Source organism: Pteronotus mesoamericanus, unplaced genomic scaffold, assembly GCF_021234165.1.
Source record: "Pteronotus mesoamericanus isolate MK-2021 breed Mesoamerican mustached bat unplaced genomic scaffold, CSHL_Meso_final scaffold_651, whole genome shotgun sequence".
Taxonomy (NCBI): Eukaryota; Metazoa; Chordata; class Mammalia; order Chiroptera; family Mormoopidae; genus Pteronotus; species Pteronotus mesoamericanus.
Window position 1 is genome coordinate 10574724 of NW_026555325.1, and position 144179 is coordinate 10718902.

The 144179-nt window shown below is 34.1% G+C and overlaps 1 protein-coding gene and 1 pseudogene across 1 annotated transcript; both read left to right on the top strand.

Annotated features, from left to right (window-relative positions):
- The first annotated feature begins 5941 nt into the window (after window positions 1–5941).
- On the top strand, window positions 5942–6766 carry LOC129061672 (serine/threonine-protein phosphatase PP1-alpha catalytic subunit-like; annotated as a pseudogene).
- A 41817-nt stretch (window positions 6767–48583) lies between these two features.
- LOC129061778 (thioredoxin-dependent peroxide reductase, mitochondrial-like) lies at window positions 48584–107010 on the top strand. Its single transcript, XM_054562534.1, is given in 4 exon segments — window positions 48584–48618; window positions 53138–53300; window positions 106434–106838; window positions 106840–107010. Coding segments are annotated over 4 exon segments (774 nt in total).
- Window positions 107011–144179: the final 37169 nt, after the last annotated feature.

The following is a 144179-nucleotide window of genomic DNA, read 5'->3' on the forward strand; positions in this document are numbered from 1 at the left end:
TATCACATATTTCAGGTCTTTCTCTAAATTCCAATGTTTACATGAGCCTAGATTCCACAGTTGTATTCCATCAATATTCAGAAACAGGAGTTATACTGAACATTCAATTTTGCAAATTACCATTAAAAACACTTCTTGAGGGCCCTGGCTGGGAAGCAGGGTTGATTAGAGTGTCATCCTGATACATCAAGTTTGCAGGTTCTATCTCTGGTCAGGGCACATACAAGAAGCAACCAATGAAAGTACAAATAAGTGGAACAACAAATCGATGTCTCTCTTTCTCCTCTCTCTCTTTTTCTCCTCTCTCTCTCTCTTCTCTTTCTCTCTCTCTCTCTTTTTCTCTCTAAAAGAAGCAATAAAAAATACTTCTTGAGGACAATGTTACTGTTATATTTGTTGAGTTTATATTGGCATTCTTCTCATATTGGACATTAACAGTAAACTGTTATCCTTTATTCCAATTAGTTGGATAAATTTTAGGTTCTTGATTTATTTCCAAGAATTATGTGTGTGTGTATAGTACTTTAAAATAAATGAATATAACTGGGTGATATTATTCAAAATACTTAATTACTCAATTAAAAAATCAAGTCAGAATCATATCCAATTAAAGTAGATTGAGTGAAATAGGTTATAACTTGAACTTGATTATGTTTTAAATTCAGCAAATGTTTGTTGAGTGAATACTATGTCTGAGGTGTTTTTCTAGCTACTGAAGATATAGTAATAAAAAAGAAATACACAAATTCTTTTTTTTTCATGTGGTTTATAATACTCATTTAAAAGAAAAATAGAAAATCCAGTTGGTAGCCTGACCAGCATGGCTCAGTTGATTGAGGGTCAGACCTTAAAATGAGAGGTCGCCGGTTCAATTTCAGGTCAGGGCACATGCCTGGGTTGCAGGCTAGGTACCCAGTTAGGGAAGTGTGGAGCAATCAATCAATCAATCAATGTTTCTCTGACACATCAGTGTTTCTCTCCCTCTCTTTCTCCTCCTCTTCCTTTCTTTCTAAAAATAAATAAATAAAATTAAAAAACATAAAGTGTACCATTCAATGGATTTAGAAAAAAGAAAATCCAGTGGGCTATAAAAAGCTTCAGAGATAGTGTATTTAATTTAGATTGTTTTATTATAAGACTTAAATAATTTCTAGAAAGAAAGATATAATTAAATAAAACCAGGGTCCTAAATTATGTTTTTTGTTTTAAAAGTTAAAAAAATTATAATTGCCCTACTATACATGAAATAACTGAAATGAAAAACAAAAGCATATAAACTAAAAAGGGTGAAAGGGAAAAAGCTGTATTTTTTACTTATTTTATGACTGTTGCTTTAATTTTCATTATATCTTTTAATATACATAATTATATTGAGGAGTGTAATTTTCATTCTTTAGTTAAACACTGAGAATTATATATTCTTAACAAGTTGTACATTTAAAAAACTAATTAAACCAGGTATTTCTAACTCTTCAACTTCTACCAAATTATTTTTTAGGAAAATTTTACAGGTCAAACAACCTGAGATGATATTTAGAAATACATTTAATTCATTTCTTTGCCTCTGAAAAGAATCTATCATTCCTAAGGAAGATGAGTTCTCCAAGATAACATATTATAAATATCTTATTATTTTTAGACTCATCTGGAGCATGTCTTTTTCTCTTTTGTGTTGGAATTTTTTTGTTAAACACACATACACACACATACAAACATATTTAAAAAAATAATCAAGGGTTTAAGTTAACTTTGGAATGCTAAACTTTTCCCCTAAAAATAATATATACTTTCAATTAGTAACTGATTTTTTTCCAAAATACTATACAGATAAAATTATGAATCCTGTATTATTTTTATCCATTATAATAATATAGTCTTGTAGATATTGCAATGTACTGATTTCTTTATCATCACCAGAATTAAATGTATTTTGCTGAAAAATTGAATGTAGTTATGGTATTACATTATTGTATCACAGAGGTAATCATTATCTAGAAAAAACGAATAATGCATTACAGTAATGCACTACATGTATGATTACTTCTAGTATAATTCAGTATAATGCGTAAATTAATTCCAAGCAGCTTCCTAATTTTATTTCAGTAAGGCAAAATCACAAGTCACAGGGAAGGAGAATATAAAACTTAACCAACATTTTATTTGATTCATTTTGTCTGAATCATGAACTGTTATGATGCATGAAGTTTCTGAAAATGTTAATTGCTTTAGAAGAAAATTTAATAATTTGTCTTTGGTGATCACTGTGAATAAACAAATGGAATTCCGAACTGACATGGTAATATGCAAAGTTCTATTGATATGGTAATGAAGTGGAAGAAAATTAAAAAGAGTAGGAAGAAAGAAAAGAATGATAAAGAAAAAATAGAGCAATATAGAAGGAACTACATAAAAAAGAAGTAGGAAGTTAAAGCAATTTAGAGGGGATAGATACAAGACAAAAAGAGAAGAGAACATATGTGTGTTCAGCAAATTGGAAAACTAAATAGGCAAAGCTTTCAGTTTAACTTTGAGATTTACCTTTCTTGTGTTCTTCTCTAATATAACAGTTCAAATGGAGACTTAAAATTAATGCTATAAATACAGTCTTTTAATACAATGCTACATTTTGCAGAATATTACATTAGGTCTTTCTAATGAGTCAACAAAATTTCTACATTGCCCTCTAATACTCTAAAATTAAGAAATTTAATAATAATTAACAATAAATATATGCATTTAATAGAGGAAGAGTTAGTTGTACAACTTTTATGAAGCTCGGTTCTGCACTCAGCTCAAACTGGGAGGCAGCGTGACTGTGGCGTGGCATCCGTCAACACTCTTCTTTTAGAAGACACAGACATTTTGAAGTTGCCTCATATTCTCGTCAACCAAAGGAACAATGTGTCCAGCTTTTCACATAGACATAAGATCTTGCTTAACATTGCTAATATAACTTCCTCTCTCTTTCTCCTTTCTGCATCTCTCACTCTGCCTTTCTGTCTCCTACTCGTTTTTGAATTCTCTCTCTTTCTTTCTCTGCCTTAAAGATCACTAATATAAAATCCAGCTATTAATTTAATAGAATCAGGTATCTCTATTTACTATTCTGTGTCTGAAGCTATTAAGTGTAGAAGTAACTTTTTTATCTTATTTTACTTGTGTAATTTGTTTTAAAGTTATAACTAGATGGTTAAAGTGGCCTTAAACATGTTTCAGCACAGTTTATTTAGTATTGTGGATGCCATATATCATAAAATTTAAAATAGCAAGTGATAGAAATAATAAAGACATATTATTGATCAAGAGTGATGGTTAAATCACAGAAAATTTTAAAAAACCTAAACCTAAAATGGTAGAAACTACCTGAGTAGTAGCTTATTTGGATGATCTGTTAACTGTCATAAAGTAATACCCCCTGCGATCTTTGTACTCTACACACTTTTTTTTTTGTATAAGTAATGTAGGCACTCTCAAAGCTTGTTTCTCTGCAAGAGAAATTGAATTTTTTGAAACTCAAGAATAATATACAAGCACAGAATTTTGAAAATATACAAAATCACAAAGACAAATATCCCCAAGTCACTGAATATCCCATTAACATCCCCAGTGTAACATTCAGTTTTCTAATTGAGATTTTCACTCATGTATGATATATGGATATGTGTATATCTATCTATCTGTCTGTTGGTCGGTCTATCTACCCATCTAACTTCTTACATATCTAATAAGTTTAAAAAAATTGAATTCTGCAGTGCATAGGAAAAATCATGAAAATAATTGTTGTTCAGGATCAGTATTTGATTAAACAGTAAGAGACAAAAATAACATTTTATTTTTGAGTGGCAAGCATTTGTAGGAATTAGTTTCTGAACCAAATTCAAAGTATAAGCAACAAATAATTAGGGTAAAATGGGGATGGGAAAGAGTGTAGGCTGTATAAGAGAGAGAAGATGGCAACTGATATAAACCTTGGATATTTAATTTACTACTTTTTATTGGTGTTTGATTTAAAGATACCATTTTATAAATGAAGTGGCTGTGGCAAATGCTGTGTGTTGTGTTTCACTTTCCCTAGATTCCAGAATTTTCCCTGGATAAGTATGATGTTTAGAACTTTGTCTCCTCTCAGATTCCATTTTTTCTTTGCTTCTCCCCATATATATTTACTTCATAGGTCCACATAACTTTTTAATATAAACTGTAGTAAAAACTACAAATATCTAACTCTTTTGATATAGCCTGAGGACTGGTACAATGGTTATGTGGACTTAGTTGAGGGAGCAGGCCCATCTAAAAAGAACTCTATGCTTGCCTATGGTTCTAAAATCAGTAGTTTTAACCTAAGTTGCATTTTATTAGACTGTGTTAGAGCCAGATTCCATCATAGCCAGGTCCACCCTTTCCCTTTCTTCCCATTTTCAGGGAGCTTTTATGATCTAAAAGATGTCTTGGTCCAATATTTGTGAATTCTATTAATGGAGGCATTCTTGCACTTACGTCAAGTTATACAGCATATAAATGGAGGATAAAAGGATTACCAGATTATAAATCAAAGGAGAGTTTCTGGCAATATAAATCTCAGCTATGTCAGACTCTTGTGTTAATGGAACTGCAGAATTCCATTGGCCAGTAAGAATTTAAATTCTATGTTAGAGACCTCACTAATTTTTCACAGTACTTCTCTTGGTAAAACACTAAAAAATAAAGTGGGAGGTTTGCAAGAAATTTTCTTTCAGGTCTTGGAAATGTTTTTTAAAATAGTGCCAAAAGTATTATTGGCATTTGAAAATGTATTATAACACCCATATTATACAATTCTAAGCTTGTCTTGGAATGTATTTAGCACTTATTCACTAAAATAAAGTAGCCAAACATGTTAAATGCAACTAGATAATATATTTAACATTGAGATAAATGATGAGATTTCACCAATGGATTGGAATTCAATAAGACAATGTCTGATAAAGTCAAATGATAGAATTACATATGTTTAAGGTAATCAATTAATTCAGTTAAATATGATAATAATATTTGTGTTTGTGATTATGCCTGTTTTATACCTACTTAAATACAGGATTAACTAGTTGTTGGAATTACATGGTTTAAGCAGTTGTGTTTGGCAAAATAGTAATTAGCTTTATCTTTAAATATATATCTAATATTGATATACTTGGAAAAGTTAACTTGGTTCATTAAAAGTCATATGGTTATTTTTATTTTTAGGAAACTCCATACTGTTTTTCACAGTGGCCTCACCAGTCTGCATTCCCACAAACGGTGCACTTGGGTTCTCTTTTACCCTCATCCTCACCAGCACTTGTTATTTGATAATTTATTAATGATGGCCATTTTGGCAGGTGTGAGGTCATATCTCATTGTGGTTTTAATTTGCATCTCCCTCATGGCTAGTGATGTTGAGTATCTTTTTACATGTCTAGGGAGCATCTGTATGTTCTTCTTGGAGAAGTGTCTATTCAGTTTTTTTCTCATTTCTCAGTTGGATTGTTTGTCTTCCTGGTATTGAGTTGTATGAGTTTTTTACAGATTTTGGAGATTAAACCCTTGTCCAATGTATCTTTTGACCCAGCAATTCCACTGCCCGGAATATACCCTAAGGATCCCAAAACACCAGATCCAAAGTATTCATGAATCACTGTATTTATGAAAGTGTTCATAGCTTCACTATTTAGAATAGCCAAGGTTTGGCAGCAGCCTAAGTGTCCAGCCCTTTTTTGATATAGCCTGAGGACTGGTAAAATGGTTATGTGGACTGAGTTGAGGGAGCAGGCCCATCTAAAAAGAACTCTATGCTTGCCTATGGTTCTAAAATCAGTAGTTTTAACCTAAGTTGCATTTTATTAGACTGTGTAGATTAAAAAACCGTGGTACAGGCAGGAGGCAAGAGCAGTGGGAGCTGCTAGGCCTGTGTGGCAGAGCTGCCATGTCTGACAGAGAGAAGCTCAACCCAGTCTCTATCATTGGTTGCCTGCTGGAAGTTCAGGGTTCAGGCCTGGAAAGAATGTACAGCTGACAGAGAAGGAGACCCATGATCTATGCTTCAAACCCTGGGAGATTTTCCTGAGCCAGCCCATTCTTCTGGAGCTGGAGGCACCCCTCAAAATCAGTGGCGATATCCATGGCCAGTACTACAACCATCTGCGGCTGTTCCATTACCGGCTTCCCTCCAGAGAGCAACTACCTCTTCCTGGGGAACTATGTAGACTGAGGCAAGGGGTCGCTGGAGGCCATCTGCCTGCTGCTAGCCTGTAAGATCAAGTACCCAGAGTACTTCCTGCTCCATGGAAACCACAACTGTGCCAGCTTCCACCACATCCACGGCTTCTGTGATGAATGCAAGAGACTCTACAGCATTAAACTGTGGAAAACCTTCATGACTGCTTCAACTGCCCGCTCATCGCTGCCTTCATCAACAGGAAGATCTACTGCCATGGAGGTCTATCCCCAGACCTGCAGTCCCTGGAGTATATTTAGCTATCAGGAGGCCCACCTCTGTGCCCGACCTGGCGCCATTGTGTGACCTGCTGTGGTCTGACCCTGACAAAGACTTGCAGGGCTTGGGTGAGAATGACTGTGGCGAGTTTGGCAACACAAGTCCATGATGAATGTGGACAAGACACTCAGGTGTTCCTTCCAGATCCTCAAGACTGCTGACAAGAACAAGTGGAAATATGGGCTGTTCAGTAGCCTGAACCATGATGGCCTGCACATCACGCCACCCTGTAACTCCACAAAAGCCAAGAAATAGCATCTGTGTGCCACCCTCTGGCCCATATGGTAGATTGTACATAACCCATGCACCCATGGAGGTTCATGCTGGCCTCCTAGCCCTACTGGTCACAGGGAATGTGGAGCCTTGGTGTTTTCTGCTATTTTTTGTTTGTTTGCTTTTAATGATTCAATAGCAGCATCCCATCCCCCAGGGCTCCCTCTGCCTGTGGGTTAGTGGCTACAAGCAAGAACCTGGGGCTGAGGCTGCAGCTTAGAGCAAATCAGGGCCAGATCATTGGTTTCCAGTCTTGCTTGGCCTTAAGGCTGGCAGCCACATCCTGGGCAACCCACCTCATCCCTTGAATAAAGGTCAAAGATGGGAAAAAAATTAAAATAAGGTAAAAATCAGTAGTACATTTACGCAATGAAATGCTACACAGAAAAGAAAAGGAGAAATTCTTGCCTTTTCCGACAGCATAGATGGAATTGGAAACTATTATGCTAAGTAAAATAAGTCAGTGAAAGACAAATTTCATATGATCTTACATATAAGAGGAATCTAATGAACAAAATAGACTAATGAGAAATAAAGAGACAGAGGCATGGAATAGATTGACAGCTATAAGAGGGGAGAGGGCAAGTGGGGACTGATTGAAAGAAGATGAAGGGATTAATCAAAGAACATACATGAAGAACCCATAAACATGGAAAAGAGTGTGGGAATTGACTATGGAAGTTGGGGATGGGCTGAGTGGAGGGGAGTGAAGGGGGAAAAATAAGACAATCGTAATAGCATAAACAATAAAACATTTTAAAAAGTCATATATATAGTTATATATAAGAATGAATTTTTAGGTGATGAAAACATTCTTTTTGTATGGTAACTTTCAAACAGTTTTCCTTCAGTACAGTCTGGTATATTCTAATATATTGAATATAAGTTCCTTCATGAGACTATGATTTGTTAAACAAACATCAAGAAGACACAGAAGTGTGCTAGGCATGGAGTAATGAAGAATAATGACGTATCAGGTCTGCCTATGAAAATGACGGGCAGAATTTTAAGGTAGACTTCAACAGACATTGAGAAATTACTCTTTCCATGTAAGCAGTGATGATCAGAAACAACGTCTGTTCTACTCAGTATTTTTAATCCGAACTTCCTCTAGGATAAGGCATATGAGAAACCACTGTCAATCTGCCCAAGGTAATTACATGATACCTTTATATTTTATTGTCTTATCTTAATATATTTATTCCTTTATTTTTCTTCTGATCCTTGATGCTAGACAGAATTGAGAGGTCCCATCTCATATATCTGACCCAGCTGTACCATACAGCCTATGTCTTTAGTGTGTAAGAACAGTGTCACAGTGGTCTACGATACATTGGAGGAGAAAATAGATCTTATACATAAAAACTTTGCTGGCCCCTTGTTTCACATACCCCTTAACATTTTTTAAAACTCTTTAACATTATACTTTAAATTTGGACAGAGAACATTAATTACTTTAAGTCCCATAATGACTGGTGGATATACTCTAAAAGAAGAGTCTGCCCCAACTGCATGTTCTTCTACATTATCCCAACTCCCAAGGAACCATGCCTTCCAAAGTGAGTGTTTCAAAAGAGATTCTGTAATTTCAATATCTGAAATGACATTAAAACTACAGAACATATTTTAGCCGACTTTAAAGGGGACTTTTGGTACCGACCTTCAAGAGTAGACTGGACATTGAAGATGGCAGGGGGCACTGTAAGCCAAGGGGAAAAAATGGGCAACAGCACGGAAGTAGGTGCCAAATTAGGGAAAAGTTTAATATCTGAAAGAGCCATCATGTGAAACACTAAGAGACCTGTTGCAATTTACATTTCACAGAGAGGTTCTTTAAAAGTTATATAAAATGAAGAACTAAGGAATTCAACTCAGAAAGAGCCATTGGGCAGTTATTTAAAAAAAAATGTAAAAGACTATAGAGCTTGACAGTTGAAGAAAGAATGAAAAGGGCTTAGATTCAAGAATTTATTCAAAAGAGAAACTGAGAGTGATGTCTTCATTATTGTTCTGTATCGTTATTTGTTTGTTGACGTGGGAATGCACCTGGCATAGAATTTAACTCAGGTCAATATATTGAAGGTACTGTTTATTAAATGTGTAGCTTTGGAAAGTTATTTTATCTTTCCAAAGTTTCGGTTTCATTATGAGAAATGTGAAGACACATTTCTCCTAATAAATTCCTAATTCATAGACTTGGAACTTGCAAACACTCCTTAAAGAGTAGCTTTTAGATATTAATTTCTATTTTTCTCCTACAAGAAAATAGGAGTAACAATAATCATAACTTTTTAAACTTATAATGGACACTTTAATGTTATCATCTTTTCAGATATATCAACTTTAACTAAATGGAAAACATATATCTATTATCTGCAAAACATTGGAGAACTACACACATCATACATAATGGTGTCATTTGGGCTCAAAGTTGGTGGTTCTCAGCCTTGGGTACACGTTAAATTCACCAGACACTGTTACAAATAGAATGCCTAAAATAAAACCAAAAAAATTGATTAAAAATATTTTGAATGGAGTGCAGAAGTCATTATTTTTAGATCCCATGTGATTCTAGTGCAGCTTAAATTGATCACCTCTGTTTTATGTGCTCCAGGTCAGCACCTTTCAAAATTTAATGTGAGTGAAAGTCACCTGGAGAATTTGTTGAAATGCAGATTTTCTGCTGTGGTAGAGTCTGAGATTTTATATTTTTAAAAAGAGTCTACTGGATGTCTTATAACTGATAGTGAGGCATAGTTGCAGTAGTAAGTATTCTCAGAGGCTGCTGTAGGCAGGAAAAATTGGCCTGAAGCTTGGGTCAAGAATAGGCTTCATTTCGCTCTTTTTTTAACCTTTACCCCTTATCTACTTAACTTTTGTTTTTTTAAATCACAATAGGATGTTTTGTTTTACCAAATGCTTTTTCTTTATCTATTAAGGTGATCATATGATTTTTCTTATTGTTGTTCCGTTACTGTTGTCCTGCCCTTTTTGAGGAAATTCCATACTGTTTTGCACAGTGGCTGCACTTGTCTGCATTCCCACCAAGAGTGCATTAGAGTCCCCTTTTCTCCACATCCTCACCAGCACTTGTTGTTTGTATATTTATTAATGACAGCCATTCTGACTGGCGTGAAGTGGTATCTTATTGCGGTTTTGATTTTCATTTCTCTTACAGCTAGTGATGTTGAGCATTTTTTCATGTGTCTATGGGCTCTCACTGTATTTCCTCCTTGGAGAAATGTCTGTTTAGGTGCTGTGCCCATTTTTTAATCAGATCGTTTGTCTTCCTGATGTGAAGTCATGTGAATTTTTTATATGTTTTGGAGATTAAACCCTTGTCCATGGTATCATTAGCAAATACATTTTCCCATATGGTTGCTTCCCTCTCCATTTTGTTCTGTTCTTTAGCCCTGAAGAATTTTTTTTTAGTTTGATGTAATCCCATTGGTTTATTCTTTCCTTTTATGGAGTTAAGTTGTATGAGTTCTTTATATACTTTAGATATTAACAACTTTTTTGAGTAAATCATTGGCAAATATCTTTTCCCATTCAGTAGGCTGTCTCCTCAGGCTGTCAATGGTTTCTTTTGCTATACAAAATCTTTTAGTTTGGTGTAGTCCTATTTGTTTATTTTTTCTTTTGTTGCTCTTCCTGAAGAAACACATACAAAATAATATTACTAAGAACAATGTGAAAGGCTTAAAAATGGGCAGAGAACATAAGCAAACATTTCTCTAAAGAGGACATACAGATGGCCCATAGACAAATAAAAAGATACTCAGCATCACCTATTTGTGCTGGAGTTAAACACTTGCTTTTTAAATAAATATCTGGACACAGGTGGTTTGAGATATGAAATTGGGATATGATAAGCCTTTAGCATATGATTTAAGATATTATAGGCTTTTTTAAAATAGCATTTTCGAGATATAATTTGTACATCATGCATTTCACAATTTCAAGTGTGCAATTTAATGTTTTAGCATATTTAGAGTTGCTCAAATAGCATTATAATATAATTTAGAATAATTTATCACCTCAAACAACAACTGGACCAACTCCAGCCCTAAGCAACCATTAATCTGTTAGCTATCTCATAGACTTGTTATTTTCTATCTGTATAGATTTGCACATTTCATATAAATGGTATAATATACGGTCTGTTGACTGGCTTAGCACAATATTTTGAGGTTTATCCATGTTGAAAATATATGAATACATCATTTGTTTATATTTCTAAATAATATTTTATTGTATGAATATACCACATTAAGTGTATCCCTCCCTCAGTCAATGAGCATTTGGGTTCTTCACACGTTTTGGCCACAGTGAATAATACTGCTAAAAAAAACATGCATTTACAACTTTGGTATGAACATACATCTTTCATTTCTCCTGGTAAATGGGAGTAGAAGTGCTGAGTTATGTAAAAATTCCAGGTCCAACATTTTGAGGAACTGCCAAACTGTTTTACAAATTGTTTGCACCACTTTAAATTCTTATCATCAATTTTTGAGAATTCTTAATATTTTTAATTCTTTACCAACACTTGTTATTATCTGTCTTTTTGATTCTAGGCAACCTAGTGGGTGTGAAGTGATATGCCATTGTGATTTTAATGTACATTTTCCTAATGACTGCAGATACTGAGCATTTTCTCATGTCATCATTGGTTATTTTTATAACTTCTTTGGACAAATGTCCATTCAAATACTTTGCCATTTTTGAATTGGATTACTCTCTTTTTTTATAATTAAGGTGTAAGTGTTCTAGACACAAGTATTTTATTCAATATATAATTTGTAAGTATGTTCTCCCTATGGATTGTCTTTTCACTTCTTTGATGGTATCCTTCTAAGCACAAAGGATTTTTAAATTAGTAAAGTCCAGCTTGTCAATTTTCTCTTTAATCACTTGTATCACTTGTGCTTTTGATACCACATCTAAGAAATCATTGTCTAATGTAAAGTCACAAAGATTTACTCCTGCTTTTCTCTAAGAGTTTTATGGTTTTAGCTCTTACATTTAGAACTATGTTTAATTTTGAATTCACTTTTGTGATTAATTAATATAAGATCGAAAAAAAGCTCATTTTATTATGTTTGGATTTACAACATGTAAAAATGCCAGTGACTTTATAATAAAATATAAATTTATTACTTTATTCAGGAGTAAGTCTTGAAACAACTTAGTATCGTAGAGATTCTGTTCTTAAATTTCCAACTTGTGTATATAGACATGGGGATGAGCTGTGGCTCAGAATAAGATAAGATTACCCCAGATCATCTGACTTGGTAGATTTGTGACAGGACCTAGAAATTTAAAATGTACAGGAGCCCTATACAAATAATATGGCACTCCCAAAATCCATTTTGAGAAACACCAATTAAAGTAAATGAATTTCAGCAAATAGTGAGAATTTTAAGATACTTTTTGTAATATTCTTTGAAAAGCATAACAAACCCAAAGGGACTATAGACACCCTGGTCCTGAAGATGGAGAATGATTTTACTGTATGCCACATATACGTATTACATTACTGTAACTATACAAAGTGTGCCGCTGTCCCTCTAAATCTTGTTTTCAGTGGCTTTATAGCAGAAATATAACCACTGTCATTTTCCTCTACTGTAATTGTCCACAGAATATTCTGGCTCAAGATGACAACAAAAACAATTTTAGGTAGAAATAATCCCAGAGAGCTTCAGAACAGGCACATATATTCATAAAAATTTATTTTCAGTCAATACAACTCTGTTACGTGTTTTAGATGATTTTTGTTATTTCCCACTACCCACCAACATCTCTTTTAATATTGAGTCTTACTCAGGACAACATGCTGGGAAGAGTTGTCTTGACAATGGTCATTAAACTAAAATCTGCTTGGTACAGATTTCAGGCAAATCAAACTTATCATTTCTAAGAGCTTTGAGGAATAAGTATGAAATGGAAAGGAGTCCCCAGAGAGCCCCCTCTCAAACCAAGCTGGGAACATCACAAACACAAAATTGAGGGAGAAACCTTCATTTATTCAAGAATGTGCAACATATGTAAGGATAGACGCTGGACTACAGGTTGAGCAAGTGTGATGATGTAGTGTATTTTGCTAACTCTAGGACAATACAATTGTTAAAAATCTTCCTTCAATGTGAACAGTTTCATGTAGAAATTGAGTATAATTTTGTTTCTGAAATCCCTCCATTATTTTTAACAAATGTGAAAAGCAATGAAGCTGAAAACTTTATGCCTGTTTAACAGCAACTATTTTAAATAGATACAATTATTTGAAATATGAAAAAAGGTAGACTACAGAAAATTGTCACCAAACTATAAGCTATACTTTCTTGCAAATCACAAGGAAGGCCATATAATGTCAAATGTTAGAAACCTGAAAATAAAGGTAAAAAGGATATCAGTGTCTGCGGTTACTTTTTAGGATCATGAATTTAAGAGCATTTCTGAAAATCGCTTTTCGGGGTTTTAGGAAAATATGTGGCAGCTTAGCTGGTACTTGGAAGAGAAAATAAATGAAAAAATATCCCCAGGAAAAAGAGAAAAACAAATATACAATCGTGACTCAAGGACTGCATGAACTATTGCCTTCTGATTTTATGCAAAACAATACTTCTTTTTTTCTTTTTTTACTGATTATTATAAGAAATACATGTCAATGAGACAATATGGCATAAGTTGATTTTGCTAGGTTGGTAAAAATATGAGGAACTTTTGTCTCTGAAAGGTTGGCTGAGAGTTTATAAATATAGTTTCCAGACAGATTAAACACGAATGAGCTTCAGAGTAAGATGTGTCAAGGTATGATTTATGCTTTCTTGATCTATGAACAATCAGGTACTTAATGTTGAGCTAGCCATGCACTATTTGTAGGAGAAGAGGAGGAAAAAAAAAGTCTTTAATTCTGCTTTATTAAAACAAAATGGAAAAGTCCTTTGAATGCTGTAACATGTACAAAATATTTCCCAAAAAAGGGTCTTGGTAGGAGCTTATAAATGTGTGCCATACATCAGAATATCCTATTTGAAATAATGGGAATGCCTTCAGAAGACATGACCCTAAGCAATTCGGGAAAGGGGCAGGGGGAGAAGAAGGTGGCATAGAAGATAGTAAATCATGCTTCCTTCTGTCATTGCCAATTATATATTCAATTTTCAAGTCAATGTTTAATATATCATCAGAGCAATGCATTATAATGCTGGGATGGCTGGCACAGTCATAGTAACATCACTCCGATACCATCTTAGAGTCTGGCAAAGAGCCATGATGAGCATGAAAGTTTAGCCATCCACAGACACATTTCTTAAAGTTTTTTTTTTTTTTTAAGTAAATGATTAATATTAAGCCAAACTAAAGAAACAACTCATTGGAAGAAGTAGAGGTCATTTTCCAACTGTTACTTCATAGTGTACACTGGCATCATGCCAGGAAGACAGAAGGAAAAGCCCTGTATAAAATATGTTTTAATAAATTATTAATTTTCCATTGCCATGCAAAAGACTTTGAAGGAAGGTGGCATTTTCTAACTAGGCCATGGACTTATTGAGGTTAAAACTTATTCTTTGTCCACCATTGCAATGTGGATGAGCTTTTGCTCTGGCTTATTGTAACTGCAGTGCACAATCAATATTTAAATTCTGAAAGATCAGCAATAATGGATGCAAACTGAACAGATCAATATTTAGCCTCTCGTGGACTATAACTTTTATCTTAGCCCCAATTACTCCATGGCACAGGGGTTGATTTTTAATGTCTTGGGTGACTGGAATTTCACTAATTTTAGTTTTAAAATCTAAAGAATACATTGTGAGACATGTAGAGAGAGGCATTGGTAAAAATTATTCTAAGAATATGCTTAAGTAGGATGGACATATTTTCAAGACCATTTAGTAAAAATGAATTTTAATTGTGACATATACTATTATTTTTTAATTCATAGGGGACCAGATAATTTTAAAATTTGTCTAAAGATATTTCCTTATAATGCCCTTTGGCAAAATTGCATGACCACTTGAGAGACATTTGACCAGTTTAACTTCTTAGAGTAAAAACAAATTACAAACCTGATAAAATGTTAGCATTAAAATATTGTTTAATTTATTCAGGTATCACAGTATAAATAATCAATTTTGGTAATTTGTCTCTGAAGTTCCATAAAGAGTTTTAAGGAAATTAATATTCTAGAAAGAAACACATTTTCTTTAGAAATAGCAATTTCAATTTATCACTTGAGACAATAAATGTGAACTCTGTTCCCAAAAGCCCAACCCTCTCTAATGCTAACCAAAAATAAACAAAGAAACAAAACCTTGTACCTTTAGCAACTAAGTAAGTTAAAATATTTACTTTGAAAAAGTATATAATTGTAATTTTTTGCAGGACTTCTATTTTTAAATTGCGTGTATGCTGCCTCTGTATTAAAAAAAAAAGGAGGAAGTAAGCCTTCCAGTTGAAGTAAGCAACTGCAGTTGATTATTACTTAAAACTTGACAAAATATAAAAAACAACTGAGGAATCTGGGAAGTAAATAAGAAGAGAAAAATTACAAAGGACATTAAAAGGTGAAGAACAGCCAATATGGTAATGCTGTACCTAATGTTTTTCTTTTTTATCTCCACTAGTGAGACAAATTAAACTGTTGATGGACACCATTACCAAAAATCTCTGTTAATCTCTCTTTCTGGAAAGAACTCCAGGAAAAAAGCAACCTGTGAGCTCAAGAGAGTAAGGATAATTCCTCATTTTCTTTTTTATAAAATCCTCATCCCTGTTCCAGAGCCAGCCCACTGCAGAACCACAATACATCAACACAGAAGTAGCATTAAGTACCTACAGACCCAAGGAAAACATCCATCATTCTGTCTAGAGAAGAGGGATCCTGTTACACAAAGTGTGTAGGATGAATCCCAATATTTTCTCCATCTCTTCTTTCCAAACTTTTCCCCAAGGACAATGCAGATATATAGAAGTACACAACAGCTTGGAAGACTAAAACCCTGAGAGACTGACATCTTTTGTCTGGAGAATCCAAAACAAAAACAGAAAGTAGGAGAAACCCTGTAGAGGAGTGAGGGGGAAATCCTCTTTCAGGGTATGAACCAAAACGTCACCTGAGCTTCCCCCATGTGTTCATGTGCCGAACAGACCCACAAAGCATAGCCAAGGTTTTGAAAAGTGAATAAGTATATAAATGTCCTAGTCCCCAGCTTACCCCATGAGTTTCTGGGGGGAGATCTGGACTCAGAGATACAGGAAACACTTTGAAAACTGAACTTTCATTAGATTCACCACCTGGTGGAGACAATCTGACTTGCATTCTATACATGAGTTGGTTGCCTGCTAAAAGAAACAAACATCAACATTATGCACTAGATTTTAAGAAAAAACAATTTCTCAAAACACAGTTTTCAAATGTCCAGGATACATTCTAAATTACCCACAATATCAAGACCTAGAAAGTCTGACCAAGAATCAGGAAAGTCTGATCAATTATCAAGGAAAATGAAAATCAACACATGATGATATAGACGTTAGAATTACCACACAAAAACTTTAAAGAAGTTACTACAATAATGCTTTACGAAGTGAATGGGAAGTTAGACTTTCTAAATAGAGGAATAGAAACCATAAAACAGAAGCAAATAGAAATTTTAGAATAAAAAAACCCACAACAATATCTGAAATAATAATCAAACAATGCAGTAGTAGCATAAGGGCAGACATATAGATCAATAAAATAGAATTGAGAGCCAGAAGTGGGCCTTAATATTTAAGGTTCATTTTGATAAGCATGCCAAGACATTTTATAGAGAAGGAACAGTCTTTTCAAAAGTTGTGTTGGGAAAACTGTACATCCACAGGCAAAGTATGAAGTTAAACTCTTTATATCATACACAAAAATTAACTCAAAATAGAACATAGATTTAAATTTAAGACCTAAAAATATAGTACATATATAAATATGTAGTAAATCTTTGTGTCCTTGGGTTAAGCACCATCACCTTGCGAGTTAAGCTTCCAATATATGAATTTGGAAGAGCACAGACTATAACCACACTTAAGCTTCATGCCAAATCCCTTTCCATACATTGTCTGTGCTCATAAATTCAGGAAAAAAAATGCCTGTAAAAAGGTGAGTTAAAATAATTATTGTTTCACAGATGGAACTACAAAATCAACAACAAAATTTTTAGTTTTGATAAGTCATTCAAAAAGTCACCCCCCACACCCCTCAAAAAATGCAAGTGACCTGACTGTATTGAAGTGCTTCTCTTTCTAACAAGCTGTCACAAATGTTCAATAAAGAATAAACATCCATCGATGTGGTGTTAAAGTCACAGGTAAGTTCTTCCCCTTTTAGATCTTACCTCATTATATGAATTTTGTGAAAGTGTACAAATTCTAAATCACATAATCAGATATACTTGTCATTGTTTGTGAATAACTTTAAGGTTACCCCCCTAGGCCCTCCAGAAACTATTATTTTCTTCTAATCTGAAGCATCTCATAATCTACACACTTAGTCAAAATTTCCCCAAATCTTTAAGGCACATATATTAGCTTTTCATTGCACGTGTTTTGACAAACACATATCACTACAGGTGTATTGATTGTACAGCTACCCTTAATTAATTAAAAAACACTAATCACTATAACAAACTATATCCTCATGTTGGGTAACCAGTAGCGAGATTAGAAATAAAGTTTCTGCAACTAAAGATAATATATTAAATCATTCAAAATAAAATATATCTGCCTTCATCTTCTGTTAGGTCAAATTAAGTATGATTTATTTTAATTGTTCATTTAGCTGAATCCCTTCATTCCAATATAATTTAGACTTCAAACTCATTAGACATTTGTTATATTTTAATTTCACAGAAGAGTTCAGAATGTATTATCATCTTAACCAAAGTTGGGGAGAGAATAAATTACAAAAACTTCAGAATTCATTTTTACAAGAAAAGTTCTAATATGTGTTATTCACTATCCCAAATTTTTAGTAAAATCCAATCCTGATAAAAGGCTATATCAGTTTCACATTTTTAGGAATGTGCTATACTAAAATCAAACAAATGTTCATGGGAAAGTCTAATGTTTGTTTTCTTCCACTAAATAAAGTCATTAAGATTTTGTCAGTAACCACTTTTTCATCTTTGGGTTTACATTCCATCTTTAATTGATTTCAACAAGCTTCTTTATGTTCCAATTAATAGGACATTGACATGTGGAAAAGAAGTTCAGTAACTTCTTTCTGTTAGCCTTTTAAATAAAAAAGATGACGCTTTTTAAAGTGATAAATTAAAAATCATCAATAAATATTTTTTTATTTTCATTACTTTATGGAATATTATACTAAAGGATTATGTTTGAATAACTTAACCACTAATAAAAATGCTGTAAAATATATTCTTAAATAATAACTATTTATTAATGCCAATTAGATGAACAGAATGCTTTGGCTGTAGTAACTTACACATCTTTTAAAATTAATCCTCATTTTCTAACATTTCAGCAATTTAACTATTGACCATACATTCTAATATTTGCCAAAACAACATATCTCCTTCTAGCCAATGGGAGAATTTGTTTCATTTATATATTTTATTGTATTTCATTAATCATAATTATTTCATTACTCCAGAATTCATCATTATTTTTAACTTTCCTGCATTTCTTTTCTAGGCATTTGGAATTTCTCAAGCAATGCAACAATCAAATATATCATTGATATTCGAGACATCAATCTTTAATTTTTCTTAAACTATTATTCATTAAAATAAGAGATAAAATTGAGCTTTATGACTAACTATTGGGTGAGCCAAAAAGTCCATTTAACTTTTTCCATAAAATAAGACATATTTTTTTCCTTTTCACTAAACGTTTATTTATTTGAATATTTTGAGAATGTTGGCTATTTCTCACATGGTATAATGTTGATTGTTCTCAATTAATGTTTCAATTTGATTGCTATCAACTTTAACTGATCTATCCAACCATGGAGCATCATCCAGTGAGAAATCTGCAGCACAGAACTTTGTAAATCACGTTTGACTCTTTTGATTAGTCACAGCACCTTCTCCATACATTGCACAAATAAATTCTTTTCTTTTCTTTCTTTCTTTTTTTTTTTTTTTTGCATTTCAGGTGCATTGTTACCTTTCTTGAAATAATAAAGCATACTATACTGAAAATGTTGCATATTTTTCTTCCATCTTCAATATTAAAATGGCTACACAAAAATTCATCAATTTTGATTTTTTTAAATGCATGCTGATATGACAGCTGTCACAATAAAATCTAGCAAAATTCCTTCAAAAGAAAGACAACTAAGTGCTACTAGAGGCACCTCACAGGAAAAAAAAAAACAAAACTTTTTGGTTAACCCAATAGTATAATTGTTCTCTTTTTATGGTTTCTAAAACCAAATGGTATTCACCCAGAGGATTTAGTCCATTCTTTTTTTCCCTTCCTCAACATATCTAAACCTTATATCACCACATTTTATCTTGGGTTTACTTCATAAGCTACCAGTACAGTGAAGATAATAGACATACACCAGGAAGAGGAAGACAAAAGAAATCTCCAATTACCTTTAAGTATGAGGCAAAAGGAAGTCGTTAAAGGTGTTTCTCTCATAATAATCAACCCCTATTTTGTGACCCTAGTGCCTGAGCTTACTGACGGACATCATTTACATTCTATTACTCATTAGGATTTCCACGTTACTAATTTACATTAGGTTAAAGGAAAGATCCTCTTGTCCATACTCTCCTAGAGCTCTGTGGTTACAGCATATCATGAATCACTCTCTCTATTATTTACTCCCTTAGAGTATAAGTTAGATTAGATTTTTTTTTGAAACTTGAGAGTGTTCCATTCCACAACCACAATTGTCATTAAATACAAAAAATAAAAAGAACAAGAAAAAGAAGTGTACAGACTTTCTCGACTATGTCTAAAACTCTGGTTTTTAATATGCTTTTCAGTTTCTTTTAATTTTCTGAACCTTACTAATTTGAATTTCATATTCCAGTGAGAATATTAGCAGCATGAGGAAATATTGACTGTGGTAATTTAAAAGCTGGTGCCCCTTTGTGTAAGAGTATCACATTCCTACTGATCACCCTGATTATCAATATAATTGGCTTATATAGATATTCTTTAATATATTAAAAAGTCAGAATTCTATACTCCCCTCTTCTTTAATTGCTGAAAAGAAAAGTACTATAAGCTCAAGTTTCAACAGCTCAAGTTTGGTAACTTACATTTTTTTTTTAAATCAAGCTACAGTTTATATTGTGTTACACAACATCTTTAAGGATGGAAGAGGTTCGAGGGATTGCTGGAATGTGTTCCTTGAAACTCTGAAGCTTTCTCTTTTGTTCTCTTTCTGAAACAAAATCCTTCATTACATTGTTCCCAAATTAATTATAAAAGTTAAAAATTAAATCATACTTTTGTCTCCTGCATTAATCCTAAGTAGATCAGTTATTTTATCTATATTAATGGGAGCATAGAACTAGTGAGATTTAATTTCAAACTTTTGTAATTATAGCTAAAATTAAATTTTACCATGAATGAATTGTCCATGTCCTCTATGAAAGCACAGTATGAGGAGTAGCAACTGGACCTTCAGGATGACTTATGGTATCTTTGATAATTAATTAAAATCAGTGTGTAAAGGCCTATATTTGGAAATTCAAGGAGTTTCCAAGCAGGGGTTTTTTCAAATTCCCTTACAAGTTTGATTTAAGGGGTGTGGGAGTGGCAGTACTTTGAGGAAACTCCAGAAAATTTTAAGTAATGTGGTGAATCTACAGTACTTTTTTCTCTGTTTACTGAATTCAGCAGGATTAGGTGCCCTTCCTGGAGGACTGCAGAGATCTCATGAAGTTGAAAACTATGATATTTATTTCCCTAAAGGCTAAATAGTTGAGAAGCCACTACAGGAAGTGAGGAGATTGGATAATTTGTCCTTAAAATTGACCTTGTATAGAGAATTATAAGAAAATGGTGAAGGAAACCTTTTAATCCTGAAGAATCTATGTGGAAACAAATACAATAACAAAATTTCTGGTTAAATCTTAAAATGTAAGTGTTTTAATTCTAATGTCAGAGAATGGTACAATGTAGTTACAGTGCAGACACATACTAGCAAAATAGAATATTGCTTAAGAAACATTTCCCAGACAAAGCTTTTGAAATATTTGAAAAGAAAAGGCTTATAAATTCCCAAAATAGTGAGCAAGTTAAGCAAACCTTAACAAGTTTAGTGATTCAGCAGCTAAGGGGTTTTCCTGGATTTTTTTTTTTTAAGTGAAAGGTATACCAGAGCACAGTGCATTGTGTGAGTCCAGCTGAGCACTGCTTCCCTAGCACTTGCAGTCCTATGTTTCCAAGTGCAAGATTGTACTTAAAATGGCAGCTTCTCTTTTTTTCCAGCCAGTGCTGATGTGTTTGTATGAGTGTCATCCTGGCAGTGACAAGAACTGTAATTTGGACATATGTACTCTAATGCCTTTCATCTTGACATTTGCCCAGTCTTGTATTGCATCTTAAGAAAAACACTTTTGACATTGTTAATGAGAAGTTGAATGCTTTTTTAGTAAATTAATACACTATGAATGGCAAAAAAAAAAAAATTATGTAAGACTTTTAACCCTGCCTATAATCTCATAGCAATTGTGATTATGTGGGAAAGAGACAGGGTAGAACTTTATTTTGTTCATTCTATTTGAATGCATATTTACTGTAGATTTGACAGACTTCTTTCGTTCTATTCCTCCCTTAATATTTTCTTATAATTTTTACTTGTAATCACTTGATTTGTTCAAGGTCTGATGTACCCTCTCCTACCACCTACACAAGCTCGAATTTAACTTGAAAAATAGATAAAATGCTTCTACTTCTAAACCTACTTCTACACATGTTTGTTTGTTAATATGGCCATGTGAGGAAGCATGCCCTGCACTCTTTGACCTGATTTTGTGTTCATGGTCACAATGCTCTTCTTTTTTCTCTTGGTTCTATCTATCATTAATGACAGCAGTAGTAGCCTCAGTCTTCAAAGAAGCCTTCTAAGCCCATCCCAGAACACTGCAGTCTCCTCCACTCTGCATTTGTAGCATTTTATACCCTGGTTCTTCAAATTGAAACTTATCTTGAATTGCTCTGTGATCTCCCTTGTATTGTTGAAATAATATCCAATGTTGGTACTTTACTAAGTTTTTTGTGTATGTTTAGTTCATCTGTGTCACTAGACTGATGTGCACAATATGTATTTCTGAACCTTGCCCATCTTATCCCTTCCTACCCCACATGAACTAAGACAGTATCTTGAATTAATAGTTGCTCTGTTGGTTGTCAGTTCTAAGTAGGAAATATCAATTTTAATACCTATCTATAATAGTTAGACATTTTTAATAATTTTGGATGAGAACTAACAGATATAAAACCAAAGAGAGTTGAGGGAATAAAAGTTGAAAATAATATTCTTTTGGGGATCAATAACTGAATTGGTGTCTGCTGTTATTTTTTTGTCTGAGTGGGCAATGGCTGAGGGATCTAGCATTCAGTAAAAACAGGTGTACTCATTTCATCCTAGAATGTAGTAATAGCATAATATCTTCAATAACATTTTTTTCAGTGAGAAGCAGCATATTAAAAGCCAAATTCACAATGGAGAGACCATGCCTTCCATAGCTATCATCATCTAAAACATGGTCTAAATCATCAAAGTTATCATTAGGCCACTAATAATTGACATTTCATAATCACAAATTTCCCTTGACAGAACAGCATGTCAAACATCTGTTACCACTGCACTCCATTGCTTCTGCATAGTTATATTAACCTCCTTATTGACCTAATATCTGTCTTCTGCTTCCAGATACAACACAAGGTGGTACTCTGAACTCCGTTCTGATATTTATAAGGCCCATCACCTTGTTACACAACAGCCTATGTCCTGAGAACCTATGTCATCAGCTATTTGAATCCTGTGTTAGGTTTTATGCTGCATAGCTAGAATTTCACTCAAAAGCCATTGAACACATTAGAAAGATTACTTTGCCCCTTCTGACTCTAGCAAAAGCAATAAACTCGAACACTATAAAAGGCTATGAATTGCTGTCCCCTGAGCTTAACAGATGGAAATAACAAATGAGCAGAGTAGCTTATTTGACAGTGTTATGACAGTGTCCATCACTGAAAGTCCATGGGCTCTCAAGTTCTCTATCTGCACAGTTTTACTTGGAGTATACATCTTCCTTTTCAGTCTAAGAGAGCCTTGACTATATGCTTGTCTTTGTCTCCACAGGCCCTCAATTAAACTAACCAAATTCACATCCCCAAATTCTTCTTTGGGGTTTTTCTCTACCCTCTCTAGAAGTTTCTGAATGCTCTTATCTCGGGATTGATTCCACTATGAAGCTTTCCCATTTATTTTTCAAACTTTAACTCTTGCTTTTGTCAGCAGAAAAGGCAATGATAAGTATATTTTTAACAATGATCTATGGAATTTCCTTTATTTTAGGTATCTAAATAAAGTTATTTTTTTTCTTTTTTCTTCTTTTTTCCTTTTGGTTCATGTGAGGTAGTGAGGGACTGCTGGACCCGACAAGTGAGAGGACACTGTTACTCCTGGGGTACCATGGAAGGTGAGTAAGGCGGGACATGTGTTGAGGCCAGCAGCCAGACAGGCCACCTCCAAGTTAATTGCAACATGTGATGATGGGGCGAGCTCTGGTCTTGAAGGTTCTATGAGCCAAATGAGAGGTCCTTGAGCAGCAGGGGGTGGACTTTCCCCTAGGGTGGGGGCAGGACTTCGGGAAGATCCAGCCCAGCTCCCTGAAGCACGTGACCCACCCCCCAGTGTAGAGTCCGCATCACTGAGATTTTCTGAACCTGCGACAGATGCTGGTGCCGACACACCTGCAGGACATGAAGGAGGTGACAGACGATCTGCTCTACGAGGGCTACCGGGCCTGCTGCCTGCAGAGCCTGGCCCAACCTGGGGCGCAAGATGGAGTGGGCCATAGGCGAGAGTCAGAGTTGATTCCAAGGCGCTTCCAAACTGTACCCTCATGACATCCATGGCCCCACTACGACACCCATGACCCCACCTTCACCCTCCGGACCTCTCTCAAAGTTGTCCCCCATCTACTTTGCTTTTGGCCCTAATCTCAAGAACAAGGGTATTCCTCCTATAGTGCAACCTCATTGCAGGCCAGACCTTGGTGGTAACCCATGCAACCACAGATCTCGCCCTTGACAGTTGTCCCTTCCACACCCCTCCACCCCCGCCCCCAGTAAGCTTTCCTGCTGGAGGGCCACAGGGATCCTGCTGCCCCTGCTGCCTCTGGCTGAGACAGAGAAGTTAATCCATGAGAAAGACAAAGAGGTGAGCAAACACCTCACCTCCCCCATCGTCTTTAAGGAAGTCCCCCTCTGGCCTTGCCCAGCCCCACCACCTCCTATCTTGCCCTGCATAGCTGTGTGTCACATGCAAGAGATGCTGGAGAAGTTGCAGGCCCAGATGCAGCAGAGCCATGCTCAGGGTAAGCAGTGGGACCTGAATAAAATTATTGAATTTTTTTAAAATAATTTTCTTAATCATGAAGCTAGTTTTTCCTTATGCTCGCTTAGAAATGCATTTAATAAATGATACATTTCTGTTAATGCTTTTCTTCCTTCTTTTATCCTATTTGATATTTCCTTTCTGCCAAAAAAAGGTCACTGTCTCTGTTTTTCCCTTAGTTCTCAGTTATTCAGATTGTATCATAAATATAAACTATGCTTATGCCTTTACACCTGAGAATCTCCTTTCTACATATTTCCCAGGCTGCTTTATCCTTTATAAGAGTCAGATGTAGAAGTCCCTAAAGGTTGGGAGGAGGGGAGTAAAGCTCCTGACAAAGTGTACGATGAGCAGATTTTCAAAGTTTAATGCAGTTGTCTACATAATGCATCCCGAAGACCTACCACAGCTTTGGGATGAGATTAGGAATGAAATGAGGCAGGCAAATATTAATAGCCTCCAAATACAGACTGGAATTCAGGGTCTGGCACAAATAACACCCCTTTTTATCACAAAATATTTTGTTACAAAATCATAAGCATGTGATTTTGTAACATAACTATATCACACTCAAGCACACCATATGGTATTTTAGGTAAAATGTTCAAATTAAAACTATAAATTATTACACCCATATTATTACCCTATCAACCACACTCAAGCAAGTCTTACTTCTACCAGACCCTGTATTTGGCAACCATTACCACACTGCTTCCAACACCAAGAATTATCACTTTTGTTTAGAAAACTGCAGGGAAGAAGCATCTTCTACTTTGTGGCAGGAAGGTAACACCAGACGTAGGACATTTTCTGAGTTAAACAAGGTGGGAAGAATGGGGATGGATTGTGTATCTAAAGGACAGAATGAATCTTCTGCCATGAGATAATGTAATGACTTTTTCTAATCATGGGAACTGGGGGGAGATGTGGTAAATATCTAGTAATGATAGAATTTGCTAAATTTTATGGGCATTTTGGAGAGAAAAGAAGATTAAAAGTTCAATAATAAAAAGTGCTAACTTAAAAGCACTTCTGTTAGTATGGTTTATGAAATAAGATATCACCTGATATCACTGGAGAGGCATGGTGAACTTGTTTGAATGGGTTTGGCATAAAAAATAAAAATTACTTTTTTTTTATACACTTGTATATGGCAGGGACTAGAGACTGTCAAGAAAATTAAGTAAGTGCTCTGAAGCCTTCGCCACAAATTTAGGAGGTGGATGCTGTCTCATTTTAAACAGAAGGAAAATTAAATATGGGGATGTTAGGTAATTTGTTTAAGGTCCCAAAGCTAGTAAGGTGGTAGAGCAAAAGGTCCACCCTGTCACCAGTGCTATCCGCTGAGCTAATGCAACCACATCTTGCAGTGATTTAGAGCAGTCTAAAGACTGCTGTTAGTTTGTTTTTACTTTAACTAGGGGATAAAATATTTTACATGACTTTTGGATTAAAATCTTGTAGATGAAACAGTATGCTTACTTTAGTGCTGGCATGGAAATAGATCTTTTATTTCCTCTATACAGTATGGTACATGTTAAAAGAAAGGACAATATTTTCCCATGCGCTGTGTTATTAGGTGCACTGTCTTTGGAGACCAATATAATTTCTTTATGTTTTCTCCAGAGAAGATATAATTATATACAGAATTTTTGGTTTGAACCATCCAAACACACCAAAAACAACAATAGTTTCCATCTGTGTAAACTAGATGACAAACAACTAGAATTACTGGAAGCCAGGTACTTCCCAGGTTTAAATCACTGGAAAAGTAAGATTCTGTCATGTCTTAATAAAGTGTGTCTTTAAAAATAACAAATGCAGTAGCCTCTGAAGAGAATTCTGTCAGAAAGAGGAAGCTCCAAAAGACGGAATCCAATATAAAGCCTGAAATCCTGAACCATGAATGTATTGTGTCAGTTGACAAATACACTGAAAGTTGAGGACAACTTATTTTCCTTGCTCTGCTGGACGACTGCACAGATGCATATCAATTGTATGGGTTTAGCTGAGGTTTCATTCTTGGAATGTTGTCCCAGTTTCTCTCTAAATGAACAAATAATAGGGTAAAGGAAAATGTGGGTTGTCCTACAGGGCCTGGGGGTACATACAGCTTTCAGTGATAGATTTAAATGGCCATGAATTTACATTGACCTTACAATGTTCCTGTTTATCCTGAAGTGCACATACCATTTTCCCCCTTCAGTGCCTTGATTAATGACTCTTCCCTTCTTTTCTGTAGTTTCTCTTTTCTTAACTTCCCTGTTGATAAGTGTGTTTCAGTTTGAAAGCAGCATCACCATAGACTCGGGGGTCACTTCCTGTTGGTCTTAGTTACTTGAAATTGCCAGCCCCATGGGTTTAGCTTTTACAGCGCTAGAAATATTTCATCTCGGTGATGTAGTCCCTGTGACTGGGCCACATTGTCTATTATTTTAGATTGAGTGGCCCATGTTTCCTTTTTTTCGTATGGCACTTGAGTAACATCGTATGACTGCTGACCCTAAAGAAAATGAGATGTGCCTCCCACAAGACAAGAACTGAGCACCAAAACTTCTACATAGTGTTTAAATAGAAGTCAGTGCACTAACCCTGGACTGTAAATCTACACACTTTCTATGTTCCCAAACTTAATTTTCCTGACAAGCTCCCTATGCTAGTTTCAGTTGTGTTGTGTCCTAAAAACAGCATGATCTTCAAGTACTCTGTCCCCTCTTAAGTGCTTAGTCTGTGGGCACAGACATAATTTTATTACAGTTAACTCTACTTTAAGAAATTAACACTCAAGGCTCTAGCTGAGCCAGATTGTTCTTGGTTGCAGCTGTTTTCCTCACACATCGCAGAAGCACCACATCCCTCAGGTAAAACTAGAGGTTTCTGGTATTTTTCATAATCTGATAAAAGGACAATGAACTGCGAGGTCTTGTTCCTTGTATCAAATACAGCTTTTGAAGTAATTTAAGAATAACAAAGACGGCCTGTATTTGTCTGTGGGATCTCTTTCTCTCTCCCTCTCTGTGTCTTTCCCCTACACTTCTCTGTGGAACAAGCTATAAGAAAACACATCTCAACTGCAATTTGTAACATTTTTTTCCCCATGATGCAGTCTATCATTATTTGGATGACTAAAAGCCTTAATTATTTACTTTTGGGAGTCCCTGAAACCTATGTCATCACAAATACTGAAGAATTTTCTGGGAAAGGTTTGAAACACTTCCAGTTAAACTCTTGACTTAATATCTCAAGAAGGAAAAAAAAATAATGTTTCTACCACATATTTTATTAAACCCTTTAGGTCCTTTTACAAGAGAGGAAATACCAATTAACGTATAATTTAGCAGAACAAAATATTATCCCATTTCAACTAGTACCCACTTCCTTGAAGTTTATTCAAGCATTAATAACCATTTAATGCAATTTAACTACACTGAGGTATCCATTACATTAATATAATATATCCATCAGGAAATTAGTTTTGTTTCCATGAATTTTGTATTACAAGAAAGTCTTTATAATTTTATTTTGCATTTTATGATGCCTAATTTCAACTCTTCAGTCTGTTACAGTGTGAGATGATCAAACTATTCCTAATGTTAAAAGATTACAATTACTTTATTGAGCCACAAATCACAAATAACTTACATATACATATACATTTTATAAACATATTTGAGGATATAAACCACTAGATGCATCAGGATCATTAAATCTTATTAGGAATATAACAATGTGGCTATATCTCTGAGAACAATCATTGATAATGATCCTTTTAAAGCATGTATTTTGAGATAGTATTATTTTCATGATCTGGACGATCTATACAGTGTTTTCAAGGATAACTTATATTACCAGTGTGGACAATTATATCAGTAGATATATTCTTGTATGATTTAGCCCAAGAAGTAGCTGATCATGGAACTTGAGCTATGTTTCAGTATATGAAGAGAAATATAACCACATGACAGTGTACATTGAAATAAAAGATAATTGTACTTAGGGGACCGGATAGGCTTATCTATTGGACACCCTCTATATTACAGTAATTACTTAAAAAGGAAAAAAAAATCCTTAACAAAAGCCTCTTGGTGACTTATACTCAGGACCAGAGCACAGGGCTCTTGGTTTCTGGGTTAAAGCTTTTCCTTAAACCTAGTGAGTGTTCATCTAGATGGGTAACAAACATGTGCAAGCAGCAATGAGAGACACAAATCTTTACTTTGAACAGACTCTGCTTCCATGTTAGGAAGATTGAGGGAATATTCCTTCAGACTTCCTGAACTCTTTACATCCTCTCTCTATATCAGAACAACATAGAAATAAACTATACTGTCAAGAAATCATCCTATTCCATGTAGAAAGGTGTGGGAACCCATGTGGATCATATTTTTCTTTACAAATAAAATTGGAATTTTTATCTGAAGATTTTTACTCTTTTCCTTAATTATCATAATCTCCTACTCAACTTTTCTCTGATTACATAGCATTAGATTAAATGATGTGTGCAAAGAGAAGATGTTCATAATAATAGTCTGGAAGGAAAAATAAAAGGGCACAAAGCTTCTGAAATCTTGCTAAGTGAATTGTGAGGTTATAATTTGGTTGACTCAAGAAAAGTTTTTATTACTGAGGAGGTCATACATGTGTTTACATGGAAAAGTGAATATAAAGCCAGGCAAATAATCTATGGATTTTAGCAAGTTAGACCAACCACATGGACATATCCTGTCCCTTATCTGCTCTAAAGTTGAGACATTATCTAAAAAACAGAATAATTTCCTAAGTTTTCCTGCCTACATTTCCTAATTGATTCAGCTCAGGCAGTTACTCATGAACACTGTTCTGAATGCCGGAAGGCACACAAGTGTAAAAAAGATAAATGCATTTTTCCCAGCAATTTTTAAGCTAAGTCCACATGAACAAGTGTTACATGCCCAAGACTATCTGTTCCTACTCCATCTTTGTTATCTATATGCTTTATAATGAAATAAAGTGAGATCATAAACATATGTTGTTTGATTCAACAGTTAATATGAAGTCCTTAAGGAGTAATGCCTCAGTGAAAATAGATCAATAGTTTTAAATTCAATGAGTAGGGCTTTCTTACTAGATGGCAAGTTAGCAAAGGCAGAAGAGAATGAAGGGAGGCAGCCATATATTTACTTCACAGAGACGTTGATCCCAGAAAAGACTTTCGATAGAAGGTGAGTCTTACCTGCTTTTGACATGCTTCCCCTACTGTTTCACATTTCTTTTCTTTGCTCTTCTTTTCTGTGTTTCTAATTTCAGGTATATACACATAGAATTTCTTTCCTTATTTCTTTTTTTAAATCTGTGTCTATCCAACCTAAAGGCAAACTTTCATATTCATTCATTAGGCACCTACTTTGTGTCAAAACTTAAGCTACCTGTTTATCTTCTGACCGTTGCACCACGTCTTGGCCTCCCCACCTGCCTCCTGACTCCCCTCCATCTTGGGGGCATGTGCTAGAATACTAATGCTGGATCTGTACTGTCCAAACTTCTCATCTGAATCCCAGGCACTCAGACGATGTGCATGACCCAGGAAACCCAAAACCCAACTCAAAAATTACTTCTCATACTCTATCAATTTCCTGGTAGTACAGAAGTTAATCTTAGTGAAGACAAAAAATAAAAATAAAAAAATAAAAAATAAATAAAAATAAATTTTAAAAAATTAAAAAAATAAAATAAAATTGTTATTTATTCATTGAAAATAAGGCATGAATGGCATGAAAAAGTTCTTAACAAAGATATTTGCATTTAAAAATAAAATAGTAATTGTCTCAAATCAATTTAAATTAATCATTAATTGGTTAATTATCACAGGGTTTCAGAGGGAATCTCCTATCTACTTACCTGTCAAATCCTGAGGTCCCTTTTCTACACTTTTGAATCTGGCTAATGTTTAAGGTCAATCCTGACTTATTAAAGCTGTTTTGACTGGCAGCACACAGAACTGACAAAGTGATTCCTAACTTACCTGATTATTTCACTATGGGTTGGTATGGTCTTAAATTTGATAGGAGAAAATGAAAATAAATGAAAAAAATCAACACAAATATAAAAATATTGATGACATGGTGGAAAAAGAGTCATGTGAAAGGAATGTTTTGGGGACGTAGTGAACAGCCTGCGTGACTATATGCCTGTGACAAAAAGAATAATTCAAATCCTAGTCACATGAGTATTACTGACATATAGTTTATTGAAACACATTTTATGAATTTAATATTTTATTTCAATGTTCAGAGTGTTGCTTCTGAATTCAATCATTTTTATTCACCAAACAATTTATTGATAATTTTGTATTCATCAATACAATGAACAGATAGAAGGGTAATAAGGGAACAACACTTGAATCTATAGTCACCCAAATCAGTGGGGGATCAGTTGATTTACCAATTGTGTTATGGATGATCAAATTGTCTTTAAAAATATAAAATATGTTTACCTGTAAAATATTTAACTTTTTAAAAAATAAAATACATGCAATTTCAGTTTAAAGAGGCAGCAATACTTAGAAATTTCATATCTAATTTGACTTGGCCTATTTGGATTTAATATTTCCAATTAAAGTTAATGTGGAGACTTCCTTCCTCTATGACCTAAAATATAAGGGTTGAAGTTTAAGTTGTGTGAATTTAAGCTTATCCAAATGAAACAACCCAAATTATACCCAGAAAAAAATAGCAGTGGTCGTATAGCTCTTGAGGTGTTAAACTTTGAATTTTTACCCTAAAAATGCTACCTTCCAGAATCATTAACCCAACTTCTAAGTCACTTCTACACAAAAACATTTATTCTCTGATTGATTACAATGTACCCAGAACAGTGGAAGATACCATCAACAAATTACTCATGACATGTGAAAGAGTTAGTATGATCTCCAGTTTTCAGGGTCAAAGATGGCACTCCAAAGAAGTACAATAGCTTACTCTAAGAAGTCAATGCTATACAACTCAGAATCTAACAGTTCAGATCTGATTGTACAGCTTGTGTTTTTTACATCAAATCACACAAATTTGGACAATTTGATATCTCTGGCTCTGGGAAGTTAGTTCCTGTCTCTATTCTGATTGGCATATCTTTTGTCTTCAATGTAAATTATGACTGCAGGTATAAGCAAACTCTCCTTTCTGAAATCATAAATGTGAAACATTGGATATAGAATGGATTTTCTCACTTGAAATCATTTCAAATACAGGTGACTGGGATTTATGCTTTCTTTAGTTTATGAAAACAGATATATGAGAGAAGCTTCATAATTTGTCCAGAATGAGTCAGTACTTATTTTTAAATCATGTTTATTAATAAATAACCAATTTAGGTGAGGATATTGGATGAAAAAAAATTATCACATCTCACAATCGCCAGGCATATAATCCTTTCATAATACATTTTAGCTTGAAAATGTTCATTTACAACAAAAGCAAGTGCCCTCAAATTTAATTGTAACAAATATATTAAACTGAAAAGCAATCTCAGAAATGCAGAGATGCTCTCCATTCATACTCTACTCCTTCTTCAAGTGAACTGATTTTTGTTCTGTATGCTTTAGCAACTTTTATTAATTTCCTTTAATACTTAGACTTTCACCACGTTCCTTTAATACTTAGACTGAGATGTGCTCAGTCTCATGAGAATGGCAGCCGGAGCACTTGGTCACTACACAGTAACCAATTAATGTGATGAATCAGATCTATCCATTCATACTCTACTCTTTCAAGTGAACTGATATTTGTTCTGTAGGTTTTAGCAACTTTTATTAATTTCCTTTAATACTTAGACTTTCACCACTTTTTAAGTGTGTTGTGTGGTTGTGCCCTCAGCATATATAATTTGTTATTTTTCTCTGCTTCTTCATTCTTATTTCAATCGGATGATAGGTACCTGGAGAACGAAGGCTGTGTCTCATCCACGTTAATCCTGCATAGCCCACAATCTCCTTAGTGTTGAGTATAACACACTAGCTAGTTAGCTAATAAATCTTAAGATTTCTAGCCATAGTAAAACTTGTGGTAATACGGACTCTCATGTACTTTTAGTGAGAATATAAACTGATATTTCTGGGGGACAATTTGTGATTATGTATTAAGATATATACTATCCAAGATCGTTAATGTAGTGAACACTAGCTGGAACACTTTTCTTGGGGTCTTTCTCTGTGTATCATTTTCCCCATACCACTACCACTTAATTTCTTACTTTATCAATTTTTTTCAGTTGCCTAAATTCTACTATTTCTTATATCCCAGTTTAAATTCAACATCCTTTGGGAAACTCTTCCTAATCTTAAAAATGCTAAGTAGCCTTATTTTGGATTCCCAGAACTCTCAATGCAGGGTGAGCAAAAGTAAGTTTGCAGTTGTCCATATGGAAAATAATGCAGTAATTAATCAATAATAATGCAGGAATAAACTGTTTCATATATTCACAACTGTAAACCTATTTTGCCCTACCCTACATATCTCATCCCAGCATTTATTTATAAAAGTAGTGTATTTTTATGTCCAGAGTGTCTGCCAAGTTATGTATACTTAAAAAGTGTCCAATAACTAATGAATAGATGAGTTAATGAATTAATAAATTGATGTGTTTGGACCCATAATGTAGAATAATTAAAATAATCTTAAAATTACAACATGAAAATCTACCAGTCACTGTAAACTGTTTTTATAGTAGGCTCTCCTTATTTCACTAAAGGATTATTAAAACATAAAGAGTGAAGAGAAACCTAATTTGATGTTTTCTTTCTACAATTTCTGCATCAAAGAATGATCCATATGTTTACTATAAGCATCCTATAAAAGCTCTATAAATAGAATATCTGGGCTCTCTATTAGGGAAAATCACAGAACTGAGAATGAACTATCCTATGATCTCTAAATTCTTCATATCCATATTCTACTATTGTACAAACTAGCTTGGGTTTATTCCTCAAAAACACTGCACAGTGGCCTGACTATGGAGAGAATTCTCTTGGATCACTCCAGCAAAAAAAAAAAAAAAAAAAAAAAAACACATTTTTTTATTCCACTTTCTTACATTGCTAAGAATTCCTTAATAACTAGTCATTTCATAAATATGTAGTAAAGATTTAAAAAGTTAAGAAATCAACTATATGACAGAAAGTTTATTTTGTCCACTCAACTTGCTATTTATTTGTTGCACATATTGAAAAGGATTAACTTAATTATTTCTGTTTTCCCCTAAGAAGAATATAAGATCCCACCATGTATGGTATATAAATGCATATGTACAAATTTTTCAAGCAACATATTGTACTTATCATATCTGATCAGTAGCCAATTAATGTGATGAATTAGATATATCCCAATTCTTAATTTGTGTTTATTTGAAGCAACACCTAGGTATATGAATGGGAAAACTAAGCTACAGAGGTGATACTTTTGTCTTCCATGAGGACTGAACTTGAGTACCAGACAAAGGTGATGCTGAAAACTACCTTTTTCACTCCCAATCCAGGGCTCCCAGCCTCCCTCCAATTACCTCCCACTTTAACCAGTGTATTACTTAAAGTGTTGTAAATGACATTTTAGACCCTAAACTGTAAATGTCAACCCAGTAATTACTTATCCTTGAACTCATTCTCATAAAAGCTTACACATTGAAAAATAACATTTTACAGTTTTTATCATGTCTATGTGCCAAAAATGACACACAGCAGTAATCAGTGCATGCACGCGCGCGCGCGCACACACACACACAGACACTACTAAACCAAGTTCCTGTCTAAACGAAAGAAAACTAAAATAAATAAATAAATAAAGAGTTATTTGGCATAAATATGTCCCGTGACTCTTACGCTATCCTTCCTCCCACCCCCACTGTGAGATTAATCGTGTGACAAATGACATGAGATGGCCTTATGAAATTTCGTCTGGAGCAATTTTTACTGCTAATGGAAATTATAAATAATATGTGCCTTTCGTCAACTGCATTCTTCAGTAATCTAATTGTATCAAGCTAATGAGACCTGGGTTAGGAAATGTTCTGAGGTTCCCATGCCCCAGGTCAGAGAATGCTGAAAACATCTCCGAGCAGATGTGCTCCGTCTCATGAGAATGGCAGCTGGAGCACTTGGTCACTACACAGAACCCTGGCTGTGCAGGGGCCTTTGCGCTTGACCTTCTGCTAGAGGTAAAGAACGTTCCTGTTGGTTAGCTGCAAAACTGAGAAGGGGGGCGGGCAGACAGAGAGAAAATTCCCCTTTCTCATCCCCTGTCCCCCAACCTTTTCTTTTTAACTGTGTAGAAGATTCTCCTTATTTTCTTCCCAGGGGAAATGGCTGTAAATGATGCCTTTACAAAACCAGCACATGTTGGCATCTGCATGTGTTGAAAGGGGCCAGAAGGCCAGGGAAAAATTGCATGAGCATGAAAACACCTCTTTTCTCCATTTCTCTAAATCAATATTGTTTACTCTACATTTACAAAGGTTGATGCAACATCACCCCAGGCAGTTAGAGACTTAAACAGCTTCAAAGATGATTTTATATTATGGTTGAATGAGAGGCGTTTAAATAAAAAATTCCAACATACTCCAAAAGGAGCATATGCTGCGAACCCCCAACCTTGAAGTTAGGAAGTGTGGGCAGCAGAGCTGAGATATAATTACCTACATCCTCTAAATGATGTCATGTGAGGGCAAGACGACCTTCTGAGTTGATTCTAACATACTTGGTCAGTCTCCAAAATCCAAGAGATATTTTTCCCGTCACTCATAAGTTTTAAAAATTTCTCTATTTCAGGGCAGCTAAGAAATACTTTTTCTTGCTCTTATTTTTCTTTGTCTACTTTTAAACCAAAGTACAACTTTGCCTACTTTTAAACTCTATCTCTTCCCAACACCATGTACCTGTGAGTACACACATACACACATGTCTGGCGTCCTTTCTTCCCTTGACTCAAGGGATCGCTGACTCCGTAGCATCACACAGCAAGCAGTTGTTCCTTCAGTAAGCCTCCCGGTGGGTTTTTGTTGTTGTTTTGCTTTGTTTTGTTTTTAGAATATTTCAAATGTGCCAGGAATGAAGAGGCTCACTGATTTCCTAGGGACGTGTTAATTCTCACAATGAACATTTTTCCTCTATCTTCTCATTTTTAATTCAAATTCATTTCTCTTGGTCTTTTTTGTGCAGTTCATTTGCATTCTGCCAAAGGATTCTTCCTTTCCTGAGGCATTTACATCTTTCACATATTTGCTGACTGTTATCATGCTCCTCTTAGCAATCACTTAGCCAAAATATACATTACTCTGTACTCTTTTAATCTTTCCATATAAATCAATCTCTTGGTCCCCCGATCATTTTGTTGTTCTTCTATGAAGTCACTCCAATTTGGCTTTGTGTTCTGAGGTGACAAAAATGGAAGACAGATTTCCCTGTTTAGACTCAATTCTGTCATGCTGAGACACTATCACCTCCTGCTTCGTATATGAAACTTTTTCATATGCCAACTAACTCAATACTTCTTTCATATCGTTGGATTATGTTGCTGTTACATCCTTTTCTCCCTGGAGGTCTAATCTGGTGGGAACCTTGAAGTGGTTTATTATGTTACGTTTGAGCAATAATAAGAGCAGAAATCACATTTATTTTTTATAAAGACAGCAGAAGCAGATCTCTATGTCCTCACCCCGAATTTCCCAAGTATTTATTGGATCTACGGATTTTTTCACATGTTTCCAGGAAATTTGCATTAAAAATAAAACCAGACGTGAAAATTCTAGGGCCCAAAAGGAAAGATTTTAGAAGAGGAAAACAGGAGTTTATGATAAAAATACCTCTTGCAGCTTTACCAAATATGCTTTCACATAGGCACAGAATCAAAAGCATTTTATTTGATAAGTACTTGCTAAGTTTCAGAAAGAAAACCAAAAGAAACCTGAATACTTATGAGGTTCTTTAGAAGCATTTTCTTCCAAAAGTGGATCGGATGGCTGTCTTTAAATTTGTGTCATTCAGTGATAATCCTTAAGCTCTCTGATTGGCTAGGTATTTGGAACTGACAGGCCCTTGAATCACTCTTTATGTTGAAAGGGTGTGGACAATAATCTACTGGTCATTAACAGCTCATGTATGTTAGTTGAGAGATATGGGGCATGCCCATATTTGCACTGCCAACATGCATAACATTTCTGGAAATATCAGAGGTATTGTGTTCTGAGGGCTTGACTTGGAATATTTTCCATATAGGCATTTTCACTTTCACTCTGAATAATCATATTGTTTTTGGAATTTGGTTTTATTTCATTCTCCTTTTCTTAACTCATTGATTAGGAGGGATAAGCACCCGGTAGAAAGTCAGACAACATACAAGGCTTACTTGCCCTCTGGAGAGGGCATCCCCTGAAAGGGAAGCATATGGTCCTATCAGCTTTATCTTAATCTTGATTCCTAATTATTATCTCCAACAATATTTTCATCCTTGAGGAATTTACAAACTCCCAGTTTGACTCTCCTAATAAATCTGAAACTTTGCTATTAATATTCAAAACTGAATATGTTATTTTTTCATCTCCTTTAGCATTGGACCTTATGCCACCTCCTAGATCATCATACCTTTAATCAAAATATTATAAATAAGAAAGATATATTAATAAAGTATCAAACTAAGGGACTTGTATATGAATATATATGTGGCCTTGTTTTTTATGAAGGAGGACACCAATAAAAACAGAATTACCTGCTGGAGAGCGGGCTCTTCATAAAACAGGCTTTCCTCAGTACGTGAGTGTCGTAGGAAGCCATCTGCATAAGTGTACTAGTTGGTGGTGTTGTAAGAGGCTGCGTTCAGCTTCAATGAATTGTTTTGAAGGCTCTTTCAATGCATTTGCCCATTCCATGACGGGTGATTTGTAGCACTTGGCCCGCACTGTGCTAAGTATTCAGCAGTTTTTGACCAGAAATGGCATTACTGGTATGCCCACCTTCCCTAATCCCCAGATCCCACCCTGAACACTATTTTTTGTTTCAACCGATGAAAAAATCCTCAACAGGAAACATTTTGCCAATGTGGAAGAGGTAAAACAAAAAAAGGCAGAAGCGCTAAAAGGTATTGAATGGATGAGTTCAAAAGCTGTTTTGAGCCATGTAAAAAAAATGCCTCAGTAGGTGTTTTGTATCAAATGGAGAGTAATTTAAAGGTGACTGAAGTTTAAACATTTAAGAAAAAATACACAATGTTTTAATATGTAAATTCCAGGTTTTTGGGTTTCCCCCTTATATAACTTATGTTTGTATGTATATTCATGTATAATTATTGCTTTTTTTCTCATGAGGATATGTGTTCAATGGCATAATGGTCAATGTCAAATTTTTATGTACTTTACCTACCATTTCTCAAATGACAAAACTTATTTAGAAAATAAATTATTGTAAAAACATCAAGGTAATTAAAAAACACATTAGAGAAAAGATTGATTTTGGAAATCTCACTGGTATACTGGCTTTGTATTAGATAGATCAGTTTTATAATATCAAAGGAAACAAAGTAGCATACCCAGGCACTGAGTCATTTTGATAGTGTTTCCTGCCACCAAGACTTGGCAATTGCTGTTCCTTCCACCTGAAAGCTCTTCCCTCAGATACATGCATGACTATCACTTTTGCTTCCCTCACATTTTTATTGAAAACTTCCCATCTTAGTGAAGCCTTCTTTGAGCAATTATTCTAAAATTGGAACACTCATCTGAGAACTTCCCACCTACCCTCTCTGTTTTATTTCTTTTTTCTATCACTCATTACTATTGAACATGCCAGATGTTTTACATTTTACCCTGCTTTTGATTCCACTTCTTCTGCTAAAATGAAAGTCCATAAAGGCAAAAAAAGATGTTATTTTATTTGGCATTTTTAATTAAAGTATAGTTGACATAGGATATTATATTATTTTCAGGTATACAACATAGAAATTCAACATTTATTTACTTTATGATGTAATCACCACAGTAAGTCTAGTAAACTATCTGTCATTATACAAAGTTATTACAATTTTGACTATATTCACTGTACTGTACATTACATTCCCATGAGTTATATTTTATAACTGGAAATTTGTACATTAATTCATCTTCACTTTTTTCACTCATCTCCTACTTTTCTCCTCAGTCTGCCATCAGTTTGCTCTCTGCATCTATAAATGTTTGTTTTGTATGTTAGTTTGTTGTTTATTATATACATATATTATGTGTTGTTCACATATACGTGAAAAAATGATATTTTTCCCTATGATTTTTTTTCCCTACATGAAGTGAAAAATGATTATTTCACTTCACATAGGTAGGCTTTGCTTTGCACTTCACTAATGCTTAGTAATGTTGAGCATCTTTTTGTATATCTTCTCTGGACATCTGTTTGTCTTCTTGGGAGAAATGTCTATTCAGGTCCTCTGTTCAATTTTTTTTTATCAGAGTTTTTGTTTGTTTTGTTTTGTTTTTAATGTTGCATTGCATGAGTTTTTCATGTGTTTTGAATATTGGCCACATATCAATTACATTATTTGCAAATATCTTCTACTCAGTAGATTATCTTTTCATTTTGTTGGTGACTTCTTTCACTGTGCGAAAGCTTTTTCATTTAATGTAGTCTCATTTGTTTATTTTTCCTTTTGTTGCGTCCAGGGAAACAGCCAATTTTTTTTTCCTAAGATTAATACCATAAGATTTATTGCCTATGTTTTCTTCTAGAAAAATTTTAGTTTTAGGTCTTATAAATCTAAAGTCAATTTTGAGTTAATTTTTGTGTGTGGTTTAAAAAAGTGGTTCACTTTTCTTTCTTTTTTTTTTTTTTGCATGTTTCTGTCCAGTTTCTCCAACACCATTTATTGAAGTGACTATCATTTCTCCATTGTGTATTGTCTCATTTGTCATAGATTAATTGAACATATAAGCATGGGTTTATTTTGGGGTTTTCTATTCTGGTCCACTGCTTTATGTGTCTGTTTTTGTGCCAGTACCATAGTGTTTTGATTACTAAAGCTTTATAATATAGTTTGCAATCAAGGCATGTGATACTACCAACTTCGTTTTTTCTTTCCTAAGATTGCTATGGCTATTCATGGTCTTTTGTGGTTCCACATAAATTTTAGGATTATTTAGATATTCTTGTCTTGTGATTATATCTTGAGAAACTGTAATAGTCCTTATCCCTTATTAGTCCTTATTAGAAAGTACCTCAGCATTGATTATAACAGACTGATGTCTAAAATATATCTTCCTATACAGCAAAATTTAAAAGAAAGTGAGTGTAATTAAAATAGCAGAATTGACTTTTAAAAAAGTTATGTGTAATAGGAAATTTTCACTTCCTATTTAGTTTTGCATACACATACATGCATATGCATATATTTAACTTGTAAATAATTCACTAACTTCTAAGTGATGTTGTAATAAGAAGAGATATGCTGTCCATCCTTAATGTCATCTCTACCAAAGTTCTATAAGATATAAAATAGAGAAGAGTATTGATTCAATTAAGAGCAGTTACACAAAAGTAATGTTTTCCAAGTCCTATCTGGGTTTCAAGGACTAAGTGAAATCATGTTTCTTTCATAAAACCACTGCCAACTATGCTAGTCCATACACATCATTCCCTTCTTTACATTCATATTTTGAAGTTATAGTTTTTGAGAATTGTTTTTTTGCCACGTACCACTTTAACCCTGGAGAGACACAGCTAAGGAGATAAATTCATGAGACAGAGTCTTATTTAGTCCAACTATGCCATTATCATTTTAAAAGAGAAGAGGAAATAATCTCATTTCCTCTTCTCTTCCCCCACTCTCTTTTTCTCTCTTGCACATATTTCTATCCAACATACTACACATTGTACTTATTTTAGTGATTTATTCTACCTATTGGCATGTCTTCTACCAAAAGAAAAGTATGCAACCTTGCAGCATATAGAACAAGTGAATCACACAGTAGATCTTATCCTGCCTTTCTTTGATGTCACCTGGGAATATAATAAGTGGACTTTTACTTTGTTAGGATCCACCCAGAGGAAGACAAATGTTCCTGAATATCCAAAAAGGGAATTTAAGGCAGGCAGTGGGTTACATCAAGATTCGGAAGAGACTGCCAAGGCAATCAGGGTAGAGTGAGACAACCCAGAGATTATCTTGGGCCAAAAGCATAGTGATTTTGTGTTCATGAGAAATTTTCTGTAAGCTTAATGTTTTGCAGGGAACTTAAAATAAATTGATTTTGAGGAACCAGTTTCTCTCAATGGTTAATAAATATGTAAAAAATGTTTTCTTTATGAGGAATGGCAGAGGGCTGGAAAAGGGCCTGGTCCAGGTGGGTGGAGTGTAGGTTTTTCTAGTGTTAAAGAACAAATATTCAAACTAGTAAATCTGAAGATATAATTGGCTTCATTGAGAGATTTTGAATTGGGAGCACCTCATCTAGTAAACAGAGAGGTGCTTTGAGAAGCTATACAATATAAAAGGTTTTTATGGGCAGAAACTGAGCGGGTCAAGAAAGTTATTAGCAAAATAAAAGAAAGGATTGTTTCAGGCAAGGTTACCTTCTCTTAGAGGAAAACAGGGGTGTTATCAGATAGACTGTGTCAGCTTACTTTGTAGGAAAGGTGGGTAGGAGCCACGTGACAGATTACTTCATTGGCACTGACCAGAAAACACCAGACTGACGACAAAGATTACATTTCTGGAGTAGGTTGAAACTAAAGTTAGGTCAGGTATTAAGTCTAAGTTTGGTGGATGGGTTTTAGCACAAGTAACTCCAATTCGGGCATATAGTTTTCTTTTTAACACCAAGAAGACAAACAGCGTGCAGTATGCAATTTCGGATCTCAATGGAGGATCAAGGAGAGGATGGGCTAGGATGCCTTGAGTGTTAAGAATCACAAACAACAGAACAGAGATAGCATATGTGGCAGAACAACTGAAATCAATAAAAGCTACAGGAGAGGTCAAGTAGAAGAAAGACATACTGCCACCAGATTTATGCCCTAAAACTGCCAGAGACCAGTTTGATCCAGCATGACAACTAATTTCACCTAGAGGTAAGCCCTAGGTTCATTATACACTCATTGTACCACAGTAGCATGCTAAGTGACACACTCCACCATGATTGGGAACTGAAAGACCATAGGAAGACACAAAATGTCCAATGGAGCTCCCCTGAGAAATTTCCACCCCATTCCTGGAAAGATCCTCAATATTCCTCCCCCCAACTGAATATCCTATGCCTTGATTAAAGGAATCTCAGTAAAGGAAGCAAATTCCACTAAAGAGGGGCTGCTCTGCCCATGGAGTTGCCCATTCTCTGCCTCACTGCTTCAATAAAAAACTCACTTTTACTTTAAAGTCTATGCTGGTTGATATTTGAATTTTTCCCTGCACAAAGCAAAGAACCACAGTGGGCCCCAGGCCCCAGGGGACGTTTGCAGGTCCCCAGACCCCTGGCATGCCTACATTGGAATCAGATCCCAGGCACTGGAGCCAACACCACACTTCCCACAGGAAGCCCCATCTCCACAGGCTCTCTGAGTTCTATGGGAGACACACATCTGTGTGCTCTGGGTGCACCCAGACTCTTCCATAAGGAATCTGGATCAAACCACCTATCACAAAATCTCCCCACCCTCCCTATCTCAGAGTCACAGTGCAATGGTGTCTTGCCCCAAAGGCTAAGCCATATGGTGGGGGCTGGCTCTGGCCCAAAGGCTGTGCAGGGGAGGAACAAGCCAATGCTAGAATAAGGTAGTGAACTACACATTAGCATTAACAGATAGTGTCTCCCTCTTCTACACTAAAGGAGCAAAGGCCCAGGAAGTTTACCGAAGCAACAGGCCATGTTCATGTGGAAGAGGCTGACACCATCTGGGGCTCCTCCTCTTGTAAATGAGCCACACAAGAGACAGTACCGCTGGGGAAGACATTGTAAGGGCAGACAAGTGAAACCATTCTCCTTTCCCCTCCACGGCCCTCCAGTCTCTCAGCAGTGCCTCTCACTAGTAAAACCCAGTCAAAAGTCAGTTATGAAACCATCCTTCAGGAGTTAGGCCCTGCTTCAGGACAAAACAGAACAGAGCAAAAATGGGGAAGGAAAATACATCTGAGAGCAAACTAGGCAGCAGTCATCACCCAGCAAGGAATACATTTTTGAACATTTAATTCAATAAAGTTTTTCTTTCTTTCTTCTCCTTCTTCTCCTTCTTCTCCTTCTTCTTCTTCTTCTTCTTCTTTTTTTAAATTTTGGAGGATTCTGGAAACTGGGAACAGTGAATATTTTAACTAGGAAATGGCAATTCAAACATGGAGAAGGCTCTATTAAAAGGAAGTTTCTGGTACATGGCCTAACTAGATATCTGTACTTAGTCATGAGGATAAATAGGAGGCTTGATTCAAGAGGATAAGGTTGTTGTTGGTGGTGGTAGAAGGGAGATGTTTATCCAAAAATTTATCATCAGACAATAATTTAGAAATCGGCATTAAGAAAGAAAGGTCCTATGATTTAATCTCTTTATTTTTTGCAGATCTCAACATTACTCAAGGAATAAATCTGTTTAAGATGGTATTTGTATTTTCAATGCAAGATAAATAAGAAATAGACAATGATTGCACTATGAAAAAACCCAAATGTTTGTTATACTCTCCTAAGAATGAAATACCCTGCAAGGGTTGGGGAGAAGAGAGAGAAAAAGAGGGAGAAATCTGGAAATGCCATATTGAATAAGGACTCTCTCTAAATACAGAAGTTTGGTTGGTAGTTTTGAAACTACTTAATACTGCTGACTGGACATCTTTACATGACAAACACCAGATGGAAAAATCAGTTGAGAGTCACAAGCTGAGGATGATTTCATTATAATATGATCATTTACTCATAATTACCCAGAAAAGCACAAAACTCTAATAGTGCTTCATAATAACATTTGTGTTACCAAAATATAACAAGAGTATACTTTTGCTAAAAGTTTACATTTTGATCTGCAGGAGAAATTTAATTATTTTAATATGATAAACACATAAAAATGCTTGTGTAATTTTAAAACTGGAATTTCGATTTCCAGTAACACATTTTACCATGACACCATTTGCAGCTTTTCTCCTAAACTGCTGTCTACAAAAATACTGTAATAACATAGCTTTTCTGATTAACCAGACATCTAATAATCAAGAAGACAAAGTGACTTACTCTCATCCTTATGTAAACAAAACATTTATTTTTCTCTATAGCTGCATATAACAAGACGATTTTAATGTTTTAAGAGACTTTATAACAATCAAATATGTTTAGTAACTTTTAAGACACTTAGACTAAAATCAACTTAGCAAATGTCCCATCCAATGACCACACAGAATGTTTGGGTTGCATCATGACATGCCTGCATTATTTGGTGATAAACAAAATAAAAATATCTGTCATTGAAACTTAAATAAGAGAGATTGGTTATATAAACTGCAACATTCTAAACTTTAGTACAGTACAGTAACCAGCTTGAAGCATCTTTTCTAGCGAAACACAGTTTGATTGTTTTTCCAGAAGAGAAAAGATTAATAGCTAAAAATCATGACCTTTGACTTTTGACATAAATTCTAAGAACTAAAATGCAATTGGAAAAACTGGTGAAATGTTAAATTATTGCTACAGAGCAGGATAATAACTATATATATATATATATATATACACACACACACACACACAATAACTAAATATATACACTCAATTTTGGGTCACAAGTTTTCCCTCTAGCTTATATTACAGCATACACAATGAATGTATAGTTCCACATTTTCATCCCCAATGTACATCTACAAAATAAAACTTCAAATTGCTGACTCCCCAGATAATGCAAATTGTTTACAAGTATGATTTCCAGACAAAATAAACCTTTATAAATATAGAAATTTTTTTCATCTGACATTTTAATAACCCTTATTTAGAAGTCACTTTGCGTAGCCATTACTTCATGCTATTGCAGTTCTGAATCTTTCTGAGAAACAGATACTGATGACTTCCTTTATACATTTAAGTAGTTAAAATTAGGGAATTGACATAAAATGTAGGCATATGTGTAAGTTCTTTGAAAGAACAATGCGTATGTTTAATTATAGTCCATGTCCTTTAGCAGTGATTTATCATATCATCACTACTAAAGTAAGAATGTTTTTACAGCTTAATTATAAAATAATGCAATATAATATATTATGATATTCAAAATACATTTATTATAATAATAAGTGATCTTATATATATTCAACTACCAGAAACAAGTCAAACCAGTAACTTCTGAATTGCATTCAACCATGATCTCAATAAAGAAATAATTAGATTAATACCTGGGTACGAAATGAGTTCACCATAAACAGTTAACAGTCCTTTTTACCACAAGGAAAAATCAGAAACCGATTAATATGTGGCACAGAAGCAGCTCATCAAGCTGCACTTTTCATACCCCTTTAGGAGTAAGAGCTCTCATATTATAAATTCTGGAGAAAGAAGATCCTGGGATGACAGAACTGATAAGTAACAAGCCATATACTGATGAGGAAGATAAAAACCTTCCTATAAAACACTAAAATATCCTTATTCAGAAATCCCATAATGCTGGCTACATCTCTGCAATGAAACCGGGGCAGTATTTTTAGTTTCCCGAAGAGAAAGAAAACACTCAAACGCAGTCATTTAGTTCATCTTTATGATCTGGAAATTTCTAAGGCCCACACATGACTCAGCTTTTCAACTTCAAATACCACATTCATTCATTGATTATGGGCAGGTCTTATGATTGAAATGAAAAGGAGACCTTAAAGGATAATTTCTATTTGTTGGCTTTCTCTTTAAATGTATCACTTTTTTTCCAAGAGCTTTATGATAACTTGTTTTGCTTTTCTTAGAAAAAAGAAACAAATGTTTCATTGTCGTAATTTTAAATGTGCATATTATTAATATTTATTTCAAAATGAGCTGTTAGAAAATTGAGCATTTACATATCTATTCTTGACTTTCAATTCAAGATGATATACTAAGAAAATAGATTAATCTCTGACACCCACATGAAAAAAAATACAATGCATATAAAATGAATAAACACAAAGAATGAAAGAGGACACGCTATTATCAATGTCATCATAGATATTTCAACAAGGTTTTGCAAAAATGAATGTAAATGGAAGTGTCTAAACCAACAAGTAGAGTTTGCTGTGAAAAGGCTGCTCTAGGAGATGAGAGCCTATCTTCCCATCAAACTACAGAAGTAGCTTTGGGCTCAGAGGAGGGGATTACATGGAGATAGAAAGTTAGAAGTAGGGCCAGGGCAAAATGATTACTTAAGTGTTAATATTTGGGATGTTGGTGCCAAGTTGCACCATCACCCAACACAAAGAATCTGGAAGCGCAGCATTTGCCCTTGGGAGGGAATAAACAGCAGAGTAATATTTTTACTAAATAAATTAGCTGAGCTATCTTGGAAAGAAACAGAATACTAGTGTAGATGTTGAAACCCTAAGTAAAACTGACCATTCTGATGTGCGACAAGTGGCCACACAACCAGGAATTTCCCTAGTAAAACTATGATCAACCCTGCCAGTTGACCTGTCTTACTCATGTGCTCAAGTCCTATAACCCTATTCAAGGGAGGGGCATAAGTAGCAGTCTGCGCATGTTTGCAAATTTGTCAAAGAAACCCATATCTGCTAACCACTCTTTGTTCTTAATTATGAACATGTAAGATAGATAATTAGATATGTGAAGAACCAACAGCATTAAAGAGAAATACCCCCCCCCGAAAACCCAGATAATTAATTATGGAGGAAAGATAATAAGTAATTTAATAAATAAATAAGAAAAACAAACAATGCAAACCTCTCGTATAAATGGGGAACTTGGAGGTAAATGTATATCAGTATAATAAAAACAAGATGCTTTATAAAACAGAAAAATATATTTGAATAAGATAAATGCAATAGGTGATTAGCAATTAAATTTTTGAAACAAAAAAAAGGGAGAGAAACAGGAGGAGGAGGCGGAGGAGGTCTGTCTGAATATGTAGCAAAGAAAAATTAACAAAAAGTGTGCGAGAGAAAAAAAAGTTTTCACTGAGAATTAAAGTCCTACTTAAAAAAAAGTTTTAGGAAAAGAAAATTGAGAAGAAATTTGGGGAGAAATTACCTGATTAAAAGAAGAATAATAGGAGAAAATTTACAGGCTTAAATCAGAAGTCTTTAGGTTTAATGATTTAACAAATGCCCAATACCCAATTAAATATATTTTTAAACTATTCTTATGAAAATTTAAGAATGTCAAAGATAAGGATACTGCAAATTTCCAAAGAAACAAAACAGTTTATTAAAACTGAAACTAGTCCTGACTGGTTGTGGCTCAGTGGACTGAGCACCAGCCAGCAAACTGAAAGGCTGCCAGTTTGATTCCTGGCCAGGTCCCCATTTGGGGGTGTGCAAGAGACAACGATCAATGTCTCTTTCCCTCTCTTTCTCCCTCTCTTTCCCTCTCTCTAAAATAAATAAATAAAACCCTTTAAAATACTGAAACTGGCATTGTTATTCTCCTCAGCTATACTAGATTATACAAGAATAAAGCATTACAGGAAAAACATTGTTGATTTCTAATTCTAGGTCATGATAAACCTACTCAAATGTGAGGGCCAAATAAAGACATTTTCAAACAGACAGGGTCTCCAAAAATTTACCTTTCACATATCATTTTCTAGACAGTTATTTATATATGTGTTCCAGAAGAAAAAAGTTAATTTCTGAAAAATAAGAAGAGAAAGATACTGGATGTGGGAAGAGTGGTCACAGCCCAGAAAGTCCTTAATGCAAGTTTGGGCCAATGGCTGTGTATTAGGTCTAAAAATTAGGAGATCCAAAATAGAACACACAGGTAAAAAGCCTCAGGAAAAGGGCTTTCAGGAAAAAAGGTTGGAGGAGTCACAAAAAACAGCATGTGTGAAAGAATGAAAAGTCTGAGATTTTGATAAACACATGGAGAGAGTGGCATTAATGTTTTCAAGAAAATGAAAAGATGGCAAAATAGTATGGTCTAACTAGAAGCTCAAATATAATACATCATGATTCTAAGCACTTGGATGGTATACAGGAAATAAGAATCCAAGTGACCTTGATACCAGAATTTTTTTTTTTTTATTTAAGTCTCCCGGGCATTGAGGCTTTTGACATTTAGGGAAGGAAATTTAATCCTATTTGTTCTCGCAACAAGCAGTGGTCATACATGGTCATAATAATGCAAACACTGTAAACTGGTTTCCAACTTTAAAAAATCAATCTGGGAACAAAACAATCAAGAATGTCTGGTGTGTAAAGAGAATTGTGTTAACCAGCTTGATAATTAGCTAAAGCGAATCAGAAGAATGAAGGAGAGAAAGAGAAGAGTGCAGTGAGATAAGGGTGGTTTAAAGTGCTGCCTGCAGTTGATGGCTCACCAGGAGGAGGACGAGGGAAGCGAGATGCAACAGAGTGGGATAGATCCAGTCAGTCTTAGGGAGTGAACAGATATAGTCTCAAGTTGGAAAAGTCAGAAATGGAGAAATAAACACACAGACAGCCTACAGAAGAATGAAGACAGAAAATTGTCCTTGGAAACTGAAGATGGAAATAAGAAAAGACGTGTTGGGAGGATGCTTTTCGTTAGAAACCCCTCTGCGTGAAATGATTTGTTACAATACACACATACCCTGGTAAAATTTCAAAATAAATTTTCAGAGCACTTCCATCGGCTTCAAATGACCAGAAAAAAAAATACATTTTTAATTCTGAACAATATTTTACCAATTTAAAAAGCTCTTTGTGAAACCACAAAGAGTTTCAAGTGCCCATCAGTAGATGAGTGGATTAAAAAACTGTGGTACATTTTTACACAATGGAACACTACACAGCGGAAAGAAAGAAGGAGTGCCTACCTTTTGGGACAGCATGGATGGAACTGGAGAATATTATACTAAGTGAAATAAGCCAGGCAGTGAAAGAAAAATACCATCTGATTTCACTTATAAGAGGAATCTAATAAACAAAATAAACTGATGAGCAAAGTAGAACCAGAGGCATAGAATCATGGAACGAATTGACAGCTGTAAGAGGGGAGGAGCAAGATGGGGACTGTTTTAAAGAAGGTGAAGGGGTGAGTCAAAGAACATACATGAAGGACCTATGGACATGGACGATGGTGTGGGGAACGACTATGGAAGTCGGTAGGGAGCAGCTGGGGGGGAGGGTGGAGAAGGGGGGGAATTGAAACAACTGTAATAGTGTAAACAATAATAAAAATGAACCCTGAGTTTAGCTATGAATTCACCTCAGTGTAATTTGTTTGAATGTAATCATGGATGAAGTGGTACTTTTTTTCCCCAATGTTTACTTGCATATCTGTAACTTTATTCTTTGAAATCATTTCACTGTATGAACTTTGCTTCTCAATTGGCAGAAAAGGCTGTAATGGTTCTCAAGGATTTGTGATGATTTCCAGGAACTTTAATCTGTGAATTAAAGAGAATTTATGGGATAGATGAGCCAACTTGGCTTAACGGGTCAAAAATGCACTCCTTTAAAAACTGCTAATATGGCATTGAGTAAATATAAGCATTTTCTACATTGAGCACACTCCTGTTATGTGGTCTTTGGATCAGTAACAGTGTTGAGTAAATGGAGCAAATTTTCAAATAAGCAGAATAAATAAATAGTATGCCATTAAAAAAGAAAAACAGTTAGCCAAGACCAGCCACTGACTCATCTTTTTGGTGTACTATTAACTATTTCAAGCCAATGGCCAATCAGCTGGATCTATATAAATGACTCTAAGAATTGCCCTAACTATGATATTTTGTCAAATGTATTGGTCTGGTCTAGTATATGATGCAATGAGTGTTAAAAATTCATCTCCGGTCTGTCCTAATTTCACCAGTGGTTACAAGAAACAGGTCCATGTATGTGTTGACCACTGGTCCTATGATATATGCAACATGATCTTGTTATATATGTAACAGATCCTATTAATCTGCTGCAGTGAATGTGGAATTTGTACATGAGCTGCATGAAAGTTCTCCAAAGCAGAGCTGCTCAGTGCACTTTTGTATTATTTAAAGAATGACTTAGAAAAATTATAACCCAATGATACATTTAAAGAAATAAAAACATTTAAAAAGATGAATTTACTCCCTATTAAATTCAATTGTTTTGGATGATTCCCTAATTAACCTGCAGTAAAGATATTAGCAGACCATTTCAAACATGATGCATTTTCAAATACAATGTTTCCTTTTTGAATCCAGACAAAATGCTACACAGATGAAACTTGGAAACCACATTTTAGTACATAATTTTACTTCAGAAGTCTAGACTCTTCTTTTTAGCTTTGCATACCCATTTATTTCCATCTCCCTTATTATTATTTTTCTTTATTCTATTATTTACATTATTACAGATGTCCCCATTCCCCCCACTCCTTTGCTCACCTCCCTCCCACCCTCAGCCCCCCACCCTTCCCTGAGGCGCCACCACATTGTTGTTTGTGTCTATGGGTTATGCATACATGTTATTTGGCTAATCTCTTCACCTTCTTTCATCCAGTCCCCCCTCGCCACTCCCCTCTGACAGCTGTCAGTCTGTCCCTTGTATCCATGCCTCTGTTTCTATTTTGTTTGTCAGTATTTTATTCACAGGGTAACTGAAAGGTGTTTCCAGTATGTAATTGCCATGCCCATGTTTTGGTATCCTATTTCTGAATCAGGGTTACAAAGTAGGAGGAATTATAAAAATGGCAAACAGTTTGTAGCATATCAAGGAAAGTTCTATTCATTTTGCATGTTTTATCTCATTAATCCTCCTGACAGTCCTCTGAGGTGGGTCTGGTTTGAACATTTCACACATCAGGGGAAAGGGTCACAGTCTAGTAAGTGACTTAATGAAAGGCCAAATACAGCTAGTGTCCAAAACAGGATTCAAACTGGGGCCTTCTGGCTGCAGAAAACAGTATCTCTAACACTATCTCTACTGCCAAATACACCAGAAACAGAACTTTTTCATCAAAGTTTTTTCACTCTAAGTCATAAGAATTCATATGGTGAGAATATAATATTTCTCATGCTCATGACATGAAAAAGTGAGTAAATATTACTGTTATCATTAGAAAGGACAGAATCTGACCATATTCCTTTCCTTTGCCTGAAAAATCTGCCTGCCCCATGCATATATGACACACTGCATTTGAGTCTCTTTCTCATTCTCTGCCCCTTTAATTTCCTTTTATTTTACAGCACTCTGTAACATGTCACACTATGTCATATACTTTGTATTAATCTGTTGATTTTTTTCTCTGTTTTTCTCACTAGAGTGTAAATTCCAGGAGGACAGGGACTATGTCTGTTTTGTTCACTAATATACTGTGAGGGTGTAAAACAGTAACTGATACTTAGTTGTTGCTCCATAAATTGATCTCAAATGAATAAAAGATTTGAAGTCTTATGTTACCCCATAGAAAATAGTTGTTTTTGCTGTTGAATAGTCATGGATAACACCTTTAGACAAACCACACATCTATATCAAGTGGAAATGGTAGGGAGAAAGTGGAAGGGTCACCACGATGCATCAAAACTCTTGGAAAGAAACACTTCAAGACTATATCCAACAAAGACCTGCAAAGGGCACATGACGTGCACTGAGTTTTACAACAAAGCTAGCTTAACCCTGTACATTGTGCCTACAATCACCAGCAACATAATTTTTTCATTATCACATCTACGTAAAAATGCATTTTAGTTTTTTATATCAGAGGAAAGATCTATTTCAGTACCAGTCTAAAATTAATATATCAGTTCCCTCCCTGTTTCCCACTGTTTTCTCAGAATTTGCAGTATTTTATATTCAGTATTGAAGGTTTTGTAGACCATGCTCCTCTAATGCAAAACTATATTCCATGAACTTTTTGTTTGTACTGGAATGTTTTAAATGTTTAAAATACTGGAAATATATTGAAAGCCTCTGTTAACAAAGCAGCACACAAGATAAGGCTACTGGGGCTGCAGGCTTTTTGTTTTTTCAAGGACATTATACAGAAATGGTGCATGGAGGACATAATTTCCCACATGGTATAAACTAAAGGAGCTGAAAGGAACACTGTTTTATGGTAGGACTTTAAGTAGTATAAATGTAACTAAGATTTCTATTCCATCCCATTTTCCCAGTTTGATCAACTGGTGAAATTTACTAGCTGATCATAGAGCTAAGAAAGAGTAATTATTATTATTAACAGCAAGAAGAGAGTCTCAGAGAAAGTAAACAAATGAAACACACTTTAAATTAATTTGATGTTGCTCTGGAGTCTGGAAAAGTAAGGCATGTATATTTATGCTGGCTAAAAAATGAGACAAAACACCACAACCTTCCTCAGTCAAATGCATTATAAAACAGAATATATATAGTAACATTAAGACGCTAATACATGCTTCTTAAATTAAAATCACGTTGTTACATGGCATTACAATCCATGGCTTTACAGCAAAAACAACTGAAGGTAAATAACTGAAATCTACAATAGTCAAGATGATGAATTAAATGGCAAGATTTGTGAGAATAGGCATTTGTCTACTTGTAAGTTGTGATTCCGTTCCTATTGCCAGGACTGGAACAAAGTAGTTGTGCAGTAAACACATCTTTGTGAGTGAGCGTCTATGGCTATAGTCATGTGCGTCATCTTGTAACTAGAGTTTCAATGTAAATTAGACTAACTATACGACTCTGAGAAAACAGGTGAACATTTCTGAGCCTTGGTTATTCATATTTAAAAAAGATAAAGCTCCTACTGCTTAGGGTGGCTGGGAGAATTAAACAACAATATCTATATAAAAGATATAAAGTTGTTCTTGGCACATGCAATCACTCCAAAAATGTTAAATGCTATTTTTATTCATCCCCAACATCAAATACTCTCAGCCTATTATGAGTAAGTTGCGTTCTCTTTTTTCCTATAGTGGTTAATAAATTTGCTTTTGTCCTGACACATACCTTTGTCCTGTTATAGAGAAACATGCATGGAAACTCTAAAATCATGCCATGTCCACATTTTTGTTCACACCTTTGTCTGTGAGGGCGTTCTCTTTCAGTACATAATATTTTAGAACTAGAACTATGGCTAATTTTATTGCCACTAGACACCTTGGTGACTCAGTGTCAAACATGTAGTGACAAAATTCTAGAGGAATGGCCAATTTCAATTTTATAAACTTTGTGGGTGGATATCCCACACTAAGATACAATTAAGTAAAATGTAATTGATCCTTACACAGGTACTTTTTTTTTTTTTGCTAAAATTTCTCATCTACTTTGAACTATTGCTATGCCCATGATTTTGTCTCTTTTTCCTTTATTTATTTCTCCATACACATTGACTAAACACAAATATTATTGTATCAACCTGTAAATCAAGACAATTCAGTAACTTTCCACTGTTCTAAACAACTACCTTACTCTACTAAATCCCAAAATTTTCAAAATTGATTAAATCCAACCCTTCACCAAGTCTTTGTGTGGTATGTTACAGAGGTCCAGGTATTTTTCCCAATAGAGTGGAGTCTAATTCCCTTTGTCTGAAAGAATAAGGGCTGTTCTCAGTGGTGTGCCTGACCAATAGAAATGCCATCATTAGCCTTCCGAGTCTAACTTACAGGAAACCTTGCAGCGTTTACCTAACACTCTTGGGATACTTGCTCTTGGAAGCTGGCTACATGCTCTGAGAAAACTCAGACAACCCTGTGGAGAAGCCCATGTGGAGAGGAACCAAGGACCCAGCCAATACTCTCTGATCCAAGCAGGCAGGCCGCATTTGGAAATGGGTCCTCTAGCCCAGTTGAACCACCACAGCTATGTTGTAGAAGCAGACGTGAGTGATGCTTTCTGGGTCTTGCTCAAAATTTCAGGCCTGTGAGCAAAATAAATGATTGCTGTGGTTTTAAGCTGCTAAGCATTGAAGAAGCAGTTTGTTAGGTACCAATCGATTATGAGAAGATCTTGCCTGTGTGCATACTCAAGGACTCATAGCCCATTTCAGATTCCCTTTACTCATTTATTTCTCTCTATATTGACCTTTCTGGTTTTTCTGGAATTTACCAGACAAATTTTAGCTCTTGGGCTTTTGTGTTTGTTATTTTCTACTCCACCTGGAATCTCTTACTTGCTGTTGGTTTCCTCACCTCCTTCAGATCTTTGTTCAAATGTAATTCACTGTTTACCCTATCTAAAACTGGAACATCTTTAGCACTGCTTTCTCTAGCACCCTTCATAGGTTAGTTTTCCCTGTAACTCTTATTTGCATCTGGTATTAAATATATTATTTTATTGTTTATCCTCCCCAGTCCTTAGAATGAAAGCACCATCATCTATTTAGTCTGTTTTATTTATTGCTGAATCCCTACCATGCAGAACATGGTGATATCTGCTTCATAAATGAATGTGCAGGTATCAATCTTGCCTAATTAATTAGAAAACAAACTCTGGGAGGATTGTCTTATGTCACATGCTTTACAATCACCCTCAAAATATTTAGCACACATTTAATGATATGATAGCTTTATAAAAATCCTTGATGATTGATTGTAATTAAACAAAACATTTCTCAGAAAATTAGCAGGGTCCTCAGGACACTTTTAATAGGCTTAAAAATACTTAGTACCACACCAGGGCTCATTTAAAACACAAAAGGATGCTGTCTGATAACATTTCTGAAATAAACTACAAGGCTACTGTGAGTATACAAAATAATAAAGTTCAATTTCATTTCAAAAAACACATATTCACAATATTTGCTAAAATAATGTTAGATTACACCCATTTATTTGAATTATTGCAACAAATCTTTGACAAAGTAAAAACATTGAGTACCTTTTAAACATAAAAATACTCCTATTTGTTTCTGAAATTTTTCTTCACCAGGATTTCAGATTTTAAATTCTATATAAAACTATATTCCCCCCAATTTTTCTCACTATGTAATTATCAAGTAATAGGTGGGCTTGGAAGTCAAACTGAGTACTCATGGCTACTTAAATTTTTTAAGGAATTTAGAACTCTCCTGTTTTCAAATTCTGAGTACTCCTTGGCAAATATACTTTATTTCTGTATGTCCACAGTTTTGTAGAGAGAGGACAGGGAGATCATGGAAGGAATAAAGTTTGTTCAATTGTGGAAAGTTTGATCTAAGATCACAGGAGAAACAGAGTTAATAATAATTGGCAACATTTAAGCTATAAACACAGATGAATTCGTTATTGCATATTGTTTTGTTTTGTTTTGCTGCACTGTTCTATGCACCTGATATGCCTGAACTCATTTAATGCTCACAACAATGTAGAAGAAAATACTGTTAGTATTCCAAATTTACCGATGAAAAAACTGGAGCACAGAGAGTTTATGTACCTTATTTATAGTCACAGAAAATACTAAATGGCTAGGTTGAAATGCCAACCTAGACAATATGATATTTAATATTAGCAGGGTCCTCAGGACACTTTTAAATACTTTAAAAAAAACAGAGTGCTGCTTCTCTAATAATAAACATACACACATACAATATGAGCCTCACATGCACATGAAGACATGTGTCATTGCTATAAGTAAGTAAAAGAGATATTTGTGCATAGTTGTTTCTAACTGCAGAGTTTTGGAAACAGCAGAAATGATACGAAACGGCCCATGCACTGAAGGATACGTTCTACCCATGGTTACAATCCACTGCATGATGCACTGTCCCCTTCAGTCATCATCAGAGCTGAAACCCCCCTCACATTTACATATATTCCTGGGATGGGGAATGCAGTGAAACCCCAAGTGTGAGAATTAGCCTGCGTCTCCATTCTTTATCAAGAAGTTACCCAAGGAAGATCTGTAAGGCAACATAAGCATCCTTAATTTTTAAAATCTATGAAAAGAAAACATTTCCTAACTTTCCACATAAATATCACCCCATGTTAAATAATCGTCCAGCTAGGAATCTCCTGTATTTCTCTACCGAGGTCATCCTGCAGCTGTTAATTGCATTTCCTTCTTCTCTATTTTCACTGTGATTGTAAAACACAAAATGATCACTGCCCTTTCATTAACTGCATCCTCATAACACACTAATCTGCCCATCTACTGTAAATCCACATTCCATATAAAAACTTTCTAGAATCCATCCTCTCTCTCAAAAAAAAAGTGATCAGAATAAAAAAACTAGAGTTATATTTGCAACTAAGCATCAACTCAATTAGGGAGTGGGGTCTGGAAATAAATACAGTTTCTCTAAAAACACCTCAAACACTGTTTGAAACAGATTGGGCTGACAGCTCTCACAACCTTAGTGTCTCCTCCAAGATTTACAATGGCATAGCTTCCTTTTTTTAGCAAATTAAACCTTACGTCAAGGCTTCAAATTAAACCCACACCCCTCGTCCTTCCTCTGCCGAAGAAACAAATTGGCCCCACATGCCGGTAATCGAGGAGGCCTGATAGAAAACAGGGAAGTGAGAGCTCCCCAACCTGAAAGGCATCACATGGTCAAATCAACCAGCATAAACAGTCAACTCCACTTAAGGGTTTACATAAAAGGACTGGTAAAACACAGAGAATTTAAATATAAGAATTTTTTATACCACACAAAACTGACGGGGTGCCAACATTTTCCATTTCTGTGCTGTGCAAGCACTTTATGGAGAATGTGCTTTTTATTCTATTTTTACGTGTTTGTTATGGGTCTGTTTTGCAAAGATTGCTCCAAGCCTAGGTAATAAAAATAAAAAAAAAAAATGCACACAAATGGCCGTGATTAACACATAAAACAATCGATGCTTCTACATATGTGAAATGCATGATATCCTTTTCTGGATATTTCAATATAACAAAATGTGTGTAGGTTGCTCTAGGTTTCATACATTCCTAGCAACAGCTGATCTTGCTGTGGAATTATTCTAGAAGTCCAAGAACATAGTGTTCTTAGTTTTGTGGCGTTACATTGCCAGGAAAATATTGTGAGTCTGTTTCTTATATGTTACTTGGCATTAATGTCTATATTAAGAATTGACAGAAATTGCTTCTCCATAGGAATCTGAGAATATGGCACACATATGAAAAATTACTAAATATATTATTAGGTTATTATCTTAAAATGAGTTGCACTGTATCAGTAACTATTGAAATAACACTGTCTGATTTCACAGGATGCTTTGATTACCAAATGAGTATGATGCTTTCCAGTGAAATTGGAACAAAACCTGGTTCAAAATGCTCTGTAACCAGTGGGTTATGTGGTGAATTTCCTGATCAACCATCACTTTCACAGAGGATATTATTTTCAGAATGTATTTCTAAGTATGTGTATTTCCTCACTATTAAGATAGCAAGGAAAGATGTGCAAGTTCTTTATGTAATAACAAAGGTATACAAAACTAAATAGTTTTAAACATCTCAACATGTGCCTAGTTGGAATACTGTACAATTCTGGAACATATAGTTCATATGCATTGTCATCAAAGATTTATGTTTACCAAGTGTTTCATGGAAAATCCACTTTTTTTTTTGCATGTATACACAATTTGGGCAAGAGAAGGCAGGCATTTCAGAAGTAAGACAACTATCCTTATAATGACTAAACTAACATTGAGTAGATGAAATTAGAGCATGCAAATCATTTTTTTGTTGTTTGTTTGCTTTTATATGGAATGATTTGAGCAGACACTTTGTTTTCACTTTCTTAATCGTACTTTGAAATTCTGAGAAAAATTGTAAGAAACCAGTATCTAAAGATGACGGTTTAGAAAACAAATTATACAATAAGAGAGGCTTTCATTATATTATCAAAACGAATTCTTACCTAGATTCTTACTTCTTTCAGATACTTTTGGCTTTCAGTAACTAAATTTTGGGTTTAGTTTATCCCAACTCCAAAACTGGCAACATATTTCAAGGAATATGCCAGTTGCCAATTTATTCTGCAGCTATTTGGTTTCTAGTTGCACATGCATTGGTTTCTAAAGATTGCTATATATATATATGTATATATATATCATATAGATTGATAAATATATCTATCAAAAAGATGGATATATATATATATATATATATATATATATATATGCGCGTATATATACCCTTTTAGGACAAAAAATTAAATGGTAAAATCAGGAACAAAGAAGCAATCCTTTGAGGCTGCATCAGTCTGAATCATTCCTGACCAGTTACCCTGCAGTTTCTTCCAGTCATTGCTGGGGATCCTGTGATCGATATTGTCGTGAGTCTGTGAACAATTATTTTTCATGGCTCCATAGCCCTGCACCCATTAAGTCATTTTTTCCCCTTAATTTTGGATTGACTCTCTTGCATACAAACCTTGACTGCCTTAGAGGATCCATTCCAGTATTTCCCACAAGTTAAAATGAGAATGAAATAAACTTGATGCCCTAGTTTTTTTCTTTACAGTTAAAATGAATACGTTCTTCCAAGAACTTACTCTCTTAGGAAGAAGGTAAAAATTGAATCACATAGTGGAGAATGAACTCTTTACATTCCAATTAATTGGGTAGTAATACGTAAGAGGATATGTCCTAACAGTATTAATAACAGGATATCAAGAAAAAAGCCAGAAAGTGTGAATTTATGAATGAGATACACCATCTGCCATTTCAGCCAGTTTTCTTCTGGCTGTTTCTCCAAAACATAAAATTTCTATGTCCCACTAACAATGCACTGGCAGAGAAAAGATTGGTTCAATAAATCTTTATTTTGGAACAGATTCTCATTTGACAACCACATAATTTTAGCTCATTTTAGTTCAGAAAGTTTTTGCTTCCTTCAAACCACGCACAGGCCCTTAGATTTCTTACTACTGACAAAAGTCTGTTACTTCTAACTAAACATCATCTGTTTGTTTTCAAAGGGCAGTGAGTGATTGCTAACTTGGCCATTATGGATCTGGGAAGAAGTCCTTTGAGATGGGAAAGAACTTAGGTTTGCATCTATTGTTTGGAGTACCTAAAAAGAATATTATTTCAGAATAATCACAGAAATTATCTTCCTCTCTAAGATCTCAGGAATTAAAATATGTGTTGAGTATAAAGATTTGTGTTGATTTTCTTAAGGAGGCATATCTGTAAAGTAAAATTTGCATAGATGTCTTCCCAATACTTGCTGTTTTAGAAGAAACTTCAAGTTTTATTGTTATCTATTAGCTTGTAAAGCTGTGTTTTATTTTCACAAGTTTTTTTTATTACCCGGATTTGTGTGTTTGTTTTTTTTTATATAAAGCATCAAAGCTAATACTGTCTACAAAATTACTAAAAAGAAATACAATTTATGAATTATCAAAAAGTTGTCTATGGGATATATGTGGGATAAGAGTCTATATGAGTTTATGTTTTCAATAGAAAACTATAATATTATCAATAATACATCTTAAAGTACTATAATATCTGTTTTAATTGCAAGTATAATTTTCCACATACAGAATATCTTATGTAATAGTCAATATTGCTTCATTAATTATCATAATAAAATACATTTAAATATTCTAGTAAATGTTCTACTTCAAAATAAATGCATGATAGTTGCATTTTACAAATGGAAAAATACTAATTGTTTCATTGTATTTATCAGACCAATAGATTTTTGTATAATCAAAGCAACAGTTTTCTGAGTCAAAAAATAATGAGACATTAAATTTATTATTTTTCATTCTCAAATGTTTTTCTTATCTCTTTGTGATATGGGTATCATTTTCTCCATATGTATATGAAAGTTGCTGTTATGGGCAAAACATCTTGAGGTAAAACAAAGAAGATAAATCCTATTCTTTCCCCTTTGCCATTACTTTTTATCCTCACTCTATACCCAGCCCACCAGCCTTCTTCAATGTTGAATTAAAAGTTTCCATTTGGCAGAAACTGGGGCAAGAGCCCAGCATTGTTCCCTCTCTGATCCCTCCCCCACATACAGCAAAGAGTGTTGCTTTGTCCTGGAGAATACCTAAGGTGCTGCCTGTTACAACATAACAGGTGCACTGAGACAAAAAAATATGACCTGAATGAAAGAACAGATTAAAAATTCCAGAAAAAAGGACTAAGTGATAAGGACACAGACAACCTATCAGATGCAGGGTTCAAAACACAGAAAGTCAGGATGCTCACAGAAATGATTGGGTTCAGTTGCAAAATGAAGGAAGAAATGAAGGCTATGCAAAGTGAAATAAAGAAAAATATACAGGGAACCAACAGTGAAAGGAAGGAAATCGGGACTCAAGTCAACGATTTTCTGGTACAACTTTAAACGTTCCAACATTTGAATCATAGGGGTACCAGACGGAGAAAAGGAAGGGCAAGAAATTGAAACTTATTTGAACAATGATGAAGAACTTCCATAACCTAGCAAAGGAAAAGACTTCCAGGAAGTCTAGGAAGCTCAGAGAGTCCTAAAGAAGTTGGATCCAAGATGAAACAAACTAAAACTAATTGCATTATCCAAGATTAAAGATAAGGAGAGAATCTTAAAAACAGCAAAGGAAAGGCGAGAGTTACCTACAAAGGAGTTCCCATAAGACTGTCAGCTGATTTCTCAAAAGAAACCATGCAGGCAAGAATGGGCTGGCAAGAAGTATTCAAAGTCATGAAAAGCAAGGACTTATATCCAAGATTACTCTATCCAGCAAAGCTATCATTTAGAATGGAAGGGCAGATAAAGTGCTTCCCAGATAAGGTCAAGTTAAAGGAGTTCATCATCACCAAGACCTTGTTATATGAAAAGTTAAAGAGCTTTATCTAGGAAAAAGAAATAAATCAAAAACTCTGAATAGAAAAATAACAACAAACTCACAACTATAAACAATCAAACCTAAAAAACAAAAACAAAAACTAAGCAACTAGAACAGGGACAGAATCCTAGAAATGGAGATCATAGGGAGGGTTATCAGTGGGGCGGGGGAGAATGGGAGAAAAGGGTACAGGGAATAAGAAGCATAATTGGTAGGCACAAAAGAGACAGGGGGAGTTTAAGAATAGTGTAGGAACTGGAGAAGCCAAGGCCCTTATATGTACAATCCATGGGCATGAACTAAGTTGGGGGGTGTGTAGGAGGGGGGTGCAGGGCAGAGGAGGGTAAAGAAAAAATTGGGACAACTGTAAGCATAGTCAATAAAACATACTTTAAAAAAGTTGCCATTTTGGAAGGCTATTGTATCAATTTGAGTGAGTTGTCAAAATAGGCAAATGTATTTCTATAAATAGAGGATTCTATTTTAAATATGTTCTTCCAGGATCCACTGACTCTTTTAGCAGCTAAATTTGGAGGCAAGATAACACATTACTGTTTAGTTAATCTCTATATCATGACCCTCTTATCTGGAGAAGGCTGCTTTGGTTTCCATGCCACTGGGAGAAATTGTATTTCTCAATTTTTCAACTTAAAAAATTGATTACCTTAAAATGAAAACAATATTTTCATGAAATGCAATTCAAATAGCCAGTCACAATGACCATGATAAAGATAATAAAACTATTTTGGAAATGGGGTGCCATAACATTGGATATACTTATGCCAAAATATGATTTGGTATTTACTTGAATGCAAATGCATATGGATGTTCTTTATGTTCAATTGTTAATTTAGCAACCTGAAGATTAGTAGATGTCTGACCAGATGTCTGTGTAGAATGTAGGGAAAAAAAAACATTTCAAGCAGAGTAAATATGACCAAAAAGACACATACATAAAAGTGTAGATGTATTTTGAAGTGTGCATTTGGAGAAGAAAGAAGCAGTTCAGTTCTTTGAGGTTGTTTTATGATGTTCACAAGACAGTAGATCAGTCAAAATTTGACTGAACATATAGGTTGAGGTAAGATAATTGAAGAACTATATCCTGTCCAAAAGAATCAACATGAATTATGGAGAGATTTTTAACTAGGTACAGGTTGTGATCATAGTTGCATTTTAGAACGATGATTTTGATGGCAGTGTGAAGGATTAACCAAAGTAGGAAGGGGAGACATTTTACAAAGCTCTTGGAATCATCCAGAAATGAGATGTGTAAAAAGCCAACATGGAATGTAAAAAATAATAATATATTTACATCAAATATAAAAAGGCTTTCCCTTTTTCTTGTTACATTTTTGCCTCCACAATTTTAGGCCACATACTGCCTAATAAGGTTGTTTGTTGTTGTTGTTGTTGTTGTTGTTGCTAGTTTTCAAATTTGTGTCCCTACAAGCCTTACAAGATGTGGAAGCTGGCCTCTGGTGACTACAGTGACTCCTGACCCTTTTTGGATCTATGAAGGCAAAGACAAATCATCCTTGATAAATGCACTTGACCAAAGTGCCTGGTGAGTCCCTTATATATGCGAGATTTTCTAGGGGCTACTGCAGGAAAACAAGAACCTAAAACAAATGAGCAAATCTGTTGGCATAGTTTTATCTCTGCAATATTTTATGCTAAATTTTTAACATGACCTATCACATACCTATCCTCTAGGCAGTTTCACTCTAGTTAGGTATGCCCAAACTGAATTTTATTTTCACCACATGCCTTCTTAAATAGTTAAAAAAATAAGAGGTGATACTTAAATATAAAATTGATCATAAGAAAGATATTTTTAGAAAACAATCTTTCATGTGGAATGGTGGCTGTTTCCTTATTTTCATGATCAATGAAACAACCACTCATGTAAAACACATGCTCTTTTATGTTACACCATATTTGAAAATTCATAATTTAATGCAAAACACAGAAATTATTACTAATGTGCTTATTTCATATAATATTAATTTCCATCATTTCAAAGGGTATTTTTTTAAAAAAGAATCAGAAATCATTTAAGGGCTTATTTTTCTTTCACACCGCAACAGAAAATGATTTGAACTAGAAGCAGTATGAAAATAAACTGATCAAAATTGCCAAATAAAGTAATGAAAACATTCATTGCATTCAATCCAAAATGTGACTGAGAGGGTTTTTTTTTGTGCTGAGAGTGTGTAGAAACAACAAGGGCTTATATCCTACTTAACATATAAGGAGTTAAAGAATAGTCAAGGTTTACCACTGTGCAGCTAAATTCAATTCAAATTGATTAAAAATGAGCTTAATACTAAATGTTTCCATAAGGAAAAAAAATCAATGCCCCACCTACACAAAGACCTGTTCATTTATTAAAATAAACAAACAAAATAGAAACATATTTTGACACAATTCTACAAAGAATGAGTCCTTGCTCTGACTTGTCAGGTAGCCATTTCTGTATGTGATGTATAAAAACAGTAAGGATGGATTCTATGCTGACTACGTGGTGCTTACTTTCCTCCAACGATAATTGTCTTAATGCCTGTTTTAATCAGTATTAACTACCAGCAATAACATGCTTTTAATTATGTTTTAAACGAGTCCTTTATTGGGCTGTTTTGGGAAGCAAATTAGTCAAAGGGGGCTGTTAATCAAAAACGTGTTACTGGCACAAAATAAATGTTCATTTAAGGAGCCATTTGAAATAAACCTGGCTCATTGCCTCTGACAACCTGCAAGGACACCAGGGCCTCCCGAGGATAGCTCCTTCAGTACTTGCCTGGATACGCCTTGCTGCTCAGAAGTTATAAGGAGAAACATTAAGCAGTTTAGGTCATTTATCAGCTAACTTTTACTACTGTACTCAAGAAAATGAGCCTCCTAGGAACTTCACAGTAGATCTATTCGTTCATTAGCTAAGTAATATTGAGAGAGATGTTCCTGTCACTGTGAATGGAGAAATCTATTGCACTGAATTTTAGTGGTATCCCTTTTGTCTATGAGCTGTCTTTGCAAATTCCAAGGTATTTAGGCTGAAAAACTAGCATAATTATCTCTGAACATTTTTCGTATATATTCATTTCTTTTATTGAACGATCTCTGGCTGGAATGTACCACTGGGCAAAATTATATATTTTATGTTACTCTCCAGTCTTAGGACAGGGTTTTCTCACTATTATCCCCTATTAGCAAGGTGAAAATTGGAATATAACTTTGGAAAAAGTCTCAGAACAATTTTTTTGATGGTTTAATTCTTCAACTTTAAAGTCACTTAAAATGCTGTGAAAAAATATGCCACCTTGTAGTGATAACATTAATTTTAAACTTTATTTATATTCATTTGTGATCTAGTCTACTTGCCTTTAGGGGTTTATTTACAATTTATAATTATTTTCCATCCTCCATGTTTGAAGATTAAGACACTAAAAATTAGATGTCCCTCAGTGAATTTTTCCTGCTATATCATATTTTTGGAAATCAAACTTTACAAACCTTTTGTAAAGATTTTCATGTATGTGGTTAATCTTTGGCTGAATTAGCTTGCCACAACAAGCAAGGATAAATGTTTGCCAAATGTATGTTCAACAAATATGTGTATCAAGCACTTATTATGTGTCAAACACTGAGCAAGGTATTAGGGGTACACACGGAAGAAGACACGACAGCTCTCCTCACAGAGCTATACCATCTGTGAGGTTTAAAAAGTTTCCTTCTTTCTCAACATAAAACATGAATAAAATACAGCTTTTAGAACACTTAACAGAACAGTCTGCAGGTTTCATAATCTGTAGTATCTATTTAACCCTTCCTGGATTTCTACAAAGTCCAACCTTTGTAGACTGAAAGTCTTGTCAGTCAGGGGTGTCCAACCTTTTGGCATCTCTGGGCCACACTGGAAGAAGAATTGTTTTGGGCCACACATTAAATACACAAACACCAACAAAAACTAATGAGCAAAAAAAAAAAAGGTTTTAAGTAAATTTACAGTTTCGTGTTGGGCCACATGCATAGGGGTTGGACACCCCTGGCAGTTCCTCCCCAGATTTTTTTCTTTGTTTCTTTGTAAAATTGTTATTTTGTGTTTGTTTTAGTTTTCTGTTCTGACTTTTGATCTTTGAGTAAAAGGAGTCAAAAAAAGATGGATGTTCCCCTACACCCCTGGTGAGGTCCATTTTGCTGACTGGAAATGAAAGGCTGGGAGGTTTGAGTGGGAGATTAAAGCTTGATAGGTGTCCCAACATGGTTCCCTATATGGAAACAGAAAACGTAAAGCCTGGCTTTGTTCATTTTCTCAGTCAGAAACAGTGGCAGGAACCTAAGGCAAAATTACTAAAATGTTTGGAGGACCTTAAGATGTAGAATGATCAGAAAACAAAGCCTCAAACACTTAAACCTTAGATTCCTCAGTTATTTCCCCAGTTGGATGAAGAATGAAAAAAATCAGGAAAGTTATTCTGAAGGAAGAAAAGGCAGTCAAACCAAGACATCCCAGCATCAGCTTGGCCTCCTCCAGAAATAACAGGCATGGAGAGAGAATTACTAAGAACATGTCTAAATACAGCATGTTAAGCAGGAAGCTTTTCATACTGACAACCAGATACTAGAAGCTGCAGTCTGGTGAGTATGAGGGCAAAGTGGGTGGAGGATGTAGGGGGTGGGTGAACTGTAAACCTGATGTTTTGTTCCAGTAAAGATAAGAAGTGAAAGAGAAGCTTGAGATATCTCAATGGGTTTATTATCTTCACCCTGACTGTTCCCAGAAAAATAGGGACTCACATTAATTGATCTCATGTCATGTCATTTTAGTGCAAAGTGCTGATACACATTATCTCATTTAATTTTTTCTCTAAGTAACTCCTATTTTTGTCCTCAAATTATGAATCATAGAATTGGTAATTTCAAAGTTTAAGTAATTTCTCTGTCATACCTCAGAGATAGGACTTAAACTCAGGTCTCAAACTCAAAGCCATAGCTTTAAAAATAGCCAAGGAAAGATACCAGACTATGATGTAAGTCAGAAATAAGTTTTCATTTTGTTACTCCAGAGGGATAATGTGGTTGTTCTCATTGAAACACCAGTGGGATATTGTGGTTGTTCTCACTGAAACGCAGCCAATATTATCCTGAGTAATGTAGCAACTTTCACCTGTGATCACATGCATGCTCTAAGCATTTGTGTGCTGGATGTGTGGATGGGTAAATGAGTAAACATATATAGAACACCAACCAGGAGTTAAAATCTTTACTAAATAACATACTGGCAAACTTAATTATAAGACCCTGCAAGTACCAGACTATTCCAGACTGTATTTTACAAAACATATTTTTGCGACTTTGGCTGTACATTACATTCTAGTGCTTTATATTTCTATAACATTTTCCTATAAAAATCCAGAGATATAATGTTACTATTTTTGTCTGTTTTGCTATTGCTGGTGAGGAAACTGAGCCTTAGGTATGTATGTTTAGGAACCTATAAAATAGTCTATAATTATTTAATATAACAAAGCCTAATATTAAATGTAGATGTTCTTATCCAAAGTTATGGGTTTTTTTTTCTTTTCCTTTTTGCACTATTAGAACCTTCTCCAATTGTAGCTCTCAATAATCTGAACATCCCTGAAAATTAGTGAGGCAAAGTTTCTCTTTTTCCAGCATGGTCTCCATTTATTAACTTGCTAATGTTGTAAAGTAAATTTGAACGATTTAAAAACCATTTCTAAGTATAATGGACAATTAATATATCAAAGGATTATGTACTTAATCTGTACCATAACAGTCATTTTAATGAAAATATATGTTTCAATTTAAGTTATATCAGTTTAAATCATGCTCTCTATTGACTAATTGCTGTCATAAATGAAGTACTCCTATCATAAAATTTTTCTACTAGTAGAACTTATTTTAAACTCTTCTCCCAGACGTCCCTATTCAGATGTGAAAGGAGGGCAAAAAACTCAAATCAGACAGGTGAAAATGTGTGAAAATGATAAATCCCTTCATTTTTCCATCTTGTTTTCATAGGTCTCAATTCTGATTTGTCCATGCACATTCCTTCCACTTGCACCTCTCATATCTGTCTCAAAGAGTGGAAGGGGAGAGCTCTCCATTCCTTCTGCAGCAAAACAAGTATGAGCAAAGGAGGAATGAAAACATGACTTATTTTGCTGGTCCCATGTAGCTGCTCAATTAATATGTGAAAATTGACTCAACAGGAAAAAGAACAAAGGATGGGAAATTTAGTTTATCATGGGAGAATTGGGCAATATGCATTTTATTTTCCCCCACTACATTCTATCACTATGTACTGAGTTAGAAAGACTGCTTTTAGTTATTAAACATTAAGATTTTAATTTAGTATTAATAATGACTCAGTTTATTATGCATTTAAACCCTTTTAAAACATCTTCTCTCAGCCAAATATTTTAATAAAATTAAAAAGTATTGATAGTGTTTTATTATGAATTAATTTTGATTTTTATGAATGGCCCATGCATGTATAAACTAAAATGTAATTTTGGATCTTATCTTTCCCTTGATATTTAAAAGCCAATTACATTTTGGATGAATACTTGAATACAACAATAGTTTTAAGGTTGTATTGGAAGTGGGTCTCTGCATTATGAAGGAGGCGGGCCACTTAACTTTTCAAATAACAGGTTTCCTCATTGAGTGTTATATTAGTGCCTCTCCAGTGATCATCATGTTGCATAAGTCACAGTAAGAGATTGCTTCTGACCCCACTCAATAACTAAAGGAGTTCCCAGTTAATGATACAAACACAGCCTGCCTGTCTTAGGCTTCTGGAACTGCAGAGACATGATCTTTTCAATAAAAAGTCATTACCATCCTCCCTTTTATATCATTTGGCACATTAATTTCAATCAGCACTGATGGTAATTATCCTTTGTTTTAAAATGCCCTCAAACTCACCATTTATTTATTTATTTATTTATTTATTTATATTTGCTCTGGGTATAAAGTCAAACTGTTTTTACTGGAGGAAGAAGACAGAAAAGACAATGATAAGGCTTGTGCATATCTTAGAGCAGAACTATCCAGTATTAATTTTCGTAACCAAATTGGAACAAAACCTTATTTGGGATTTTTTAATATCAAAATAATAGTGTTAACTTTCAAATTTAGATATTTTGGCCCTTTTGGATATCACTCAGAATAGAACCAGATGTTAAAGAAACTTGTTTGTGAAGATCTTATACATGATATTTTTAACCCAATAACTTAATTTTTAAAAAACTTAATGATATAATTTTAATTATTTAAAAAAGTAAATATCCATGGTATTGATGCTTTAAAAAACTAAATTTCACTGACAGTTTTAGAGTTACTTCAGGAATCCTCAAAGGGGGTGATAATGCCCTGAAAGAGCAATATTTAATTATTTAGGGGTTGAAAAAATCTCTTTTTTGTGTAAAGCACAGATGTACGTATAGTACATAATACACAGTACACACACTAAAATTTCATGGTAGGATTAGATAAAGTGTCTAAAGTCTTCTAAAGAGAGAAACAATAAACAGAAAGTTGAGAAATATGGTGCTATTCTAATGCATTTTAAGATAGAATAAAAGTCAACATATAATATAAATTTAATAGCAATACATAGACCTATGTTGAAAAACTAAATAAATCAATTAATAAAAATTAAAAGAATTTTAATTACAAAATTCTTTTACAAGATGTTAAAAATTACAAGATGTTAATTTAATGCTTGTATATATAGTAATACGATTATCTTTGTTGCATCAGCTACCACCTCTATTACTTGATACAATTTTCATTTCTTTTTTTGCAATGAGAACAACTAAGATCCACTCTATTAGCAACTCTTACATTTATAATACAGCATTTTTAATCATAACCACTATGCTCTTCATTAGACCTCCTGGACTTATTTATCTACTAATTGTAACTCTGTACCGTAAAACCACATCTCTCCAATCCACCACCCCTAACCAACCACTGCTAACCACTGTTCTACTTTCTGTTTTAATGAGTTCAGTGTTTTAGATTCCACATATAAGTGAGATCATACATGCTGTATTCATCTGTCTTAGTCTCACTTGACATAGTGCCCTTAATTTCCATCCATGTTATTGCAAATGGCAGAAAGTATATATATATAGAGAGAGAGATATATATAGATATATATCTATCTCTATATATATCTATCTCTATATATAGAGATAGATATATATATCTCCAGGAAAAGTCCCAACATTGTTAATATAATAAGAAGGGTTTGTGCAACATAGATGTAACCTGGCAGTCAAGGAGAGTGGACTGGAATGTGCATGTGTGAGCAATGATGACTTCACTGTACTAGGCAGTGGGGGTTACGCACTACTGAGTGAGCATATGCACTATCTTTCGTCATTTTGACAGCCACATGCAAAATTACTGACTAAAACAACAAATTTGCATCAAATTTGTGTTAAGCTTGAGCACCCCCCTGCAGAAACTATTTAGATGATTTAGAAGGCCATACCTATGGGCAACTGGTAACTGGAAGCTTCATCAAGACAAGGCACTGACTCATGCATTACATCTTGTGTAGAGTTTTTGGTGAAATATGAAATTACCGAGGTGATTCGGCTCCCTTACAGCCCAGACTTGACACCCCGCAACTCCTGGCTTTTCCCAAAACTAAAATCACCTTTGAAAGGAAAGAGATTTCTCAATGAGATTCAGGAAAATACAACAGGACAGCTTATGGCAATTGGAAGAACTGTATGAGGTTCAACGGTGCCTACTTTGAAGGAGACTGAGATGTCATTGTCCTATGAACAATGTTTCTTGTATCTTCTTTAATAAATGAATCTATTTTTTCATATTACATGGCTGTATACACACACACACACACATCTTTATTCATTCATCCATTGACAGACACATAGGTTGTTTCTGTATCTTGCCTAATATAAATAATGCTGCAAGGAATATGGGAGTGCAGATATCTCAATATCCTGTTTTTATCTTTTTTGGATATATACCCCAAAATGGAATTACTCAATCATATGATAGTCCTATTTAATTTTTTTAGGAACTTATATTTTTATTTTCCACACTGGCTGAAATAATTTTCATTCCCACCAATTGTGCACACGGCACTTCTTTTCTCTACCATATTCCCCAACACTTGTTCTATATTTTATTCTTGATGACAGCCATTCTAACAGGTATGAGATGATAGCTCATTGTAATTCTGATTTTCATTTCATTAATAATTGTGATGTTGACCCTCTTTTCAAATACCTATTATCCATTTGAATATCTTAGAAAATAAGCGTTTAGTTTCCCTGCTTTTTAATGATAATTTAGAGTGCTAAGGCATTTTTCAATCAATACTCTTCTTCCAAAGGGAGTCACTTATTGACCTTTATTAAACACTACAAAAATGCGCATTTGTGTGCCACTGTTCTCTAACCAGGTGAAATCACTGACTTGTTAGTTTTATGTGATGTACTTACAAGGGCATAAAATCCTTCGAATTCTTACACAATAGGTATATTTTACATAGAGAAGTCAAATATAATCATGGAAGTTAATTATCAGTGCCATGTAAACCTGTGCCCACTATTAACTATCTTTTATTTACTTAGATCTTAGTAGAAGATCTTGGCTGTGGTTTTTAATTGTTGGTATACTTTAGGGTTGGTTATATTGTAGTATCTCCTTAGGAAAAAAAAGACACTTTACAAAATGCTAGCAGACATTTGGTCACTTTTGTACTCCTTTCTCAAATGTTCATTAATTACTTTATACCAGGTGTTTAGGTTCAAGAACAGGTGTATGCTGGTCACAAAGGCCATCATAAACAAATCAACAAACAATGAGTGCTAGCGAGGCTGTGGAGAAAAGGGAACCCTAGTACACTGTTGGCGGGAATGCAGACTGCTGCAGCCACTGTAGAAAACAGTTTGGAATTTCCTCAAAAAGCTAAAAATGCAACTGCCTTTTGACCTGGCAATTCCACTGCTGGGATTATATCCTAAGAATCCCAAATCACCAATTCAAAGAACCTATGCACCCCAATGTTCATAGCAGCACGATTTACAATCACCAAGTGCTGAAAGCAACCTAAATGGTCATAAATAAATAAGTGGATCAAAAAACTATGGTACATTTACACAGTGGAATACTACACAGCAGAAAGAAAGAGCTACTATCCTTCAAGACAACATGGGTGGAAATGGAGAGCATTATGTTAAGTGAAATAAGCCAGTTGGTAAAAGACAAATACCATATGATCTCACCTATAAGTGGAATCTAGTCAACAAAAGAAACTAACAAACAAAATAAACCACAGACATGAAAACATGGAGCAGACTGAAAGTGACCAGAGAGGATGGGGAAGGAGGAAATGGTGGAAAAGAGAACGGACTAAACACAGAACATGTATGAATGACCCATGGACATGGACAACAGATGGGAATAGACTGTGGAGGAGTGGAGTGGGTTGGAATGGGTGGGGGAGGGCAAAGGGGGAAAAATTGAGACAACTGTAATAGAATAAACATGATTTAAAAATTAAAAAAAACAATAAATGGTCTCTCAATGGAACCATTAACCATAGTGTTGGATTTGGTAAGACTTCGACCCCATCCATAATGTACCAGACATTCTCCCATATTTTGTAGTGTCTCATTAGTCACCAAGGATAGCACTGAGAAGGTCCCAGGGTATTAAGTAATGATATCAATTCAGTAAGAATAGATCCAGTATATATGTTGATTGAATAAACAAGTAACAGTACACCAGAAAACTTATTACATATTATGACATACTAAAAATGATATTCTTATATAACATTAAAAATTAAATCAAGAAAAATAAAATTATAATTTGATAAAAGTGCCAATATAGTCAAGGTTTTTATAAGATTCAATTTTTGAAATAGTATTTAATGTAAAAATATAAAAGTTTTCAAGGGGTAATTTTTAAAATTATGACCATCAAATAATTAGTATGCCAAAATTTTCACACAAGTGTTTTTTGGAAAAAATTATAATACAATAGCATAAATAATATTTAATGCTTCTATGTATTTTAATATTTTAGTTATTCTCATAATATTAGAATCATATATTACTATTTTTAAAATTTTAAATTCCTATAGGGACACATGACAAGTTGATCATTTATTCACAAACCTTGAATATGGTCAATGATTTACAAATAATTTAACTGTTAAAATAAAATTATGAGTAGGTTCAATAGGGTGCTGATTTACCATGTTCTATATGATAAATATGTCATGAGAGAAGCTATGAAAATTTATTCCCAAAAAGACATACCACACTGAGCTATGTGTTATTTAGCAAAAGTTTCTGCCTACAGCACTATTTTTACTTTGTGTATGAATTGTTTTGTAAGTCTTGTTATTATTGTATTGTCCAAGGGTTAGGAATACACAATGACACCTATTTAAAGAATATATAATTTTTCAATTAAAATTTTATCATACTTTTCAAATTTAAAGACTTTTCAGAGCATTTTTGAACAAAAGAATTATGAGAAATTAATGAAAAACTAATTACTGGAAAGAGATATTACTTGTTTAATTTGCCTCAGTTGAACTGGAACTCTCTATGTGGCTAGCTTAATGTTTGAAAAAAAACAAGGGTATTAGTGAAGAAAGATAGAGTAGAAATTAATTTCTTTAATATATTAAAATTAAAACAAAGTTATCATTTTTAATACATTTTATTTTTTGGAAAAAAATAAAATGAATTGCATTTTCTTAATAGTAATCTCCATTTTCATTCTTCTTTACTTGTACTTAGTTCCAGTTGAAAACAACCCTATTAAAAATACTTTGATCACATCATGCTGTCACATGTTTATTGTGATACCAGTTTCGCATTGAAAGAACAAATGTCTTGCCTAAATTATCTCCCTATCTCCTTTAAGTCTATATTGATGTAAGCTTATGCAGTATTCAAATACAAGATAATCATCTGAAAACAGGCATTCTTTTTGTCCCTCATACACTCTGTTCAAAATAATGTACAAATCTACCAAATCCATAATATCAAGAATGAAATTGAAGAGCCTAAACAAACGAACAATTTTGATGAAATTTTAAAGCAGATAGCATATTATTGTAGCTTAGTGTTGCAAAAACTGAAACACACACAAAAGAAGGCTGTAGCAAAGGTGAGAATGTGACAAATGGAAAGTAAGAAATATATGCTCAAGAGAGACAGTGATTTTATCTTTTAAGATGGGAGACACTTGAACATGTTTAATTATTGATGAGAAGGATCCAGCTGCAAGAGCATGTCCAAGTAAACATGCAAATTGAAAAATCATTTGAGGTTAGTGGTAAGATGTTTATGGTGAAATTAATATGCTCTATGATATACATTTCTCCATCTCTACTTAGCTAGTGAGCGATCAGTGCAGAGAATAGATGATTAAGGATCATCCAGGTTTGAATTCTCACCAAGTGTGATAAAAAGACAGTAGGTTGAAGCTGATTATTGGCAAGAATGTTCTTAAAATGAAGGATCATGGGATCCAAAGTGGGTATAAAAAGAGGGGCTGATGAATTTGGACAAAGTAAAAGGTTAAAGAACTGGAGGTTTTGAGTGTGCCATTAAAGAATAGTTGCAGAGTCATTGAAAATGCAACTGAGAGCATCCACCGCTTCTTCAATCAACTACGAAAGCAAAATAATGAGTTTCAAATATTCAACAACTTTTTTTGATACTGTAGCACAAAAACTTATTTCATGTCCTCCAATAAATTAAATAAGGAATCTGTGGATGTCAGTATCATAGGATCCATATTTAACTTTAGTAAGTTCCACTTCTTACCCGGAAATATAAAAGAAATTCTAGACTTACGGTTTGACCACAGGTCTGAAACGTAATGAGAACAGGAAGCCAGGGAGTTCTTGGTTAAATGTTTTCATGAAGAGGGAACCTAAAAAAAAAAAAAGATATGATTAAGAATCTGAACATTCTAGTTTGTATAACGAAGTAGGCAAGTTTTTTATCTTAAAATTTACAAAGAGAAAGCAATTAAAGTAAACGGCAAAGCAAAGTTGTCCAAGATTAACAAATTGTGAGTCAAACTGAAATATAGCATGCACATTCTTAAACATTTCATGTATTATATACTGCATGAATCTTCACTGAATAACAGAGCAATAATATTATAAATGATGTGTATGCTTTCTTCAGTGTCTATGGACATTAAAGAGTAAGAAAACAACATATAAGGAATAAAACTTGGCAGTGCAATATATTATATATTATATATAAATATATAATATATATATACTGAAAAGTGAGAATGCAGTGAATAATATAAGTAGATAAATGAGAGTATGGAAAAAATAGAGGTTTGATTTATGACTTAAAGTTATATTTACTAAACAAATTAAAAACAGTAACATAACTAACCAAACTTGAAGTTAGGGAGTAATGAAAGTGAGAAGTAACATATTCCACTCTACTTCCTAATTTTCCATGTAGATAATGTATAACATTGATCAACTAAGATTCATATAAAAATAATATTTACAATTATTTCTGTAACTGATAGAAGAACTAAAAAAATGCTGACAGTTTTACATTTTAGACATGGTGTGACAGAGTATATCACTTTCTATTGGCATCTTTTTTTAGTCTTTGGGCATTTTCTCATAGTGTGTATATAGTATAAAGATAATATACTCTTTATTTTCTTGTCCCTTGAAACATTTGGACTTCATTTTAGCTTACTGCATGTCATTCTCTTTGGAACCTTCCTGTGAAGACCACCCAACAATCAGAGCAGGAAATAGAATGACTGAGTAATTGCTCAATGGCTTAAAGTATGCTACCCTCCACATTCCTTAATAATTACTTATTTTTCTTTAGATACAATGCAAGGTGTAAAACTGTTACAAAAACCCCTAAATAACTGCATCCTAACAGCTTTTGAGATTGTACTCCACAGTAGGCTCCTTCAAAGAATGATAATTAACTATGCTTCTGGCATTTCCCAAATTCCATCCTTAGGGAGTCACAGACAGATTTCCTCTGATGAAGGACCCACTCTTAACAGAACTTCCTGACTTGGCGGAGGTTTAGTGTCATTCTTAAGAGTGTAGTGCAAGAGGTTTGCTAGGTATTGGTATGCAAATATATTAGTCAGGATTCTCTACACAAATAGAACTGAAAGAGATGAAGAGGGAGAAAGAGAGGGGGAGAGAGAAAGAGAGAGAGAGATTTTAAGGAATTGGATCACATGATTGTGGAGGATGGCATCTCTAAAATCTGCTGGGCAGGTGGTCATGCTGGAGACCCAGGAAAGAGTTAATGTTGTTGCTTGAGTCAAAGGATTCCAGGAAGAAGAATTCTTTAGGGAACCTCAGCCTTATTTTTCTAAAAACCTTCAACTGATTGGATAAGGCTCACCCACATCATAGAGGGTGATCTGCTTCACACAAAGTCTATTAAGTTAAAAGTTAATCTCATCTGAAGAATGGGTATTTGACCAAATACCTGGGTACCATGGCCTAGACAAGTTGACACATAAAGTTAACTATTGCAATGACAATGATTAAATATGCCTACTTTAGATTACTATTTAAGATATCTACCCTAAAAGACACTAACAAAAGATTGATTAAAAGATTAATTATGGCAAATAGGGCATTGAATTTCAATAATTACTTTAGTCAACACTAAAATATCACAAATATGTAACTAACATATGGCTTGCTCCTGGAACTCCAAAAAGTTTTTTTCTTTCTCCAAACCAAACAATTATATTGGCCCTATTTCTCAACATTTCTGGATAGATTTTTAAAGCCTGTCTAAAAATTAACAAGGTGAAGAAATTGAAATTTTCCACTCTTTATTTCTTCCTGTAACTTTTATAAGCTTCCCATGCTTAGTTTCTCAATCTCTATCTCTTTTAGCCTGTGCAAAAAATTAACTAGCAAAAATGTGTCCTCATGTAAGTTCTACCTTTGGGCTTTATTTGTTTCATATAATGCTATCTTAAAATGCATGCACTTAAGCTAAAATAATCCTAATATAATTCAATTAACACAATGCTCTAACTTACATTTTAGAAAGAAATTTTCACTGTAAAATTTTACTTTTCAATGTGATATGAGCAAAACTATCCTAGAATTAAATGGCCATTGCTTTTTTTTATCCACTTTGTTGTAAAATTAACAAAAATTCCCACAGACCTGCCAGCCTTGTTTTATGTGATAACACTGAAGTAGAGTTTGATTAGAGATTCTTATTTATTTATTTTTCCTCATTGTTGACTTCTGTGTACACTTAAATGGCTGTCATGTTCTGATTCTGGCTCAAGGGAATATGAATTTTAGGAGAGTTAATGAGAGAAGGATGTATGTGCATGCAGTCAATGTACACAGATTCTGTGTGTGTATATTTATATATGTACGTATGAAATATTGTGTGACTCTAATTACTTACTTAGTCTCTCTAGCCTCTCTCATAAAATGCATGTATTCCATCTGTGTGCACACGTTCATGGAAAAGGTCCACATTCATGGTTCAAGAAAAAGAAAATTAGTATATAAATGTCTATATGTGGAGAGAATATAATCGAACAGGCACCCCATCAGGCTCCTAATCTGATTATGACTTATAGCTTGTGAGATAAAATTTTTCAGTGTTACATTTATAGAAGGTGGAAGTTTCTAGAAAATATACAAAATATCTTGCTGAAACCATTCATTTTAAAGCCATAAATTCTGAAACTTATAAAAGTTGCATGATTTGTCCATGATTATATATGGAGTGAATGGCAGGAATGAAATTATAAGTCCACTTCCTTGAAGATTAGTTCAGACACACATTCTTGTTCTGCTGAGACCCAGTTTTCATATCATGCTTCATACTTGGTATATTTCATGTAAAACAAGATTTAGAATAATTCTAAAAGGACTTCGGGGGAAAAAAAGAAATTGTTTCCATAAGAGCAAACAGGCTTCAGTTCTATGAAGAATAAAAAACAGACTGGTCAGATACCTGTGTCATAATTAATAGAAATTAGTGAAACTACATGAGCCATAGCTAATAAAACTGTCCAAGTAGCAAGATTAAAACAAAATTTTTGTTGGTGTTGTATGTGCCATTGTGGTACAGAAACAGCATATGTACTCACAAAGCAATTATCATCCGTGGTACTTAGCCATGGTCAGGTCTTTCATTAAAGGCATGAAGAATGAGGTTCTACAGCCAAAAAGTTAAGTCTGAAAGTCAGAAATTCATCTGAAAGCTATATAATTATGATTAATCAACAAATATACTTTATATAGATTTTAAATTCTGGAAAAATTTTCAGGAGTGATTTAATAATTAAAGTTTCCAAGTAGACAGAGGACTCTCATGATAAAATAATGATCAGCTGTTTTCTAATACCATATATAGGGCAGGTAGTTTTACAAAGATCTAACACAGGAAAAGATGTTTCAGCAATACCACAAGGGCTTTGTCAGTTACATAAAAGACAACAGTGATAGTAATGTGTCTTATTTCTTGAATTCAGCAGAAAGAGATGATTCTGAGTTTCAAAAATGAAAGAGAATCTTGGTATAAGGCAGATTAAACATGGTCTGATTAGAAATGGTATAACTGATGCCCATTCAAGATTTTTTTTTTTTTTGCCTCTATGATTCTGCCAGACTTTAACAGTATTATGGCTCAAAAAGTGCTTTTCATTTTTTCAAAAGTGCTTTTAATTTTTATGGTCTCACATAAAAATTAAATTTCGTGCAAACTCAAACAAGTGATTAAATTTCCTGGCCCTCAGTTTTTTCATCTGTGAAATGAGTAGGTCAATCTCAACTCCAAAATGTGTGTTATTCCCCAAATGAGGTATGCCAAGGGGTAGATTGAAGCAGATTCACAGACTCTCTCTTTTACTTGCACAGCCTGATCTTAACGTTGGAAATAGTGATGTGTGAATTTTGTTTGAACCAAGATCTCCAAGTTCTCTTCTAGGAATAGTAAAGCACAGTGAAATGAATTCTGACTCCATTGCAGACCTGTGTTCAAGTGCAATTTTCAATGGTCTTTAATGGGGCATGAGACAGAACCTCCCTGAGTCTTGGTATCCTTGTCTATATGTGCTCATAATAGCACCTTCTGATGGCAAAATGCTACAGAAAATTGAGAATATCTTTACTTCCAGCTTTTCTCTCTGCCAAAATCACTAACATTTCTTTTATATGTACCAGGAAAAAAAGTGTGTTTCTTTATTCTAGCCAACTGGACAAAAGAAAAAAATAAAAGGAATCCAACACTGTCTATGTTTACAAGACCCCCAAAACCCCTATTTGTTAGCATAAGAGTATATATCCATCTATGTTAGAACCCATTTACAATGAATTATTTGAGGTACTATGGGGCCATCTTTAAAACAATGCAAAGTAATTGATTTAATTATTGAAAACAATTATTTTATATGTATTATTTTACTCCTTTATGCCTGTGTATATAAGCAAAATATAGATGTACACACACGTGTGTGTCTCTGAATTGTCTCTCACTTCATTGCCCAGATTATAGGGAAGCTGCTTGAAAAGCTTGCTCTCAAATGTCATGTACCGGAAGCAAAAGAAAAGTAGATGGGGGAAATGTATATTAATGGTAAAAATAGAAACTCCGGGGGAACCATACTTATCCATCCTCTCTCTGTTATCTTTCTTTCTATCTTAAATCAGCTCTTAAGCACTAATTTTGTTTTACTCCAGGTCTTCCACAGCCTACTGAAGCATTAGTGAACCATGAGTAATTTCAAGTCCATTGGCTTGAAACTGAATTGTGATTTTATCTTCCCCAACAACTGACCTCACTAATGCAGATTGCTAGAATAGACTGTGATTATGATTATGTTGGTAAAAGTTTTAATTTTTTGTTTGTTGTTTCATTTTTGTTAGGACCTATTTTAGATTAATTTTATTAATAATCTTTGATTTAAGACAATCTGAATAGGATGGTCTTATTCTCATGTGTTTCCTACCTGAATTTTGAGGAGGAGGAAATGATGTGAAAGCATTTGCAAATTCTGGCTGGTAGGTCAGCTAAAAAGTCACTTCCTGCAGTCAATTCAAATTCATCAAAACATATATCCCTCTTTTCACCATTGGAAAACTAAGACGTTGGACTATCATAAGTGCTTAAGAACATAATTGCTGAATATAAATAATTATTATATTGCTAAATTTTCAGATTATTTTACCTCTCAAAGAATCCAAAACTAATTTTATTACACAAATACTATATAACATCACAAAAATGATTTTGGAAAATAGAGAGAAATCATTCATAATCTTATTTGGATAGTAAAGCTAGTATATATTTTTTATTATTTAACTCTCAGTATTTTTCATATTGCTATTTCCACAGTTAAAGTCATAACTCAATATTCTGTGACTCTAGCTATGTTTTAAAATAATTTTTATATTACAACATAAGTAAATATATCATTTTATTTTTGTTATGCTATTGGTGAATATGAGGTTGTTTATTTATCATTTCAGAGAATATTGTAATGAAGAGGTGTCCTTAGTTCTTCCATCTTTACTGTTTTTTCCTATTGAACATATTTACAGAAGTGGAAATATTAGGTTAAAATGTGTTAAAATTTACATGGTTAATTTTATAGATCTCTATTATATTTTTAAATTTATACTTGCTTCATTAGTAAAGTTCTGAAATCCCAATTTCATAACAATTTTACAAGTTCTGGAAATTACTTAAAAATATCCTTTACTAATCTAATTGAAAAAAATTATCCTTAATTTTTAACATATTTTTTGGACTACTATAGATGTGGAAAATATTTACTTTATTATGAATTATACAGTGTGTGGCAAAAATAGATTTACAGTTGTGAGTACATGAAACACAGTTCATTCTTGTATTATTATTATTAATTATTGTGTTACTTTCCATATGAACAACTGTAAGCCTACTTTGGCCCACCCTGTGGTTTGTCTATAATTCATAAGAATGGGTGATGGGTATGCTTATAGAAAAGAAGAATAGTTAATATTCATAGTAAGAGTTTCGCATGTATTATCTGATTGAATCTTTAAGCAAATCTATGAAGATACTATTTTTTAAATTTGTTTTATAGATATGGACACTTAAGTAGTAAAGTCACACAGTTCATACATGTATCAGCTTGAGTAATTCAACATTATCCAAGTGTTTAGAGAACAGGATAGGAGGCGAGTGAGGACACAGAAACTGAGACAACTTGACTCTCCGTGGAGTCCTAAAGGTCTCCTGATTTGGCTTCTTTGTTGTTGTTATATTTGGCTTATTTGTTAACTTTGTTGTTTTAAAATTCCTGGTACATTACAATAATTTCTTGAAATTGACATTTCACTTGATATTTTAAAGAGACCATGACACAAAATTCTCTGTATCTTTGGAAGCAACTCTCTAACTATATAGAGTAAACTTGTAGGAGTCCAAAACCTTATGGAAGGGTTAAAGGTCAATGCAGTTACGAACTTTTAGCTGAGTAACTTGAGACCAAGCAAGTGAAGTACCTGAATCTCAGTAAATGGTAGAGCCGTGATGTTTGTTACCCATTTCCTTGCACAATCTTGTTATTGATTCTTCTTAGTATAGGAATGTTAGCTTTGATGACGGCAAATATAAAGTCAGAGTCGTTTTTGTATGGTGGGAATTAAGTTTTATTTTCTCTTCCAAGCAAGGTATTAAATTCCATTTATTCTAAGTCCTCACCATGCATAAATCCTCATGCAGAGGTAGAATGTGAGAGTACAATACATGCTTCCAAGGATACAATTAACCTCATTTCTATTTGTACTGCATGTAACATGGTCACATTAAAAGATTTTATTGTTTTGCAGATAAAGATTGTTTGAGGCATCCAATGTTCATCGTGAATTATTCATGAAACATCATTACTTATTCATTAGTTCCTGAGCAATCTTGCTTATCCCAAGCATTGTACCTATACTCTTTTGTTTCTTATATGAAGATGTGTTAGGATATTAGCCTTATATGAGATGCACTGTATTAAAGAGCATCTTCTAACCATTTAACATAGCATGGACACTTAGAAACAGGGTTTACTGGCAGGGAATATATAAGGAAATGAAGATATGGGATATTAATCTGAAACAAATTCAAATACTTTTGCACTAATGAGCAACTGTTCAAATGTTAGTGCCTTGCAATTAATAGTGCTTATTTGGGCTCTAACATCTGAGTCTCTGTAAGGACTCAAAGACTGGAGAAGCTCAAAACATTAGTTTTGAACTATGAGAATATTCAAAAGCCTTAATTTAGAACATATCTAAATGCTCTTACATAATGTTTTATCAACCTGTTGACTTGAGAGTAGCAAATGAACTCCTTGAGGACAAGATAAAACAGAGTTTTATGAAAAATGATATACCAAAATATGGTCTATGTGAATGAGGAATTGGTGAGTGAGAAGTTAAAAGATACAAACAGAAATATAGGGAACATGAGGTGGGAAGGGGCTCAAAACATTGGTATTAATTACAAAAAAATTTTAGAAAACATCATTTTAAACTCATTTTATAAAAATGGACACTTAAGAAATAAAGGCACACGGTTCATGCATATCACTTATATCCCTTTTTATGAGATTGGAAATAACAAGCCTCACACAAAACTAATCAATGAAATTATAGATAGAATAGCCATGTAATACATTTTTCAAGTTAATTCCTTTTGGAAATAAGAGGGGAGGGGTGTCCTCCATTATGCCAGGACAACTAAGTCATATACACTAAGACTATCCTGAGTAAATCAGATCATGCCATTATCCTAAATATAGAAGACTTTAATGAATAATTAGGATAAATAGTAATTTGTATTTATCATGCTACATTGGAATATACTGAGTACTTTGAGGGGTATCACACTTTAGTAGACATATAGAAAAGTCTAGAAAATAATATTTGCAGAATGGCTGGAGGAATTAAAAACATTTTGTATGGATAAACAAAGACATAAAATAAATAATCATTATTTTAATTTGTTTTACTTTTGATTCTAGAATAAGGGGAAGGGAGGAAGAAAGGGTGAGAAACATTGATATGAGAGAGAAACATCAATTTTTTGCCTTCCCTACATGCCACTACCATGGATGGAAAATGCAACTTGGGCGTGTGCCCTGACTGGGAATTAAACCTGTGAACTTTCGGTTTGAAGGATGGTGCCTAACCAACTGAGCCACATTGGCTGGGGTATGATAGTTATTTTTAAATATTTGAAATAATATCACATTATCTATGAATGATATTTACCTGGCCTAGGTACATAGGATAGAACTGGAACCAATGTGTAAGTAAGAGAGATGAATCAAATATTTCCGTACAACATTTAAGCTTTTAATATGGTGTCATGTTTTAAGGAGTTTGAGTTTACTTAAGTTGGAATGACAGCTATTTTATTTATTTTATTTTGTTATTTTATTTTATTTATTTTATTTTTTAAGATTTTATTTATTTTTAGAGAGGGGAAGGGAGGGAGAAAGAGAGGGGAAGAAATATCAATGTGTGGTTGCATCTCGTGTGCCCCCTACCCGAGACATGGCCTGCAACCCAAGCATGTGCCCTGCACTGGGAATCAAACCAGTGACCCTTTGGTTTGCAGGCTAGTGCTCAATCCACTGAGCCACACCAGCTTGGGAAAATCACAGCCTTTTCAAAAAATAATAATTTTAGCCCTGGCTGGTGTGGCTCAGTGGATTGAGCACTGGCCTGTGAACCAAAGGGTCATCAGTTTGATTCACAATCAGGGCATAGTCTGGGTTGAGGGACAGGTCCCCAGTTAAGGGCGTTCAAGAGGCAACCCAAACATTGATGTTTCTCTCCCTTTCTTTCTTTGTCTCTTTCTCTAAAAATAAAATATTTTTTAAAAACTTAAAAAAATAGTTTTAAAATGTTTGCTCCATACTTATCAGCACTCTTTATATTACTATGTTTCCTGTTATATGTAATATACGTAATTTAAAAGCACATCCATACAAATCTCCTTCAAGCTACACCTTCATAATGATAACTCATAACATACAATATCTACTTCCCTGCCCATAGATTGTTTTTTCTTTGAGACAGAAAATGAAAAGACCTGTGAAATTTAAGGAGAGGAAAAACAGAAGAAAGGAAGTGGATTTTGCAGACCAAGGTCAAGACCCCCAAAATAACCCTGTGTTCCTCCTCTTCCTTACCAAACAGTGAATTTTCTTTCTTTCTTAGAAAACAGCTGACAGTGGGTGTCCTGTTGCTGCAACTTCTCTTGCTTTACTGATAAAGTGTTTTCTTTTGTATTAAAGTGGGCAGCAAGGACTGGAGAACAAATAGAATGCTCTCAACTAAATACAATGTGAATAACCTGGGCTGTATTATGCTTCTATAATCACTGTGGTCTGGCTTGCTTTTCTCATTCCTCAGGGCTTCCAAGGAGGGAGCAAGCAATTATTGTCATTATGATTTTTTTTTCTTGAAAAATCTCACCAATTCTAAATTTGTCTGCAGAGGAAACTACTCAGACAGCCCCAGCAGAATGCAGGGATAGAAATGTGTGTGTGTGTGTGTGTGTATGTGTATTTTTTTCCCCTTTCCCAGTCTCTCATTTGTGAGAGATACCACTTGGTTGCTATCATCTATATGACTTTGGGAAAGTATCTGTCTCAATTTTCTCATACTAAGGGAATTGCTTCTCTAAGACTGTGCACATAGTGTTCTTCTAGGTTTCTCCTTGCTAGCCATATAGAGAAAATCATTATATAAAGAGAGATAATTATACAAGTCCAGAAAGTGCAGAGTCCCAAACAAGATAATCCCAAAGAGGCTGCCACCAAGACACATCATAATTAAAACGCCAAAGGTTAAAGACAGAGTGAATCTTAAAAGCAGCAAGAGAAAAGCTGTTAGTTACCTACAAGGGAGTTCCCATATGATTGTCAGCTGATTTCTCAAAGGAAACTTTGCAGGCTAGGAGGGGTTGTCAAGAAATATTCAAAGTGATGAAAAGCAAGGACCTACAATCAAGATTATTCAGCAAAGTTATCATTTAGAATAGAAGGACAAATAAAGAGCTTCCCATACAAGCAAAAGCTAAAGCAAATCATCACCATCAAAGCAGCATTATAAGAAATATTAAAAGATCTTCTCCAAGAAGAAGAGAAAAAAATTAAAAAGGTGAACAATTAAATGGTGATGGAAGGGGAGTCAGGGGGATGGGCAAAAAAAGGAGGAGGTATTCAGAAGTACAAACTGGTAGTTACAGAAAATTCATGGGGATGTAAAGTACAGCATAGGAAATAGAGTAATCAAAGAACATATATTCATGACCCATAGACATGGACAACAGTGTGGGGATTGCCTGAGGGAGTGTTTGGGGGCTGCAGAGGGAAAAACTGGGACCACTGTAATATCATAAACAATAAAATATAATTTAAATAAAGCAGTATTTCCACAAAAAAATTTAAAAAATGAGAGATAGCTAGAGCATCAGCCCTCATGCTCGGTTAACAAGACATCACTTGGGTATCTCACTTGACAATTATCCTCATCTACTTAGAATTGGACATACTTAGAGTTGGGTCATCCTTTAACACTGTATCCCATATAGGTGCATGGTCTAGCTGACACAAGCTGACACAGGACTGGACATGTAAAGGAAACTTGAATTGTGGTAGATATAAAACAAGGAGAGACACTACATGAAACAAAACAATCTAGCATTTAGGAAATCTGGAAATAGATTCAATTTGGTGTCCTACACTAGGAAATTCTCAGTCTGCCTTCAGTGGGTAAGGGCCATCTTTAACAAGACCATGTCTACATCTAGCAGTGGCCCTTACCTCTAGGCTAAAAGAAAGAATCATTATTTCAGTATATTATAAGGTAAAGTTTTACAAACATTTTCAGCTAATTATCATGATAGAAAAAGCAAGACTATTGAGGCTCTGTGTGTGGGTATATGTATATGTGTATGAGTTTATACATACAAACTATTGGGGAAGATTTTATGTGGTATATGTTTGTATATGTTTGTTTATGTGTTATCAGGCTGAAATGGCCCATCAAAAGCATAATATTCCCTTGAAGTGTTATAATTTTCTTTTAAATCTTTTAAAATAGTGCATGTACTCCTTACCTATTTTATTTTTTAATAAATATAATGATATAAAATAAAGGTATCCAAAAAGTTGATGATACAGGAAGATGCAGTTTTTCCCAGGGAGTCTCATATACTTTGCATTCTGTAAATTTGCATATCTGCTGAGTCAGACTGAGCTGCTATAGAATAGCACAGACTAGGTGGTTTATAAAAAACGGTTTTCACAGTTCTTTTTTTAAAAAATATTTTATCTTTTTATTGATTCGAGAGAGGGGAAGGAAGGGAAAAAGAGAGAAACAACAATGTGAGGGAAAAACATTGGTTGCCTCCCACATGTGCCCCGACCGGAGACCAAACTCGCAACTCAGGCATGTGCCTTGACAGGGAATTGAACAAGTGATCTTTCAGTTTGCAGGATGATGCCCAACGAACTGAGCCACACCAGCAAGCGCAGTTCTCACAGTTCTTTAGTCTGGGAAGTCCAAGACCAAAGCATCAGCAGACTCAGAGTCTGGTGAGGTTAATCATCTTGGTTTATAGACAGCCATGTTTTCTTCATGTTCTCATTTGTAGGAAGGGTAAGGGAGACCTTTGGAGGCTCTTTTATAAGGGCACTAATCCCATTTATACGGTCTCTGCCTTCATGACCTAATCACCTCCTAAAGGCCTTCCCTGTAAAGACCAACATACTAAGCATTAAGATTTAATATATGAATTTTGTGTAGGAGACACAAAATATTCAATCTACAGCTTGAATATTCAATCTAGACATGTGCATTAGCAGGTAAAGAGGGCAGAAAACCCCCCTAAATTATATAAATATATATATGTATATATATACACACTTTTTTTAATCATGTTTATTCTATTACCGTTGTCTCAATTTTTCCCCCTTTGCCCTCCTCCACCCGTCACACCCCCCAACCTCTGCTCCCACAGTTAATTCCCACTCTGTTGTCTATGTCCATGGGTCATCCATACATGTTCTTTGTCTAGTCCCTTCCCTTTTTTCCCATCATCGTCTTCCTGCCCCATCCCTTCTGATCACATCCAGTCTGCTCCATGTTTCCATGCCTCTGGTTTACTTTGTTCGTTAGTTTATTTTGTTGAATAGATTCCACTTATAGGTGAGACCATATGGTATTTGTCTTTCACCAGTTGGCTTATTTCACTTAGCATAAGATTCTCCAGTTATATCCATGTTGACACAAAAGATAGGAGTTCCTTCTTTCTTTTATTTTAATAGATTGATTTTATTTATTTATTTTTTAAAATGTCAAAACCCATTATAAAATATTAAAAAATTTAAATCAATTATAAAGTCTCAGCAATTAAAACAACATGACACCAGCACAGAAATAGTCAAGTAGATTAATGAAATAAAATGAGCATTCCAGAAACAAACATATATATCTGTTTAACAATGTAATATATGATTAAATTGATATTTCAAATCAATGGGTAAAATATGGCTTTTCAACAAATAAGGTGCACGGACCACTATTACTTGAAATAAAACAAATATAGAGCCCTATTCACACAATATACAGAAAATATTGAGGTGAGTTAAAAATCAGTATGTAAGAATCCGAGACAGGAAAATGGCGGAGGAGTGAATGGGAGTCACGCTGACCTCCTCCTCCCAAGACCAAACTGGAATTGCAACTAAATAGTGGAGTAATCACCTAGAAAACAATGCAACGATAGTGGGAGAGGAGCCTTGGAGCCACGGACAGACAGTGGATTCGACTCTCACACATCTCAATGGGTGAGAAATGTGGTGAAGGCTTGAGAGGGCTGGCTGGGTGCCCACGGGCACCAGCACCAGAGGAACATTGAAACGGCCAGTTAGCTCCCCCCGAGAAGAACGGGGTCTGAATCATAAACAGGGACCCCTAAACTACTCAGCTAAAACCAGGAAAATACAGACAAAACGCAACCCCGAAAAGCTTAGGGGCGCTCTCTGCCAGAGACAGGTGGCTGAGGATGCAAACAGACATTTAAAGGGCCAACACAAAAATTGCAGTGGCAGCCACCCTCCTTGATCTCTGGGTAGAGGCGGCAGCAGAGTGGGCTGGTGGCTGGGAAAAGATTGGTGAGGAAAACTTTATGAAGAGAACTGAGACAGCGGCTGGTGGAGCCCCAGTGATAATGCACCTCCCACTCTGCAGCTACCATCTTGCTCAGGCATAAGGGAATCATTAACCTGCCTTTTGTGCGCTCTGCACACAGCTTGTAGGCCTGTGAGCTAGGGGGCTGAGTGCAGGCTGGCTGGGAGAGCCTTGAGAGACTGGAGATGGAGGCGTTGGGGAAAGAACGGGAGGAGGAACCGGGGAGTCCTGATTCCCTCCCCATTCTGTAGTCTCTGTTTTGGGCAGGCAGGGCGTGTCCCCAAAGAGGCAGAAGTGGGGCGCCCACGAACCAGACTGCCAGCGATTGAAACGCAGTCCGCACAAATAGTGGATCCTTGGCCCAAGGGGTCACAGAACTGCTCAGAGACCCCTGAGGAGAGACTGGAAATGGAGACATTGGGGAAAGAACGGGAGGAGGAACCGGGGAGTCCCAACTCCTTCTCCTTTCCCTAGTCTCCATTGTGCGGGAAGAGGCCACACCCCCAAAGAACCAAAAGCCAAAAAGCACACAATAGAGAACCCAAAACCACTCAGTGCAGGCACGCACACTTGCGTGGAGTGGCCGGCGAGGGCTGGGGAGTGTGTTTGTGGACCCGCGCAGGCTGGCAAGGCCTCCCACAGGTTGGCACCGGTGGGGCCTGCGAGGGAGTGTGTAGATCAGCGAGGGCAGGTGTAAATCGATCGGTGCGGCGTGGGAGTGCAGAGTGGTCCGCAGAAATAGAGGATTCCAGGTCCAACGGGTCACAGAGCTGCCCAGAGTCCCTGGAGGAGAGACTGGAGACAGGATTAACCAGAGAGTCCTGGAGCTGACTTCCTCCCATTTCCCTAGTCTCCATTTGGCCAGGGAAAGCAACGCATCCAAAGAACCAAAAACGGGAAAAGCACACAATAGAGGACCCTAAACTGACCAGGGCTGGGGTGCCCGCTGGCCAGGGGGCCAGACGAGTAGATGAGGTCACGAATAAGCCCCCTGGGCTGGGGCAAGCACTAGTGAGCCCAGGCGGGTGGGGGATCCTGTGGGCTGGGGAGCGCGATCAAGGAGTCTGAGTGAAAGTGCAGAGTGATGCACAGAAATAGTCGATCACTGGCCGAAGGGGTCATAGAGCTGCCCAAAGCAAGAGTCAGACACAGACAGTAGACTCCTGGAAGGCTCAAACAAATGACCCAAGGCCATATAGGGTCAACAACTGACATCATCAGAGTTAGGCCCAAAAAGAAAAGTAAAGGGAAAAAAAATAATAATTGAAATAATACCAAACTTTTTCTCAGACCACAAGGGCTTGAAACTGGAAAGCCACCTCAAAGAGAAACTTCAAAAACTTGCAAACTCATGGAGACTCAACAAGACTATTAAACAATGAATGGGTCAATAATGAGATAAGAGAAGAAATCAAAAAATTTCTGGAAACAAATGAAAATGAACAGACACCAGTCCAAAACCTACGGGACACAGCAAAGGCGGTCCTGAGAGGGAAGTTCATAGCAATACAGGCTTACCTAAAAATGACAGAAACATTTCAAATAATAGACCTAACACTACGACTTCAAGAACCGGAGAAACAACAACAAATAAATCCCAGAGCAAGTAGAAGGAAGGAAATAGTCAAGATTAGAGCAGAACTGAATGACGTAGAGATGAAAAGAACAATTCAAAGGATCAAGCAATCCAGAAGCTGGTTCTTAGAAAAGATAAATAAAATTGACAAGCCTTTAAGCAGACTCATCAAGAAAAAAAGGGAGAGGACCCAAATTAATAATATCAGAAATGAAAGAGGAGAAATAACAACTGATACCACAGAAATACAAATGATCATCAGAAACTATTATGAACAATTATATGCCAAGAAATTTGAAAACCTTGATGAAATGGACAAGTTTTTAGAAAAGTATAATCTCCCAACACTGAAGGAGGAAGAAACAGAAAGCTTGAACAGACCGAGAACAGCTGGGGAAATTGAAGCAGTAATCGAGTAACTCCCGGCACAGAAAAGCCCAGGGCCGGATGGTTTCACAGGAGAATTTTACAAAACATTTAAGGAAGAGCGAACCCTGTCCCTCTCAGACTATTCCAAAAAATCCAAGAGGAGGGAAGACTCCCAGACTCTTTTCATGAGGCCAGCATCACCCTAATCCCAAAACTAGATAAAGGCTCTACAAAGAAAGAAAACCACAGGCCAATTTCGCTGATGAACATAGATGCTAAAATCCTCAACAAAATATTGGCAAACCGCATCCAGCAATACATTCAAAAGATTATCCACCATGATCAAGTGGGATTCATCCCAGGGATGCAGGGATGGTTCCATATTAGCAAGTCAATAAATGTAATACATCACATAAACAAAAGGAAAGACAAAAACCACATGATCATCTCGACAGATGCAGAAAAAGCATTCAATAAGGTACAGCACCCATTTATGATCAAAACATTCAGCAGGAGAACATTGGCAAGAAACTCTCAGATATCCCACGCAGCAATCTTTTCACTGATATGTCTCCTAAAGCAAGGAACATAAAGGAAAAAGTAAACAAATGGGACCTCATCAAAATAAGAAGCTTCTGCATGGCTAAAGAAAACATCAGCAAAATGAAAAGGGAACCAACCATATGGGAAAATATATTTGCTAATGATACATCAGATAGAGGTTTGATCTCCAAGATATATAAAGAACTCACTCGACTCCACTCCAAGAAGACAAATGATCCAATCAAAAAATGGGCAAAGGACGTGGGCAGACCCTTTTCCAAGGCGGAGATACTGAGGGCCCATAGACATTTGAAAGGATGCTCAGCATCACCAGCCATCAGAGAAATGCAGATCAAAACCACCATGAGGTACCACCTCACACTGGTCAGAATGGCCATCATAAACAGATCAACAAACAACAGGCGCTGGCGAGGCTGTGGAGAAAAGGGAACCCTAGTACACTGTTGGTGGGAATACAGACTGGTGCAGCCACTGTGGAAAGCAGTGTGGAATTTCCTCAAAAAGCTGAAAATCGAACTGTCTTTTGATCCAGTGGTTCCCCTGATGGGACTATACCTTATGAATCCCCAAACGCCAATTCGAAAGAACCTATGCACCCCAATGTTCATAGCAGCACTATTTACAATAGCCAAGTGTTGGAAGCAACCTAAATGCCCATCAGTAGATGATTGGATCAAAAAACTCTGGTACATTTACACAATGGAATACTACGCAGCAGAAAGAATAAAATATCTACTAAACTTCGCGACAGCATGGATGGAACTCGAGAGCATTATGCTAAGCGAAATAAGCAAGGGGGTGAAAGACAAATACCCTATGATCTCACCTGTAAGTGGAACCTAACCAACAATACAAAGATGCAAGGAAAATAAGACCAGCAACACTGAAAGGAAAAGAAAACAACAGAGACAAGAGGGAAGGAGTTGGGGGGCGGGGGAAAAGGAAGGGAAGAGGAAAGTCAAGGAACATATAGCAAGGACTCATAGACAAAACCAAAGGGGAAGAGTTGAGGGAGGGAGGGATAGAGGGAGGGAGGGGGCAAGGGAAAGTGGTGGGGAGTAGGCAGAGACAAATGTATTTGAAAAAATAAATTTAAAAAAATCAGTATGTAAAAATCTAAGGATTGTAGGAGAAAATACAAAATAGCATTTTTCGTCCCCTGAAGTAAAATATTCAAACCCAGAAGCTATAAAATAAAATATTATCAATATGAGTATATTAAACATTTAAGACCATACAATAATATACATATAAAAAAGTTAAAGGACAAGTAATAGAATAAGAAAGTATTTGCAACATATCTAAAAAAGGATTAATAGTTTTGGGGGGTTTTTTTAGGGAAAAAATTCTACAAACATTTAATCAAAAATTGGATAAAGAATACCAAAAAGTCCTTTAAAGCTTTTAAAAATAATAGAAATAGGCAAGAAATATACAGAAACAGGTTTAGTTTCAAAGGAACTTCTTTTCAAAGATGACAGAAAAGAGTCTATGAATACCCAGTTCTTTTCACAGTCACCAATCCTTGATATTATCAATATTTTTAATACTTATTAAAAATAAGTATTATTTTATAAAAATAAATAAGTGTTATTTTATATATATATATACTATGGTTATTAAAAAGTATATTGAGGGTAATACGTTAGCCTAGAAAAATGAAAAAATAACTTTCATTACAAAACAAACTTGAAAATACTGAAAAATTATTTAAGAAACAGTGAAACTCATAAAAACAAAATTAAATGCAGAGATAGAGCATTGTGTTCCTACAAATAAAACCCTTTTAAGATGACTTCATAATTTTTTTAAACAAAGTTACAATAGGAAACAATTCATAATTACAGAAAATAAAATAAAATTCAGAGAGATTAGCAGAAAGGATGTCTGTTTTTATGCCAGTACCAGACTGTTTTAATTACTATGACCTTATAGTATAGTTTGATATTAGGTAGCATGATTCCTCCAACCTTGTTCTTCTTTCTCAGGATTGCTGTTGCTATGTGGGCCCTTTTGTCATTTCATATAAATTTTTGAAATATTTTTTTCTAGTTTTGTGAAATATGTCATTGGAATGTTGATAGGAATTCCATTGAATTTATAGATTGCTTTGGGTAGTATGGACATTGTAATGATGTTAATTCTTCCTATCCATGAACACGGTATGTACTTCCACTTATCAGTATCTTCTTCAATATCTTTCTTCAGTGTATTTTAATTTTCTAAGTACAAGTCTTGTACATCCTTGGTGAAAGCAGACATCCTTGTCTAATTTCAGGTCTTAAAGAAAAAGCTTTCAGTCATTGAATGTTTAGTAAGATTTTAGCTATGAACTTTAATATATGGCAATTATTTTTGGAGGTAGGTTTTTTTTCTTCTATTCTTAGTTTGTTGATCATCTTCATCATGAAAGGATATTGAAAAACCCATGCCAAAGGCTTTTTCTCTATCAGTTAAGATAACCATGTGATTTTTATCCTTCATTTTGTTAACGTGGTATCTTGTATGGATTGATTTTTATATGTTGAGCCATCATTGCAGTCCAGTAATTAAATCCTACCATAGTCAGTAAAAAGAGTAAAACTCTTTTTAATGCACCATTGGGCTTAGTTTGCTAATATTTTGTTGACAATTTTTGCATCAATATTTATCAGGGATATTGGCCTGCAATTTTCTTCTGTTGTCTTTGGGCTCAGTATCAGGGTAATGCTGGCCTCATAGAATGAATTTAAAGTGTTTGCTCTACTTAAAATTTTTGAAAGACTTTAAGGAGGATTGGTGGTAATTATTTAAATAGCAGTAACAACTTACCTGGGCTTTATGTTGATGAGAGGTTTTTGATTACTTAACTCCTCATTAGATGCATATCTGTTTCAATCTTATATTTCTTGATTATTCAGCCTTGTTAGATTGTGTGTTTCTAAAGATGTGCCTATTTCATCTAAGTTATCCATTTTTGTCATGCATTGGTTCACAGAACTTTCTTATCATTATTTTTGTTTCCATTAAATTAATTGCAATGTCCCCTCTTTCGTTCTCATTTTAGTTATTAGAGTTTTCTCTCTTTTTCTCTTAGTTAAGGGAAAAAAAATCTAGCTAAGATTGGCTAATTAAGATTTTTTAAAAAAAAAGTCTCTTGGTTTTATTGATATTCTTTGTTTTTTTATTTTTTCATTTTCTCTAGACTTAATATTTGCTTTTTTTCTACTAGCTCTGAGTTTAATTTGTTCTTTTTTTTTTTTTTTTTTTAGTTCCTGAAGTATAAGGTTAGGTTGTTGATTTGCGTTCTTTCTTCTCTCATAATATTAATATTTCTTTATCTTTGTAATTGCCCATCAAGTTGTAGTGACGTATTCTCTTTCATTTCAGATTTTAATAATTTTTGTCATCTCTACTATTTTTCTTGTTAGTCTGGCTAGTTCTTTTCAAAGAACTGATTTTTGGTGACATTGATTTTCTCTATTGATTTCCCATTTTCAATTTCTATGATTTCTGCTCTAATACGGTTATTTCTTTTCTTTTGCTTATTTTAAATTAAATTTGCTCTAATTGTTCTAGTTTCCTAAGGTGGACATTTAGATGATTGGTATAAATTTTCTTGAAGCATTAATTTTGCTTCATTCTGCAAGTTTTGGTAATTTGTTTTTTCATTTTCATTTAATTAAAAGTTTTATATTTTTCTTGAGATTTTTTTCTTTGACCAATATGTTATTTAAAAATGTGTTGTTTAATTTCCACAGCTTTTGCTATTTTCCAATTATCTTTCTGTCATTGCTTTCTAGTTTAATTTTACTTGGTCTGAGAGCACACATTGCATGGTTTATATTCTTTTAAATTTGTTAAGTGCATGTATGTTTTGGACAGATTGTGGTTTATTTTGGTGAATGTTCCATTTTTGAGATTGAGAAAAAATGTCTGGTCTACTGTTGCTAATGAAATATTCTATAGATGCAAATTAAATTCAGTTTATTGATGGAAACTCTTGAGTTCAACTATGTCCTTACTAATTTTCTACCTGCTAAATCTGTCCATTTCTGATACAGGAGTATTGAAGTAGTCAACTATGATAGTGAATTTATCTATTCCTCTTTGTAATTCTATCAGTATTTCCTCATATAGTTTGATGTTCTGTTGTTAGGAACATATATGTTAAGGATTGTTATGTCAAGAATTAACTTACTTATTATTATGTAATGCTTTTATTTATCCTTCGTAACTTTCCTTGCTTTGAAGTCTGCTTTGAAGTTAATACAGCTACCTTTGCTTGGTTTTGATTAGTGTTAACATGGTATATCTTTTTTTCTATCTGTTTGCTTTTAAGCTACATGTGTCTTTCCAGATAACAAGGGTTCTCTAGATCACATCTAGTTGGGCTGTGTTTTTTATCTACTCTGACAATCTTTGTCTTTGAATTGGTGCATTTAGACCACTGATGTTCAATATGATTATTGTGTTAGTTGGATTAACATCTCTTGCTTTCATGGTTTCTGAAGAGAAGTTGAATAAGATTTTAATTTCATCCTTTTAAAGATAAGATGTTTTGTTCTTTTGGCTTCTATTATAATTTTTTTATTCTTTGATTTTTCTGTAGTTTGAAAATATGCCTAGGTGTCATTTTAGGGGCATCTATCCTATTATTTGTTCTCTGAGCTTCATAGATCTATAGTTGGGTATCTGACATTAAGTTGGGGAAATCCTTAGTTGTTATTATTTCAAATATTTCTTCTGTTCCTTTCTTTCTCTTTCTGATATTTCCATTACATGAACATTTCAGATTTTGCAGTCCTCAAATTTTTTTTCCATTTTTTCAGTCTTTTGTTCCCTTTCTTTTTCAGTTTTTGAGGATTCTATTGATATATCCTCCAGCTCAAAGATTCTTTCTTCAACTGTGTCCAGGCTACAAAAATGTCCATCAAAGGCAATTTTCATTTGTTTTATAGTGCTTTACATTGCTAGCATTTTATTTTGGGTTACTTTGTAGGATTTATATCTCTCTGTTTGCAAGGCCTGTCTGTTTTTCAGTACTGTCTACTTTATCAATTAAAACTTTTAGTGCATTAAGCAGAGTGGTTTTAAATTCCCATTTCATTAATCCCAGTATCCTTACTATACCTTGTTCTGATGATTATTCTGTCTTTTCTAATTGTATTCTTTGCCTTTTGGTATATTTTCAATTTGTTTTATTGATAGGTAAACATGTGATACTGTGTAACATGAACTGCTATAATAAACCTTTAGTAATGTTTTGGCGAGGTATGGCAGTAGAGGAAGCATTCTAAAATCCTGTAATTAGATCTCAGTGTTTTAATGAGCCTATATCTGTGGACTGTGAACTTCACAAGTGTTGTTCCATATATTTTATTTCCTGTTAGTTAGGACAGGATGCTAGTTTGGGCTGGAGCGGGTTATCCCTTCTCCCACATGGCAGACTAAAGAAGACTGAAGTGTGGTATTTCCATTCCTCCAGGTAGTACATCTCTGACAATGCCTCAATAAATTATGTTCTGGTTCACTTGTTTTCACTGAGGGCAGGCCTTATTTAGAAGACCAGTGCTGTGGTGCATTTCTAAATGAATCATTTCCCCACTCTTCTGCTGAAAACAGAAGATATTTTTTTCTTCAGTATTTTTACTGTGAGAACTTGGCCAAGCTCTTAGAGACAAATCTCATAATAAAGAGGGACCCCCACTCTCATTACTGAGACTCCTTGGAGTTTTTAATTCTCAGAGCTATTTGCACTAAAATTCCAGCAATTCTTCAAAAATGGTTCAGATTTTACCACTCTGATACTGGTTCCCATGTTAAAATTGCTTTTATCTCTGTTCTAGGTAAGCCTTCACTCCCTGCACTCTCCTGTCTCCCCTGGGAACTAAGCAAAAGATCATACATTTTATTAAGGAGACTGACCTTACTCTCATTCTTCATTCTTGCTATTAAAGCAATTACAGATGCCAAACAACACTTCTTTGGGTCACCTGTTTTTTTTTAATTGTTGTTTATTTGTTTGTTTTTCCCCTTAAATGTTCAGTGCTTCATTTTTATAACAAGCTGTGGGTCAAGCCACCTTGGATGCCTATGCAACCTTTCCAGTCATTACAGTAGTTGAGTCCTCAGGGCTCCTGGTAACTAAGCTCAATTACTTCTCTTCTAATACTTAGGGGGCCTCACCAAAATAATGTGGATGGCAACAAGCATGGCATTGTGATGGCCTGTCAAAGAACCCTCCCCTGCAGAGGAGAACCATCAACTTATTAGTATGCTAGTTCCTGTCTTACTAGCATATTCCATATGACCTTGGTGAATGTTGGATCTACTGAGTCTTCTTATGAACATAATCCTTTGGTGAATCATCTGGCCTTACATAACATATTCATTTTAGCATGCTCATTTCCCCAGTCTATTAACTCTTTTAGCATATGCCAGGGTGACAGGCATTTCTACTTCCATGAAAGTTGACCATCATTTTACCAAGATTATAAGACCAATTTTAATAGCAAGTGTACTCCTATCCTGTCTATTTTTCTCCCAACATGTTAAATTCTGTGTCCTGAAAAAGTGTCTTTATTTCAATGAAATCTTGCTGACATAACCTTACATTCTGATCCTCCTGATCAAAACCTCAAAATCCAACCTGTAGAGTACTTCCTTCATTGCCATCAAACCATGTCAGCTAAATCTAGCAATTCTTTAGCTATATCATTCTATACTCACTTATCAAGCTCAGCACATCCTCAGCTAAATTAGGCTGGGAATTAACCTTCATTTTATGCCTGACAGCATGAGAGGAAGTGGAAACAGCCCTTGAGGAATAACCATTTTTCTGTAAGAGACTTCTGCAGCACTTTCCCACACAGCTAAGTCTAAGTCACAGTAAGGAAGGGTGGACAATTCCTGCAAGCTTGCATTGCTTGAGGAAGTTGCAGAGTCAACATTCTCAGGGACATCCAAACTGATATCGCCATGTGTTACTTCAGGATATCAGTTTCCCCCTCCCTTCATATAGTAGATCTGTTTTGCCTAGCAGCATTTCTAGAGCTCTGAAGCTCTTCAGATTAGGTTTTAGCTGCTCATCTGTGTGGACTGCCCTCCTGCAAGAGATAATGCCTCCTATGACTCTCACATTAACAGCTTGTTAAAAGCTCTCAGTCTCTTCTCATCTACTGTAGGGCTTTCATCTAGTGTAGCAGCAGTAACCAGCCAACTCCACTGCTATTGTAGTCGTTGATACTTCCATATTGTTCAATGGTTCACAACTTTATACCTACAATATTATTCCTTCCTTGGGGAAATTGTACTAGATTACTGCTGGTGAAATTTTCAGCAATTGAGCCACCACATATTGCTAGATAATATGCATGCCCTAGCTGTCAGTAAAATGCTACCCTGCCTGTTGGGCAGTGAAAGAGCCATTCCCAAATCCTAATCATATAGCCCATTTTCTCGGGCTAACCCAGTAGCAGCAGCACTTCCATTAATCTATGTCTTCCAATATTGTATCCATATTGTATTCTTTAGTCATTGGCTGGTAAAAACCACTGGCCTCTGCAAATCAGAGCACAGTAATTGAACTTTTAGACAATAATGTCCCCTGGTATTTGGAATCCATAGGCAGTTTCATGGTTGCTGTGGTACATAAATTATCATCAATTCAAGAACAGGAATTTGTTTTTTGAATCAATCAGGTTGGATTTATAATAGAGGTATAAGACTATTTCAATTCTTGATAATCTATTAACATACTTAATTAAATAAATAAATTAAAGAAACAAGGCAGGATTTCTCCTTAGTGTTACAAACACTGTAAGAATATAAAAAAATATGTGGAAAGAAACAATCATATATATTATTCTAGATTAAAATTAAATTTGTACCATTAGGCACAAATAATTAGATACTGTAATTTAAATGTATAGGAAATTTTCATATCATTAAAAATAAAAATAATGAGAAATAAATATGAGAAAAATATTCAACTTTTATAATGACAATTTTAAAAATTTACTGAAAGAATATCTAGATAAGTAGACAGAAAAAAAACATGTTCATAAATAGAAATATTTCATATTTTTAAGTTTCTCTAATTAATCTTTAAATTCAATGAAATTCTAATAAAAATTACAACAGTTTTCCTGAACCTAAAGAAGACAATTTTAAATTTTATATAAAAAGACTAGAGATATGAATCAATAAAACAAATTTTAAAGATTAAAAGTGAAGAGACTATGTTATTTTCCTTATGAACAATTATAAATCTACTTTTGCCTCACCCTGTATATAAATCTGTAGTATGAAGAAATTATGAAGTTTGTATAAAGATACATAAATGAATTGATGAATAGGAACAGAAATCCTCATATAATGTGGAAATTCTTAAAATGAGAGATTTCCCACTTCTAACTAAGAAATAGTAACCGGGACTGGATTTATCCTTTGTGCCTAAAACAACAAAGCTCTAAACTATATATATGCGAAAACCATTTTCAGAGATTAGACAGTATAAGACAGTGACTCTTAAAAGAGGGGGAAAAGCGAGGTAAGACATTGACGACTCTCACTTACTGCCTGGAGAAAATATCCAAGCTTCAGAGGCAACATGAAAAAAAGACTCGGGTGGATCCTAGTTGTTCCTGACTTGAAGAAATAAAGCTGTGAGTCCTTCGGAGCCAAAGCAGCCTGAGTTCATTTTCGCAGACCAAAGAGGAGAGAGATACACAAAGATACAATATTGCAGTTCTGCAGAGGGTTCCCTCAAGTCTTCGGTAAACTACTGATCAGAAATTTCTGATCAGAAATTTCCTGAGACCCCAGACATGTCCACCTAAAATGATTAGAGGGAAGAATCCTTGGAGCTGACCAGAGATCAGGACTAGATTTTTGCTTTCTACAAACCAGAATGGAAAAATCTGTAACTCATGAAAAATCAGAGACTATACTTAATAAGTATATATTAAAAATGAGTCAATTTAGCCCTAGACTACAGGCTACTCTGGTTCTGATCCTAACAACAACCTTAAATGCAAATCTTGAAAGGAGCAGACTGTTTTCAATTAACTGCACACCAATAAAAAGTTTAAAATATTTTAAGAATATAAAAATACTAAGCACCAGACAAAGTAAAATTCATATGTCTCACATCGAATTAAAAAATTGTTAGGCACACAAAAATATAAAACCCTATAATCCATAGTAAACAGAAAAAATATTCAATAGAAATTAATTAGTAACTAGGCAAGAATTTAAAACAAACTATATGAATTGAATATACCAAATGTTCAAGGAGGCAATGATTGATCATTTTAACATAGACAGGAAAGAGACAGAGAATACACCCCAAATACATTTTTTTAGAGATAGATACTAAAATAACTTAGATAAGAAACACTCATGATAAGATTAACATCAGATTAAATTAGTAAAAGGTTAGTAAACCTAAAGAGAGCAAAGTATCCATAATGAAACATTGAAAAATGGGGCTGAAAATAAACAGAGCATTGGGACAACCTCAAAGAGCTGAACAGTAGACATGAAATTTGGCTTACTTGAGGATAAGATAGAAATTGGAAAAAAAAAATGATGTGGTTGCCTAGGAGCAGAGTATGCAAAAAAGGTCTACAGGGAGAGATTAAAAAGGAACATAAATAATTTCACATTCCAGGTTTATCTTGATTGTAGTGGTGATTTCATGAGTGCATATATATGTAAAAATGTTATCTTATACCATATAAATATATACATTTTAAATATTTTATTAATATCTTAGGAAAACAGAATTTGGTGTGGAATTAATGGTATAATGATTCTGGGATACCTTGTGATTAGGAAAATAGTCACTACCTTAACTGCATTCAAAATAAATACTAAATGTATTTAAAGTCTAAGATTGAAAAGCAAAATTGCAACATCAGGAAGAAAATATATTTAAAACTACATGGTAGAGATTAATTTTTAAATAATACCTAAAAAGTGAAAGTCATAAGAGTGAATTTTTGATACACTGAGTTATAGTAAACTGAAATATCCCATGCATCAAAAGACTTTATAAAAAGATGAAAAGATAGACTGTGCTAAAATTTTATAATGTAGAAGATTAATGTACAGAATAAATAGAAACTTCCTTTCCAATAAAAAGAAATAGAACTTATTAGGAAAATGATTAATATTAAAATAGTTAATTCATAATAGAGGAAATCATATGTCCAATATATATAAAAAGATACCCAACCTCATAAGTAATCAAGAAACTTATGATGAGTAAGTTAAATTGACAGCAAAATATTATTAGCATTTCAATAAGTTAACAAAAAGGTTAAAAATTCTGATGTTATACATTATGAAAAGAATTTAGTTGAACTATAACAGAAATTATTATGCTCTGCTAGTGGGAGTGTGAATTGTTTAAAAACTTTGCAAAGTGATGTGTTGGTAACTATTAAAATCAAAAATACATAATACATATGCTGTAACTAGACATTGCATACCTACTTCTACACTGTAAAAAAATCTCATGCATAATTTAATCAAGACAGTTATGATGAATGAGTAATACAGCAATGTTTATAATAGAGAAAAAAGGAAAACACTCAGTGTCCATCAGTAATAAATTGATTTTAAATATTGATTTTATTTATAAAATAATTCATAATATGATAGATAAAATAGATTACTAGTTATATATATCAACAGAGAATTCCTCAAGATATAACAATGAGTTGCCATAAATATGTGATTTAAGAATATATAAACAAAATAATAAGTAGAAAATAGTGTATATTTTCCCTTTATTTTCTGAAAGATACTTTGTTAAGAATAATATGTTTAATTGACAGTTTTTTATTTTGGTACTTTATATATGAACTCATTGTCTTGGCGATTGTATAATTTCTTTGAAGAAGTCAGCTGTATTTCTTATTTTCATTATTCTCTCTGGCTGCTTACAAGATTATTTTTTTATTTTTTTAAGCACTTTGAAAATTTAAATATTATGTCAATGTGTACGTGAGCTTTCCTACTTACTCTGCTTGAATTCCCCTCAACTTCTCAGTTCTATGGTTTAATATTTTTCATTACTGTTAAAACTGTATTGGCAATTGTCTCTCAAAACTTCCTCTGTGTTCTTTCTCTCCTTTCCTTGTGGAGGTCTTAGCACATATGTGTTAGTCTCATTGATATTTATTACAGCTGTATATGCTCTTTTTTTAAAAATCACTTTACAGCTTTTATATGATCTGGGTTTTTTTCTGAATAAGGTTTAATAACTTTATAGGCTAAATTTCAATTTTGATTACTTCTGTTTTTTTTGAGGATGAACTCTTTTGAAAGCTATTTTCACTGCTGTTACCTTTTACTTTCATTTCTATCATTTTCATTTAATTCTTCTCATTTTCATTTCTCTGTTGAAATCCCACATTTGTTCTGCATGTTGCTCATATTTTCTACTGGATCCTTAACATACTAATCATTCATTTTAAAGATCAATCCAATATTTAAAATATCTGAATAATATCTATGTCTGACTCTTTGGAAATTTATCTTTCATAATAGGCAAAGATTTCTAATATTTCATTTCTTCTTCTTTGTCTTGTAATTTCTGACTGAATGTCTGTCATAATGCATAAAACAATAGAGAATGAGGAAAACCGTATTTATGCCTGTAAATGGGAATATCTTTTCTTTTGTCAGGCGGTTAATATGAGATATAAGCGGGGTCTGTTATCTATCTATCTATCTATGTTGATGTGAATACCTTCAAGACACCACAGGCTTCAAATTTCCTTAGCGGTGAGATTCTACTGGTTGAACTTAGAGTGGGGGGTGGATAGTAAGATGGATTTTCTCATTGTTCCTTTTCCACTCTTAGCTTTCATCTTTATCCATGTTCTTGTACCAGAGATGTGGTCTCTCCATTCTCTTGCCCTTCCTGGTGATATACTGCTGTTGCTTGTTGCTAGATGTTTGTTCAACTGATGCTAAGTGGCAACAGCTTTTATCTGTTTCCCTGGTTCAACCTAAGTTTTATGCAGGCCCTCTATTCTTATGCCTTAAAAGAGTAATTTTGTATATTGAAATATACAACAGAACATTTATATGTTATTTTTGGACACATACATATACTTTGAAGTGTATAGCCAAATATGAGATGGATTAATACTAATGAAGGATCATGGTATATTTTTGCAGAATAGGATGGAGAATAAATTTGATCAAAAGATACAGAATTATGAAATATACATAATATATTATTTCCTAAGCTTGTTAGTTGTTACTAGAGCATTTTATTTTATATCTATTTTATGTGAATATTATACACATATTTTATATTTAATAAGATAAAGATTTCTCACTTAACTTGAAGTTTTATTCTGGTTAGTTTTAATTTTCCTTTCTGCAATGACAGACATCCATTATGCACAGGCACAATACTTGTTTATAAGACCAGTCAGATTTTTGTAATATAATGCTTAAGATAGATAAAAAAATGTAGCCATCTGCAAAATAATTATATAACTGTCATGTTTCTACAAATATTTTTGGTTGCCTTAAATTGGGTTCAATTAATTGGGAGTCATTTTCTTCACTAAATAAAAGGGGAAGATATACTGACTTGAAAGTATTATTTGAAATACAAAAACTAGAGCAATCCAAAAGACAATTGAAGAAGAATGGTCTTCAAAGTCATCCTCAGTCATATTAGAACCTCAGATTGTTGCTTTCTGGTTTCATAAACTGGGGCAAATTAATTAACTCTATGCTTTTCTTCCTTCCAATGTAAAATGAAGATAATATACTTACCTTGAAGTAGGCATAACATAGATGAACACTTATTGTGCTTAATATTTTACTTTGTAAAGAATAATTCTAGGAATCAGTCATTAATTAGTTCTGTGACTTTAGGAAAGTCACTTCACTTTTATATGTTTTAGTTTCCTTCTTTCTAACCAATAATAATAACATGTTCTACCTACTTATAAAATAAAATAAGGATGCAATGAAATAAAATTTAAAAAGAAAAAAAACTTGTATGGGAGAAGTATGTTACTTATTACAGTGACTGGGTGTTTGTTTTTGTTCAGACAAATGAGTATCAGAATGGAAAAATACTAAATTGAGAGATATTAGAGATTTACCAATCTTCAGTGCTGAGGTAAGCACATAGTAACATGTTTATCAGTCTAAAGGAAATAGAGCAATGGACAGAAATGTTAAAAACAGTAATAACATACAAAAAAAGTAATATAACAGAAATGTTTAGTTTTGCTGCTTTTCTTGGCTTTCATTTTTAATCTTCTGATTTTAATTTTTGTGAACAAAATTCACATCTTTTTTTCAGGTCAGTGGCAGTATAATGTGTAAATAGGTCTATTAATAAGTATAAGCCATGAATCAGATAAGCAGATACATAGAACTGTGAAGTATAGAAAGGACTGTTGAACTATATTGCAAACATATACACTTTTGGGTGCCAAGAAAAGGTTTAATTTTATAGTCTCCAGAATAAATATAATTTAGGAACAATATACACATATCCAAACATTAGCCAAAGAAAAATTAATACTTAATAAGAATTTGTGATAATTTTCTCACCTTATACTTATTTCCATTATATTCAATTCTAATTTTATTTGTCTATCCCACTTCTTTCTCTTCTCACTTACTGAAATTATTATTACAAATTGAAATTACTGTTTTCAGAATTTACAGATTTCTTTGCCTTGCTTTCATCATGTTTGGCAGTTGTCCACTAGTAGCTATTCTGACTAATCTCAGGTCCATTCCATCCAAGAGCTTTAAAGGTGGTGCTGAAAGGGTTTTATGAGGCACATTGAGAGAACTGTTTTCCTTTTCTTAAGTTAAAAAAAAGGCACATTGGCGATTTCACAAGATGATAGTACTGGTTATAACATGAGATCATACTTCTCCTAAATGCAAACAATACATCTAATGACTGACTTGGATACCATTTTTAAAAGAAGAGATAACATTTGATTGAACCTTGGATCAGATTTCAAGCCAATCTGACTGATCTCATTGCAGAAAAAAACGTGACTCTTGAGAGAAGAATTTAGTTTAATTATCTATCATTCATGCCAGGGGGAAATTATTATGAAAAATCTGAACCTATTTCTAAAGTTCACTATGAGACTACAGTTGTAACAGGAAGAGAGCATTAGTGACTTGAAGCTCAACTTAGTTTTCATTTGGTGGGAATAAGTACTGAAAGTTGAGAATTTGTTACCTTTTCAACAAAATAACAGAGATGCTGGCTTTTTGACCCTATTTAGGCACCCATACATAGATAGAAAGAAGAAAACCTTATTTCAAATCAAGAGTCCCAAAATGAGAATGTGTTTTACTTCTTTCTCTTTTGGGTTAGTGACTCACAGTCATCAAAAGCATGGTATTATAGACTCTTCACAGCATGCAATTCAGTAAAACTTTCAAATACCTCCTGTCCTTAATAACTTTCTTTTCCATATATATTTATCATCTAACCTCCAAAGCAGCCATTAAAAGTCACCTTCATCTATCTATGGAAGCAGAACATAAAAGAGCTGAAAAAAAATTGTTGATTTTTTGCATGGAGCCAGGAAGCAAGCCTGATTTTCTGTATCTATTTCTTGCATTAAAGAGAATTTGTCACAAAGTAACTGAAACTTAAGAGTTACTCTCAAGCCATATATCTATATAAGAATAAAAAGACACATAAAGTGAACTAAGAACTGACTTGATTCCCATGTGTGAAAAACCCTTCAACAAAGAGAATGAAGTTTTAAAGCTTCTTTGTTCAAAATGAGTAAACCTTTCAAATTAAAGTTTTACAGTGTTGCAGGATGTGTTTACACCTGCTGCAAAACTGTTTAAACATGATGACTTAAAGTGAACTCTAACTTCAAGTTGGCTAAATAGCAGTTCTTCTAAATCAGATGAATACACTTAATCTACTTTAACACCCCTCTAGCACAAAATGAAATATTAGTACTAAGGTTGACAAAGGGGCCCTGCAGTATTCTTCAAATTTCCTAAAAATCTGTTCTTCTGCTGCAAACCAGGCTATATTTTCTGTCAAAGATTTGCTTTTTTTTTTTTCCTTAGGGCTGAATTTATATTTCCTCAAAGTGTGCCTCATTTTGACTCCCTTGTCGCTAAAGTTCTTTTGTTCCAGAGCATTATATGCCAGATGTGATCTAATTGTTTTTAATTCATTTTGTGTTTGTACATGTATATGTGTATGCATACTTATGTTTTATTTGCCCTTCCACTACCTACAAAATATGGCACTGTCTTGGGCATCCTGGCTGACAGTCAAAACTGTGTGCATTTATAGCTGTTTTTGTATTTTTAAAAGTGTGATTGCATTACTTGTTATAGCAGAATAAAGTTATTTATTCTCAATTAGGTAATTTTATGTTAGGGATCAATGCCTTGCCAGGTGATCTGGTGCTACTCTACAAGAGAAGATCTCAGATTGCCCATTCCTGTGAGGAATACCACTACTCATTTCCAGCCAGTATATACAGCAGAATCTAGTCTGATTGTCAGTGCCTATTTCATACTGACTGTTCAATGTTGTGATTAACCTCTTAGAAATATTTTTATCTCTGCAGAATTCCCAATCCCTGGGCAGCCATGGAAACTATTAGTTTACTATTCTGGATTGACCCAGAATCAAATATATTTGTTTACTGGGTAACAACTTGGAGTTTTATTCAATGTTTCATCCATGTGGTGACATTCAGCAACACCTAGTAATTATCATAAAAGAGATTATCGAGCACAAAGAGAAAATTATTGAGTAAACTTGTTTTTAAAATTTATGCCCCAAATTGGTCCAAACTTTTATATTCTAGGAACTATAACTTAATGACATCTAATTACTCAAGCATAGTTATTCATATCTCAAGTGACATTTGGATTATATGAAAGAATGCTGATTTAATGGCAATATGGTCTCATTTCTGTGCTATAACCTTAAAAAAAAAGTCACACTGCAAGATTTTCATACTCATGGTCACATTTTTATACTTCTTGCATGATATTAGGGCTTACTTTTCAGTGGATCATATAAACTACATTTTTTTAAAGAAGAACAAAATTCCATGTATAATGGTGCATTTTTTCTCAACTACTTTCTCATCATTAAGTATATTTTGCAACCTACTATGACATTTAATTGAAAGAATCTGAATATTAATTGAAATACTTATTTAATAAAAATACTCATTACATGAAATAATTTTAAATTTACAGAATATTTTTACATATTGAATCTGTTACTTGATAATAAATGAAAAGTAGGAAACCATTTCGATGTACACAAATCCATGACTACACAATTATATTTATGAAGCTTAATTTTCTTTAGTAATCATGGCTAAAATTTTAAACCTTTCTACAGTATTAAAAATCTATTACAGTCAATTGCTAGATTTAACTGTTCTTTATAAAGGTCTCATTTAAAAGCTTTAAACAAAAGTCAGAAATAAAATATACCCAGGTCACCATGCAGAGACAAATGTACTAAAACCAAGAAATGTCATTCAAGCCTGAATTCATGATTTCCTGAGATGCTGAAAGACATCTCTAGTATGTATGTTCCATTGCTTCCCACAAAGTTATATGATAAATAAAAAAGACCACGAACATATCAATTCTAGTTTTATTGTTTTACATGACATTTTTCAGGCATGTGTCTTAAAAGGAATGAGCTTTAGGTGGGGTGAAAGAAATTAGAACAATCCTCTGTCACCAACATTTCTTGTATTCCAACCCCAATTATATAGTTAATGAGTCTTCTTAGAGAGTTGGGATTCAAATAGTGGGTTCATAGTTCACCGAAGTTACAAAGTTCAAGGGAAAATTGAAAGGCAGTCAAAAGAAGAATGGAGATGAGAAGAGGTAAAATAAAAAAGTCTAAAGGGAAAGAATATTCTGAAATATATTGCACACACTTAGAACTAGCCTAAAAACCTTAAGAAAAAAAGGAAAAATAAGTAATTCACCCTTTTTCTCCATGGCAAGTACTACCGATGAAGGCTGGTTAGAGGATCACCAGAAGCTATTTTCATTCAAGGGTCCATGTCATGTTACCAGGAATAGTCACATCTCCCAAATAACATTTTAAAAATAATTATATCAATTCAATTGGAAGATGAAGTAACCATTTCTTTGGTGTCAAAGAGGACAGGATAAAAATAAAACACTATAATTTATTTTAGAAAAATACACATGTACCTTTTAAATTTTAAAATTAGATGTCAGCACAACTCCCTCTTCCTTAACTAGAAATAATTTCGGTGGTTGTTCTCCTGGGTTGATACTGGTTTTAAAGGTGGACCTTGACTCCATTAAAAGGAGCAAAAGGCAGCCCAGAAATCAGCCTTGTGTTAGAGTTAACTGCCTCCGATTTACATACAGACTGAGTTAAAGGAAATAATTAAATGTGAGGAATGGTTTTAAGTGTGACTGCGCACCCTACTTTAAGGGTGCAGCCGTTGTCAACAGGGAGTTCAAAGAACTGAGCCTTGATGGCTTCAAGGGGAAATATTTGGTGCTTTTCTTTTATCCTTTGGATTTCACCTTTGTGGGTCCCATGGAAAGTATTGCTTTTAATGACAAAGCCAATGACTTCCATGACGTGGACGATGAAGTTGTTGCCATTTCCGTGGATTCCCACTTCAGCCACCTCGCCTGGACCAACACACCAAGGAAGAACGGCAGTTTGGGCCACATGAACATTGCACTATTGTCAGATTTGACTAAACAGATTTCCAGAGTCTACGGTGTGCTGTTAGAAGGTCCTGGTCTTGCACTAAGTGGTCTCTTCATCATTGACCCCAATGGAGTCATCAAGCACCTGAGTGTCAAAAGACCTCCCAGTGGGCCGCAATGTGGAGGAGACCCTCCGCCTGGTAAAGGCATTCCAGTTCGTGGAAGTCCACAGAGAAGTCTGCCCAGCCAACTGGATTCCCGACTCTCCTACGTTCAAGCCACATCCAACTGCTTTCAAAGAATACTTTGAGAAGGTAAATCCGTAGATCATCCCATGTGTACCTCCAGCTTCTCAAAAGAACTCACATTTGGAACTCACTTTTAGCATTTCAAAGATGACTATGTATAGAAGGCAAAAAAGCAATTATGCTTGTTGTATTCATAAATGTTTGTTTTTGTAACATTGGCTAAGTCTTTTTAAACATAGTTATTACTAACACGAGTCCTTCATTGGTAACTTCTTGATGGCTAGCTATTTAGAGACTGCCTAGTTCACTATTTCTTTGATCATATCTTCAATGGGAAACACTTGCAACCTTCCTTGAACCTTTGTGTCCACCAGTGCCCTACAAGTATCAAAAGCCTCTGATCAAGGGTCCTGAAATTTTCTTCTTGAATTTCTTTGTGTTAAACTGAATTTTCTTTTAAGGTAACAAAGATCATAGTTTTAAGTTGTTAGCATTAGCAGTCTAATTAAACTTTAACTCATGGAGTGGAGATATATATGATGAAACGAAGGTGAATCATGTTTTTAAAAAATCACAGTGGCAAAGTGACTTAACTGATCATGCATGTTCCTCATCCCTGAGATTTGTAGTTCATATAATTATTTTATTTATTTTTTTGTTAGCCGACTTGGTGTCTACATACATTTCTAAAGATCAATTGAATGTAATTATAGAGGATATTTATTGAATCGAGGGATTGCATTTTGATATCAATGTAATAATATATTCTGAAGCACTCAATGTAAAATATATCATTGAAGAAAAAAACAAAAAAATAAATGTGACTGATTTTGAATAATAATTCCTATTTTATATATTCTGATTTTTTTTGAGTTTTTGGCCTTTCTTTTTTTTATTTTAATTTATTTTTTCAAATACATTTGTCTCTGCCTACCCCCCCAGCACTTTCCCTTGCCCCCTCCCTCCTTCCCTCCCTCAGCTCCTGATATCCTGATATATATCCTGATATTTTATAGTCTTAGAAAGTGTGGTTTCACATTTTTTTAAATTACCTTGCTATTCAAATACTTCAGTGCCTTCTTAAAGAATTGAGATAAAATCAATGCCAGACACTACAGTCAAGTGAGCTGTGATAATGGACATTTATTTTGATTTCCTTTTCCAGATAAAGAAACTGAGACTCCACAAGGTAAAAACAAAACAAAAACAAAAGAAAACCCTATATTTCTCTACCCTGAAACGCAGAATAACCGGGGACAAAACTTAACTATATGTTGCAGAAAGAGCAAGAGAAAAAGTGATAAATGAGATCTGAACAGATTTGCAAACAAAGCTATAACTATTTTTTGTAACCTATATTGAACAAAGTATATATTAAATATTGAAGGGTTAACCCTGTCTTAACATTGTAAAATCTGTATATCTTTAAAGAATCATTGCTCCGAACTTATAGTCAAACCTATTCAAGAATAAACTTGGCAGGAATCATACATTTTTACTGTATCTGTAAATTAAATGTAATTTATTCTTTAAAATTTAGATCAATATTTTTAATTTAAGTCCTAATGAATCTAGCTCTTTTTAAGCAGAATTATTAGCCTAATTTCCATGGATGATTTCCAATATGGTTCCTGTCCACTATGAACCTGGGGCCATCAAGGAAGAAATCTGGAGCACTCTCTGAATTCCTAATTTTAAAAAAAAAATAAGTTTCTATATCATCCCCACCTCTCTTGTCCCTTTGTCTTATACAACAGTAGTTGCTGGAATTATATTCATGCATTTTAAGTAAAAACAGGTACTGAAATATCTGCTCACTCTGACAGATTGTTTTGCCATTTTCAAATCTTCTGAGTGGGCCCTCAATAATACAGAGCTGAATTAAATTAAACTTCAACACATGGAATAATGTGTTTTCAAGTGAAAAAATTCTTTAAATTTCCAGAGGGCACTGCATGTAATGAAGTACCTTATGTGGTCTTAAAACAATCAGTGTAACTAACTCAACAACTTTCATCTATGTATGAGGAAAACAGTCACATTTGATACTAAACTTTCTAAATTCAAACCTAGGGGGATTTCAGTTTCAGAAAGAACTTGGACATCAGCAAGCCAAAAATAACCCACATGGTGTTCAGAAACCTAAGGGTCACAGATTTCTAAGACTCTATGATCAATAAATGATATGAGAATATATTAATTATGTAGAATTTTCAGAGTATCTCATTTTTGGAAGCTTCACAGAATATAATATGCAGACCACAGACACTTGAAAAAAACTTGCATTAAATACTTGTTTCATTGTTAGAAATTTAAAAGTTATGATTTATAAATGCAAAGTGGCATTTATCCATGCCCATGAGTTCATTGGTTATTATATATCATGGTTACATGCAAGCTATTTTCCACTGTAACAGAGATGGTTTCTTTTCTCCCAATACTCCAAATAACCAGAAATCTAATCATTGTGAGACAGAAAAAAAAAAAAAAAGAGCATGTGATAGGCATTAAGAAAGTGTCTCAGATTCACTGACCCAATATAAGTAAAAGAGTCATTTATAGGTACATGCAAATGCATCCTAAAGCCCATATCCTTGTTATTTGGGGGGTGAGGGGCTGGGGAAGGGTAACAGGTCTTTGATTCATCTAAATTCCAGGGAAGGTTGACTTCTATTTACCTCAGTCTCTGACTGATAGAAGTATCTATTGCTTAGAAGGAGTCAAATGTACAAGACCAATGTTTACTTCTGATGTGCTGAGAGATGGAGTGTTATAAAACTTGTTCCAGATGGAAGTGATTTGAGTTTTTAAGACATTTAACTCAGTGTTACACTTTTGATACTTGACTATTTTCAGCTACCTGAATATTTTATCCTGTTAATAAGGTTAAGCCCTTTGATTTTTTTTAACTATTCAAATTTTAAGTTTACTTGATCAATACAATGGCATTCATATCCATTACAAGAGTTACAATGATTACTTTATATAACATCCTTCATAGTTAGAAGTTAAAGTTTATGTTAAAGTAAATAAATTAGAAAATACGTATTGTCTGAATAACAGAAGTATCCCAATAATTGTTCAACATTTTTCTAAGAATACATTTTTAAAATGTTATGTAGGAGGGATATTTGGGATGGACTAAAAAACTGGATAATAGCCATATGAAAAATATAGTATGGGAACCTTTCCTTCTTTTTACTTAATTACCTAAATATCTACAAATATGTTTGGAGAAGTCAGATTAACTGGATATCCACAGATTAAAAATTGTGTGCCACTTGAAAAAGAATGTAGAAGTTAGTGTGCCTTGTCTCTTATTCAGCAATTTCTCTTGAATACCTACCCATACATGATGGTCATTATCATTGATCAACTTCTGAACATACAGATTGATTTCACACTCAATTTTGCCAACATTATTTTTTTTAAAAAAGCAAAAGACATCAACTTGCATTGAATAGATTAAAATTCTATCCAGCCAGTCCACCCATGGAAATTCACATTAATTTGGAGAGAGATCCATTTGTGGCATATGTTGTCATGGGTTTTAAAAAATAAATTTGAAGAAGGAGTAAAGATTAGAAAAGACCTCATATTTTATGCTAAGTGAATGACATGTTTCCTAGTTATAGCTACTATTAATTTCCTTACTCCTGACATTTCCAGAAGGAAACTACAGTCTAAAGAAATGTCTTAAAAAATTATATCCAACACAAATGCAGGGAAGGAAGCTGAATACTCTGTAAGGAAAGCACACACCTACAAATATCACTGAAACTCCATTTAATTAAGGCATCAAAATAACTAAAGCATTTGTACAGATTTCAGTGAAAATAAATCACTTTATCATATTCTCAGATATATGCATGATTTCCTTGTAAAGATTTTTCCTTGATCCCTTATAAGGTGTTTTGTTTTGTTTTGTTTTGTTTTGTTTTGTTTTGTTTTTTAAATAGAGTATCTCCTGCCCTCTTTAGTCCAGATTTTATAACTACATTTAGAAGAGAGATGTAACTCTATGGCATAATGCTAACTTCAGCTTCTTCTACTGCTTGGTGAAAATAGGTCATTATTAGCCATTTCTGGCAGGAACAGTTGACAGGAAACAGGACAGGAAATGATATAATGATTCCAGAATTGTATATTTCCCCTATGCCCTGCTCTTTGGGGAATGACCGTAACAGTTAACTAGGAAATTGGGAGGTGGTACTGAACCTCAAACACGCATTCTGTTGAACTCCGTTTTTGTCCTTTGGTTCTCTTCACTTAAAAGAAATAGATTAAAATTCTAAGACCAATAAAACTAAATTTAACAAAGAAAATATTTTTCTGTTAAAATATATATATATATATGTGTGTGTTTGAGCAGACTATTCAAAGCCCACATTAATATCCAGTTAGCTAACATAAACACCACATATAAACCACCTAAATATTAAAATATCAAACTTCAAAATGTTTTGATGTTTATAAAGTTAAACTATTTTCTCATGAAAATGGAACTTTGATGCCATTTATTATTAAATACACAGTTTTTATTTACAGTTAAATCACTGTTTTAAAATTGCTTTTTAAGATGTGTGTTTTCATATGCCACATAATGATAAATTATATTAATATGTGGCCCAATGTTCATATTTTCTCTAAGATAGATGATATCTCATGAATGAAATATACCCAATAAAAATGACAGGACTAAAACTCACACAAACACATAAGCACAAAGATACATGGCATAAAATATAAACTCTTCCATCTAAAATTTTCTGTAAATTCAGCATCTATAAATTACATTTATGCTTTATGTGGTTTAGTTACTTTAGATCTTTAAAAATAGAAATCAACTTAAGGACATCTCCTAAGATAATGAATTGTTCGACAATGAAAATAAAAGGTGCAGAATCTATCACAGGAAATCCAGAGCCCACAGTGTGATCTAAGCATTTCTTGTTACTCCAGTGTGGCGTTAAGCCCTTTAATATTTTAAAACAGTGAACTATTTTATTTACATTTCCTTAGTCATTAACTTCAACCTGTTTTAAATTTATGTCACTGGAGGATTGAGAATAACAAAGCTGTACAAATTTAACAATTAGCCTTACTATGTAATTGCTTAGAATAAACATCCTGATTAGTCAAATCACTATTAAATTTTAATCAATGTTAGTGGGTGTTTCTATTTTTGACTGGGGATTCCACATGGATTTCCTCAGTAACTCCTTTTTTTGTACAAGAAGTTGATATGTTTTCTCTTCTTATTATGCCTAATGAATTGTAACTCAATCTTACATAATGCACTGTCAGTGAATAGTCAAAGACATATTTCTTTACTATGAACTTTATTTCATTATGTTAATGATATATATTTTCTTTTCTAAATGTATTTTTCTTAATGTTAAAGTGTGTATAGATATTAAATCTGACAGTTTTTATACAAAATTCTATTTTTAAAAATATAAGTTTATGTAAATATTTATATTTTAGTTAAAAATAACACTTTTTAAAAGGATGACGCTTATTTGGGAAATAAGCTTTTTTTAAAAAAAAATGAAATATTCTGTGATTTTGCCTACAAGAAATACAATATCAGAAGTTAAGAGATACCCAACAGAATTCCTAAAATTCAGAAAGCAAGTATTTTTCTTTTTCTTTTCTGAGGAAGATTTATTCTTATAGGCATATGATTCTAGAGATTTCTTTCCATAATTATGTTTATTGTTTTGGTTTGACAATCTTATCAGAAACAACCAATTAGCTTTAAATAATATTTTCTGTGTTTAATATTCTGCATTCGTCATTTCCTTAATGAAAGCTTGTGAAGTCTTCAGGTATTTTGAGATGAATAACTCATATCCTATATATTCTTTTATGCCATCATTGTGAAAGCATTATCCCTGCAGTAAATGTTTCAGAACTACTCCATCTCTTTTTGCATTCTCTGCTAATTCAATATAGTCTACCAGGGGACAGGTAAAATGGCTTTTGGAGTAACGGGTATTATTACAAATACAATCAATTCTGTGAAACAACAGGTTTCATTTTTTTCAAGAGTGCATTTGGTTAAAAGACTGAAATAAAATAATACACACACAAACATTGCATTTATGAAAATGAATAAAATAGTTTCTCCCAATCACAAGAATCATATTTTCTAAATACAATTTTTGTGTTTTCCTTGCCTTTTATAACCCAGGCAGTTCTGAATATTACATTACTTTGAAACTTATCAGAATAAAGCACTGTTGAAATGACATTCTACTCCTTTGATGCTCGATGTACAGTTTGTGTTCCACAATTTCCAGTCATCCTGCTTTTCTTAAATAAATATTCTGTTTTTTGACAAGATACAGCTTTAATAGGTGACTGTGTAAATCTTCAGATAACTAAATGTAGTTCTGTAATTTACCTTTTCTAAGGAGTATTTGCAAGGGAACAGTAGAAATCTCATTTTTTAAACATAATTATGGCAAAGTTGTGATGCTGTGTTACTTACTAAAGTTAAGGACAAGTTTAAATGTGCCTTTTTCTTTTCATCTGGATCATTAAATAGTTAATCTTAACAAGCATGGGGGGAGGGAAAGAAATTAACTAGAGGAAGGCCGTTGTGATAGGACACTTGCTCTATGCTCTTACAGAGGGAAAAAAACGCATGATGATAAAACAGCACAAAGTGGAGTGTTATGAATTTTATTAATGACTAGGAGACAGTGTGCAAAACATCAAAGGTCCGTGGAAAAGATTAATGACCCCATGTGAGACTGTTTAATTACCTCTAGCTAATTAGATTCTTGACCAAATTTTTAATATCTGCATTCCTTCTACAGCCTAATTGAGATTCCACATTATTTATCAATCTTTCAAAAAGCCCTTAGTGGGCTGCTTTTTTAGTTTTTCCCTTTGCACTTTGACTCCATTTATGGTCCATTATTAAATAAATAGCAAAGTAACTATTCCCCACAAATTGTATATGCAGAACACTTTATGCCTGTTTATTTTGACTAGGAGACTATCATTGGCATCTTTTATACATAATGAAGCACTCACACTAATAAACTGACTAACTCCACTGTAAACAATGTGGATAATATTTTTGTTATCTGGGCTATGTTCAGGAACTCTTCATGTAGTTTCTGTAAATTAGCCTTTATAAAGTCAGTTAATCCTTATTTCAGTTTACTTTGGTTAGTGCTCAAAGATCATGATGGAATGTTATCCTACAAACTAGAGGGAAAAACTTAATCAATTCTTCTTATTCTTTCTTGTAAATTTAGATCATCTTTTAGTATTCAGAAAGTTTTAATTGCATGATAATTTGCATCAACAAATATCAAGCAGTTCTTGCTGGAAACCCAAATGCATTTGATTATCATATATCACATGTCAATCTATTTATCTATCATATATCTATCTATATATCAAATGTGAATGAAATTGTGTCTTATTTGTCTTTCTCTGACCGGCTTATTTCACTTAGCATAATGTTCTCTTGGTCCATCTATACTGCCTCAAAAGGTAAACTTTTCTTCTTTTTTTATGGCTATGTAGAATTCCATTTTATAAATGCCCCACAGTCTTTTATCCACTCATCTATTGATGGACACTTGGGCTATTTCCATATGTTAGCAATGAACACAGGAGTGCTTATGTTCTTTCAAATTAGTGTTTTGGATTCCTTTGGATGTATTTCCAGAAGTGGGATCGCTGGATTGAAAGGGAGATCCATTTTTAATCTTTTGAGGTATCTCCATACTGCTTTCCACAGTGGCTACACTAATCTGCTTTCCCGCTGACAGGGCAAAAGGGTTTCACTTTCTCCACATCCTTTGCAGCACTTGTTTGTTGAGTTATTGATGATAGCCATTCTGACAGGAGTGGAGTGTATTTCATTGTTGTTTTAACTTGCGTTTCTCTGATGATTAGTGATGTTGAGCATCTTTCCTTATGTCTATTGGTCATATGTATGTACTCTTTGGAGAAATACCTATTTAGGTTTGTTGCCCATTTTTTAATTGGGTTGTTTGGGGTTTTTTGGTGTTGAGTTTTGTAAGTTCTTTATAAATTTTTGTTATTAAGCCCTTATCAGAGATATTGGTGAATATGTTCTCCCATTCTGTGGGTTGTCTTTTTGTTTGGTTGATGATTTATCTTGTTGTGCAAAATCTTTTTAGTTTGATGTAGTTTCATTTGCTTATTTTTTTTCTTTTGTTTACTTTGCTTGGGAAGATATATTTGATAAAATATTTCTGTAAACAATACTCAAGATTTTGCTGTCAATGTTTTCTTCTACAATTTTTACAGTTTCAGGTCTAACATTTAAGTCTTTCATCCATTTTTAATTTATTCTTGTGTGTGGTGTACAAAGGTGGTCTAGTTCATTTTTCTGCAAGTATTTGTCAAATTTTCCCCACACCAATTATTGAACAAACTATATTTAGCCCATTGTATGTGTTTACTTCCTCTGTCAAATATTAATTCACTATAAAGATGTGGTTTTATTTCTGGGCTCTCTATTCTGTTCCATTGATCAATGAAAATAGATGCTAAAACCCTCAACAAAATATTAGCAAACTGAATACAGCAAAGCATTAAAAAGATCATACACCATGATCAAGTGGGATTTGTTCTGAGAATACAAGGTTGGTACAACATTTGTAAATCAATAAATGTGATTCACCACATAAACAAAATGAAGGATAAAAACCACATGGTCATATATATAGATGCAGAAAAAGCATTTGATAAACTCCAGCACCCATTTACAATAAAAACTCTCAGCAAAGTGGGATTAGATGGGACATACCTAAGCATAATAAAGGCCATATATGACAAACCCACTGCCATCATCATACTCAATGGACAAAAACTACAATTGTTCCCCTTAAGATCAGGAACAAGACAGGGATGCTCATTTTCACCTCTTTTATTAAACATAATACTGGAAGTCCTAGCTACAGCAGTCAGATAGGAAGGAGAAATAAAAGGCATCTAAATTGGAAAGGAAGAAGTTAAACTGCCATTATTTTCAGATGACATGATACTGTACATAGAGAATCCCAAAGATTCCAACAAGAAAATACTAGAACTGGTAAATTCAACCAAGTAGCAGGATACAAAATTAATATCCAGAAATCAGTTGCATTTTTATATACCAGTAATGAACTAACAGAAAGGAAAATTAAGAAAACAATCCCATTCACATTTGCTACCAAAATAATAAAATACCTAGGAATAAACTTAACCAAGGATGAAAAAGATCTGCACTTGGAAAATTATAAGAAACTGAAGAAAGAAATTGCAGAAGATACAAATAAGTGGAAGCACATACTGTATTCATAGATATGGAGAATTGACATCATTAAAATGTCCATACTACCCAAAGCAATCTATAGATTCAATAAAATTCCTATCAAGGTTCCAATAAGATATATCACAGAACTAGAATAAATGTTTCAAAAATTTATATGAGACCACAAAAAGCCCCACATTGTAACAGCAATCCTGAGAAAGAAGAATGAAGTTGGAGGAATTATACTACCTAAAATCAAACTACACTATAAGGCCATGGGAATGAAAACAGCATGATACTGGCATAAAAATAGAAACATAGATCGATGGAAAAGAATAGAGATTCCCTTAGATTTTTATATACTAATCTGATGGTCCAGTCAGGACCTTCTGAAGGTTTTAAGCCAACATAGAGACCTTAACAGAGCCCCATGTTACTAGTTTTGGCTTTAGCTAATGATATTCATTCACTGACTTACTCCTCAGACTCACTCATTTACTCATTGGTTTAAATAAACATATTGTGAATGCCAACTATGTATGAAATGCCATATAATGATTTTCAACCATGGCATCCTGTCTTCCGGGAGGTTTTTTTTTAATCTAGTACACTCATGTATTACCTATAAATGTGAACAAATGTGGGTATAGATTTATTACCTATAAATCTATAACCAAAAAGAATGCAGAGGGATACTCAATAAAAGTGAGAGCTCATTCTATTTTCCCAGAATCCCATGAATTCTTATTCATGTGTTTTTGGCACTTGATTCACATTCAATTGTACTTACCATTGAGATTCCTATATTTTTTAAATCAAGGCAAAAGGGACTCAGCCAGCAACAATATTCTGATAATTTTGACATGACAATGAGGGTAAAAGATCCCCTTCCTTAACCCTACATCCACCTGGAAAAATACCTGTGGAAGATTTTATGACCAAATCAGAGATATTTTTCTAAACCCACTTGATATTGTTATGAGAATTCATTTTATAGTATCCTTTATAGGTTTTCCTTTCAAAGTATTACCTCCTAAGAGTCAGAAAATTTCAGTCACATTTTAACACATCATTAGTTGTAATGCTGACATTTATGCTTATTTACTGTGTAGCAATTATTTAAACAAACATTTTAAATTTATCCATATAATTGTTATAATTTAAACTTGTACAATTATGTTCTCAAAAACTGAAAGACTAATCTGGGAATAATTCCTCATTAGTTTCCTAGCTACCATGCTTTTGCTCCATAGTAAATCACTCAATAATTTGTTCAAAATACCAATACACCTTGGTGGGAACTGGGTTGAAACTCTTATCAAGAAGACTGTTTTTTTCCCCAACTGTTTAGTGCAAATTATACAAAAAAAATCTAAATATGAAATTTCAGGGAATTAATTACTCATAGACACTTTGGTATAAATATTGTATTGAGTAATTACTTAATATAAAAAAAGGGACTGAAAGTTTCCATATCCTTTGGTCCAATATATCCTATTAATAATTTTTAAGAAGAAGGAGAAAAGAAAAAGCACTGATACTAAAACTGACATAAAAATTATGAAAATATTTATTCCTAAACAAGGCAATAGTTTATTATGAAAATAATAGAAAATATTATGAAGATATTCTATAATAATAATCAATTATTCTAGTTATAAATTTAAAAATGCATATAAGCTTATAAGTAATTACAATTCCATATGTTAAAAACACATAGAACGTACTCAACTAAAAGTATTTGTTTTGTTCATTTTTTATGGAGAAAAGTTTTCAAAAGAGCATGTATAAAATAGATACACTTTAAAATATTTAACTCTAATTTGTTATCTTGTTCATGGGGAAAATCTGAAAACCCATATAAGCTATTAATATATAATGGTTCTGGAAATGAAATGTTTATTTCTTAAGCATATTTTTGTAGTGTTTGAACTGCTCACAATAAAAAGATATTATGTATCCATAAAAATACATATTTGTGTATAGAAAAATTAAACCACTTTGACATAGGCTGTGAAAGATAGAACAATAAAATGTTATGAAGGATTACTTGTGCCTCTCTATTTTTTGTATTTTTCAAATTATCTAACATAACCATATATCATTTTATAATTATAAAAACAAAATAAATTTTAATTAGAATGAAATTATCCAAACAAGCATAACAAATGGATTTATAAATTAAAATCTAACTTCAGATAAAGTGCAAAAAACATTCAAGCAATAACGTACTTATTTCTTAATATTTAAAATATAACACTAACATAATAAAGATTATTTTTTGGTATAATTATTATTACTTTTAAAGATTTTGACCACTAAATTGGCACTATTAAAATGTCAGTCAAGTGTGGTAAGATTTGCTTATGGATACACTAATAAGTCTCACAATATTAGATCTTTCTTTTTTAAAACTAGCTAGATCTGACATCACACAGAGTATAAATTTCTCCTAAAATATATTTTATTAATTTTAAATTGCTCTACATCATGCCTGTTTGACTTACCAATTGTTTCTATGTTTTCTCTTAAATATATAAAACAATTCAATGCACTCTTGCAACAGAGCAGCCATTAGGCTCAGATAATTAATGTTGTAGATGTTACTATTTAAACGATTCAAAAGGAAGACAAGTGAGTGCATGGGAGCATGCAGTTGGGTTATCACTCGCTGTTACATTATGTGGAAGAAATCTTTAATTCCATAAATAGAAAAAAAATAACCAAACCTTAATCAATAAACTTGATACAACTCATGTCAGTTATTTTATACTATTTGTTCTCCAGTTTGGATAATTACTGCTACCTGTAGCCTAAACCATTAACCTCTTCACCTCAGTAAACTGAGATTTCCTAGCAAAAAAACACACTACTAAAAGAAAGCCACATTTCCAACAGGAGAGAGAGAGAGCGCAGTTTGTTAATTAAGAGACTCTGTACCATACTGCATTTGAGAGTTCATGAAAAATTGTGTTGGCGTTTTGTATTTTCTTTCAAAAACAACTTCTTATAAACTTCTAAATGGGCTCTCCTTATCCCCAGCCATGAAAAACAGCAGTGTGTCCAACTTTTCACCTTTCAACCAATGTGTCCCTGTAGTATTCACAGCACTAATGAAAGAGATTCTTGACAATGTCACCACAGACCACCCCAGAAGTGGAGTCCTGCCAATGTAAACCATTATTACAGTACTGACCGCTCATCTCGTGCTGCGAGGTCATTCACAGACTTCCCCTGCTTCCCTATTGCTCACACTGTCTCTGAAGAATGACATCCTCCCTTGAACCATAGACATTGAGGCAAGCCCCCTGCTACTGATTCTCATCCAAATCGCTGTGGACAACATCCACACTTTGATGCTAGTGAATGGACTTTCTCTCTTTGGGGGGAGAATCAAAGACCATTCAAAGAAAAACAACTTGGTGATGACAAAGAAATGTCCACAAACTTGTGCAGTCTTTAATTTGGAATTCTTCTCACATCCTGAGCTTATGACAAGCAATGAAGCTCCTCGAGCATAATTATTTAATAATAAAAGCACCAAATAATATAAGAACTATGTTTATGCCAGAATCACAGTTAACTTCTCGGGAAGAAAATGACTTGGTTACCAATTTAGGTTACAGTTCCTTACATGGGAAGATTTAAATGATATGGACTATGGGACATGGGGACTATTAGTCTCTATTAAATAACTGTGACCTGTCATAAACAATTTGTGTGAAGTTCACAGAAAGTTTAGGTTGTTGTTTTTCAAGAAGTTGCTATGCAAGGATAAAGGAACATGGATTAGCATTCAGTATTGCTGAAAAACAACTCATCTATTCATTTTCCCCTAAAATAACTACCAATTACCATAAATTTTTGTATATATGCACAGATCATGCCAGGTTATCCTTACAGAGCCAGAGGAAAATGTATTCTGTTTATTCTGTTTTTAATAAAAGTGTCTTCCCCATCTGCTAGATTGGAGAACTTAGTCCCTCATGTTCCCATCTTACACATTTGCCTTTTAATTTCCTACCCTTAGTAGTTGATAGTAAAATGCCAAGGATGAAGGATTGTCTACTTTATTCATTTGTCAAGACAAGCCTAAACCTAGGCTCAGCAGCCCATGTTATTCCATCCCGAGTGGATGGCCACTATGGCGTTGGAAGGAAAGATTTACTTAAGGATATAGTGTCAAGAGAAGGAAAATATTTTATCCTTCTTGTCATAGAAATAAGTCACTAAGAGGCAAAGGGGAAAAATGTAAAAAAAGATAAAATGTGATGGGAAGAGTGTTGATATACATTATGGCTATTTTGGCTTAATATTGGAGAAGAATTCACAGCAGAGCTGACACATAAAAAGGGTTTTAATGTATAGTTAGGAGTTTTTCAATAGAGGAAGTGGAAGGAGAGTATTTCAGTGTAAAAGGACAGACAACAGCACATGCTATGGAGAGACAGCGTGGCAGGCATTGATTGGAAGAAAGAGAGTGATAGGCTGGTAAATATTTAACAAATTGGCTTTTTGGAAACAAACAAACGAGCAGAAAAACACAAAGTCAGTGAGCACAGTTGGGAACAAACATATACCTTTTGTTGTTGTGAGTGACGATGCCTCAGTTTCAGCACACTAGTGGAGCTGGACTACATGGGAAGTCCCCATGCTTCATATTTAGAAGATATACAAGGCCCGTCCAGAAAGTATCCAGCCATGTGCTATGAAAAATAAAGACATTATTGAAGAATATACAAGATACAAGAAACAACGTACATAGAACAATAATACCTCAATCCCCTTCAAAACAGGCACGTTGGGACCTCACACAGTTCCCTCAATTGCTATCAGCTGCCTAGTCATATTTTGTTGAATCTCAACAGCAGTCTGAAATTTCTTCTTTCGAAGGTGATTCAAATATTGGGAAAAGCCAGAAGTCACAGGGTACCAAACTTGGATTGTAGGAGAGCTAAATCACTTGGGTGATTTGATGTTTCACCAAAAGGTTCTAGACACGATATGAATTGTGAGTGGGCATGTTGTGGTGATAAAGCTGCCAATCACCAGTTGTGCATAGTTGTGGCCTTCTGAATTATTTGAATAGTTTCTGGGAGGAATGTTCAAGCTTAACGCAAAATTTGATGCAGATTCACTGCTCTACTCAGTCATTTTGAATGTGACAGACAACCACACAATACACGTGCTTACTCAATGGCATCTACTGCCCCCACTGACTAGTACAGTGAAGTCTCATTGTTCATGCACGCACATTTCAGTCCACTCTCCTTGGCTGCCAGGTTACATCAATGTCATGCAAACAGTTCTCATTATATTAACAATGGTTGGACTTTTTCCAGACAGACTTTTGAAACATAATCAAACATGTATGAAAATGCTTAATTTCACCATGTAGTAATTCTAAATTTTTAGCTTCTCTTTTGGACAATAAGGAGTCTCCTTCAAGCTTCAGAGTGTTTTTTGGTCACTTTTCCTTTCATAATTGTGCTTGTATTTAACAGTATTTCTACTGTAATATGTGCTAAAGAAAGATAATCAAATTTGTTAAAATGTTATGTTAAGTAAGAGTCACTAGGACCCTCACTGAATCAAAAGATCACAGTGCACAACTAAAAGACAGAGGTTTCTGACAGCTGTTGCAAGACCAAAATTTTATTTCCAGATTTGGGACTGTGATTTAATAGTTAAGATGTCCTGAATACTTGTGAGGGGATTCCCTGAAAGTATTGTTACAATAGGTGGATATAAATATTATAAATGAATAGGTTATATTTCTTGTTTAAGCTCCAAAATATTATTTTTTTCATGTTAGAAAGAAGCAAAGTAACAACAAAAGAGTCTGCCATTATTTTATTAAGAGGAAAACAACTACTGGAAAATGATGACTTATTTAAGTAAACTGCTCATCTCATTAATGCAGGAGCCCCAAATATAATCTTTATAGTATGCAGCAGGTCATATAAGTTAATAGAACAGGGCCTAGTGAAATATATCAATAAAATTGAGTATTAGAGGTTGTGATGGACTTAAGAAGGAGGGGCTACCATTCACATTTCATTGTTGTCATAGAATAGAGGCCCTTTTAAGAAATGGAGAGATTTTGTGTAAATTTTTCTGATTCTTAAAGGTTGGCAAGTAATCCATATTTTAAACACACTGTGTGGGCCAAACAAAACATGTCAGTGGGCAGAATTTTGCCTGTTAGCCACCAACTCGAGACCTTTGCTTTCATTCATTCTAAACAGTGCAATGTGGTTTGTATTATGTGGTATTGGCAGGCAGGTAATATGTGGAGCTAACGTGCCTGGATTTATTTTACTTATTAATTACTTTATATCCTGTCTTGTTCCCAGATGTATTTGAGATTGTTATTAAAAAAGTTATACAATAATATGATAGCGTAATTGAGGTGAAGGGAGAAAGAACTAAAATCATAAGAAGAGTCCTAGGGAGTGGTATGTAAAGAAACAAAAGACATAAACTGCAATAAAGTTATTTAAGATGAGGTAACAATTCTTCATGGAGCTTCACAGCAGCCAAAGCAAAGAGTGAAAAAAAAATCTTATAAAATTAACTTACATCGTGTGTGAGGTAAAATATGCTAGAAAAAAAGAGAAGTGTACTTTCACATAGGAGAGAGGTCAGAAATAATTTTCTACCAAGGGTAATTACATATTTCAGCAATGGAAGAAATTTCCTCCTCACACAAATGGTCTAGTCACCTTATCTCCAGTAATTAATGGCATGAAACACAGCCCATGCTAGAAGCATAACATTCCCACACTGTTTTCAGGGGCCTTTGTCAGAGACTACCATCTCCCTCTTCCTGCCCACACAGGTACACCACGAGAGGCAAATCCCTCTGCCTTCATTGATAGACTCATTTGTTCCTAGTATCAGTAAAACTTGAAACCAAAAATTTATTTAAAACCAGACAGTTCTCAAAATTAAATTCCATTATATATATATAAACATATACATATATACATATACATTATATATATATCAATAACAATATGTCAAATATAGTTCTAGGTAGTTGGTAATCTACTACAATGAATTTAAAAAAGTAACCTTTTTATGAGCTTCGCTTTTAGTAAATGAAATAAACATGTTTTTAAATAATTATAAGATAATGTATTAAGTCATCTTAAAAATATCTATAAAGCACAGTGGTAACAGAGAAAAGAATGTGATCATTTTCCTGTTGGAGGTATGAAAAAAGGCTCCCTAGAGTATACAAAAAATTCCCCACAAGATTATTTTGAATGATGACAAAAAGTTTACAGGTGTCTTTGGTAAGGGTAGTATGAGGCTCCACATTTATGAATTCTATTCATCTAACTAGCCACATCCTTCTACCATACATATAGTTCTGAGAAAATTGATGTTTTCCATGCTGATTTCTATACACTATCCCATATGGCTTCAAATTACATGGCACACATGGTAGCAATACTCATTCTGGTATTATTCAGTAACAAATAGGTTATATTTCTGGCTTAAGCTCCAAAATATTGGTTAGTGTTCTCATGTTAGAATGAAGCACAAGCAACAACAAAAGAGTCTACCACTATTTTATTAATGGGAAAAAAAAACACTAGTGAAAAATGATGACTTAAATAAATTGCTCATTTCATTAATGCAGGAGCCACAAACTTAAACCAGTTATAACTGTCAATTCACTAGGACTATTTTGGTCAGACTTCCTGACTATTTGATCAGATTCACTGATTCTCTTTTGTTCCTTTCCTACATTTTCAGGTTGGGCATTACTTCTCTCACTGATTACGCCATTCCTTTTGTTACAGCTAAACTCTACTGCCTTTAAAAGTCCATAACTTCATGAAAATCCCATTGTTTCTTTGCAGATCCTTTCACTTGTATAGTGTGTAATGGCCCTTCTGTTTGGGAAACACTGCATCAGTTTCTAAGAAGGTTTAATAGTTTAACCAAACTATGGTTTTCCAAAATAGTAATGATGCTGAGCTTTCTTTCTGTTGCTTTCACACAGCTGGTCTTCCCTCTCTCACCTTCGCAGTATAGACTCTGCTTATGGAAGAAAACATTCTTGGGAAGAAAGGATATTTTAAGAATAGGCACTCAGTTGCATTTTAACTCCATATCCTAAGAAAAGGGAAATAAATTTAGCAAGGGAGTGTTAGAGATCCTTTTGTGTTATCTACATATATCAGATTCTCTGTACATACATACTGAGGTCCAGGGAGGAGAACAGGATCAGAAGAGAACAGCAGCCAAGTATTAATAGACCGGATGGACAAAAATCAGTCTCAGAATGTCCAAAAACATTCAAAGGAAAATAAAAAAGAGGACCCTTAAGGTATAAATTCAGTCCTATGACTTTTATTTTGAGGAACCAAGGAGGTTTGCACTCTAAATATTGGTCATGAGTTCTCCTATCAATGAGTCATGGGATCTCACAGGTTTATGTTTTTAGATATAAAAGAGACAGAATCTCTGAGAAATTTGCATCTTTCAATTTTGCCAGGGTCAGAGGTCTAAACATCAGTATCTTCCCTCAAACCTCAAACTGATATAGAACATCATCCTGTAGTGAATAATAGTACATACAAGTTTTGCATTTCTCAATTTCAATTTATAATCCTTAATCATTATCTCCAATGATCCATTAGAGCAATGTAACTTTCTCCTGGGGTGGGTGGAAAAGTTTTCAAAGAAGATAGTTTTCATAGACAAAGATTATCAGAAACATGAAGAAAGCAATTGGTGATTTCACCTACCTCAAAGGCAGCAATCTGGAGGGGGAGATTCAAGGAGTTAGGAAATGCAGTAGACTGTAAGACTCTTGAAGTACAGAGAAAGAAGACTCTTCATTAAGTGTTAAAAAAATACTGAATGTAAAGGAATTCAAGCAACAGAAAATGAGTTCAGTACATTTCAATAATTACCTCGCCTTTACTAAGAATTCATTCTCACTCAAATTACAAAATCATTTATTTACATCAAGGTTAATGTCAGCTACTTCTAGAAGAAGCTGAAATCTTTTGATGGCAAACACATACTCCCCATGATTAATACATCGATTTCAGAACTTGGATGTGCACCTTATTGGTGAGGAAGAAAATACCCCAATGCTGTTGCTCCAAGAACTTCCATAAGGGACAGAGGAATAGAAAAAGTGCTGAGTCACAGTTAGGAGAGACATGAAGGAGGATTTTACTAACCTGGGACTTTGCATTTTTTTTAAATTGGTTAAAAATAAAACCTTTAATTTAGGTCTCTAAGAACACTTGGGTCTTTACTTAATAACAGAGTTGGCAAAGCTGCTGTGAGAGAAACAAAAGAAAGAAACTTAGTTTTCCTTTTAACATACAATTATTTTCCTGTTAAATGTAAATTTAATCCCTATTTGAGACATGTAATTTAAATTGTGACCAAAAATATTATAGTCATGCTGACTACTTCTAATTAAATCAGGTGGCCTTATTTTAATGAAGGCAGAATTTGGAGGCAATACCAAATGCAGTACAAGCTGATGACTTGTTTTTCACAGTAAACATATCATAAGCATTTGGACCTCAGAAAGAGAGTAATTATTTTTAAAAATAAACTTTTAAAATAAAGACCGGGTATACATAACAGAGTCCGCCCCCAAGTTTCTTTCTTTCTTTCTTTCTTTTTGTAAGTGCTATTTGAAATAGACATAGACTAAACAAATTAAAACCTGCAAAAACACACCTGGTCCTTATCTGACCAACAGCTAAATCTTGGTATAAGAACTACATAAACTTATCAACTGCTTTCTTTGCTCAGTTAGCATTGTCTTCTGGGTTTATTTTTTAAGACTTGGAGTATGCACGGTAACCACTTAAATGTTTAAGGCTTTGTTCAGCTTTATGGAATAAAATATAAATTGTTTATTGAATTGGGGTATGGAAAGGAGAGCTAAATTCTCTTACTTTTAATATTTCTCTTTGATATCTGCCCTTCTGGACAGAAATTTCAAGCAACAGTTTTCAGCAAACATATGGGGAAGCCCACTGGAAATATTGTAAGGTAAATTAATAATGGCAGATGCCGGCACGTCTGGATGGTGTTTATGCTGAAGAGTCCTGCATTCTTTATGTTTTGAAATTATTCTGTTGTAAACATTTTCAGATTCGTTTAGTGTGGCAATGTATTCTCCTCTCCAAAGGTGTCTGCATTTATTTGACTACAGAAAATATTTACTTTAGTAAAGGGCAGCTTAACCTTTGTTTAAATTTGAGGTGAGTTAAAGGTCACTGTAATTATTTGCTGTATTATTTGTGTCAGATTTGAATTACTATGAATACAGCACATGCATTGCCCTTTATTGTGAAATAAGCTAAAAGGAACTCAACTTCTGCATCTAGCCAGCATATTTTATGGAACCAATCAGTGTTGCAGAACATTTTCAAGGTTTTCTCTTGGACTGTGATTGACTGAAAGTGCTGGAGGTTAAGGTCCTTTCCCAGAGGGAGGGAAGGAGGCGATTTAACATGGCAGCTCCCTCTTCCCCCTGCCTCCCGCCCTGCTATGTTTTTGATGGCTAGCCGCCAGCACATGGACAGAGTGGAGTTCAAGGCTATTAGCAAAACACTGCAAGCAGTCACATTGGACAAAATATATAGACAGGAGACTAGAAGGGTGGAATTGCTGAGCAGAGGATGATTTTAGAACATATACAGAAGAATGCTGAGATTTTCACTGAGAGAAAACTCAGTTAAAACTTGAATATTGGGATAAGAAAAGTCAGTGAAAAAATAAGGAGAAAATGATGAAAAAGTTTTGAACTGAAATAGGTTAGGGATTAAATAGGTGAAATTCATCCATGGCCTTACCCTTCAATTATGGAGAGAAAATTATGTGATGTAAGATGTGACCCTACCTTTAAAAATGCACAATGACACAGACACACACACACACACACATCCACCAAAAATATTTATGCGTGAATCATGTGCCAATGAAATATTCAGGTTCAATTAGCAACTGAACTATGCTAATGATATGGGGTTTGTTTCCTTAGGAGGATGCCTGACGGGATGGAAATGGGTAGCACATTCAACACAGTGAAAACAATGGGATTCATTCCTCTTAATTAATTCAATGTTGCAAGTTAAGAGTATCTTTCTTTTCTTCATATAAAGACAATAGCATGCCTTCTGTTGTGTTGTGTGTATTAAGAAGACTAATACATTTCTTGTACATAGGAAGTGCTTATCAGACAGTAAGTATTCTATAAATATGAGTTCTTATTTATTGGCACTGTCTCTATTTTGTTACTCTAATATTTAAGACTAAAATCATACCTACCACAAATGCAAACTTTTTGGCACAAGCCAAAGTGAAGAGAAAACTGAACTCAACTGCACAGCTCTACAGCAAAGGACTGCAGTACTGAAAAAGTCTGGTGAAAAGTATCATTCAGGGTATGAGGAGAATGGGCCTATGTAATTAACATATGGTCACCAAAAAATGAAGGTAATATGGTTAGAGTACGAATAAAAAATTCAAAATATTATTCAAAAGCATCTGTAAATGTTGGTGATAATTATAACTGATTATAGCCCAACAACTAGCCAGACTATTATATCAGTTCCAGGATAGATACTATGTTCATTACCACCAAAATGTCTTCCTTTTAGACCCTTCACCTACTACAATTTACCACGATGAATGATTTTCAGTAAATGCAATTAATACAACTTATTTATTCACTTAAATTTTATGATGCAATTGCTTTTGATATAGTCACAGAAAGAGCTGTACAACTATCACCACAATCTAATTTTAGAACATTTTTGTCAACTCAGAAAGAAACTGTGTACCCACTAGTAGTTACTCCCATTTTTCCCAAACTCCCAGATACCTATTAGGGATATATACACATTCATGTATATAATATGAGGTCCATTGTGACTGGCTTCTTTCATTTAGCATATTTTCAAGGTTCATCTATACTGTAGCATTTTATCAGTACTCCATTTCTTTTTATTGTCAAGTTATTTCTATGTATTTATATAGTGCATTTTTTATATATTCATCAGTTAATGAACATTTGGGTTGTTTCCAATTTTGGCCATTAAGGTACTACTGCTCTGAGTATTTAAGTGTAAAATTTTGTGTCAACATATGTTTTCATTTTTATTGTGCAGATACTTAGTACTGAAATTGCTGGGTCATAAGAAAAATCTATATTTAGCATTTTAAGAAACCACCAAATTGTTTTCCATGACATTGACACCATTTTATATTCCCATGATCAGTATATGAAATTTCCAATTTCTCCTAGTCAGTTATTTTTTAATCATGTCTTTTCCTAAAAGTTACTATACTGGTTGTGAGGTAGTATCTTTTTGGGGTTTGATTCACATCTCCTTAATGACAAATGATGTTGAGGATCTTTTTATGAACTAACTGGTTACTTGTATATCTTCTTTAGACAAGTGTATATACAAATTATTTGCCCATTTTTAAATTGTATAGTTTACCTTTCTACTATCAATTTTATATCATTTATATACTACACATTTATCCGATATGATTTTCAAGTATTTCATTCAGTGAGTTATTTTTTTTCATTTTCTGATAGTGTCCTTTGATACATAAAATTTTTAATATTGAAGAAAGACAATTTATCTATTTTTCTTTATTACTGATGCTTTTTGTATTATACCTGAAGAAATGATTGGTTAATCCAAGGTCATAAAAGTTTATAACTATGTTTCCTTTTAAGAGTTGTATGCCCTTAACTCTTACTTTTAAGTCTATGATCAATTTGGGGTTAATTTTTGTGTGGTGTGAACAAAGGGTCCAAATTTACTCTTTGACATATTGATAACTAGTTGTTGCATCATGATTTGTTAAAGATTATCCCCTCTACCTACACACACATTGAATTATATTGGCATCTTTGTTGAAAATTAAGTGACTGTAAATGTAACCACTTATTTCTGTACTTCCCATTCTGTTCAGTTGGTATATGTCTATCTCTATGCACTGCTAGATTGTTGTGATAACTGTAGTTTGTAGTAAGTTTTGCAATTAAAAAGTGTGTATGCTCCAACGTTGTCCTTTTTTTCAAGATTGTATTGATTATGCTAAGTATGTTGTATTTCCACATAAATATTAAGAACTGATTATTAATTTGTGCATTAAAAAAGACAGTTATAATTTTGATAGGGATTGTATTGAATCTTTCAATCAGTTTTGGGTATATTGCCATCTTATCAATATTAACTCTTCTGACCATGAGCACAGATGTGTTTCAATTTCTTTGTTTAATTTCCTTTAAGTTTTTAGAATATAAATTTTGTAGTTTATTTTCAACCTATACAGTTAAATTAATTGCCTATTTTTTAATGGCATTTTAAATGAAACTGTTTCCTTAATTTTATTTTTGGATTTTTCTATGGCTAGCATGTACGATTAAATTTTGTATGTTGATATTATGTTCTACAATCTGGCTGAACATGTCTATTAGTTATAAATTTTTTTAGTGGATTCCTTAGGATTTTCTAACCACAGTGTTATGTGCTATGCAAACAGAATTAGTTTTACTTCTTACTTTCCAATCTAGATACATTTTATTTAATTTTATTGCCTAATTGACTTGACTAGAAAGTTTTGAATTTGATCTTATCTTGCGTTTTTTTAATGCAGCCCACAATCATTTTCTGTTGCGTGACAATTTAATCCATTTATGTTTATGTTTTATATATATATAAACATACATGTTATATATTATATGTTATATATGTTTTATATATGTGAATTTATGTTTTCAAATTAACTTTTTGTTTTCAACATGACTCGTGTATTGTTGTTCTTACTGTTCCTCTGTCACAGCTTTTCCTTGGGAGAGAATTAAGTGGATATTTTCTATTGTACCATCTCGTTTCCTTATACTATATTTTAAAAAATTATTTTCTTAATAATTATTCTAGTGCTTACCATATGCATTTTTATTACAGTTTTCATATTTACACTAATCTAATTCCGATGAGGTTTTAAAATGGTACTTTCTTAAAGCTCTACTCTCTCTTTATCCTTTTGTTGCTATGATTATTATACATATACTTATGTTACAAAACCAACATTGCATAACTATTATTTTATATATTTTATTAAAGCAGAAGGGAGAGAAAGTGTATATTTATAGAATTTTATATTATTTACCATTTCTGTTTTATTATCTTTATTTTTATGTAATCAATCCCCCACATAGTTAATTTTTTTTATTCTACTACAGCTTTGGTCTCATTCACAATTTTTTATTTTATTATCTAATATATCAAATTTCCATATGTAATATGGCAAAAAATACAATTATATACACTTGTTTTATACAGTTGTCTTTAAATCAAAGTAATTAAGGACATATACATTATATTTTCATTTTTAATTACATGATTACCTTTACTGGTTTTTCTTTTGTCTGCATCACTTGCTTTCAGCCTGAAGAACTTCCTTTAGTTTTTCTACCAAGGTCTTCCAGCAGCAAATTCTGTCAGTTTCTGTTTATCTAAAGATACCTTTATTTCATATATTTCATCTTTACTTTTGAAAGATAGTTTTATTTTATTTTATTTTATTTTTTAATTAATTTATTTATTTTTTCAAATACATTTGTCTCCACCTTCCCCCACCACTTTCCTCTCTCCCCCTTCCCCCTCTCCCTCCCTCAATCTTTCCCCACTTTGGCTTTGTCCATGAGTCCCTGCTATATGTTCCTTGACTTGTCCCTTCCCTTCTTTTTCCCCTGCCCAGCCCTCCCTCCTTCCCTCTTGTCTTTGTTGGTTTCTTTCTTTCTTTTTTCTTTTTTCCAGTGTTGCTGGTCTTATTTTCCTTGCATCTGTGTTTTGTTGGTTAGGTTCCGCTTATAGGTGAGATCATATGGTATTTGTATTTCGCCCCCTGGCTTATTTTGCTTAGCATAGTGCCCTCTAGTTCCATCCATGCTGTCATGAAGGGTAGTAGTTCTTTTATTCTTTCTGCTGTGCAGTATTCCATTGTGTAAATGTACCATAATTTTTTGATCCAATCATCTACTAATGGGCATTTAAGCTGCTTCCACCACTTGGCTATTGTAAATTGTGCTGCTATGAACATTGGGGTGCATAGGTTCTTTAGAATTGGTGTTTTGGGATTCTTAGGATATAGTCTCAGCAGGGGAATCACTGAATCAAAAGGCAGTTCCATTTTCAGCTTTCTGAGGAAATTCCACACTGCTTTCCACAGTGGCTGCACCAGTCTGCATTCCCACCAACAGTGGACTAGAGTTCCCTTTTCTCCACAGCCTCGCCAGCACCTGTTGTTTGTGAATCTGTTTATGATGGCCATTCTGACCGGTGTGAGGTGGTACCACATGGTGGTTTTGATCTGCATTTCTCTCATGGCTAGTGATGCTGAGCATCCTTTCAAATGTCTCTGGGCCCTCTATATCTCTTCCTTGGAAAAGTGTCTGCCCAGGTCCTTTGCCCATTTTTTGATTGGATCGTTTGTCTTCTTGGAGTGGAGTCATGTGAGTTCTTCATATATTTTGAAGATCAAGCCTCTATCTGATGTATCATTAGCAAACATATTTTCCCATACAGTTGGCTCCCTTTTCATTTTGCTGATGTTTTCTTTAGCTGTGCAGAAGCTTCTTATTTTGATGAGGTCCCACTTGTTTATTCTTTCCTTTATGTCCCTTGCTTTAGGAGACATATTGGTAAAAAATTGCTGCGTGGGATATCTGAGAGTTTCTTGCCAATGTTCTCCTCTAGGACTTTTATAGTGTTGCAATTTATATTTAAGTCTTTTATCCATCTTGAGTTCATTTTTGTGTATGGTGTCAGCTGATGGTCAAATTTCAATTTTTGCATGTAGCCATCCAGCTCTCCCAACAGCATTTGTTGAAGAGGCTATTATTACTCCACTTTATGCTTCTGCTCCCTTTGTCAAATATTAGTTGAAAGATAGTTTTGCTGGACGTAAGATGTTTTTTGCTTTTAAAAATTATTATTTTATTGTTGAATTTATTGGGATGATATCCATTAATAAAATTATATAGTTTTGAGGCATACAGTTCTTTTTTTATCCCACCAAATAATATATCTTTAATATCAACAAAGAGTCAAAATCCTAATTTCTAATTGTCTCATACATGTGATAAATGTTTTTTGTTTTTCAGTTTGTTTGATTCAACCCCAACAATGTCCATAATTTGAAATTGGTCAGTTTATTTAGTAAATCTCTTTGAATGTAGATTTCTTCTGCATCTCTCTCTTTTTCTTCTGTTTTACTTTTTTTTTCACCATTTGTTTGTCAAGGGATTGTTATTTGCTTTTAGCTGTATACTTTAATTTCTTTTTATTTTTTAAATAATGTTTATTCTATTACAGTTGTCTCAGTTTTTCTCCCTTAACCCCCCTCCAGCCATCCTGCTCCCACCCCCCACTCCCACAGTGGGTTTTATGCACCATTCTGTTGTAGTTGAGCCTTGATTGAGGTCACTGGAATGGATATATCCCTGTACTGATTGGCTGTGAGGACTAGCAGTAACCACAACAGAGGATCTGATGATGTACAGGGGTGACCCCACAGAGCAGTACTCTGGGCTCTGGTGCTCTCTGAGTCAGCCCTTTGAGTGTGTCAGTCATAGAGCTTGTTTGGTGGTGCTTTGGTGCAGTCTGAAATTGTCTACCAGGTGCACTGGCCCTGGCACCTCCTGGGAGGTACAGGCCAAGGTCATCTGTCACTTGTCTGGAGCCATCAGTAAATGCAAAGCAATCTGCAGGTGGCTGCTATTTGTGCTGGTATTTGAGATGCCTGAGAAAGGCCAAGATGCAAACCAAGGCCAGCTGCAGCTAGTGCCAGGTCTGGGGCCACCTAGTAAGAGGTACGGGGCATGCCAAGGGCAGATTCTTCTCGTTTGCAATTTGTGAGCTTTTGAGAGATCTTAGGAAAGTCTGCAGTGTGAGCCAGGACAGGGCATTCACATGGAAAATCCACTGGAAACAGCTTGGTAAGCCAAAATGTTAGATGAGGCAGGGTCTCAGGGAATCACCAGGACAGGAGGAACAGTGTTAGCCAGGTTGATCAAGACTCAGATCTTATGTTTGCTGGCCAGCTCTATGACTGGAGAGCTCAGCAAAAGCAAAAGCCTCTGCCTGCATTTCTGACTGAGAGAAAGCTCCCCCTCCAGTACTCGTCCTGAAGCCAGATAATTCAATCCCTCCCTAAATGTCCCTGATGCCTTTCAAGGGGCCGTCCCAGTGTTGGAGTTCAGAGCAAGTGAGTCCTGGTAAATCTGTGCACACGCCCTTTTAAGAGAAACACCTGAAACTCCAGGAGCCCTCTGGCTCACTCAGCCTCAATCCCCACTGGTTTTCATAGCCAGAAGTTTGGGGAACTTCTTTTCCTGGCACTAGAATCCTGGGCTGAGGGCCTGGTATGCGACCGGAACACTTTGCTCCTCAGGGAAGACCTCTGTTTCCAAGATATTCTTTCTGATTTTTAACTACCACTCATGGGTTGGGACCAGCCCGCTTTGCATCTATTTCTCTTTTATTAGTCTAGGTGTGGCTTCTTCTTTATAACCTTATTTGTAGGACTTCTGTTCAGCTAGATTTCAGGTAGTTTTGGATGATGGTTGTTCTGTAGCTTAGTTGTAATCTTGATGTTGTGGGAGGTTCCAAGTATCACATATACCTATACTGCCAACTTGAACAGAAGCCCAAACTTTTCTGTCAAAAGTTCTTGATTGACATAATTTCTTTTTCTTTCTGTACGATATGCCAATCCTCTGTCTTCTTGTGTCAATGTTTCTGATGAAAACTTAGCTTTTAATATTATTAAGTTCATCCTGATAAAATATTATTATCTTTGCTGCTTTCAAGATGTTCTCTTTGACTTTGTCTTTCAACATTTTCAGCATGTTGGTTGTGAGTGGGGATCACTTCGTGTTTTTCTTACTTGGAGTTGAGATTCTTGGATGTATAGATTAATATTTTTCATTAAATTTATGAGATCATTAGACATTAATTCCTCTAATATTTTGTTCTGCTTTTTTATTCTTTCCTACCTTTCTGGTAGTCCCATTATGCTTTTGTTGATGTACTTAAGGGTATTCCACACTTCTCTGAGAATCTATTTATTTTCCTTCATTTTTTTCTCTTTGCCTTCATAGATATAGCTCTGAATTTGTTAATTCTTTCTTATGTCAAATCAAGTCTATCATTAAGCTTTGCTAGTAAATATTTCAATTGTTTTATTTTAGAATGTATGTCTTTCTTAATTTCTGTTAGACGAGACAGTGTGATCATATCTTCCTTTACTTCTTTAATTATGGCATCCTTTATTTATTTCAATATATTTATAATAATTACTTCTAAATCTTTATCATCAAAGTCTGACATTTGAACCTTTTAAAGGCACTTTCTTGATCAATATTTTTTCTTTGTGCATGTCACACTTTCTAATTTCTTTGCATGTTTTATAATTTTTCTTAAAATTTGGACAATTTAGATAACATCTTACAGCAGCTCTGGGTACTGTTCATCTATTTTCTACCTCAGTGTTTAGCCTCACTGTTTCTCCTCATAGTTTTGTGCATGTGCATTGTCACCAAAAAAGGAAAATGGTATCACACTTGGGTATTAGCCTTCAATAATTGCTGGATAATTGTTGTATTATTTTTTATAATGCCCTGAGATATAATTGCTGCTCAGTCCAATTCAGTTAAAATTGGGCCCCTTTGCAGAGGTAATATTTCAGGAAGACTCCTCTGAGGTATCTTATCTCTGGTAAAGGTAATGGTTTAGCTTGTTGCTCTAATATAAGCTAACAGCCTTTCTTTAATTTTTTACCTCCACAGTCTCTATTTCTTTCAATAGCACATTTAGGCTTAAATTTTTCCACATTCTGCTCAAAATAAAGTCAGCTGTTTTGGGTATAGTTTCAAAGTTCTCTGTTCTTATGGTCTGCCTCTTGCTCTACACAAAACTGCTATGGAGCTGGGGTCATGGAAAATGTTTTACTTCAGCTGGAGTAATAACACTGCTCCACCTGCAGGACATTGGTCTGGGTCTGAGGAAGGCCTATGTCTTCTCAATTTGTTTCTTCCAGCATGAAATCTCAACACTGCAAGAAAGCTGGGATAAAGGCAATTAGAGTCATGACATCCTGAACCTGTCATTCCTGCCTTGCTTCATGTTGGAGCTGAGTGGAGAGATAGAGAGCCCACCCTTCTCAACTGCTCTTACTTGGAAGAGAGCCTCTGAAACCTGGAGCTGAGAGGATGAGCAGTGTTAGTATCCTGTTCCTCCCACACATATACTGTAGCTCTTGACAACTGAAAAGAGAGGGAGCCCTAGGTTTCTGGATGCACCTGCCCAGCATGGAATTTCTATCATGATGAGCTAGTTGAGGCTTGAATGTCACCAACTTTTGCTGTTCTTTCTGAGATTTAATAGATTTTCTTGATTAAATATTTCTTCATTTGCTTTATATCTTTACGACAATTTCTAGGAATATTAAATGTTAAATTTTTTTAAGGTTTATTTTATTTTTAGAGAGGGGGAGAGAAACATCGATTGGTTGCCTCCTGAAAGCCCCCAACCAGGGACCTGGCCTGCAACCCAGCCGTGTGCCTGGACCAGGAACTGAACCAGTGACCCTTCTGTCCACAGGCCAGCACTCAGTCCACAGAGCCACATCAGCCAGGGCAAAAATGTTTTAAGTAATTTTCATTAGCATGCTCATTTTATCAGGGAGAAGATGAAAAGATCCATAGAACTCTTCACACTGATATCCTGGAAGTCAACTCCTTATGGTACTATATATATCCAAAGTTATATTTATTGCTTTTGGAGAGAGAGATAAAGGGAGAGAGAAACAGAAAGAGAGAGAGAGAGAGAGAGAGAGACACCTATGTGAAAAAGAAACATCAATCAGTTGCTTTCCATGTGTGTCCCATCCGGGGATTGAACCCACAACCCAGGTATGTGCCCTGATGGGGAGTTCAACCTGCAGCCTTTTGGCATTTGGGATGCACACCAATCAACTGAACCTACCAACCAGGGCTATTGCTGTTTATTTTACCTAAAACGTATTGCTTGGTTTGGAGAAAAGAACTTTCTTTAAAAAATTAAAATAAAGCACACAGACTTTCAGGAAGAGAATTATTACAAGAAACTATAATTCAGGAGGTCATGGTGACTTAATATGGATAAAACAATGCCCCTTACCTCAAGAATCATGTTGGCTTATGTTAAATTCAGATTTTTGACACTGACTCCAAGCTATAAGTCTGTTTCTATTTTGTTAGTTTATTTTGTTCACTAGATTCCACATATAAGTGAAATAATATGATATCTGTCTTTCTATGACTTGCTTATTTCATGTAGCATAGTAATCTCTAGGTTCATCTAGGCTATAACACAAGGTTAGGTTTCCTCCTTTTTTTACAGCTAAGTAGTATTCCGTCGTATGAATGTACCACAGCTTTTTCATTTGCTCATGTACTGATGGGCGCTGTAGTAGGAAAAAAGTAGGATACTTATAGGGTATAAAGTGAATGAAAACAACTAACCTCTTTAGAAAAAACTATCGATGTATGCAAAATGCACAAAAATCACTAATCCATTTTAGTAATTATATGAACCTACAGAATATGTGTGGTTTATAGGGAATAGCCCTATAATAATATAATTAGCAGACCTCTCAAGAGATTTTAATATTAATTCAAATGGTTAACAATTATTTCCTTTAAACTTTCTTACAAGCCTTAGTAGGTTGAGAAAAAGAGAATGATCTATTTATATTTTCATACTGGTAAATGTTCATCATTTATCAATGATGATTGAGCAGCCACTGGACTAGCTAAGCAGTAGATTTCAGACCCCTGAAGCTCTGTTTAGTTTAATAAACCACACTTCCTCTTCTTTTTTTATTTAATAAAATAAAAACTTGAGCTCCAAATAAACACTAGGTGATTTCAGATTCATCAGCACTAAGCAAAATAACATCTATCTCTCTCTGCAGTTCTTGAGCTAATTGTAGTCTCTTTGGGGTGATGGCTGGATGCTATACCTTATTCCATATTCTTGGGGTTTAAAGTAAGTTTAATAAATGCTTAAAGAGTAGATTAACAAACTTCATCACATACAGCTGAGAGCATTCCAATCTCTTGGTTGGAGAAGGATATTAATTCCAGAAAGAAAGATTAGTCAGTTTTGTCACTGGCTGCATGGATAGCTTCATTTGTTAGTACTCCTGGGAGGGAATGGGATATAATACCCAATGAGAAATGTCTACATCCTGGTAGAACTTTTCTTCATAATTCTATAGTCTATGTAAATATGAGTTTGAGACATGCTTCTGGCTTTATGCTTGCCATTTCTAGAAAGCTAGGTTATACAGAGTTATTGATTTTCCCCATGAAAACACTAAAACATGAAGGTTACACTAAGAAGATGGAGAGGAAAGGGATATAGAGAATGTGTTAGAATGAGAAAATGGCATTACTTCATAAGTATATCGGAATCATGTAATCTCTACCTTATAACCTATAGTAAAACTGCAGTGTTTAACAGCAAATAGCCATAAAATATTTTTGCCCTTTTAAATTCTGGGACATGGAACCAAAGAATGGTTTTGCCTCAGTGTATTGCTGTAGATGAAATAGGGCACCAAATAGATGAAGAAATCTCCTTTTTCTAGAAGAGGTCATGGCACAGTTACTGGAAGTGCACATCTCTTGCACTACAGCTGAGCACATGCTTAACTACAGTATGGTTTCTCATACTGTATATCCAGGTTTGTTAAAATAACAATAACAGCAACAACAAAAATTCTGCATTATGGGTTGGAATAATAAAAAATAAATATGTTAAAAAGCTTTTAGCAGATGGAAGCCTGTTTTAAATTTATAAGAATACCCAAGTAGTGTAAAGGAAACAAAAATTATAAACAAGAGACTCAGATGTTGTTTTATAGCCAATCTAGTGTAGAGAAAATAACCCAGTTTACTTAGTAACTGTGGGGGTAGGGGGTAGACAAGCAGTATGAAGTGCTGATATTATAGAGCTCCTTATCAAATTATTTCTCTAGTGTATAAATAGGTTGTTTAGTGCCAGGAGATATAATAGTAGACATAGGAATTTTTTAGTTAAGCAATTTAATAGCCATTCAAATAAGCTCACTTTGAGAAGTCTTATGAACTAGAAAAAAGGTCAAAGGTTATGCTAACAACAAATTATGTCTTTAAAACAATATCAAACATTTATAGTGCTGTATAACAGCATTTTTTCTTATTAAAATCAAGGAAAGAGGCCCATAGGCCAGAGACTTTAAATCAGTTTGTTCAGTCTTAAGGAAATGGGAGAAAGTAAAATGATAAAATGAGTCAAAATTCAACTAGTACATCAGCAATAACACCAAATATTTATTGCTAGACTATTAGATAATCATGAAGTTGGCAGCTGCCATATCCACACTTTATGTTATAGAAATTAATCCAGGCATTAGAGTCATTTTAATAATTAAATTAGTTAATAGAATAAAAAACCTGGAAATGAGTGTAGACTGAAAATTTAGGATCTGTTTTCAAGGCTGCATAGAGTAATAAATGACAAAGGCTCAGATCATTGCCTAACTTTTTCAGCCTTCTGCTACTCCCATGTTTTCCCAACCAATAAAGAAAACAAAGGCCAACAACAACAACAAAAAAGACATAAACATCATATATATAAATACATACATTTTGTAATATATGTGTGTGTATTTATAAATATATTCACCTTTGATTAGAGAGAGATTTTGAGCTTTCATTCTAAGGTTTTCTTTGCTTGTAAGAACTCTTACCTTTGGACAACTCTTCTTCAACCATTAAGAATTTAGTTTAGATATTATATCTTTTAGAAAGTATTTTCTGGACTTCAGAAATTGTATTGTATGTCCCCATGTTAGAAACCCTCTTCATAGTATCATCACATTATGTGAAAATTAAATGTTTATATCAGTCTTTTAGAACTAGCCTGCAACTCTCTTGAGAATAAGCAACTATGCCCTATTACCTTAGTTCTTAATATATTACAGGTCTTCATTAAATATTTGGTGGACTGTATTAAAGTTCAGAATAATCTTGTGGGATACAACTAGCCTATAGTAAAGTCTTAAAAATAATGGAAAGACAATTGGGCTAATGTGAATTTGTAGTTGCTGATTGAAAATATTTCGGTTGCAGATAATGGGGACAATATTCCAGGATTCATATTCAGCACTGACAAACTATTATAGTGAAGCTACTTAATTAAACTCTCTCAGATCTGGGTTTTTCACCTATGTAACAGTGATATTTATAATACTTAGTTGACTGTGTTCCTCATAATTATTATAATGACCTTGTGTGACTTATTGTAAACACCTATTAAATAATAGCTGCTATTGTTAATATTACCATTGTTTTAGGAACAATAGTCAATGTGCCACAGGGAGTAGTAAATAAGATTAAGAATCTAAAACAACATGTTGTGTACATTCAAGATATTTAATGCTGTCATTCAATATTTTATATCAACATAAATCAAAATAGTGTCATAACTATTTTATTAAAAATATTTCTTTCAAAGGTAGCTTTTTATGTTTTTTTTCTTTCAGACTGAATTTAAAATCCCTCCTTGTGCCACCATAAAGTAATCCATACATATTCAGCCTCTTTAATAATTTGAACTGGGTATTTTGGAAATTTTCAAATTAAAATAAATCTATATTATACTCAATTTCTAGAATAGACTGTAAGGATTTAAACATTTCCATTCAAAATTTAAAGAAGTAAAATTAAAACATGTTGAAGTAAATATGCTCATTTGAGTCAATATTTTTATGACAAACAATAAGGATTTTGGTGGCTAAGGGATGATTGCTTTCGATGGCCATTTATTGCAATAAAACCAAACTTTTAAAATGAGTAATGCAATTTACTGCAGAAGGAATCCACTCAAACTTGTGTGTGACTATCCTCTAAATTATAACATATGAAAACATTTCAGAAAACGCTTGACAAACATTAAAGTATATCCTGCTAAAATACATTATTTTTCAGTAAAGGATTTTTTTTTAATTGAAAGAACACATTTTGCTCTACACATTCTTTATGATAAATCCATAGATCAATTCTATTTTATTAGAATATTAAAATATCAACATGAAGAATTTAAAAATAAAAAGTGGCTATTAAAACTTTCTAGAAAATTGCTTCCCTCAATAATACCATCTTCTTTAGTAACATAGTATTTATTTTGCCAGAATTGCTATAAATTCAAGTGACTTGATAAGCACTGTATACTCACACTGTAAGTACATATGGGACTAAAGTATCTATTAATGGTTTAAAACAGATTGGAAAATAGTAATTTTGTTCTTAACTGTAAATTTATTTTATTTGTATTAATCACAATTGCATGTTGCTGTCTATCTAGTCTTGGAAGATATAAACCCATTGAATTTATATCCTGTTTCATTCACAATGAATTGTGCCTCTGAGTTTTAACATGCTGTTCTTAAAACTATTAGCTATGTATCTGCTTTATGGGATGTTCCTACATAAGCTGGCTCTTCATCAATTTGGTGTCCATACATTTCTTTGAAAGCTATATTATAATTAGAGTTTAGGTTAATACTATTCAGTAACCATAAAACAGACATAAAATAATTATAACTCATTTACTGAAATTAGAAAAGGAACAATTATTAGACTCCCATTGTGAAGCTTTGCTGTGAGGGATAGATAATCTATCTGCAAGATGTACTTTAAGAACACCATTTTCAAAGAAATAAACTAGATAGATTACTTCTTTGTCTTTGTGCACTTGAGGCAGAAGTAGAATTGAAAACTTGTGTTGTATATATGAGTTTCCTGAACTTCCCTGAATGTTTCTGGGCAAAGTAAAAACAAAAATTCTAGGAATAGTATATACTTGAGAAATTTATGCTCATTCAAATATTTGTAAAGCTGAGAAAACATGTCTGAGAGTTTGCAAATATGCTACATAAATTCATTTGCATTGATAAAGTACATTTTACATAGATTTGAAAAAAATATTTCTGTACAGTCTAAGGCACTTAAACAATGTCTGAAAACCTTAATAATCAGTCATCTTTTTCACTGTGCTCCAGAGTTATTAAGTGCCAAGAGAAATATATTGTGCTTCACAACTTGTCTTACTATTCAGTCATGTGCCCCTAGCAAAGGTATATTCATCTACTCAGAGATAAATGAAGAGAGATGATGTCTAAGCTTTGAAAGTATAAAGTGAAGAAAGTAACAGACTTCCTCTGTATTCTCTTTTATTAAGCCTATGGTATAGAATATGGAGTAGCCAAAGAACTTACATGCATGACCCATGGACATGTACCATGATTTGGGAATTGCCTAAGGGAATGGGAGTGTTGGCTGGCTGGGGGGCAAAGAGGGGAAAATTTGGACAGCTGTAATAGGTTAATCAATAAAATATAATTTAAAAGTACCAAAAAAAGTTTTAGTGTGACGTGAGACCTCCAATGTTCAAGAAAAAAAAGATAGTTAGATAGATAATTGATAGATGGATACATGGATACATATATAGATAATTGATAGATAATGGATAGGTAGACAATGTCTTGCAGAAAAACAAAATCAGACAGTTCTAATGTACCTATAGGTTTAATTTTTTTCAATTGTTTCTGAGAAGAATGTCTGTGGCAAGAATTTACATTTCTAGGTGGTGAAAGAGCACATTTTGCAAAATGAAAGGACATAAATAAAACCAATCTTTACCAACCCGATGTGAAGAGAGAGGGAAAATAAAATCTTTTAGCACTGGCTTTAAGAGAGGCAAAAATAAGGTCCATTCTTTCTCATTATCTATAATGGTCTAGTAATATTTGTTTTTCATTATAATATTGTCAAATCTATTGTATAACCCCAATAAAATAAACAAAAAACAGTTTTGACATTTTGTAATTGTGAGGGCATTGAAACAAAGCAAAAAAATGAGATAAACTGTTCAAAAATAGTTGAGGTCATCACTAATGTTGTTTGTTTAATAACACGTAACTTCTGTTTTGATTCTTATTCGATTCAAAAGCAAAGATACATTCAGAGAATTATCTCTGACAGCTATGAGCAAAAAGAAAGAAAGGGTTTCCTTCTGAGAGTACTTTTCTGTCATTTAAGCAGTTTACATGTTTCTTTGCTTTTACCTTTCTTTCTTGCTTTCTGACCACCAGGGATCCAATGTTAGCACAAGGTCACTGGGGCTCTGTCCAGCTCTAGACAGATGTTGCTATAGTCAGGGTTTTATGATGACAGAATGAGATTTCCAGAATGCACTGGTGAGTTCTGTGACAATTGTTAAGCTTGTCATTTAGAGCAAATAAAAGACAAGTCATTGGTTACTTTCAAAGCTCACTACCTTTTCTCTGAGTATGTGAAATGCTTTTGTTTTTCCTGTCTAAAAATAATAATTGCATAGTAGGCCCCCAAAATAGGCCACATTATTCATAGTCTAAGACTCTCAGGCATCATAATTTACATGGAGCCAAAAGAAATTAAGACTTTTAAGATGAGTTCAGTCTTGCCAGACAAGTAAGGAAAATTAATTGAATGAAAATGCAAAATTAAAAGCAAATGATGAATTTGGCTAATTTCTTCCTCTTCCAATGTTCCAGTATATTCCTCTGACCATTCTCCAGGAACATTGCTTGAAATAACAGCTGTGAATTATAGGTTTCTTGTAAAGTATGGATTTTTTTCTTTTTAAGAAAAAGCATCTGAGAATAGCTGTCTCAAAGATTTAGAGGATTCATCCCAGTTTTTAATAATCCCATGTGGCTTTAAAATATTTTAATACTTCCTCTCAACATGTTTCCACTACATAGCTGTGAAATTAGTAGAACAGCTGAAATGGGAAGAACAGTGTCCTTATTTTTCTGTATCAAAGGACTGTTAAAGATTAGCTAAGAATTTAATAGAAAAACAAAAACAATGTGTTTAATAGGTGGCTAATTTAATCAAATTTATGAATTCTTTATTAAAAATAAACAACTTGCTTGGTTTATTTAATTTTAAAAATTAAAATCACTATCTGTATTTGAATGGTTAAGTAAATTTATTCAAAATCATCAACAGATTAAGTATATAAGATACAATATAGAATAAGAAAATACCTTATTCTGACATATTGTTTTATGTTTGCCATAAAAATTTTTCCTGCCACATTTCTCTTAGATAAATAAGATGCATAATGTTTTAATATTGATAAAATTTGTCAGGCGGAAAGGATTTTTTAAAAAAAGGAGATCATAATGATTATCTAAATAGTTTTATTAACAACCTCATAGAATCAGTGCTAAAAACCTTATAATGAGTTATCTAAAATTAAGTATCCACAGTACCTCATATATGTTGGAATCATTAACAGAAAGAAAAATAAAAGCTAGATATTAAAAAATAAGAATGTAATAAAGAAAATTTCCATGAAATGTCTAAAAGATGATTTTTACTATAGTACTGCATTTTTTATGTTATAAACTCTTAATGTAACCTTATGCAACATTTTAAAGATGTTAACAATGAAAAAACAGTAACTTTGTTGAAAGTGAATAAAACATTTGAAGAGCATTGTATTTCGTGGAACTAATCTTGAAAATAAACATAAACTAATCTTTCTAAATCTTCAGGTTATTTATATAATTCCAATTTAAAGGTAAGAATCCATATTTTGCATTAAAAATTAGAATCCAAATATGTTTTAGATATGAAAAATAATTTTCATTTTGATACTGCTTTGATTGAACTTACAAATATAATGCCTTTTCTTCAGTATAACAATTTATCATTTAAAAATTACAAAGTGTATGTAAAATTTATTTGTATAATTTATAATGTATATAATTTATTTTTAACAATGTTCCTTTTAACATC